The sequence below is a fragment of the Sceloporus undulatus genome, chromosome 5, assembly GCF_019175285.1.
Source record: "Sceloporus undulatus isolate JIND9_A2432 ecotype Alabama chromosome 5, SceUnd_v1.1, whole genome shotgun sequence".
In the NCBI taxonomy this organism is placed as follows: Eukaryota; Metazoa; Chordata; class Lepidosauria; order Squamata; family Phrynosomatidae; genus Sceloporus; species Sceloporus undulatus.
In genome coordinates this window covers 35658335-35802513 of record NC_056526.1, presented here as the reverse complement: position 1 = coordinate 35802513, position 144179 = coordinate 35658335, and the positions used below count along the sequence as shown (strand labels likewise).

Below are 144179 nucleotides of genomic sequence, written 5' to 3'. Positions count from 1 at the left end.
CCATATTAGCGAAATGCTGTAAAGTGAAGGTAAGCCTGTACTTGCAGCCTGGTTGGTATTTATGGGTTTTCAAAACTTATTCATATGATACATGCTTTACACAAAAGCTCCACTGACCTCAATGGGACATAGGGAAGGTTTATTGGTAATTCAGTCCCTCATTCCTAGGATTTTGTGTCAGGTCTAGACCCCTGTAAACTATCCTTTCTTTTATTCAGCCACAGACAACTATTTAAGAAAAGTAGGGATTTTCCTGAGGGCCAGGTTCAGTTAAAAGACCTTCAGAGGGCAGATATCCAGGGATGGATGTGACCAAATGCAGAAACAAAATTGATATCATATTGTTATCCTAAACTTTTATTGCCAAAAACAGAGTTTAGGAGAGGTTCAGTGTTTCAGAAGGGGAGAAAAATCCATACAAAAGTGTCATATCTTTTGCATAACCACAGAGGAGGGCTGGATTTGGAAGTGCACACCATGGAGGCCCACTAATTATTAGGATTGCCAATAAATCGGAAATATTTGAAGGCATACAACCACAACCACAACAAGATTTGTTTACTTCAAGGCAATAATGTCTAGCAGGATTGTAGCATTGCAATGGTAAAATGTATAGTTTTGATGCTTAAAATTTAATGAAGAGTATTCATTTACAATATCCCCACCCAGTGGAACTTCTTGCATGTTTGACTCAAACGAAGTACAGCAGCGAGTTAGTGCTGTGCTAGAAAGACAACTTCTTCCAGTACTTTTTTTGAACTGTTAGCTTTTTTGGTGTTCTGCCTTAGAATTCTTTGTGAGAATATGTAAACCTAGAACTGCATACTGTACTTCTGCTTCTTTCCTGGGTGCTTTAACTAGAAAAATTAAAAGGATTTGCTTACTGTAGATTACCTTTTTTTTATTCACTAAGTTTTATAATTAGGGGAAGGTTTGTTGTTTTTCTTGGCAGCTCCTTTAGTTTCCATATGAGGAATTATAAAATATCACTGTAGCTAACCATGATAGATAATTATGATAGGTAAAGTTTATCCACAACGATTGTGTTTTGCTGAGAAAGGCTCCATTAAATCGTGTTCCTAATGGAAAATGTCATTTCCCCTACCCTTAGGGTTTAGTTTCTTATTTAAAGAGGGAAGATGGAATTTATAGCTACAGAATCATTTGTGAGTCCTAAAAGGCTTGCTGACATGTGCCATCGGGAAACCAAGAAAAGAAAAGAGATGGCATCACTGTAAATTAGATGACAAACCACACGTTTACCTTGTTTCCACAGTAAACGTTGAATAAAGATGTTTGTATAACACATACATCTCTGTTTTATTTTATTTTGCATTTATTTCCAAAATGATAAAAAAAAACATACTCCTGAATTTAACGTTTAATATATTGCAGTTAGTTTCCATTGGATCTAGAGCTCATCATAATGTGTCTTTCTACCATATGAAACAACATGATAGGGGATTTTCCATGAATAATTTGTTGCATAGATGATAATAGATATGCCAAATCTCTAATTATACTATTCAGGATATTTATATACGTCTTGTTCATCCATCACAACTAGATACACACATTCTCAATCATTATTTTTTAGTTTTGATTTAATTGAAGGTGACTGCGGTTAATCCAATAGTTTATCCGGTACCCCTTCCCCACCCATGTTTAAAGGGATGATAGAATAAATCTGGGAAAATCTTAGTAGCTCACCATCTCCAATCAGAGATTCTTGTCATGAAAACAGAAAAAGTTCAACCAGCCATACACATTGGTATGAATAGAGTCTGTTTACTGTTACCCTGCGCATTTGATATAGGACATGTAAAAAAAAATAGTGGTGATCAGTTAGGAGATTGTGAGCTATCTGTGGCTATTAAATGATCATCAGTGGACCAAGAGAAATCTATAAAAAGAAAGAAAAATAGTCCTACTCACTTTCATCACAGAGTCTGGAATCAGGAACAGAAGCTAACAGTTACATTTCCTAAAGTGTTCCTCTCTTTCCAGAACACATAGTAGTGTTATTGCAACACAGCAACCAATAGATTCATGTAAACTTGGCTTGTAATGAAACCTGAACTTGTTGTGTCAACATGGCTGTATTTTTCACATACACCTTCCATCAGCTTTGTGACATTAACATCTGGAACGGAACGGATCTGGGTCACTGTTCTGTCTGATCAGCTTTCTACCCATCAAATACTAATTCTTGCAAAACAACGACAACAACCAAACCCAAAACAACAACCCCAAACCCAAAAAATGTGTGTAAGATTTATTTATTAGTTTTAAGCATTTACTTTCTTGCTCCTCATCTAAACAGCCCTCAGAGAGACTTGCAAAAAAAAAACGCAAACCTGTCTTGGGCTTGTACTCTAAGAAGACATGACCAGAAGGAAAACTGGGAGGTAAAGGAGAACAAGAAATCTCAGGCACCGTATCAGAAATTATACATACTGTAGTTTTAAAATGGCTAGTGATGGTGGAAAACAGACTATCAAAAGAAACAGGTTAGTAGAGGTGAAAGAGATCACAGACATGGGAGGTAGAGAGTAATTGCTGGACCTCATCCCCTTTCCCTCCACCACTCCCTTCTCCTTTGTGTCATGTCTTTTAGATGTAAGCCCGAGGGCAGGGAACTGTCTAATTAAAAAGATTGTATGTACAGCGCTGTGTAATTTACAGCGCTTCATAAATAAAGGTTAATAATATAATAATAATAATAAATACTTTTGTAAAATGTTTCAAAATTTCCTTAACCAGCAACTATTAGTGTATGTCATTGGCAGTATACGAAAAGTGAACCAGAAAATTGCTCATTTAGAACTTGGACCGAAAAGATACGACGGAGCGACGTAGTAAGTGTAAATTGTTTTTCTGATTCTTATTCTAGGCAAAACGCAGCTTGTCAGAATAACTTTGTCTTCTGAACAAGCCAAAATGTCATTTTTTAAGTGGAGGGGAGTCAGATGCTGGTACTTTGGCAGCTGTGTGGTTATATCATGTAGTGTACTCTTGCATCAATTAGAACTAACTGAATTGCATGTACTTCATACACAGGCATTCATAGCAAATCAAAGGCAAAAAAAGAGATGCCAGGGTGTTCTGATCAAGGCAAAGGTGATGTCTGCTATACAGTTGCTCTTCAAAATAAACACAGCTGAGCAAGTTTTATCAAACTGTACATACTCAGCTTATAAAAGTGCACATTTATTAAAGCCTGAAAAAAAGAAAAAATCAGAAAGCCAAAACCAAAACTGAGTGCATGATCTGCAGCAAGATAACCATTGATTTCCGTTGATTCACTGGAAGAGATTTTAGATTTTAACTTTTGGGTGCCATCTACACTGTAGAAATAATGCAGTTTGGCACCACTTTAACTGCACAGTCCTATAGAATCCTGGGATTTGTAGTTTTGTGACAAATTTCAGCATTCTGTAGGATGGAGCTAAACACTTAAAGTGGTATCAAACTATGTAGATTATTTCTACTGTGTAGAATTCAGTGGTTCCAAGCTTTGCTCCTCCAGGTTTTTGGACTTCACTTCCAGAAGCCCAGCCCTCTTAGCTAATGGCCTAGGATTCTGGGAGCCGAAGTCCAATCCCTGGAAGGCCAGAGTTTGGGAACCACTGGTGAGATGCACCCTTCATTTGAAATCAGTGTCCCATAATAGTACTTGACTTTTAATGGTGGCCAGCATATTCATCGATAATATATCATGAATAATGCATTTCTATTTTTAAATTGATCCCCATTTTTTTCTTGAATAGGTGGCTCTTTAAAGTGAAAGAAACAAGTGAGGGAGGTCAGAGAAATGGGAAAGCAGTGCGCGCACGTACAGGGTTAGGAAGGGGCGTCTTTCGACATCCGCCCTAGTAGTACTGAGCACGTACAAATGGGTGCCTCTACATGGGCACCATCATTTTGACACGTCTCAGGACCATATGATGCCTGCAAGTGCGCCAATGCGCTTTGCGGCATCATAATGGCGCCGCAAAAGAAGCTGCATTTGCAGCTTCTTTTGTTGCGCGAGGGAGCCGTGCAGTTTTTGGCTGCTGCACTCCCTCGCGCAACAAATGAGGGCGGCGGGAGACCGCCCTTTTGGGCGTCTGTAAAGCCGCCAAGTGTGAAAAAGCAAAAGGAAGAAACAGATGTTCAGTGCTATTCTATGCACGTTTCCCAGATGTAAGCTCACTGTGTCGTGTTGTGTTATTCTGAATATATCTGATTGGAATTGCAACCTAATTACGGGAATTCATAAAACCCCTTGCGGCCCAGTATTATTAGTGACATCCTGAAATTAGGACTCAATTATCATGTAAGAGAAATTAAAAAATAGCGGAGAATTTACACAGGTTTTTCTCTTATCGAATTTCTGTATAATTCCAAAATCCAAAATTGCCCACATAGATGGCGTGATAGTGACACTTTTGCTTTTGATGGTCCAGTGTACTCAAACTTTGTTTCATGCACAAAATTATTTAAAATATTGTTTGTGAATTACCTTCACACTGTGTGAAGTGTATTAAATAGAAAATTAATTTCATATTTAGACTTGGGTTTCCATCTCCAAGTATATGCAAATATTCCAAAATCCAAAAACTTCAAAATCCGAAACACTTCTTGTGTCTCAAGCTTTACAGATAAAGGAGATTCAACCTGTACCTCTTATGTACCATGGCTTTTCCAGTCTATCATTGCATTCCGTATTTTTAGATAATTGGTGTGGTAACTATCTTTTTCGTTACTTTGCCTTCGAAGGTGATTGAGGATGCAGCCACGAAGAGACATGTATGGCAAAGGGGTTTTAAAAAAAGAGTGTCAGTCAAAGTGAAAGGTAGGCTTAATTGCTCATGATCATTAAACTTGCTCCAACTTTTTCCAAAATAAGTTTTAATTGGCATATAATTTAAAAGAGAATTTCTAGCTGGTCATTACACGATTTCAAATGTAATGCCAAGTCAGTGGTTTACACTAAACATTTTTAGGATCCCATACCATAGCTGAAGTTCTCTGCAATGCAAAAACGAAACATTGCTTAGAGTCTTAGAGCCTTCAGAGGTACATTTGATGCAGATGAAAAGAGTTCTGAATTAGGATCCAGATTATGGAATTCCCTCCTGTAAAGTTAGGGTAGCCCCCTTCCTGTTTTTCTTCTTCCTGCAGTTGAAGACATTTCTATTCAGGCAAGCCCTCAACAACATACCTTTAAAATATTTTATTGTTCTTATTAATAATAAGTAGGTTTATAAAAATAATAAGAGTTTAATAGTATAATGTATGTGTATTTAAATAAATGCAATTTATTGTGTTTTTATTGGAGCCTTTTAAACATTTTGGAAGTTGTCTTGCAACCGTGGGGGAAAGGTAGGGTGTAAATCAAATAATAAATTGCAACAGTTTTTCTTGAAGTTGAGCAGTTCTTGTCTCCATTGTGTATTCCATTGGGTACTGTAAAAAAAGACCCCTGTAGGTTTATCGAGAATTCAGACACCATATCACAATGAGTAATTGGCAATACAGCTTCAAATCACATGGCATAGCTTAAGATATAATGTCAATCAATTGTTTTACATGTGAATACATAAAAATTTCTCAGTGGAACTCAGCCTGAGTTGTAAGTACCATTGAACTTGACAGGACATGCTACCAACATCACACATTTAGGGTTGTAGTGTAAATCTCAGGAGTACTTGACTTAAATGAGATGCAGTGGCCTGCATTCATTTTTGTTCTTTAAACAAGAATTGTTTGAGTTTGTGGATACAGGTATACCTCATTTAGTGAAGTCAATGTGCTTTACTTCTTTAACAGAAACTTTCATACCAGAAGTAGAAATAACATGGTTAGAAATGGGGCTATGTGCTTACATCATAAAAAAGAAGAGCAGTTAAAAATGTTTCAGCACCTTCCCCACCCCCCCCTTTAAAACTAACAATATACACATGAAAAATGAAAAGGAAAAAAAAAACAGATCAGGTAAGCCTTTCATAAGTAAACAAAAACATTGTGAATTTTGTAGAGGCCACTTGAAAGGATTTATTCAAGTGGATTCAAAAGGATTCTTCCAAAATGCATCCTGTTCACCTTGCCTGTTGTATGTAAGCACACAGCTGCAGTAGGAGCACCCAGAGCAGAATCCCATTCATTCTCAGGTCAACCTTGATTGCATTATTTACTGCAGGCATGCTGCTGCAGCTCAGTAATGGTTGCATCATCACTGCAGAAATAATCCAGTTTGACACCACTTTAGCTGGCATGGTTCAATACTATGGGATCCTGGGAATTGTAGTTTTGTGAGACAATTAGCCTTTTGTGTCAGAGAGCTCTAGTAGCATAACAAACTACAGTTCCCAGAACTCCATAGCATTGAGCCATGGCAGTTAAAGTAGTATCAAACTGGATTATTTCTGCAGTGCGGATGCAGCCATTGAAAGTCTTTCTCCAGGTCTCTTTCACCATCCTCCTGATGTTATAACATCCTCCTGATGTTATAAGAAAATTTCCAGCTAGACAAGGAAAGCAGGGCTTGGGCTGGGCTCCCAAAAAAGACTTTGTAAAAAGGAGCTTCTTTGTCAGAGGCTTTGTTAACTGATGTATGCCTGTGTAAGATGCAGCTTTAATTAGCTTGTAGCAGATGGTTAATATTTACAAACCACAAACCCAGTATTCTCACTTAAGAATTTCCAGGGCATAGTTGTGCATTGTTTGGAGATGCTATTCAGATGTTCAATATGACCATTTTTTTCTTATCTGACAGAGAGAGACCAGAAGGTGATACAAAAATCTAGTGGGCGTGGCTCAGAGGTTGATCCTTCCATAACTCTGGGCAAAATTTCTCAGAAGAAGGTAAAGTGGCATATCACGTTTCAGAAGTCAGCCATTCCTGTGAATATTTAATTTAGCATAATTGTAAATGGTCAGGAACTGTAAGCTCTGGTGTAACATGAGCTAAGTACCTATTGAATAAATCTTCTACGTTGTTCATCCATTACATCATTTTTGCCCCTAGTTTGTAGCAGAAAAAGATAAACTTGTGGAGCTGTACCAGTACCCAGGATACACTAAGGAAGAACCAACACCACTGCCAAATGGAGTAGACCTAGATGAAATTTTGCAGAAGGTGATTCGGGCCCAGAGAAAAACATTAATTGGAAAGGTATGCTACCTATCTCAAATCTCCAGGGGTATATGAAAGTCTGGAAGGGGCTGGTGAGGATGGGTGAATTATGTACGCATGTGCATGCTTGTTTGATATGTGCTTACGTGGTACCAGAGTTTATGATAGGGCTGGCATCAGTACCTGGTCTCCTCAGGCGGCTGAAACAACTTCATACCTTACTTTTGCACCCCTTTTTTCTTGTTTAGCACTCTGAACATTGCCAGATAGCTGGCTATAGATACCCTTCTTCTTAAAAGGGTGACCTGATCCAGCTGCCTGGAGAGAAAACCATACAGTTTAGGTTGGAAAGGACCAAGCATTATGTAATCCAACCCCTACTCTGCCACTGTAGCTGGATAAGACCACTAATAGAGCTGGGGGGGGGGCAGAAGACACTTGGTCCAGAACCTTGGTGGATGGTTCAGACATAATTATTTTGATCTAATACACCATGGTTTATTGATTGAAAATTGGCAATGTGCCTGAGTGTTCCCCCTTCTCTTCCAATCTCCTTTCTTTCTCATACTGCAATTGAAAACTTCTAGTGTTTGTTAAAGCACAGTTTCTTATTACACCCAAAGTGGAAAACTGTAGTCTAATATCAGAATATGAAATCAAGAGAGAGAGAGAGATACTTTGTTGGCTTGTAGTCTGAGACAGGGCCAGTTTCTCAGTTTGGATGTAATAAGAAACTGTGCTTTAAGAAATGGCAGACATTTTAAATTTTATTACATGGGAGAGTGAAAGAGGGAGCATAGGTAAACTTTAGTTCTCACTATAATACAGTTTGGGCAGTGTTTGGGATCAGGCCACATTAGTCCATGTTGAATCCACTGGGGGCTGTATAAGTGTCCAGAGCTGGTGGAGTCTCATTAAAAATGGATTATTAGACTGAAATCAATATACAGTATTTGAACTGTGCCTGTGAGTTTTAAGTGTCTTTGTCAGACTCAAATCTTGGCTACTTAACATGGACTCATATTCTGGATACATAGCTCACTCTGCTTCTTATTTGAGCTGGTGTGCTGCTATTTAAAGTGCATTATCCTATCAGTTTACTCCTTAACTCTTTTAATGAAGCCTGGTTCATTGTGGAGTAAAAAAAAAAAAAATACAAACAGGGAAGTGCCAAATACTATTATTTCCATTGACTTTTTCCCTAAATGAAAATGCTGCAAAATTTTTACTGTTTGCTTTCTTTACAGACAAGATGGTCAGTGAAGATGTTGTACAAGTTTCTCAGTGCTCCATGCATCCAGGCTATTTTGTTAGACAGTTTCTGGTGGCAGTTTCTACACTTGTATCATGTAAGAAAGCAGCTGACTAGTTGGGTGTTGGTAAATTCTTTTTTTGTTATACTTTTTCACTTCTGGTTGCCTAAGCTTCTGACTGCTCTGTTTCTCTCAGAATGATGTATTTTACTATAATCAGTCCTGTTGTTGTTGTTGTTGTTGTGTGCTTTCAAATAATTTCCAACTTACTGTATTCCACTATTCTACCAAGAGATTCAGAATGGCCCTTTATTTTCACAACACTCCTGTGAAGTAGGCTTGGCTAAGAGATAATGGTTTACAAAAGTAAGAGCGTCCCTGTATGCCCTCTTAAAAGCAGCAGCACAGTTCTTTGCTGTTCCCAATTCATATTCCACCCCTTTCTCCTCACAGTCCAGTTGATCATCAATCATCAGGGCACCAGGAGAAGAAAACCTTGATATTCCTGTGCTGCTGTTTATAAAGCATGTTCAAGGAAACTTGTAATAAACTAATAAACATTGAAATTTATCACAATAAAAACCATCCAAATTCTAAATACTAAAATACAGCTACATTTATAAAACACAGGAATATATGACAATAGTCAGTGATGTTAATTAAAAACTTAAAAACATAGGACAGATTTGACCTGTCATTAAAATGAATGTTGAAGATTTTGAGATGCTTGAGTCCTATACAGTTTAGGACTCATACATCACTAGCAGTTTGAATTGCACCATGCAATAAACTAGAAACCACACAATGTATTTCAATACTGAAGAGCTATAATCACTACTGTAAGCTCCAGTGAATGGTCTCAGCAGCTGTATTTTGATCCAGCTGAAGTTACAGAGAGGCTGCTGCATTTATAAGTAGAAGTTCATTTGTGATAGATTATTTTCCTAGAACCCCATCACTATGGCATGTTGGGTAAAGACATGCCTCATTGTTAAGCCTTCCATTTATTTCTCTCCCAATAGCCAGATCGAGAAATTCAAGGACATTTATTTGAACGCATTGCAGAAAATTATTCCCGCACTCTCTTGGGCTGTCACAAGGTTTCCAACCCAGAGCACATCTTTACAGTGAGTATGCACACATCTGAAAAAGGAGGAGATAGGTATTCGACTTCAGATAGGGAAATGGTATTGGATAGTCTTGTATAGGAAACACATTACCTTAAAGCCTCATGTGATGCTTTAGAGTTTATAAATACTGGAAGAACTTTGAAATATTTATAACTTGTTGCTATTAGCCTTGATGAATTTCTAATTATATTCTTAAATTATGCTATTTCATCCTTGATATACTCAAAATGTATACCGGAGAAATAAGTATGAAGAAAGTGGAGGTGTTCTGTCAACATGCCACAGCAAATGTTTGCCATATGTTATTAAGCACACAACACTGTAGAAGATTCTACAATTTAGCAGTTTATGTTTGCTCCCTGACCTGGTCTGATGGGCTTCAGTGAGGCCCTATATGAACTGAAAATATGATGAATCACACACAGTAGTCTTGTGGTAGTGTTTTGCTGGGTAGGATTAGTAACAAAAAATAACCTGACTGCCAGGGTTTCTGGAATATAGTTTAGAAAAACAGCAGTGGCAACCATACTGGATTGGAGTCAAAGGGTTTCATAGCCGGCATCTTCACAGATGCTGGCGAAACATCAGGAAGAAACTCTTCTAGAACATGGCCATATTGCCCAAAAAACCCACAAAAAACTATACTGGATTGGATATTTGAATAATCAACACATAGGTTGTTATCACACAACTGAAATTGGAAGTATAAGCCAGTGTCATCCCAAATGCAATCATGCTTATTCACATTATTGTGCAAAAGGTTATCAGACGCATTTGCTGGCATTCCGAACGCACTCCAAACGCAATCACGCATCAATCCACACTTAAGTAAATTCAGCAAACTAGGGAATTCACAAACCCTATTCCCAGGCTACTTCACATTCAGTGCCATGTCATTTGGTGTGATATGCATGTCTGCTGTGGCCCTGGTATTCCCCCGCATCAATTCCCATGATTCTCCGTTTTGTTTTGGCTTCCGGGGCTCCTAGGTCTTCCCTGGCAGCCGGGTGGAAAAGCAGCTGTTTTTGACAGGAAAGAGTGGCTCTCCATGAGGTGCCCTGCAAGCTCTCTCTCTACCCAAAACGGTGGGCTTGGGGCTTGTCCTGCTCCTGGCCCCTTGTGCCCCTCGAGGACCTTTTTGCCTCCCTCCCAGCCTTCCTCCAGGGCCAGGGGGCTTCAAAAAGAGAGAAAAATCCCCCCTTTTTTATTAGCCCTAAAGAGTTGTTCTTCTTCCTTCATTCCTCCTCCTTTGGGGGATGATGGAGTGGGGCAGCCTAGGGAATGCGGGTCTGTTTTCCTCCCCTCAGGGGCAGCACTCTGGACTCACAACAAACTCCAACTCCCACAATTCCATAGCCTTGAGCCACAAAGAGTTAAAGCCATGCCACACTGGGTTATTTCTCCAGTGTGGATGTGTAGCCTTAGTCGCCTCTGGTTCCTGCCCACCTTCCTCTCCCCTTTCCCCTCCTCCTCCGACTCATGGCAAGGAGGCAGCGCCATTGCCTTCAATGGGACTCCCAATGGGCCAGGTTAGAACTAGAGAGGACCCAGGCTCCCCACAACCTGGCTGCAGCAAAACTCTCCCAAATAGAGGAACTCTTTCTCTTCCCTCATTCCCTCCATAGCTGGAGACATAAAGGCGCAGACACAGTCTCACACACACATACAACCATCTGAAGACCCCCACCCTGTTTTTTGGGTTTTCTTGGCAGGTTGATTCAGATGGGCTTTGCCATTGCCATTTTCTGAGGAGGTTGAGAGAGTGTGACTTGCACCAGGTCACCCAGTGGGATTACATCCCTACCTTCTAGAGTCATAGTCCAGTGCTCAAACCAAGCGCAAGGTTGCTTTGGACTGATTTTGAATTGATGAATTGCCTAAATAATGTGAAATGAGGGGTAATGAATGCACAAATAAAGTGCATTGCCTAAATAACGTGAAATAAAGGGTAATGAATGACTAAATAGTGTGAATTGCCTAAATAATGTGAAATAAGGGGTAATGAATGAACAAGTAATACAAATTGCATAATAATATGAAATAAAGGGTAATGAATGAAAAATAATGTGAAACAAATCAAAACCACGGGAACTGGAGGCAAGCCCCGCTGGAAGTGTAAAAAGGTCACGATCCAATTCTTCCCTCACTGCGCATGTGCAGGGATGCTAATTCAAACTCTAGACTACAAAGAGTACGTACTCATATGATAACTTCTTTTGCATTTGCACTACTTTGGCTTTGGGGTGGGTGCTGTGTTCTTCTGTGCGTTTGACAACCATTCGTGTAATAGTCTTCATTTTCTGGAACTATTTTAGATAAGATATTTTTTCTCTTTTTGCTCGAGTCTTTAGTTTTTCCCATCATTGTTGAGTCAAGCTGTGTATACCTGCTTCTGCTGCTGTTTCCCAAGGTCGTGGTTCAATACACATGAATTCAAGGCTCATCTCTGCGATGTATTCTCTGAGTGGCTTGGAGGTGAGATGCCCTTCTTCTACATGCTCACTGAATGGACTGCATTGGCCCTTGTTGATGATTTCCTGTTGTGGCATGGGGAAGTCTTCTATTTAAAGGGATGAAAGTCTAGAATTCCATCTAGCAAACTTTAGTCCTTGTTGTTATTGCTGACTGTGTGCCTTAAATTATTTCTGACAAGAAGGCAAACTTATTGCAGGGTTTTCTTGGAACAGTTTTTAGAGGGGGATTACCATTACCATCTTCTAAAGTTGAGAGAGTGTGACTTGCCCAAAGTTGCTCAGTAGGTTTCCATGACTGAGTGGGAATTTGAACCTTGGCCATGCAGAGTCCTAGTCCAATACTCAAAACTACTACAACATGCTGGCTCCCTTTTTGGCAGCTCCTCAGCATGCCAAAAATAGCTCACGGGATCCTCGTAGTGTTTAACTGGTTTCCTTCTCAAGGGTTTTTTCTGTCACACCCCTTTTCCGCATTTGACATACATTAGTAGAGAAAAAAAGACTTTTGCTCCATGTATTTGTGTGCAATAAGGGGAAAGAGGGTGCACTTTAGAGAAAACTAGGAAAGATTGTTTTTATATAGCTAACTAAGGGTTTGATATGAGTTGTGTTCTTTTTCAGTAATTTTCTAACTGACCTAGAACATTTGAAATATTACCAGGGTAGACAACCATTTGGACTGCTTCAACTGGGTTGGATTGCTCCTGCGTGTATGTATGTAGAAGGATTTTTCTCATTATAAGCTGATGATGTTCACTGTCTGAGATGAACATTATGCACTTCTACTACAGAAGCTAAGCAAGGTCTGTCCCTGTTGGCTGTTTGAATGTAGATTGCCTCGGAACAGTAAGTAAGCTTTTAGCCAGGAATAGGTAACGTGCAGCCTTCCAGATGCAGTTGAGTGGTAACTCCTACAATCCTTCATTTTTGACCATACTGTCCAGGGCTGTTGGGAGCTGTGGCCCAACTATATCTGGAGTGCCATAGGTTGACCATTTCTATCCCAAGCTCAAGAGAGTCACAGAGCAAGAGAGCATGTATATATGTAACAAATAAACTCAGATAGCATTTAACCACTCATTCATTTTAATAGCTCTTTAAATTATTTTAAAGAAGACATTCTTTCCACCCATGTTCAGCACTTTGCAGTTCATATTTTAGTTTTTCTTACATGAAAACAAAGTCTTATACAGTATAACAGTGTCTAATAATTAAGAATTTTACATAAATGATCACATATCATTACTTTGCTTCTCACTATCAAATCTTTCTTCCAATCTGCCCCACAATATAGGTACATTGCATGCTCCAGGTAGCTTCAATAAATGGGATTATTCTGAACTGGAACCAGAGCGATCTAGGAGAGAAAATTTGCTGTCAGGAAAGAGACAGTTTAGAACTGGTAAGACACTTGACCATACTGACCTTCTTCTGCTGCATAGTTGGATAAAAATTTCTACTAATTTAAATAAAGTACCATGTCTTTGAGATATCACTGTCAAGGCAAGTACTCTGCTGTGAAGACAGAAAATGATCAATACATTTGAAGGCATGTGCTAAACTCCCTCCTTCCATTATATGCCGAGTGTATGAATAAATTGGATGAAACTGAGTTGGAATTAGAGAGGCCATAGCTGAATGGTATAGACCATGCTTTATATATAAGAGGTTCCAGTTAAAAGCATCTCAGGCTAGGCAGAGAAAACCAAGTCTGCAGTGTTCATGTACAGTGCTAGATGGACCAATAGCTTGAAACAGCAGAAGCATATTCACGGGATGGCATATAGGATCAATCCATGACTGATGGGTACTTCCCACATGCCAGTCCTGCACACTGACAAGTCGCATTTGTCTTCCCAGCCAAATGACACCAGTAAATAGGGAAATTATGGATAGAGATAGAGAAGGGAAAAAAAAGGCAGCACAGGAAAAGGAAAAGAAAGGGCAAATAAATAAAACTGCATCAGGAAAACCAACAACAAAAAAGCTGCATCCCCAAATGGCTGCCAACCCGCGAGTCTCTGAGGAGACAATTGAATCTGGAAACATTTTTGTAACATCCAGTGGAAGTGAAATGGACGATGTGGAGCCACTGGTTAACCAGGAGCTGCTGTAGTTAAACCAAAAAATAAAACTAGCTCTCCAAACAAAAATGTTATAGATGAATGGAAGAAAGACAAGGAAAGAGTCAAATCTAATAAGAATCCTGAGGTCAGTAATGGAAATACAGCAGAAGTGTATACTATCGCCTAGGATCTGGTATCCAACTCATTATTCCCTTTCTTAATTTTTGTGGGATATATTTTCTCCTGGAAGAGAATAATAAACACGTAGTTCTTTAGTACAGACTTCACTAATGCAGAATTGCTTTACGCTAGATCCCACACCATTTAGTTGTTTTCACTTGTATGAGAGGGAAGATAGTTATGATCCAGTTCTGTAAGTAATGGCAGAACATTACCTTTCACTGGATAAATGTTCATCATGGTTGTGGGGAAAATATTCCTGTCAGCATACAGTGTAAAATTTAAAATACATCTATTGTAAAGAGTGTCTTTTGACCCAGGCAGAAAGTGAATTTTCCATCCTGAATCAGTCTGAGGTTTTAGATAAAATAATTTTTGACATGTCTTTTTCATTTCCATAGGCTGTGATGTTTCCTTTACTAGCGACATGTTATGTAGTGCTTTGGGGAAACCCTCTTTGCAGTTCCAAAAGGTAAGTAATTACTGAATTTACACCCATTAGTGGTGAGGAAACAGCCATTAATAATGGGCACTGGGTTGGATTCTGTTTGTGTTTTGGAGAGTAGAAATATCTTGCCTGACTATCAGTTTGGATTCGTATCAGTGAGCCCTGTAATGCTATGATTTTAAGAAAATTGTACTGATAGCTTTTACAGCAGCAAGAGGCAGAGCAAGAAAGAAAAGGGAAATGGAAAGCATAGCTCAGTTCTCTAAGGAATCTTGAAGACAAACTAAAATATTTATGGGAAAGTGTTTGCTGAATGCTGTATTCCGTCAGCAGGGGCCCTCAGATTGCTATGTCATGGCCAGAGTTTGTTGCAAGTGCTTTCTGGTGGCTGTATCATTAACATTACTAGTGTTGCATGTTGTACTTACCACTCCTTTGATTTTGTCATAGGCACTTGTTGGATTGCAGCTCTGACTTATGACAAACAACACACTTTGCTTGACACAGTTTGAGAATACAGTATTAAGTATGAAAAATTGTGAGCATTGATCCATTTGAATTGGCAAATGCTCACACAGTCCTTTGAAAAGAAAGAAAAATCTGCCGTTCTGGTAGTGCACCGCCATTTAAAGTCTTTCCCATTTTTCTATTTTAAACCTTTTTCTTTGGTGTAGAATTCAAAGAAACAGCTGTGTTGAACTGGAATATCAGTATTCAAAGGGATGTTATTGCACCTTTGAGACTAAATGAGAGAAAGAAATTGTGGCATAAACTTTCATAGCATTTTGGCAGTGTATCTATTAACTGTGGAGTTTATCACACAGGAAGAATTTCTCTTAATTTCAAATGAAAAGAAAGTGGAGCCAGAACACATTCAAGTGAATTCGCTATTTCAGAGAATTTATGTGAATTTGAATTGCGTTCGAACTGACTTCCCATTGCCTGAAAATAGCTTACTATTGCCCGAAATTGCATGTGATCACCTCTCATGCAATAACGTGAAACCCCATGATTGTGTTCATACTGACTTCCCATTGCCCGAAATTGTGGTAGTCTATCACACAATAATGTTAAACCCCATGATTGCATTCGGATTGCCATTGGATTATACTTCCAATTTCCCTTGTCTAATAACATCCTATGAAAACTTATGCTACAGCTTCTTTCAGTCACAAAGCTACAAGATCTCTTCTTTTCCTTTATGCATTATGCCAGTCCATGCACCAAGTGGTAATATATACTACTTCACATTCATTCCTCTCCTACAAAACCAAGAAGAGATATTTGATAAAATGTGATACAAAGTATTTTCATCTTTCTTCTTTTGGTTTAGAGTGGCAGCTCTTCAAGGAAGGTTGTTAACAAGTCCATTAAAAAAACCAAGAGGCCTGTCTCTGAGAAAAAAGCTCAACAGCAGCATTCCAAAAGTAATATATTATATTATGAGTTTTCTATAAGACTTGTTTAAAAGAGTCATCCATAACATCCCCTCAACTAATACAGCAGCATTAATCCAATATAGTTTCTTCAATTTGTAGGTTTTCATATTTTGTCATATTTTTACTTTAACCAATGCTTACCCCATGATTTAAAAGAAAAAGAAGAGTGAATTAGTCAGGTTTGCTTGCATGTGAAGTTAACATTATACAGCTGCCAATGTTGGAAATAAATGCAAGTGTGAACAGTAACATGGAATAATACATTTTTGTTTGTAATTCTCCATCCCCACTCCTAAATCTTCCTGTTCATCTATTCACATGAATAGGATGTGGGGTCCCCTGACTTTAGAGAAGTAAAACTCTCTAAAGCTAGATCTGAAAGTGTAGTGTCTTGCCTTCCCGCACAAGGAATCCTATTTCAAAGATTTGCTTAGGAGGAAAAATCTTTAACTGTAGTTAAAGGTGTTTAAGTTAAAAAAAAAAATCTCAGCAACTGCTTAGAAGCTGCTAGTGCAATACTGCAGTGGAACTGTTCCTTATTTCTAGTTCTAGTAGTCTCCTGGTCAGCTCCCTGGCTGATCAGCCCTTTGACCCTCTGACTGGTGGTACAGTATTTTGGCTACCAGACCTCTTAACAGACCTTGCATCCTTGGCTAGATCACTTTCCTATGTACTCCAAAGACCAGGAATGAAATAATATTGTTCTCTGGAGTATATTGAGGATCAATCTGCCTCGTGGATTGTCCCTTGCACTATCCAGGAACAAAGAGAGGAGTAACATAACATTTGGAATCTTGCTCTTGGCTCTCCACTCTTTCTGAATAGTGTTCTTCCTCTCATGCTTTCACCTAAAACATTTAATCTAAGGGGTTCTCTTTTCTCTGTTTTTTATTCTGTTTAGTTTTAAGGTATGTATAATTAATTATAATTCATGCTACATCTTTTCTGTTTTATTTCTGTTCTTCCACTACTTAAAAACAAAGCAAAAATACTGGCTTCATAATTTTCAGCAAGGTTAGAGGGTGCCCATCACCCTTCCCAAGGTGGAAAGCAGCAATAATTCTGACATTAATTCTCTTCCACTAGGAAAGAGGTTTCTCTCCTTCAGTCTTCTTTTGGGAAATGTGACTTCAGACAAATGGGTGCTAAAGACATTGACTTAAAATTACAAAATATGCTTTGCAAATAAGACCAAAGACAGGTTTCTCATATCCCTGAAATTCAAGATCATAGAAAAGTAGAAGTTTATGTCTGAAGCCATTGACCATCTTTTGATCATTGGAGCCATCAATTCAAAGTCTTGGCAGCTGCAGGCCATCAGTATTCAGTGAATGCAGTACAGGTTCAGTTTCGTTCTGGGTCTCAAATTTTAGGTTCTCCCAGGATGGACTAAGCCTTTTGTCACTCTGTTCAGAGTAGGAGATGGTTCCTTTTTTAAAAATAAGAATTAAGGTACAGTACTTACACTGACCTGTGGATGAGTCAACCTAGGGTTCTTTGGTCGGTTTTTTTACTAACATTTGTGGAGTATAAACAATAACTAAAATTAGGCATGACTTGATATTAAGAAAATATTGCAGATAGAATCCAATGAGTATTCTTCTTTTTGGACCACAGGCAAGGTACATGATGCAGAATGGATCATTATCTTGAGGAGGTCACTAATAAAACAACAAGATCCAAGAAGCCTATAGGTGTCCAGCAGATTTCCATCCAAAATATTGCTTATATTACTGATGGATATTCAGAGCTATCGTGTGTATTTATGTACTGAATAAAACAATTTATGTGTCCCATAAATCTTCCTCATCTCTGCTTTCTTGAGATGTTGTAGAATCTTTCCATAAGGGCAATGTACCAGATTTTAGACCACCAGCTTTTAAGGGATAAGTTTTTTCCACTTATTAGCAATGTCAAATCAGGAAGCAGCTACCATTTAAAAACAACAAGAATGGCTATTAAGTGGTTATCAAGGACAACAAGATTCCAAAGGCCTCTTTCTGGGTAGTACAAGGGATTTTCCCTCAACCAGAAGAAATGGATCTTCAGAGTGAGTGCCAACGTCCCATTTTAATGGTGCTTTGATGTTTAATCAAGAATGAGCAGAAGAAGAGATTCCGGAGAAAGGGAATGAAACTGGGCCTAACACTGCTGTCCACAACGCACAGGCTGCCAAAGCAGGGATGTAGCTAGGATTTTAGGAAGGGGGGGGGTCCAGACAAGTGCCACCATTATATGGGGCTTGAGTGTGGGCGGCGCAGCAGCACACACCATTCTTTTTCTAATGGAAGGGGGGTCGACCCCCAGAACCCCCCCACCCGGCTTTACGTCCCTGGCCAAAGTGTACATAAATGCATATAATTTGGGGAACAGGATTGCTGGATTGTTTTGACTTTCCCTGCCATCTGGGGACATCACATTTCTGTTGGAACTTGAGAATATAGATTTTGTGTCATGTCTAGGCCTAAATCACACAATCTGTTCTCTGGGATTTTGTATTTAACAAATGATGCTGTTTAGATCTATGAGCACTGAATTTGTTGCAACATGCCATGATCCTAGTGAAAATGGTTTAGTTCAGATACATGTGCCTATTTGTTGACATAATATTCAGTTATATCATTTTTATTTATTAAAAGACATTTTACAGCACAATTGATTAACATATATCAAAATGGTGGATTTTTTTTCCAGAAGAGGAACCCCTTTCTCAGTTTGTGTCAAGCGAATACCAGGTTAAGGAAGATGGGCAAAAGGATTCATGGAACAAACAACAGAGCTCACAAAAAAAGAAGAAATTGAAGATTGCTTTGCTTCCTCGAGAGGTAATTTAGAGACAGGAGAAACTAATATGCCACAAGTACTACTGGATCTGGGTGAAATAAGAATGTCTTACTTCTGACACCAGTATCCCTTTGATAATCTTGAAGGAACTGATTCACACATGTTCTGTAAATCAGACAGCATTCAAAATGATCTATTTTGTAGTTGACATATGGGGAGGAAAAACTAAGGTAACAATAAGCCTTCACTTGTGTAGAGAGGCTGGCTTTGTTTGGATTTCACTAGAAAACATGGTTTATCATGACAACATTGAGTGTTGGTGGATATTTGACTTGCTCAGTTCCCCTTCATCCAGTTCTAAGGAGGAATTTGAAAGCTTCTTCTTGTTGTTGTGTGCCTTCAAGTCATTTTTCACTTAATAGCAACCTTAAGGCAAGTCTATCATGTTAGGTTTTTTTTTGCAAGATTTATTGAAGGTGATGTTGCCTTTCACTTTCTCTGAGGCTGACAGAATGTAACTTGCCCAAAGACAAGCAGCGATTCAAGCCCAGATCTCCAGAGACATAGTTCAACATTCAAACCATTATACAATGCTGACTATTATTTTCTGCTTACATTTAAAAATGTAACTACAGTTTAACATTATAGTAAAATCTAAACTGAGTTCATTTTAATTACAGTTTGTTTGAAACAAGCCAGCTTCATATCTGGCATTTGAAATTGGCTTGTTTAATTAGGATTAATCACTGTTAGGTACAGACATTGTAAGACACAGTTAATTAAAAACAGAAGTGAAAGTTCTAGAATCCACCACTAGAGGAGGAGAGTGTGAGCCTTATGTTCACTTGAGCTTGTTTACACTTGGGTAAACCAGGAGTGAACAACTTCAGAGGATCCAGGAGCCATTTTCTAACATCCCTTTATCCACTGCAGGGCAGGCCAGCTTTTCTTGGAAAAATTGGAAGTAATTGAAATGTTTAGTTTTTTGTGGGTTTTTCGGGTTATGTGGCCATGTTCTAGAAGAAACTCTTCTAGAACATGGCCACATAACCTGAAAAACCCACAAAAAACTATGGATGCCGGCCATGAAAGCCTTCGACCTCACAAACTGAAATGTTACTTCCAGTTTTTAAAACACTAGATGTTTTGCTAAACAATCTGTGGGGCAGCCCAGAGCTTATTTAAGAGGAGAATTACTCTTCCTGCAAGTGTGATTCTCATGTTTGTGCATGAAAATAATTGTGTGTGTGTATGAGAGCGAGAGGCTCCAGGGGCCACATGTTGCCTTTTGAGCAGTGTGTTGTCTATGCCTAAAGAAAGGCTTAGTTCATTGTACAGTAATGTTTGACTGCAGTCACTGTGTGAACTTTCATGTGGCAACTTCATATATGGCTGCAACAATTTGCTTGATTATGAGTATGTCAGAAATGTGCTACCACAATCACAGACATCATATGCATGTGTTGGATCTCTATGTGACTGCTGCCAAGGCAGGAAACAGTAACAGTCCTGCCCACTATAAGAAATATGTGGACTGCTGTCACATATAAGCAAGATTTGCAGGGGAGATAGTTACGTTATTAAGTGGTTGAGTAGTTTTCAGGAAATCAAATTGGGAATTCAACAGAGTATTTTGTATACCTCTAATAAAATATATTGGGAAAAATAGACATTCAAAATGAAATTTAAATTTCAGATATCTAAATTTAGATTTAGTTATGACATTTGGAACTGATCCACGCACTTTCAGTGCTAAGATCTGAGAGTTGAAATAAGACCCAATTATTTGAAAATTTACTGATTTAAATTTGCCACTTAACCTTATTTGCTCAATGAATATGCACCTTGGCAGAAAATCTGATAAATTACATTGCATAAAGATAAAGGTATGTGTTGCATATCAAATCTAATAATCTAATTGTCTGTTATTATCAAGTACAGTCGGCCCTTCTTATACACTGATTTTTTATACACGGATTCAAGCACACACGGTTTGAAAATTTTCAAAAAAAGTATAAATTTCAAATATCAAACCTTGATTTTCCATTTTTATAAGGGACACCATTTTGCTATGTCATTATATTTAATGGGACTTGAGCATACATGGATTTTGTTATACACAGGGGATCTTGGAACCAAACCCCAACATATAACAAGGGTCCACTGCATAACTCTTCCTTCTGTCGGCACATACATTTCTGGTGTACATAAACAATTTGGTTAGATGATCAGAGCAAAACAAGAGAACACCAGTGTTTTACATAGTTTTAAAAGTAGAATGATTTCAACTTTATTGAATGATTTCACCCAGGATGAAAATCATTATAACTGTAAAATGCTGTATTTCCAAATCTAGGTTTTATGTAAGTGATAGCTGTCCTCGTTTATCTTGTAGTCACACCCAGCCTGTTGTGGTCCTGAATTCACCTGGCATCATTTGAATATCCGTGGACACAGCCCGCTAATTCAACACTTCCTTGAAAAACGGCATGCTCTGTCAAAGGGTGGCTGTGACATCTTCTTGCCTAGGAGAGAGATCTGCAAACCAATACCATATCCTTATGGCATACATACAGGAAGTGAGGATGGAGATCCATTTGACTTTAGTGGTCCATTCAAACCAAACTTTAAATACAAATGGAATAAAGGGATGGAGTTCTTATCCCTGTGTTATCAGCCTTAAGCAATTAGTTATAAGATCCTGCCCTGAATCTTCATTGTCTGCATTACACTTGACTGATTAATAGTCACAGTCTACTCTGCTTAGTTAAGCACATTGAAACCTATTGATTTCAATAGCCTTTGTGTTAGTTTTCGGTGCGTTACAGACCGCCCCTTTGGGGCAGCCTGTAGGCGCACCTTTTGTCGCCGGATCGGGGCCTCAGCGGCCAGAGTGGCAGCCGCTGAAGCCCCGATCCGCCGCTTTCCGGGCTGCGGGGAAGCGGCAAAAGGCCCCTTCCCCGCAGCCTGGAAAGGGGTGTCCTTGGGGCTTCAAGCCCCAAGGACACCCCGCGGTGGCGGGGAGAAGGAGAAAGGGGCCATTTGGCCCCTTTCTCCTTTGGTCCGCTGGGCGCAGCTGTCTAAAGGCTGCGCCCAGCGGACCAAACCAGGAAGGACCTCCGAAACAGAGCTCCTTCCGGGGTTGCGGAAAGGGCGCCCTGGGCGCCCTGCCACGGCCCCAATACGTCACAACTGCGCCGCCTCGTTTGGAGGCGGTGCGGTCGTGATGTATTGATGACGGCGGCCGTGTGGAACGGCCGCTGCCATTTTGTGCGTGCACAGCGCGCACTAGGGTTAGGGCAGTGCGGAAGCACCGCCCCACCTTATCCCTAGTACACGCTCCGCGTGTACTTTTAAGCCCGTGTGTAATGGGCCTTAGTTAACTATTTGCTACTAAATTCAGTTGGTATTCCCCACAAAAGTATATGCCTAGAATAACTGGGACTTTAATTTTGGCCTAACTAATCTCATCCATTCAGTAGGTCTGTTCTAATGGAAAATAACAATTGGATTTAGTGTTTGAAATATTAATACTCCACCTAGCCAAACCAGCCTATAATATAATTTAAAATACATATTAGAGTCCCTCACTGGGCAGTGTTCTTCAGCCAGGCTGTTTTTTTGCTTCTGTTGCAGCTCCCTATGACAAATACAGAAACTACTGAGGAATCAAAGTACGTACTCCTCTCACCCATCCTTAGGTGTTCCAGCTGTGATTCTGCTACTGAATCTATCAGTCATGGCAGGTCTTTGGAAGAATAATCCAACCTTCACAAAGCGGGGCTCCCCTCCCCCATGCGGTGCCTGCTGATGTTTCTTATTGCTTGTAGCTGATACCACAGTATACAGGCTGAGTCTCCCTTATCTAGAATTCCAAAATCTGAAATATTCAAAAATCCAAAATTGTCCACATGGATGGCTGGGATAGTGACACTTTTCCTTTATTAGGTAGTTCAATGTATACAAAAGTACAAAAATATTTAAAATATTGTGTATAAAATTACCTTCAGGCTATGTGTACACAGTGTAAATGAAACATAAATTAATTTCATGATTTGACTTGGGTCCTCTCTCCAAGATATCTCATTATGTATGTGCAAATGGGCCAAAATGCAAAAAACTAAAAACCAAAAGACTTCTGGTCCCAACTATTTTGGATAAGGGAGACTCAACCTGTATGTATACTGTATTGAGAAAGTGTGTGTGTAATAAATAGCTTGGCATAATTTTCTGTCATGTGTAGGCTTGCCATTACTGAGTTTTATTGTTGCATTTAATTTTTTTAAAGTTCTAATAGTAGTTTCCTATGAAAATTGGAGTAGGAGTTTCCTTTACATACCAAATTACAGAGTCTGCCCAAACATATGCAGAAGTGATCAAGGACAGTTTTGATATTCTCCATCAGAGGCACAAGGCTTTCACAAAAACCTATTTGAGACACCAGAGGGAAATGAGGAATTTTGATCAACAGTGCAAGGATAACCAAGAACTTTTCAGGTACTAAAAGAGTTTACAGGGTATAATTTTATTCTGGCATCACCATCTCAAAGTAAGGAAGTTAGGAGGACTCCCTAAAGGCCTTCCCATTAGCAGTTTCTTCTCCAGTATTTATTCACATGTAAATACTTGGGACAATTAATTATTTTAACTACTAGTACACCACTTTGATCTAATTTGGAAAAGCGGTATATAAATAAACATTATTATTATTATTATAAACCCTGGTGGCATAGTAAGGAGCCCTGGTGGCACAGTGTTTAAATGCTGGTATTGCAATCCCAGGGAGGGCTCCAAGGTTGACTCAGTCTTCCATCCTTTCATAGGCCTGTTACAGACTGCTAAAATAAAGCTGCTTCGGGTCTCTTTGGAGGTATGCTTTTTAAATAATGCATGGGTCCTAAGAGTCCGGAGGTCGCACCGAAGCCACACTCCATTCCTAGGCACTGGAGTGCAGCTTTGGTGCAGCTTCCGGATTCTTAGGATACATGCATAATTTAAACAGCATACCTCCAAAGAGACCCAAAGCAGCTTTATTTTGGCAGTCTGTAACAGGCCATTGATTGGTAAAATGAGTATCCAGCTTGTTGGTGGCAATTGTCTTACAGATTGTAAAGCACTTAGAGTGCTCAGTTCACTGACATGTGGTATAGAAATTTAAAGGCTATATCTATTGCTATTGTTATTATCTATCCATTATTTTGTTTATATTGCTTTACATTGCAATGGCCTACAGTTAAATCAACTTGTGTATTTATTGTGCACAGTCCATAAGTTTCCCCTCCATATCGCAATCATTTTGTGCAATTTCCCAGCACTTGAAAACATATTTTAAATATGAAAAATCTAAATATAAATGCATATATAAACCTACAAATATCTTTTGTCATGACCACCACAACTTTCCCTACACATGCTTGGGCAACTGCATCATTATGTGCTTTCCCAGTTCCTGTACTTGAAGGGCTCAGTGTGTCCATTTCTTTATAGGATTAACAAAAGCAAGAAGAAGTAGCAGTGTCATCCTATACAACATAGTTGACTCTTGTCACCACCACCCATTACATGTGTATGGTGTAGGAAAACAGTAGAGTACCACACTGCTGAAATGCAGGGATCCTAAAGCAATTTCAGAACTGAGACCCTCTGGAGGTTGCACATACTGTTACAAATACTTTTTATTTAAAAGCGGGTAGGATAACAAAATCAGAAGTGCCCAGAAGTCTACTTCTGTTTTTTTAATGTGTTTTTTTAATGTTAGATAGTACAGGAGGTGTCAGCAATGTGTGATTTTCTGCCCCTAGAGGTTTCCAGAAGGCATTTACCTTTTTTACTAGAAAAGGGACAGGCCAGGAGGATCTGGAGGTTGGAAGCCACTGAAACCATCTTGGGGTTCATAAATCCACTTTGCCAAATCTTACCCTAAAGAACCTTTAGCTGAAGACAGAAAAAATGTTTTCTGCGATGTAGTCAGATTCTAGGGTTCTATTTAACTGTTTTCTGTTGAAGTCATCCCTCTTTCTTCATAATAATAAGCTTAAGCTAATTTCAAATATAATTAATTTCACTTTTGCTGTTGTCACTTTATCTCTGTAGGCAAGAGATGCAGGAAGAGATGAAAAGAAGGCAAGCCCAAAAGCAGAAAGAGTTGCTCAATGCAGAAGTACTGGGTAGTTCAGAAAAGAGTTCAACCCATCTTCCAAGAGTCTCGTTTATATTGCCAACTTAATTCATATGGGGTCGTAACAACACTTATTACACCACCTTTTTAATTGAATTAGTATGTTGATTTAAATTCAAATTAAAAATATTTGAGATTGGCTTGTGTAACTGTAATTCCAGTCTGGTTTACAGAAAGAATATATATAAAAAATAAAACTAGATTTCATACACACACAAACACACACACACACACTTCCAGTTTTGAAACATTTGCAATTCAAAAGCAACAGAAGCTGATGCTCTTTTAAGAGTAGGAATTTTAAAAAGGTCCAAGAAAATTTTGTTGACAGCATTTTTTATGAATTAATGGCATTTGATGTTTCTTATGTTAAAATATGTTGACTCTTGAAATGTAGTTTGCCATACTTTTTCATTCCTAATTTTGCTGGTGTCTTAGAAATAGTTTTTTTTACAACAAAAATAGTCCTTTTATTTTTCTACAAAGAAAGTCTATTTGTGATAATGTAAAAGTTGTGACCTACACAATTCTCAAAAAATTGAAATACTTCTTCAGAAATCATATTGTGTTTCACACACACCAGCAGTACTAGGTTAAATATACTTTGTCCCATAAAACCATTTTTGATTTACTGAAACAATATATAGGCCTCATTCCCAGTTACAAATAAACTAGCTTGCGATCCAGATCGATTGATTCGACAGTGGAGTGTGGTTCACACTGCATTTGCCCCAATTGCATTTTCTTGTTGTAAAATAACCCACTTCTCATTCACATTGACCAGTGATTCGATTCCAAAAGGACCCTCTTCAGTGGATGATCATCTGATCACGTCATTCAAAAAAATCTATTCTGATCTGCATCCCATTCACACTTGTGCTGAATCAATTTATTGCAAAAGGCATGGAAAAATTAACGTCAAAAAGAAGTGCGTTAAATGGGTCTAGAACATAGCCCCCCTCTCCAAACTGCTTCAGTGATTTGGCTCAAGGGTGAACAAGGGTCATTTAAACTATTTCAAACCGGTTTGCAAACCGGTTTAAAATGTAGTGGGAATGAGGCCTAAATTGTCACTACACAGCCTTAGGGCCACCATAAGTCAGAAATGACTTGAAGGCACACAAAAACAGCAGCAAACATAGCATGATGTTTCAGTTAAAAGGTACTTTATTGTTTCCTATTAAAATGTTTCTGTGCATCTTTTTGGTTAGCAAACCAAAGTTGAGTTCTAAATTAAGATTTAGTCCACTGATGTGTTAATACATGTACTACCTTCAAGACTGCATTTACTGTTTATGATGTACCTCAGTTTGTTTCTATACTTCCACTGATGGAACATCCCTTCTTGCACTTGCAATGCGAAGTCTTTTGTAGGATTACAAAGTGATATTAATTATAATCAGCGCAGGATTCAGCTCTCTCTTTTCAAGTGTCTCTCTCTTGTCTTCAGGACTTGAAAGGACAAACATTGGTGTACAATCCCACTTCCACACCATGTTCTGATAATGAACTCTTTTCAGACATTGTAGTGTGTTCTATATCTAAAGCATTGGTGTCATGTTTCACTATGTACTAGTACTGTATACTGCAATACTGTGACCATACAGGTCACAGACAAGTCTTTCAGCACTGACTACATTTTCAGGAGTCAGATTATCTGATTTTAGCCCTTCAAGCAAACAGTGGTAGTTAAGAAATACTTGCAGTTCAATGGTTATGTTCTTTGCATTGATTGCAATGTTTAATCAATTTAGTTGTAATATATATTTGGTTTTGATTATAACGTTGGTGATTTCTTGTAATTTATTTTTAAATGCAGCTTATACATCTGGAAAATAAATAATCATTTCAAACAAGGGCCCCAATCTTCACTGTTTCTTTTTCTCTTCCAATTATTTGAAAGGACACAAGCTGGACATTTCTCACAAATACACACAGCCTTCTGATTTGCTGAGAGGAGTATGTGTTTTATACTGTTATTCATAGGAACTAGAATTATGATGTTGAAAGGAACTCCAAGGACCATCTACCATCTAATTCAACTTCCTGCCATGTAGTAATCCACTGTTAAAGCACCTTGGGAGATGGTCACCCAGTACAGTACTTGTTTAAAATCCTTAGTAAAGGAGAGTCTCCTACATTCTTGGAGTAGTTTATTCTGCTGTTGAACAGCTCTTACTGTCAAGATGTTCTCCTGAATCTTCTTTCATATAATTTGAATCTATTGGTTCATATGGTTTCTGGAGCACCAGAAAACAAACTTGTTTCACCTTCTGCATCAGGACAATTTGAAGTGGTAGTCTATGGACCAGTGTTCATCTACAAGACATCAGCTTTTGACATCTGGTGGGTCCAGGAAATAAGGAAACAAATAGAGCCAGCAGACATAATAAATATGTTATTGAACTTTGGCCCATTGGACGAAAACCATTGGTTCCTCACATCAGAAAGCTTAAAAAACACTCTTCTACATTAGAACTCCATCACAGGGTTTTCTTAGCAATTTTCTTCAGAGGGCGTTTGCCATTGCCATATTCTGAGGCTGAGAGTGTAAATTGCCTAAAGTCACCCAGTGGGTTTATATGGATGAACCAGGATTTACATTTACTCTACACCTGTAGAAATGTATGTTATTAGTTATGGCCTAGCCTATTTTAAATCATGTCAAATGAGAACCAATGTAATTTAGAACTAAGATCAAATTCATATGGATGTGTTATGATTTAGGCCAGGGGTAGGCAACCTGCGGCCCGCGGGCCGGATGCGGCCCGGCAAGGCCATGGGACCAGCCCCAGCCCAGTCCTGCCGCCGATTGCCGCCAGGGCCTTTGGGGGGCAATTGTCTATAGAAGCCTCAGAAACATGCATTTATATTAACATTTTTTAAAAAATTAGCAAATTTTTTCTCATGTCCTCCATTTTTTTTTAAAAAAAGTGTGTTCCATTTGAAAATTTTGTCCTACATTTGTCCTGCTTTATTTATATATTTAATTTTTTAAAAAATTATTTAATTATTTATTTTTTGGCTTCGGCCCTCCAGTTGTCTGAGGGACAGCAACCCGGCCCCCGGCTCAAAAAGATTGCCTACCCCTGATTTAGGCAGATAAAATTCCAAGTTTGAATATGATCTAAACTATGGCATAACTGATTCATAAACTTCTTTATCTTTTAAGAAGGAAGAGAATAACCTTCATACCTTATTACTTTTTATACAGTTAACAAGTGTTTGGTTTTCTAGCCACGCAGACAAATAATACAATAAAGGGCCTATATTTCTACTCTGGCCCTTCATTGGAACTGTTTGTATCTTCCCAATTGAAAGCACTTTTGTCTTATTCTCTAAGCCAGGTTAGACCCTTTTCCCCCCTTGGATCTATCAGCTTCGCCTCCTACGGCTGTAACGTTGCCCTTCAATAGCATAGTGTGAACGTAGGTCACAATGCAGAATTAATGCAGATTGACAACGCTTTAATTATTATGGCTGCATCCTATGGAATCCTGAGATTTGTACTTTGTTGAGCTCTGACAGAGAAAGCTAAACATTTTGCAAAACTACACATCCCAGAATTCCATAGCATTGAGCCATGGCAGTTAAAGCAGTGTCGAACTGCAACAATTCTGCTGTGTAGACGCAACCTTTGTTGCAGCAGCAAACCTATTTGTTTACATCTGGGCCAGTCCAATAAATAAAGCTGAGGATGTGGGATAGGAGTACCTAATTTGTTTGCATAACAGTCACATATGAGTAAAAAAAAAATCTCACACACACAGACCCTTGCGCACTTTTCTTACATCTCCATAACCTATTTATCTGGTGCTTCCTCTCATTTACATTAACTTCTTGTATTGTAACCCAGCTGGAAGTTGAAGTGAAGGTGGAAAGGAAAAGCTGAGGGGAAATAAATTTAGCTTAAGCTGTTTTACAGTCTAAATTATCACAGAGGGAGGCTGTGAGAAGAGAAAGGCTTCTATGCCTCCCTGATTTTTTTTGGAGAAATATAATGATGAAAAAGTGACCCCCAAAAATTAGTTTAGAAAAAGAGGAGGGAGATTTGGCTTGCTGGGGCATGGCAAATGTCTACTTCTAGCATTGTTTGTGAGGCAATCCTCACAACGTGACCTAAAAGAAAGCAGTGAGTTAGGTTTTGTTAAGAGACTATCTATATAAAATGTATTATTAATGCCACCTCAGTTTTCTAGCAGGGTTTGTGGTTCAGAACAATTTTTCATAAAGTATATCACACAATTTATATCTTTTAAAACTATTGTTTGTTTTGTACTTTCAAGTTATTTTCAACTTATGGCGACCCTGACACAAACTTATGACAGGGTTTGTTTTTGGCAATATTTGTTCGAGGTGTGTATGTGCCATTGCCATCCCCTGAGGCTGAGAGAATGTGACTTGCCCAAGGTCACCCAATGGGCTTTCATGTCCAAGTCAGGATTCGAACCCTGGCCTCTGGAGTCATAGTCCAACGCTCAAACCACTACACCATGCTGGCTCCCTATCACATATTTTACCAGTTTGTGTAATAGAATTACATCCCCCCCCTTTAAAAAAAGGGATTCAAGGCAGTTAGGGTGACCAGATGTCCTAATTGTAAAGGAGGACAAGGCACCACAAAATATTCAACAAAAACCTAGCACATTCTTCCTGGCCAAAAGGCTGAAAAAAGGCCTGTCAAGGGAAAATAGACCATTTGGTCGCACTGGAGGCATATAATAATAAACTGTTAAAACAAAAACATAATTTATTCTTAATTACAACTTTTACCCCAAGATTCGTCAAATTTGGTGCTGAAACTTTTTTTTGGGAGAGGTTGCTTTCTTTTCAGGTTAAGTGAGGGAAAGAGGCAAGTATGAGGCTGAGGGGACAGAAGTGAGGGAAGCAAGCCATTCCTCGCCAGGCCTCAGCCTTGTTTTTGAAATGTAAAAGCTCTTTCCCCAACACATATCCTTTTGTATATTTTTCTTTCATTCGATAGCAGTGTTGGTTAGTTAGAAATCTCCACATACATCATAAATGTAGGTTATAAAACACTTCAGAAAGGGGAATGATCCTGCACTGGAAATAAGGAGTGGCAGAAGGCCTTGTCTCATTTTCTTCTTTAAAATATATTTTTATTATTATTTTCTTCGTTTAAAAAAAAAACAAGACAGGTTACTTCACACACTAAAAACACACCTTACATACAATTAGACACACATTACACGACTACACATAAATAAAATGACTTCCATCTACCATTCTTTGAATGTTTGTGATTTATATTTGACTTCCTTATTCAATTTTTTTTAATCTATATGTATACATAAGCTATTTTTTTGTTGTATATCCTTATAATATTTATCAGTGTCTTCATTCATTTTTTATTTTTTCTTTATTTCTGTTATCATAGCTTTATTTACTAATTAATTACTTTATTTATTTATTTACTTTAATTATATAATTATTTACACTATTATTTACTTTAATAATACTGACACACACACACACACACACACACACACACACACACGTATTTACAAAAAAATAATCTTCATGATCAAGAACCATAACCTTCTTGCATATTTATTCCGTCAGTCCAATTACAGCTCCCCCCACACTAATATAACTGTATAAAATACACCACTCTTTCACATATTTGTTCACTGTTTCATTCCTTATTAAACAGGTCAATTTGTGTGTCTCCATAAAATCATATAATTTATATGATTGCCTCATTTTCTGATGGGAAACCTTCATGGTTGCAGTTGTACCTCACCTAATCATATACAGCCTCTTTTCTGTACCTTAGGAAAAGCAAGTGAACTAGTTTTGTGGATCCTGAGGCTTGTTGTTGTTGTTGTGTAATTATTATTATTATATCCCACTCTTTCCCCAAAACTGGGACTCAGGGCAGCTCACAACATTAATAAACAGTACAATTGAAAGCATACAAAAATAGTTCATTAAAATGGAATTGAATTATTACAATAACAAAACAAGTTACATATTAAGAGAATAAAATACAATTTAAAAGCTCATCTCTGCTATCCTTAGAAACCAGTCATAAAGTATTATTCTTGGATATTAAATTATCCTTATAAACTAATCATCATAAAATATTGTTGTTTTTCTTTGAATGGTCATGTTTTGAACTGCTTTTAATTCTAGTGGTAGTTTCCATTATACTTTTAACTTTTGTATGATGTGAATTTATTTTGCTGTTGTGTGACTTCAAGTCATCTCCGACTTATGGCAACCGTAATGCAATAACATATCATGGGGTTTTCTTTGCAGTTTTCTTCAGGGGGAGGTTGCCATTGGCATCCTCTGAGGCTGAGAGAGTGACTTGGCCAAGGTAAATTTATTAGCTGTACCTTTTTTAGTTTTTTCATAAGTTATCTTGAGACCCAGACAGGATATAGTTCCAGATTGATTGATTGATTGATTGATAAACAGAATCTCAATTGCATGGAAGCTCTTTGCATGTTTGTGCCATTCCTTTTCATTTTGTGCGAGGTTTTTTTTAGATTGTAAGCCTGGAGCATTGGAGGACTTGGAGATTCCTAAAGAAGTGTTCCCTTATGTTGATGTAATGCCACTTGTCACATCAACTGCATCTCATTGAACTGAAACCGAGTGACTGAGTAACAAGTGTCATTCTTTTGTCTTCAGATGCAAATATTCCACAGTTACAAGTGAATAAGACATACTGAAGGTCACATTTATTTTTTGAGATGGTGAGATCTACCATCTTTATTTTTATTTTCTCATAACAATTTGATTGTCTAGTTTTCATGTGGGAAGCACTTTGAAACAGTGCCATATAAAAATATGTTAGGTTGAAGTATCAGATGTTTCTGTGGTTTAGAGAAGAGAATCGACCACTCTGTTCTGAAAAACCTTCTTATTACTGCTTTAAAATTAAAGAAATATTGGGGCTCAATGGAAGTGAACAACTTTCGCTTGTATGTGTGGTACTCCACACACAATTATTCAGTTTGCGGAAGCCCGGTGGTATAAAGAGTGGCTGATGACTCTCGTAACAATAGTCACTAATATTCCTAAGTACAGTGAACTCAAAGGAGGTGAAGTACTTTATATACTCATGTATAAGTCTAGAAATTTTATTCAAAAAATTAACCCCAAAACTCTGAGTTGACTTATCTATGGGTCAATATATGTAGTATACTTTAGCTCTTATTTAAAAAGGAATTATCCCCTGGTGAAAGTCAAGAGTGTAGTCTGTGTTGGAACCACTGATCCTTCTTATTTTTCTCATCTGTCCAGCATTTAGAGTGCACAGTTATACCTACAAGATTTTTGTAAGTTCTTTGGTATTGTTTTCCCCTGCTTCATCCTTAAGATCCTTTGCTACATGGCCCTAAGTTTTACCCTTGATGTATCCATGGGTCATATAAAAATCCATAATTTTGGCCCCCAAACCTGCCCTTGTCTTACACATGAGGTCGACTTATAGTCAAATATATACAGTAAGCTATATTAATTTGAAAGGCTGACATGCCAAGGACAATGTCTTAAATTTGGGTTTATCTCATTGTAACTCTTCTTTTGAAAAGGACTTCATGATCGATATTTTTCCCTGTCATTGAGCTGAAAAGTACCTAGAGCAATACTAGTTTCAAAACACATTCACCATAGCATCTGGTGATTTTTCTCTTTCTCTTACAGAAATGCTTTCCAGCAGAGATAATTTATTTTTGCTGTTTTCCAAGCTCCTTCTGGGCCAGGTTATAGTGGGCTAAAATTGAATTCTTATTATGGCATAAGGCAATGCACATTTCAGAACCATAAGAGAGTGACAAAGTTTTTTGTGCTGACATGATATAATTGCTTTCTGCAGTACATATTGAAAACATAGGACTGCTTCCATCACAATGAAATCTATGGAAGATCAAGTTGTACAGGAAGATCTAGGATACCAGGATGATGAGGTAAGGGTTCAAAATTGATTAAGTGCCAGCTCTCAGTATCCTTCTTTGCTGTATTGATTGCAAATAATATGTAAAAAAGAATGGAGAAATCATAGAATTATTGGTCCATCGCTGAGTAAAAACTAACTGTAGATATACATGCACGTGTAATAAAAATATAATTATTGCTATAAATAATTTAAAGGGCTGGGGTATGGATAAGACATACAGTATATTTTTATATTTATACATAATGTAGTGTATATTTCTATATCTGTATGATGAAGTAGCACAAAAGAATGACAGAATCAGCTCATTCTCCCATATTCAACAGCCTGAGATTTCAGTACTGTTCTTAAGAGAGCATAAGTGGGTTGTTCATACACTTTGCTTGTTCACACTATACCAGTTTGCGTTTTGGAAGCCCAGGCAACCAGAGTGTGATGAAAGGGACTTCCAACAGTTATAGATTATCTGACAGGTAGCAAAGAACTCTCAGTCCTTCAGTCTAAAGAGATGGAGATAGGGAACTATCAACTTGAACATCAAAATAACCAAGATACTGTTTTTATATTCCTACAGGAATCCTTTTTCCAGGACATTGATCTGTTACAGAAACATGGAATTGTAAGTACATTTTAAGATGTATCTTTATTCATACAAATATGGCCAGCCAAGACCATCTGTCAAGATTTTAAAATCCTTAACAATTTCAGACTTCTGGAAAGAGCAATCTGTACCTCCTTTGGCTACCTATTGGACAGAAAGAAAGATGCAGGGTGCAGATGATGCTGTCAAAAAAGGAAAGGGAGGAAACAGAAGGCTGTGACACAGAAAGTGAGAAAAAAGGGGGCTGGTCCTGTTAACCACTGCTGGCATGCAGCCCCTCACATATTCTCCATCCACCCTGAATGTGTTTCTCTGCAATTTCATCAGGGGAAAAAACAGGCTAAAATTATACTATAGCAGAACATTGAAAATAAACTTAATGATAAAATCCAGCACAAACCAAATTACTATGTGCTTCTTCCAAATGAAGTGAAGTGGATGGGACACTAAAGAAAGGGCTCCCTTGATGGTAGCATCTTGGTTATGGCATCACCTCCCTAAAAAGGCTTGCCTGGAGCCTTCTTTGTGGTGTTTTTGGGAACAGGTGAAGACTTTTTATTCACCTAGACATAAAATATGTGTTTGAACAACAAAATCAGCACTCTCAAACAAAACAAATAATTTCCATATCAGAAATCCTTTCTAAAACCTCTGTTTCTAATGTCAAACAAGATTGTAGTCGATTCAAATCCCATTTTCTTCCTTCACAGAATGTGGCTGATATTAAAAAGTTAAAATCGGTGGGAATTTGTACAATCAAAGGGATTCAGATGACAACAAGACGAGCACTATGCAATGTGAAGGGACTTTCAGAGGCCAAAGTGGAGAAGATAAAAGAGGCTGCCAACAAGCTTATAGTAAGAAAACTCTATTCCTCATAAGGAAGATTATCAGTTCAGTGGTCCTTTTGACATTTCCCATTGGTAACATTAAATATAATTATTTTGCAAAATCCATAATTGATGTCTTGAAATACACATGTTAAATATATGTAATAGTTAATGTGCTCAGCAAGCCAATGTAGGCTAGAATTCTGTCATGATACTACACTAGGATAAACATAGTTGCATGGACTGTTAAGTTTCTTAGATTGCATAACTATGGTCCCTACTCCAGTTGATAATTCTGTGAGTATGAAGACAATTTTCTCTTGCACCGTTTACTACATGAGTAGAGGGCTAATTTACTGTTGCATAACAGGTAAGCTCAAGGCCATGGCATCTGTTGTACAATTAGATGCACAAAAGTCTACAGGATCATGGCCAAAATGTCACCCTGATAGTGGTTCTGTTCCTTTTGATGGTGTAATTGTTAGAACAGTCCATGTGGAACACTTTTCCACCCAAAGACCTGAAGTCCAAATCACACCTCTTTTCTTTCTTTTTCTGGAAGTAAAAACAGCTGTATCTCGTGGCATGTTCACCTCGGAAGCAAATACAGGAATAATTACTTTTTGAGGTGCATGTAAACATGCAAGGAAAATACAGTTGGCACTCCACATTTGTGGCATTGACTTTTACAGATTTGGTTATTCACAGATTTGATTAATATGTTCTTTCTAGGAATCTCTAGATCCTCCAGCATGACTCTGTGGTCAATGCTCACCAGAAGTCACGCTGGAGAGCTAGAGAGAACACTTCCCTAGGCATTAGTAGGTCCTCCAGTTCAATTTTGTGGTCAGCTTTTGGTGGATGCTGGCCCCAGAGATGCACTAGGGGACCCACAAATTCATAGAGAGCTGTTCTCTCAGATAAAAATAATAATGTTTTTTAATTTGTGGCTTTTCCACTTTAACAGGGGTCCTGCACTCCTAACCCCAGCGAATGTGGAGGGCCCACTATGTCTAATAATTAATTTACTAGTTCAGTAATTTGAAGTGGCCCTCTGATCAGGCTGTAAATATTAAAATTTAATTGACTTTTAAAAAGTAAATAGCAGCTAAATTGTCAAGATTCTCTGATTCTAAATTCAGGCTGCAATCCCATATACCCTTGTTTGGAGTGAATCCCATGCAGACTGAACACTATGTGATTTACTTCTGAGTGAACATGCATAGGATTATGCTGCATCATGAGTCAGCTGTGAAGAAAATAATAAGTTTTGATTTAAAAATCCAGTATAGTTATGTTTCATTACTGTCATCGCACATTTCATTATGCAAACAATTTCGAAATTCTTTACTCACAATATTTTCCCTTTGGGTCATAATCTGTTTCAATTGGTTTGTTCTCCACCCACCCAGGAACCAGGATTTTTAACTGCTTTTGAGTACAGTGAGAAGCGGAAGATGGTATTCCATATTACCACTGGAAGCCAGGAATTTGAGTTAGTAAATGTTAAATATTTTCTATTTAACCTTCTCTGCGCAAGTTTTTGATGTCGTTGCTCTGTTGGTTTTGTTTTTCTAATAAGTTCTGTTTCCAAGTGCAGTTTAATTGTTAAACACCTAAAGATGCCACTGCCATGTTGGGTTGTACCCAGTAAGATAAGAAACATGAGCCAGCTGAAATTTAAACTTTTAACCAAGTGACCTGTGAGGCCAATTGACTGATAAGCAAAAGCACAATCTACTTTTTATTAATATAAAATCTGTTTTTATTAACATTGCAGGTCCTTGGTATCCACTGGGGGTTTGTTCTAAGACACTCATGGATACCAAAATCCATGGGTGCTCAAGTTACGTTAAATAGAACTGCATAGTAAAAGAGTGTCCTGTATTTTAAACGGCAAGATTCCATGGATATGGAGGGCTGATGGTATAGTATTGTTGTTGTTGTGTGCTTTCAAGTTGTTTCCGACTTATGGCAACCCTATCATTGGATTTTCTTGGCAAGTTTCTTCAGAGAGGGTTTGCCATTGCCTTCCTCCAAGGCTGAGAGAGGGTTACTTGCCCAAGGTCACCCAATGCATTTTCTTGGCCAAGCCAGAACTCAAACCCTAGTTTCCAGAGTCATAGTCCAATGCTCAAACCGCTACACTATGCTGTATAGTATAGTAGTCTAATATAAATGCACGAGATCTTGTCTGATCTTGGAAGCTAAGCAGGGTCAGCCCTGGTCAGTACTTGTATGAAGGACCACCAACTAATATCAACACATGCTAATAATAATAATACTACATTTTATTTATAGACCGCTATTCCGCAATGATCATAGCGGTGATTCCCTACATAGCACAAAAATCAAATGTAGAGACTTTGAGTATAGTTAAATATTATATGAAGCAAAATAATAATAATGTCACATTGCTTTCTTGGCTTTATAGTCTATTTTGCTAACTTTTTTTTTGTTTCATCTGTTCTCAGTAAACTCCTGGGTGGTGGGATTGAAAGCATGGCAATCACAGAAGCCTTTGGAGGTGAGTGTGGGTGGATGGGTTTACTGTGCTTTACTTTGTTGTTTTTCTGGGCAGTGTTTGAGAGTCATTTTTTAAGCATTTCTGTTAGTACAGTATATACCATGTTAACTTGTGGAGGGACTGAGCACAAGGGTTTATGTGATCATTTTAAATGAAAGGTCATATTAACTTATGCCTTAAGGACCTCACCCACAAGCCATTCTCTCACTTGCAGAGCACTTTATGCTACTTGGGAAGGCAGCGGGAGGGCAAGAGGACTTTTCAGTGCAATGACAGCATGATGGTGCTGTTTCCTGTTTCTGCTTTCCTAGCTCTCTGGTTATTCTTGATCACGCCTTCTCTTTTGTGATTGATAGCAGCTAGGCAATGTTTGGCACAGGCACAGTGTGTTCTCTTTTAAAAACTGGAAGCTGTAACTTTGCAATTGCCTTGTCTGTGTGTGTCTATGTGTGGCCTGTCAACTGATAGTGATCTCATGAATATCACAGGATTTTCTTAGGCAACAAATCCTCAGAGGTGCTTCCTCTGAAATATAGCCTACTGCACCTGGTATTTGTCTCCCATCCAAGTACTAACCAGGACTGACCCTGCTTGTTGAGACAGGATCTGGTGCCTTTAAGGAGCCTACTCCAAACCCTGTTATTGACTGGGTCTGTGAGTTTTCTGCACAGGAAGACTGTTTTAGGCATCTGGGAAGAATGAGCTATGAAGAGTCCTGACCTAAGGCAGGTAGCTTAATAGGCATAAAGCACCTTTGACGTTAATAAGTATCCTTAAGTCCTATAATACCAGCACCCTACAGAGTGCAGTTGCATTATCCTGTTCCTTTCCAGCTCCTCTGCCTCTCCACTGCCAGATTTTTAAAATCAATTTAAAAATACTTCCCCCATTATTTCTATTTTTTCCCAACTACTCACCCATTAATTTGTTAATGCAGCTAATGCAGGGTATGAATACTGTGCCACTTCTCATTTATGCAAAATTCAAAGCTTTTTGCAACAACCCCATAAGTCAACGAAGACAATCTAAGCAGAATAACAGCTAAGTTTGAAACGGAAGATGTATAAGAAATGGAAAAAGGGGGAAATCACAAAAAAAGGAATTCAAAGAAATAGCAGGCATGTGTAGGGGTAAAGTCAGAAAAGCTAAAGCGCAGAATGAACTCAGGCTTGCTAGAGAGGTTAAGAACAATAAAAAGGGCTTTTTTGGATATGTCCGCAGCAAAAGGAAGAAGAAGGAAACGGTAGGGCCACTGCGTGGAGAAGATGGCAAAATGCTAACAGAAGACAGAGAAAAGGCAGAATTACTCAACACCTTCTTTGCCTCAGTCTTCTCAGAAAAGGCAAAGGGTGCTCAACCTGATGATAATGGAGCAGAGGACAGGATAGGGGCATTTCAGTACAGAATAAGTAAAGAGATAGTAGAGGAACACCTTATTAATCTAAATGAATTTAAGTCTCCGGGACCAGATGAACTCCATCCAAGGGTATTAAAAGAACTGGCAAATGTAATATCGGAGCCATTGGCAATAATCTTTGAAAACTCCTGGAGAACAGGAGAGATCCCAGCAGACTGGAGGAGGGCAAACGTTGTCCCCATCTTCAAAAAGGGGAAAAAAGAGGATCCCAACAATTATCGTCCAGTTAGTCTGGCATCAGTACTAGGAAAGATTCTGGAACAGATCATTAAACAGAGAGTCTGTGAACATCTAGAAGGCAATGCCATAATCACAGAAAGTCAACATGGGATTCAGAGAAACAAGTCATGCCAGGCAAACCTGATCTCTTTCTTTGATAAAATTACCAGCTTGGTAGATGAAGGGAATGCTGTGGATATAGTATATCTTGATTTCAGTAAGGCCTTTGACAAAGTTCCCCATGACATTCTTGCAAACAAGCTTGTAAAATGTGGGCTAGACAAAGGAACTGTTAAATGGATCTGTAATTGGTTGACCGGCCGAACCCAAAGGGTGCTCAACAATGGCTCCTTTTCATCCTGGAGAGAAGTGACCAATGGGGTCCCACAGGGCTCTGTCCTGGGCCCAGTGCTATTCAACATCTTTATCAATGACCTGGATGACAGAATTGGAAGCATACTTATCAAATTTGCAGATGATACCAAATTAGGGGGAATAGCTAATACCCCAGAGGACAGGATCAAGATTCAAAATGACCTGAATAGACTAGAAAGCTGGGCCAAAGCTAACAAAATGAAATTCAACACGGAGAAATGTAAGGTATTGCACTTAGGGCGGAAAAATAAAATGCACAGATATAGGATGGGTGACACCTGGCTGAATGAAACTACGTGTGAAAGGGATCTAGGAGTCCAAGTAGACCACAAGTTGAACATGAGTGAACAGTGTGGTGCGGCAGCTAAAAAGGCCAATGCTATTTTAGGCTGCATCAATAGAAGTATAGTGTCTAGATCAAGAGAAGTAATAGTGCCACTGTATTCTGCTCTGGTCAGGCCCCACCTAGATTATTGTGTCCAGTTCTGGGCGCCACAATTCAGAAAGGACATTGAGAAACTGGAGCGTGTCCAAAGGAGGGCGACAAAAATGGTGAAAGGTCTGGAAACCATGCCCTATGAGGAACGACTTAGGGAGCTGGGGATGTTTAGCCTGGAGAAAAGAAGGTTAAGAGGTGATATGATCGCCCTGTTTAAATATTTGAAGGGATGTCATATTGAAGAGGGAGCAAGCTTGTTTTCTGCTGCTCCAGAGAACAGGACCCGGAACAATGGATGCAAGCTGCAGGAAAAGAGATTCCACCTGAACATTAGGAGGAACTTCCTGACAGTTAGGGCTGTTCGACAATGGAATGCACTCCCTCGGAGGGTGATAGAGTCTCCTTCCTTGGAGGTCTTTAAACAGAGGCTGGATGGCCATCTGTCAGGGATGCTTTGATTTGGATTTCCTGCATGGCAGGGGGTTGGACTGGATGGCCCTAGTGGTCTCTTCCAACTCTATGATTCTATGATTCTATGACTGAGAAAGTGGGGTACAACTCATTGCTGGAAAAAAAAGTGAATAGGGAGAGGAAGGGAACCAAATACTGTAGACTGAAGTTGGAATCCATGCTAGAAACACCTGAACCACACCTACAGAAACACTCTGACCATCCAAAAGCCCTGTACTGTAATTTGAAATGTATCTTTCACACCAGAGACACTAGCAGAAAGTAGGTCATTATCAGATAATTTCAGGTTGGAAATAGGTGCTTTTAAAACAATCTTCTGCTGCTGGGAGAACAGCAGGAGAAGACATTGTGCAACTGAAAATAGAACAGTCTTATCACTATTGTGATATAACACTCTTGCGTAATAAGCTCTTAAACCTTTTATGGGAGGATTTTTTCAAGATCACTTATACATTGGATTACTATCACTCTCCAGAGGTGTAGTTCATTATTTATAGTTGTACTGATTGTTGAAAATATTTAGGTGAGCCTTTTTAGTACTCAAATGTATTTCTGTTTTTGAACTTCTTTTTATTAGAATTCCGAACAGGCAAAACTCAGCTCGCCCATACTCTATGTGGTATGTATATATAACAATCAAACTGAAGGTCAGACCAGGTGTGCTTGTCATGTGTAATGGTCCCATTCCTGCTCCTGATTAGGATATAGGATCCCTGAAGATCATTTAGCCTCCCCCACTCACTGATTTATCCCACTTAACTCAGGCTGCATCCACACTGCAGAAATAATCCAGTTTCAATCACTTTCAGTGCCATGGCTCCATCCTGTGGATTCCTGGGATTTGTAGTTTGTTGTGGCACCAGAGCTTGTTGACAGGGAAGACTAAATGTCTCACAAAACTACAGTTTCCAGAATTCCATAGCACTGAGCCATGGCATTTAAAGTGGTGCCAAACTGGATTTTTTCTGCAGTGTGGATGCGGAAGTTACTGTGGCCTTTAACTTGCACTTTCTCCACCTCTGACTCCACAGAGGTTTTTACACACCCTCTCTTGAGGGAGATGAAAATCATAGATGCATATATGTGCACAAATACCAAGCAAAAGGCTCATGAAAAGAGTATATTAGAGAGGACATCTTTGAAGGAAAACCTTTATTCTAAGCAAGCAATCTACATTAATAAAACTGTATCTTACATATTAAGGCACCTTCTTTCAGGAATTACATAAAAATAGTTACAACATCACAACAGTTTAGATTAAAAAGAACATAATCCCTAACATTTCTATTCCACTCACAATATACCATATATACTCGACTATAAGTCAATATCACGTATAAGTCAAGGGCAAGATTTAGGGCCAAAATTATGGATTTTGCTATGGCCCATGGATAAGTCGAGGGTAAAACCCAGGAACATATAGCAAAGGATCTAAAAGATGAAGAAAAGCAAAACAATGTCAAAAACTTACAAAATTCCAGTAGATGTAACTCTTTGTGCTTACTCTTAAGGCTGGATGGATGAGACAATAGAGGGCCAGTGCATCCAAGACAGATCATACTCTTGCTTTTCACCAGGGCATAGTTCCTTCTTTTAAATATGAGTTAAGGAGGTACAGTACTTACATTGACCCATTGATAAATCGACTCAGGTTTTTTGGGTCAATTTTTGACCAAACTTTCTAGACTTATACATGAGTATAAACTGTAGTGGAGATCTGAATCTTGGATGTTCATGGGAAACTGCGTGCCTTTGCCCAGCCTGCAACCAAGCCAGGCACCCCAGACCCCAAATCCAAGTCTCTTTTTCTCCCTTTGTCTCTCTTAGTACCTACCTTGTGGTACACCCGAGGTTTATACAAGCTCTCACTGGGAAGCATCTTGAAGCTTTCACACTTCTGCCTGACTGTTTATCAGCAGTTAGCAGTTGTCTCCTTTGATTTCTCTGTTGCTTCTCTGTGATGCAACTTTAAGCAAACACTTCATTAACCCTTTGTCTATCTGCAGGAGAGATTTTGCCCTCAGCTGTGTTGCCCAGATAATGGGAAAGCCCATTACCACAGCATGTATTTAGAAGAGGTGAGCCCACAAGTAATTAAAGGTGTCTGTCACAGCATGTTTTCCCTCACTTGCATGCATTTTACTTATCTATTGTGATTAATCATTGTAAACACAGGCTTAATTTTCAAATCTTATTACGACATGTATTTCTGTGGAACTATGTTCCAGCAGAGAAAAACACATTAATGCACTCCCATTCCTCTTAACATCTAGTTTGACTCTGAGGACTGTTTTATGTGTATCTCTTATGTTGCCACAATAACAAATACATAATTATGATTTCTTGAGATAGGACTGTAAGTTTCAGTGGAATAGTTACCTGTCTGTTAGATTTGCTAGTTTAATTTTATGTATATAGTCTCAGCCCAGCTTCCAGGACCTGATGGCTATACCGGTGGGAAGATTATTTTCATTGACACAGAAAACACTTTGTATCCTTTCTTTTAAGACATTGTATTGTAACAATGTTTCATAAGGTTTTTTTTAATATTAATAATACAACAAAATCAGTGATCTATAGTCATGGATGGTCCATGCTATCATATTACCCATTTCTATGATGTAATTCAAAGAAAGCTAATAGAAAGAAAATCAAATCATTTAAAATGTGGTACTAGAGCACAGTTCTTCAGATACTGTGGGCTGCTAAAAAGAAAAATAAATAGATCTTACAGCAAGTTAGAGTCAGCATGGTGTAGTGGTTTGAGTGTCCAACTACAATCCTAGAGGCCAGAGTTTGATTTCCACTCAGCCATGGAAACCCGCTGGATGACATTGAGCAAGTAACACTCTCAGCGCCAGAAAACCCCATAATAGGTTCACCATAAGCTGGAAATTACTTGAAGGCACACAACAACAACAGAGCAAATAAGATATTAACTTTCTAGATGCCAAGATAACTAAATTGAGGCTGTTGTACTTTGGCCATATAATGAGAAGACACAACTAACTAGAAAAGATGATAATGCTTGATTAAAGGGGGGGGGGGCAGTAGGAAAAGAGGAAGACCACATTTCAAATGGATAGACTCAGGCAGGGAATCTAGGGCCTCTAATCAGCAAGATCAGTACAGGGCTGTAGAGGACAGACTTGAAGGTCTCTCCTTCATAGAGTCACCATAATTTGAAGTTGATTTGAAGGCACTTGACAACCAACAATGACATAGCTCAGAACACATTGAAGAATAATTCAGTTTGAGACCACTTTAATTGCCCTTGCTCAATGCTAGTGAATTCTGGGAATTGTAGTTTTGTGAGACACTGAGCCTTCTCTGTCATAGAGCTCTGATGCCACAATAAGCTCCAATTCCCAAGATTCCCCAGCACTGAGCCGAGAAGTTAAAGTGGTCTCAAACTGGATTATTTCTGCAGTGTATTTTGGGCCATAGTGAGAAGAACAGAGGTTTGAGGAACAGAGCCATTTTAAAAAAAATTAAAGCCGAGATTTATTGAGGGGAGGAACAATGTGGAGGCCAAAAAAGTAATTCATTTTTACTACATGAAAAACTTCTAGTTAAGACATTTGCATGTGTATATTGGACCCCATCTCCTACATCCGAGAAACTGGATTAGAAAAGAGATTCCTTAACATGAAAACATTATAGTCGTCCAGACCGTCTTCGTGACATCGCTGATCGCTTCAATGCAGACCATGATGCAGTTCTTGACAATGTCTTGTATGCACGGGCATATACTAGTAAGACTGCAACTGAACTGGATCTGGAAATCCTCCCTGCTTTGAGATTAACTAATTGCTAGTTCAGTACCAAAGGTTTTTCAGGAACCTGATAATGTTTTTAAACATTAAAAACTACTCTTCACTTTGTGTTTTCTGTAATGATTATGCTCAAGGCAAGTGGTCCTTATAGATTCCATATACTATTATTTTACTTGGAACTCCAATAAGTAATGAAAATAAATTCCAGAGGAACTCTTTTCATCAAGTATGTTTAATGTCACGGTATAAAACTTACTCAGATCTGCAGTATTATTTTTCCATAAAAATTGATATAACTATATGACACTTTCCACTGAAAATATATCAAAGCATTCATCAAGCTATGGGCTTTGTATGTAGCATTAAAAATGGTAGTTACCCAGAAAAAAGTAGAATTAAGATAGTGGCCTGTTACAGACAGGCCAAAATAAAGCTGCTTCGAGTCACTTTGGAGGTATGGTATTTCAATGATACATGCGTTCTAAGAATCCAAAAGCCGCACCAAAGCCACGCTTCAGTCCTAAGGACTGGAGTGCAGCTTTAGTGTGGCTTTTGGACTTGTAGGAGTTATGTATCATTGAAATACCATACCTCCAAAGTGACTCGAAGCAGCTTTATTTTGGCCTGTCTGTAACAGGCCAGTATGATCCAGTACATACCAACCTCGGGGTGGTGGTTCCACACACCCCTCAACCCTAGCACATGATGAGGGCGTCAAAATGGCGGCACCTGTACACACGGGCACCACCACTGTTATGCAAGCGCCGTGTGGCATCCGCATGGTGCCGCATGGCACTTGCGTAACGAGTACACCAGTGGCGCACTTGTTACACCACCACTGCAGCATAGAAAGAACCCGCTTTTTGCGGGTTCTTTTTCCGCCAACAGGAAGCCTCGCTGTTTGGTGGCTGGGGCTTCTCTCCAGCAGAAAACCAGGCGCTGGCAGGCTGCCCTTTTTGGGCGGTCTGTATCCCGCCTATGTAATGGTTTTATGTTAAGTAATACACAGTTTCTATATTATGTTTCTATGGTCCTGTGTTTTGGAGAGTGTTTTCAACTAGTGATTTCTTTTGGAGGCCACTGAAGAAGGCCTTTCCTCATGGTGGCTAAAATGTGTTGACCACTTTAAAAAATACTGAATAAAAACAGTTGACCATCTCAGAGCACATGGAGCTTGTCTCTTCACTGTTTTCAACACTTTTTACTGGCCGGATATTTAGGTTACCTCAAAATTATTTTTCATTCCATTTGAAGGTTTAGATATAGTGTTTTAGGGGTTTTAGGGTCTGGATATAAAATTCCCAAGCTACCATGAGGCCACTGGTATGCTGCTGTATTTCTTGGCAAATTATTTGTGTTCTTTCTTCCACTTTCACATTGGTTTCAATCTACTTTTCCTGTTTTTTTTAAATATTCTTCTATGATAACTCCTCCTTACAAGGTGAGCATCAGATGGAACTGCTAGACTACGTTGCCGCCAAATTCCATGAAGAACCTGGCATCTTCAAACTGTTGGTATATTTGATCATCTTAGTTATTTGCTCTACATCCTTAATATATATACTGTACTATGAGTTTTGAAAGTAATATCTTCTCTTAAACATGTTTTCCTGCCACACAATGACTGCTGCAGATCATAGATTCCATTATGGCCCTGTTCCGTGTGGACTTCACTGGTCGTGGAGAACTGGCTGAAAGGCAACAGAAACTTGCTCAGATGCTATCGAGGCTGCAGAAAATATCAGAAGGTAGGATAAATATGACAGATAGAATAATATATTGATGGTTTCCTTCATAAAAAGGGGTTTTTATATAGTCTATTAATACTTTTGAAAGCTACAGCATATTCATTAAATACCAACAGAGTTGTGAAAAATTCATATTCAGATCTCCATGTTATTATAAATCATTGGTTAAGCTGCCTTGATCATTTTTTTGGAAAGGCGGGGTAAAAATATTATTATTATTATTATTATTATTTACTATTATTACCTCCAGAAGGGGGAAAAGGTATCTGGAAATTCCAGGTTTTGTTCCTGTACAAGCCAACTTTATTTTGGAGATCCACATGACGTTCTCTTCATTGCAAATTATTTCCTGGGAGCTCCCTGTATTACCAGAGACTTCATTACCACTTCCCTGATATTTTAATTTCTACTCTCCAGTACTTTCCAAAATGAATTATATTTGTGTTTGCATGTGTGCTAGTGTAATATTTCTGAAACAAGTTAGCACTTTGACTATAACTCTTGAATAATAATAAAAAGGCTCAGTAGAAATTGTTGCAAATAAGTTACTGAAATGTTGCATGAGTCTGGATGTAACGCATGATCAATGGGACTGGGAAGGGGGAGGGAAAGAAACCTTTCTTTCTTCAAGAAAGAAACTGGATGCAAACCCATTCATATGCAGGTAGAAAAAGAATCAGGAAGTCTCAATGCTCAGTAATTTTTACCCATCTGGAGACACCCTGACTCTCTCGGCCTAAGATGTTTTACAGGACTCATGTGAGAATAAAATAAGGCCATGCATGTAAGGTCAATTTGACTGGTTGGCACAAGAGATAAGACCTTTTCTGTGATGGCCCCAACATCTCTGAAATCATCTCCCAACAGATGTATAGACAGTTCCTCTTCTTTTTGTTTTTAAATGGTCTGTGAATACCATTTTATTTCAATTTCCCGTGTTGAAAAATGGTGGTTTGGGTATTAAACGGTTCTTTCTGTTTCAGACTGTCATGCTGTTTTTTGGTTAGGGATTAGGAATGGCTTTATTCTGGTTCTTGCAATTTAAAGAATTGTAGCTTTGTAGCTCCTGGTTTTGAATGCTATTATTGCACAAATTGTAAGCCACTTTGTGAAAGATTTTGTTTTGAAAGGCAGCACGTTAAATAAATAAATAATCTCCAAGACCTTGTTCGAAAGTCATTTGATGGAAAATGGGATGAAAATACAATACATTTACATTAAAATGTATTAGATATAATGTAATAAAATGTAGCAGCTGACTGAATGATCTTGACAGGATTACTAGATACTGCCTTTCAGGATTTTCCAATGCTATGGAATTTCTCATAAGCACATTTCCCCAATGTTACTGTTTTCAGGGAGATAGCTGTATTAGTCAACTGCAGCACCTTAAAGATTAACAAGTTTTATCTGGCATAAGCTTCTGTTGACTGCAGCCCAATTCGTAGGGTGCATGAGGAAATAATAGTTGTACTATTACTAAAAATGTTGAAGAAGGATCCTGATGAGAATGCTGGTTAAGTGGGGTTTCTGTCTTCATATTTATTCTGTTTCCTTGGGCTTTTCTCCTGCAGAATATAATGTGGCTGTGTTTATGACAAACCAGATGACTGCTGACCCAGGAGCAACTATGACGTAAGCAAATTATTTATTTATTTTCCCTTATATTACAAACCACGAAAATAAAAACTAAGGTACTCTTGGGCAGAAATTTAGGTGGAAATTTATGAGTCAGGTTTACTTGCAAGAGCACACAAGAAACATTGTGGGGTTTGCCCTATTTCCCTGCCACTTGTGCTTTCACAGGGTGTCAGGCTATATATGAGCCAATGTGGTGTAGTGGTTTGAATGCTAGACTAAGACTCTGGCAGAACAGAATTCAAATCCCTCTCAGCCATGAAAATCCACCGGGTGACCTTAGCAAGTCACACACTCTCAACCTCAGAAGGCAATGGCAAAACCCCTCTGAACAAATTTTGCCAAGAAAACCCTGTGATAGGGTTACCTTAAGGATGCGTAAATCAGAAATGCTTTCAAGACACACACCACCACAGGTGTATACTGATGTACATGTGTAGATCAGTTCATATAATTTACAGTATTTACCAAGTGAACTGTGAGGCCAGCTGGCAGATAAGCAAAATCACAATCTACTTTTTATCAATATACAGTAGTATACAGTCTAATTTTATGAATACTGTAGTCTGGTTTAGTCTAGTCTAAATGCATTTTGCATCTGATCTTGGAAGCTAAGCAGGGTCAGCCCTGGCCCCTGGTTAGTACTTGGATGGAAGACTGCCAACAAAAACCAGGTTTTGTAGGCTAGATTTCAGAGGAAGGAAATGGCAGAACCACCTCTTAAGTATTCCTTGCCTAAGAAAACCCCATGAAATTCATGGGGTCACCATAAATTGACAGGTCACACACAAGCATTGGAACATCTCTTGACTCCTCTCAGAATATGTCAACTCAAGTTACAAGGGGAAAGTGCAGTTGCCATCAGTCTTGTTTCTAGCTGTACTTGCCAATGATTGTGGGGAAGTCTGTGAGCTGAGTGCCAACAGTCTTCAGGTGTCAAAATATATGTCAGGGCCACACAAGATGTAAAAGTTAACTGTGTCTTTGCATTTAAATTGTGGATTATTTGAAATTCAAATTGCTTTAGCTGAGGAGGTGAGCTGTTTCTAATCAGAAGAAAAGATGTATTTTTAACATCTCTAACAAACACACCCAATCTGAAGCAGTTTCAGAAAATCAAGCTAATTGTAGCACTTTGACTAAAAGAAGCTGTAAAATTTTCTAAAAAGTAAATAGCATACAGTTTTCTTCTTGTGTCTTTTTTCTTTTGAAATACTTTGTTTGAATAAATACTGGAATCTTTTCTGAGAACTCTTCAATAATAAATTAGTGTTGTTAAAAAATCCAACAATATATACCAGTATGTGGAATCTATGAATTAAAAAGTATGTTTATGCCACATAGTTCATATATTCTCATTCATGAAGCACAAAATGGAAGACCCATTGGCAGTCTCTAATCCAAGCAGAAGCACACCTCATCCCATAATGACAGGATTCATACTCTACAGAAAAGAGGCCATCACTGGTAGATGCTTTGTATGGACTTCCCCCACCTCCAAATTACGTATAGCTTCTTATCTCTAGCTGGAGGGCTAATGTTGGTTTTGCTGGAGTCCCACTACTGTTGCTTTCAAGTCTGCTCTGAACTCAGTCTTTGGATGTGTCCCATCTGGGATCATCTGTATAAAGTTCCAGCTAATCAGGAAAGCTTAAATTACATGGTGTAAGATCTTTAATGCATATATATATCAGAATGGATCTTGATCATCAGTCAACAATAATCACCTTAACAGTTTAGTTGTTTTGCTTGTTTGTTTGATTCAGTTTTCAGGCAGACCCCAAGAAGCCAATTGGGGGCCACATCCTTGCTCATGCTTCTACAACAAGGATTAGCTTGCGTAAAGGAAGGGGAGAGCTGCGTATTGCCAAAATATATGATAGGTAATGTAGAATGAGTATCATACTAGAGTGCCGGTTACAAAATGCATGTGTGTGGAGGGAAACACTGGATAAACTGTACTACTAATTATAAAGAATGTACCGAAGACATATAATTACTTTCAAAATATATATATCTGTAAGGTAAATATTGAATTCAACCAGGAACTTTGCAATTGTTAAATCAAGTTGAACTATGGTTTAGAAGCATGGGATTACAGATTGAGACACTAATCCGGCATAGAATGGTGTTGTAATGCTGATGAAGACTTCTGTGAGTCGAAACGGCCACACATTACTCCGGAGGTAGCCGTCAAGGACTTTGCTACTATTGAAAAATATACAGTTTATCTTCATGCTACCTAGACAACAAGTACTACAAATAATTACTTTCATGTTTTGGATTGGACATTTTTTGTGAAACAGCAGAATATTGCTGCTGCTGACACTTTGGATACTCTACTCCTATTGTTGGGACTATTATTTATATTCAAAAAGATTCAGAAGAGTTATTTCCTACAGCTGGCTTCATGTTGAATGTGTTTCAAGATTTGTATACCACTACTGAATTCAATATTTACCTTACAGACATATATATTTTGCAAGTAATGATATGTCTTCAGTACATTCTTTACAATTAGTATTACAGTTTATTCAGTGTTTCCCTCCCCTCTTGTTAGTTATACTGTAAACCCTACATGTGTGACTTGTTTCGGAATGGATGGAAAAAATAAAACAGTGAATAAATTAGGCACTTTGTTTTGAAATTAAGATTTACATTTCAAATAACAGGAAGTAATTAACTATAATAATAATTTCTCATCCCCCTCTACCAAAAGCAGGGAACCACTCCCACTGTAGTTCCAAGCGGCAGCCAGCAGGAGTGGATTTAATCCGCTCCTAAAAGGTCCAGCTCTTGCCGCCTTAGCGCAGCCTCAGAGCAGTTTCCAGCCACTTGGGGGGGGAGGGTGCGTCATGTAAATGCCGACCCTCAAAGTGTCCGGAAGCCACTTTATTTGGCCTGTGCATTTTGGGCCACAAAGGTCTTCACTTGACTGTGAAACAAGAATAGGGAGTGTGCTAGTCTAACCTCTCTGGGAAGGGAGTCCCAAAGCCAGGGGCAGCCACCAAGGTTCACGCCAGGTATAACTATGAAGATAGTAGGACAGTGAGAAGGACCTCTTTGGCACATTTTAAAATGTGAGCAGGTTCATAAGGGAGAATGCAGTCCTTTAAATAACCTGGACCTGAGGAAATCTAAAGCTAATTGTGAGTGTGTATGATGATTAAACAGTGGTGATTTAGTCAAAGTAAAGCAAAAGAAAAAATTGGGTAACACAGGCCTGAAAAATTGAGGGTCATAAAAACTTTTTAAAAAATGCTTAGGAACTTGGCATTCTAAATCCAAAAATGATGTCAGATTTACTCCATCATATACATTTTCCCCCACAACTTGTTTTGACATTTTGATGTAGTAATACATGACTGAATAAATGCAAAGAGTAAGAAAGGGGTTAAAGTCTTCTAATAGACTTCCAAAACATTTTAATTCGCTGATATGAAACACAAAAATCAGTTCAAAAGCACTTAACCAAAGCATAGATAAAAAAATATCTAATTTGTGGGGAAAAAACTGTGTATGGTACAACACTTACTCTGCTTTTTGAATCCAGCACCCCAAAATACATTAAAAACAGCTACAATATTTTAAAAAGGTTTTATTTCATTGCAGGCCTGTGTAATTACTAGACTTGTCCCTCCACATTCGCTGGGGTTAGGGGCTCAAGACACCGATAAAAGCTTTAAGCACGTTTATAACATTTTTGAGTAAAAATTAAATCTAATGTGCGCACAGGACTTTAGTTTAATTTTTCTGCACATAATATCTAGATCTGTACTGAAACTGGAATTAATTTCTGTATTTTCTCAGTCCTGAAATGCCTGAAAATGAAGCCACGTTTGCCATAACTGCTGGAGGAATTGGAGACGCCAAAGAGTAGCCAGACCTTGGTGTTGAACAGCTGAGGCACTTCCATTGCTTCAGCCTTCTTTCAGTTCCTTATGTTCACTGTATCAAATTCAGACCCTTCTGAATTTCATTTTTTTCAAACCAATATAAGGACACCCCTGTTTATGTTTGCAGTTTTACTATGTTTGTGTGTAAGGTAGAAAATGAACAGCCTGGAATGTTACCAAAATGAACTTATATTAGTTGACCACCATTTTAAGAACTGTACTTGATACTTGTACTGTAGTTTCCAGGCAAACCAGAGTGTTATGGGAAAATGGAAATCGTTTCTGTGGGAGGAACAGTAATTCTTAGTAAAGTTTTTTAAATTGCATGAGACTTGACAGATTTCTTTCACTGAAAATGGAATGTATTTCTGCTTTTAATAAATAATACGTTGCCACATTTTCTGACTTGATAATGCATTAAACTACAATATCTCTTCCATTTGCTCATTTTTAACAAGCAATCCTCCCCAGTGGCCTGTTACTTTTCTGCACTCCATACCAGCAGATTAATCCTTGTCATGATACTCTACAACTGTGACCTGAAGGTGATGTTGAGCACCTCCAAACACAGAGAAAGGGTTTAGATAGCATCACGTGCGCATGCCTCATGCATAATTTTATTTACACACCTACATCATAGTTAAAACTAATTGCAGTCCCCAGTTCAAACTGTAATTAGTTTAAAATGGAATTGGATGTCCCTGATTTCTTCCTCTCAGCCATGAAGAAGATGGGAGGGGACTTGTTTGCTAATGCTAACCTGTTTTAGGATTAGAGCTGAACCCAACCAACTGATGGAGAATTACGGTGAGAGGAACAAATACCTAAGTCTAAAGGCCAGTTGGGCAGTTTAATGATTACAGCATAACATGGCTAAAGCAATCTGATAAAGAGGAACAATGGGATTGTGAAGGATTAACCAGAACTGTAGAAACTTGCTAGGAATCAGGAAGATAGGAATTAGTCAATAAACTGGTTTTGGGAAATGTTGAAAGTTAACCCAAAAAGAGATGCTGTTTAAACTATGCTTGCATTTTTGAATGTATAAAAGGTTTGAAGAAAGACAATTGGGTATGACAGTCTTGAAATTGCCATTTAGGCAGCTGTCATCCCGTACGGAGATTAAAGATGTGCTTATTTTGAGCTACAATCGGACTCTGAACTTTCTTTGTTGCTGGGTGCTCCAAGGACCCTTCCGGCATAGGTTAGGAGGGCTTGCTACCCTCCCCCTTCAACGGTTTTCAGGATTTGGCTTGTGTCCGTCCCAATGATTGAAGGAGGGCTTGGGAAACTGATCCATAGAGGCATGTAACCTCCGAGGGCCTTTTCTTTGGCCTACCAGGCCATCCAAAGCTTCCTCATGTGCCAATTGTGAGCAGCAAAAATTGCCCCAAACCATGTTAACTGCTACTCCTAAAGGCTTGGTAGAGAGGAAAAACACCTTTATCCCTGTTGCCTCATACTTTTGTCTCAACCGCCAACCCCAGAGTTTGTATCCACACTGCAGAAATGATCCAGGTTGACACCACTTGAACTGCCATGGCTTGATGCTGTGGAATTCAGGGAACTACAGTATATAGCTTTGTGAGGCATTCAGCCTCCTCTGTCAGAAAGCTCTGGTGCCACGACATACTACAAATCCCAGAATCCCACAGCTTTGAGCCATGGTGGCAGTTAAAGTGATGTCAAAGTGGATTATTTATGCATGCGGATGCAGCCATAGAATTATATCTGTTATGATGGGCACATTTTAAGAGTATTTGAGGATGCTTTTTAAGCATTATACACACAAACACACACACACACACACACACATACAGTGGGTAAATGCCTGTACTGCAGCCATTCACTCAAGACCACAAGGTTGCGAGTTCAAGACCAGCAAAAGGGCCCAAGCTCGACTCAGGCTTGCATCCTTCCGAGGAGGGAGCTAAAATGAATACCCAGACTGTTGGGGGCAAATTAGCTTACTTGCTAATTAGCTTACTTGCTGTTCACCGCTATGATCTTTGGAATAGCGGTATATAAATAAAACATATTATTAATTATTATTACATCTATGTGTCTGTATTCACAAACAAATCTCCACAGGAATCAAAGTCCAGAACCATTCAGCAGTTAACAAAAACGAGGTGAAGTTAAAGAGAGAAATACTGTATTTGTATTTTTGGGAAAGCCAAAGGGAAAACGTTGTGTGTTTGTGTTTGTGTGTCAAAAATTACGGCCGGCTACGAAAGGAACTCATTCTTTCACACCAACCCGCCCCTTCACTGTCCAGTTGGAAGACGGTATTCTCCAAACCACTTTACGCTACAAAGGCTACGTAACTCTGCTCGAAACCAGCTTCTCTGCGCGAAAACCGGCGGAGAAGTAGTGGAGGTTACGTAGGCCGAGATTACGCTGCTTGTCGTTGGAGAATAGGGCTAACGTTGGCATTCCTTACGCAGCTTCCGTAGCCGAATAGAATTGCGTGAGAGAGTGCCGTTCGGGCGCAAACGGAGCAAACCCCGCGCCTCCTCCCTTTCCCGGCTATTCAAGGACGCCACTTACGCAACTGCCGGCTAGACGTCTAACGTAAGAAGAGGCGAGTTCGGGTGACGGCCGCCATTTTGTGTCAGGAGGCCGGAGAAGAAAGAAGGGCCCTTCTTCTGCTCTCAGCGGCTCCTGGCTCCACTCGGCCCCGCGGAGGCTTCGGGAACCGGGCCCAGCCGGCTCTGTAGTCCGGGAATAAGGGCTCTGGGCTGCTTCGGTGGAGATTTAGCCGCCAAAGCCGCCCTTTGGGCTTCTTAGGGCCCTTCGGCCTCGCTATCCGCCCCAGCAGAGCCCCTTCCCGCCCTTCGCAACATGCGAGGCTTCGGAGACCGAGGCCGCGACCGGGACCGCGGAGGGTAAGTCCGGCCCGGGAAGGCTGCCGTTTGAGGCCGCTTTAACTGCCCTGGCCCAGTGCCAGGGGATTCTGGGAACTGTAGTTCTGTGAGACGTTGAGCCTTCTCTGGGGCCACAATAAACTACAATTCCCAGGATTCCCCAGCACTCAGCCAAGGCACTTAAAGCGGTCTCGAACTGGGTTACTTCTGCAGAGTGGGGGGTTGGAACTGCTGCACCAGGCAGAGCGAGCCAGGCTTTCCCCGGCGCCTTGCCTTGGGCCTCTGCCTGCAGCCCTGGGAGCCTGGGCCGGAGGGAGTGGGGCATGGCCTTGCGCTCTGGAGGCGGAGGGAGGGAGGGAGGGCTTGGGCCCACGAAGGGGCGGAGAGATCCGGGAGGGAAGCAGGCAGGAGGCCTCGGGAGGAGGGAGATCAGGGCTCCGGGAGAAGGTTTGCTTGCCCTCTGCGTTTTTTCCATTAGCTGCTCTAGAAAGCCTCCCAGGAGGCTCTGGATCTCCAAACACTGCAGACATCATCCTATTCCACGGCCCTGCCTTCAGTTAATCCTGGGAACTGTAGTTTATTGTGGTACCAGAACTCTCTCTGACAGAGGAGGCCCCATGAAACTACACTTCCCAGGATTCCCTGGCGCTGAGCCAGGGCACTTAAAGCAGTCTCAAACGGGAGCGTTTCTGCAGTGTGTTTTGGACCTTAGATTATGGGGAAAGGACATGTGGCTCAGCTGCTGCTGCTGCTGCTGAAACCATTCTTGCGTCTCTTATTTGGGATGGTAGCCCATCCGTCTTTGTATCATGAAACACTAAATGGTTTCATTCACATCTCATTTGCTGCTTATGTTTTACTTTTGCTACTATCCCAGTTAGGCATGTTAAATTATTATACAGAGTGGGCTTTAGTGCTTGAACATTGGACTAGGGCTCCAAAGAGCAGGATCCGATTCCCTACTCAGCCATAGAAATGCACTGGATGACCTTTGGCAAGTTGCACACTCCCAGCCACAGAGTCACTTTAGGGTACCCTTCAATTGGAAACAACTTGAAGGCACACACACCAACAAGCTTTGAAATCGAGGAGGTTTAACTAAGTAAATATGCTGTGGATCAGCAGTCATTTAGCACTAAGTGATCATCTTACTCCAGTATTTTGAGGTACAAAAGTTATAGGATTAGCTTGTCCAACAACTACAACATCAATTCTAGTGTTATGGTACCTTGAGAGACACTTGTCATAGTTGCTGATCTTATGGTATCGGGTTAGTACTGCTTTTGCTTTGTTGGCAGCAAAACTTGCAGCAGTTAGGGAGGATTCCAGCTCTATTCTTGTGTACTTTGTAGATGTGGAACAGGCTTAATTTGTGCATTTGATATTCAGATTTTAAACACTTCTGTGAGCACTCTTCACAGAAAGTTTATAAACATATTAATTCATAAGTATGGCCAAAGGTGGTTAATGGTTATTCCAAGGTAGATGTACATGTGACTGAATGCGTGTTGATACTCAGAAAGAGTATGGCGGGATTATAACTAGCATTGTTATAAGGCTAAGATCAAGTGGAGTAAGTCTGTGTACTATTGTTGTTTTATTATATCAGACAAACATTTGGAAACAAAAATCATAAAACATAAGAGCAGTTTTATTGGCCCCAATTCTCCTTAGAAAATATGCAAATTGAAAGTTTAAAACAGAACTCAATAAAATGAGTCTTAGGAGAAGCTTCTTGGGAATGTCATCTTGGGCCCAAGGCTCTTCTCACTTGACATTTTGAAACTTTCACTTCCTCTTCACGAATTAACTTCCAAAGTGGTAACCAGCACTTTTTCCGGTGAACATTGTAGGCTGTAGTGAGATCAATAGCGATGGAGAAGATGGAATATCTCTTCTAAATTCAGAGTATTTTTGCAGGTCAAGAGCACCCCCTTTTGAGTCTAGTTAATTGTAACTTGAGCGGTCAAAGTGGAATTGGGACTTGAAGGTGCTGTTGAGATGTCTTCCTGTTTAACAACATGTCTGTGATACTGTGGGACTGTTGTAGGGTCGAGGGAAGCAAGGCAGTTGAGTATAATGTTAGTAACTCATTTAGTGATAGAATACTTCTGCAGAGGAGCCCGAAAGTCAGTATTTCACTGGTTACAGAAGTATGAGCATATTTCAGGAAGTAATTTTTGGATCAGGTTGATTGCACTACAGATAAGCTCTTTGGTACTGTATAGTTAATAACAGTGCAGTCCTATGCTTATTTGCTTCAGTGCAAATTGCACCATCTTATGTTTTACTGCCACATACCATTTACGACACTTTTGGCTTCAGTCCTGTGCACACTTGGAAATAAATCCAGTAAACCTAATTGAAAATAATTTCAGAGTAAACATGTTCAAAATTAGCATTTCTGGCTTTGACAGTATCACCCATTGCTATTAAAATGCATTGTAGTACTTAGATTTTCAGTAAGTTGTTGCTGAACCCATTAAAAAGATGTGTAGATTACAGTGTTAACTTTTTTTAAATTGACTTTTCATATACGTTTGTTGCTTACATTCTGCCTGTTTTGAAGTTTCCTTTGGAAAGATACATTAAGAAAGATTTAAGAATATATTTTCATGCTTGATATTTCATATTTTGGTAGTGTCATTATTTGCTGAAGCATAGCTTCCTTGTTTTAGGTAAACAACAGTTTTTATGTTTCCTCTTAGGTTAGGTTTTTGTTAGTTTGAGTTATAGCAAAGCAAGTAGTTAGAGGGAGAATGTTAGTTTTTGTTGTTTTCTTTAAGTTCAGCCTTTGGATGGTGAAGAAATGATACACTTTTCAGACTTTTCCTCTCAGATTAATGCTGCTAAAAATGTCTTCATCAAACATTTAAACTTTTTTTCCATGTAATTCCTCAAGGTTTGGCAGTCCTCTTCCTCCCAAAAAATTTGGCAACCCTGGAGAACGTCTGCGCAAGAAAAAATGGGATTTGAGTGAATTGCCCAAATTTGAGAAAAACTTCTATGTTGAACATCCAGAAGTGGCAAGACTCACTCCAGTACGTTTTGTTTTTCATATACGTACACCTGATACATACAGCCTGAAGTTAATTTTATACAACATTTTAAATAATTTTGTGCATGAAACGCTTTGTGTACATTGAACCATCAGATAGCAAAAGTGTCGCCAAGTCAACCACCCATGAAAAACGTTTTCAAAACAGGAATATTTTGGAATTCAAATTAAAGGAGACTTGTATATGAAAAATAAATAGAATTATTTCTACAGATTGCTTTGTCGTTCTACACATTGAGCTAGTGGTTTTTTCACTGACTTATTAAATTTATAAAAAGTATTTCTACCCCAGTCTTCCTGTGGTGGAGAGAACATGTTCTAGTTTGCAAGGCCTCTACAGATAGATAGATAGACAGCTTTGTCACTTGAAGGCCATTTTTGCCCACAAGAGATTCTGTTGCCTCTGCACTTCATGCTTGGAATCTATGTTTATGTATGTAAATCACATTTCACAATGTGTTGTGGTAGCTTCCTGAGCTGCTGTAACTCTTCTAAATGTGAACATTTGGAATGTGTATTTTGAAGAGAATATTCTTTTTAAAAAAATTATTAAGAGAAATCTTTTATACCTTATATATAAAATTGCATATAATGGAAATACATAAAACAAAAAATACATGTGCACAAAACATAAATAAACATAACATTACAAACATGCTACTAAATCTACAAAAGTAAAAGAGGGAAAAGGTAATAATGACTACCAACTTTTCAGCTAATTGTTGTATATGATATGATATCAAACTTCCTCTATCATCAATCCTGATCTTAAATTTCTACTGTTGATTAATCCTACTAATCTTCAACTATTGCGCATTTCCCCTGTTGTTTCTGAAAGAAAGCAAGTATTGGTTCCCAGTTTTGGTGTAGTGGTTTTTTGGACTAAGACACTGAGAGACTAGGGTTTGAATCCCAGCTCAGCCATGTAAACCCACTGGGTGACATGGGCACATCACACTCTCTCAGCCTCAGGATAGCAGTAGCAACCTCTTCTGAAGAAACTTGCCAAGAAAACACCATAATAGGGTTGCCATAAGTCAGAAATGACTTGGAAGGCACACAACAAAAACAATCTATTTTAAAATTATTCTGAGATTTCTCTATAATTAGGCCAGTCAGCTTATCCTATCCATCTCAGCCAAATGAAACAATTTCAGTAGTCAGTATTTCATAATTGTCTTGTTCCTCCATTTCTGCATGTACAGAAGTCTCATAGCCATGATCATATATTCCTTAACTACTTGTTCTTCTTCCATATCCATTTTCAATAACATTTTTTACATTTTACCAATCAATACAGTTTTATCATCAAATCAGACTTATTCAAGTCAAAACCAAATGATTTTTCATCCATTTTGAATTGTTCATATATCAGTCTACATGAAAACCATTGAAAACTACCGTATTTTCCGGCGTACAAGACGACTTTTTGACCCTCTAAAATGGGGTCAAAAGTTGGGGGCCGTCTTGTACGCCAGTAACAAGAGAGCCCCAGGAACCCAGCGCACTTACCTGGTTGTCCTGCCAGCTTCCAAAGGGCTCCGGAGCCCTTTGGAAGCCGGTGCGTGGGTGCCGACCTTGCTGCCGGCTTCCAAAGCCCTCCGGAGCCCTTTGGAAGCCAGCGTTTGTGGGCATCAGGCCCCCTAAACTTGGCCTATAGTAGGCTAGGGCACTGCCTGCATGCAAGGCAGGCTTTGCAGGCCTCAGCAAAGGCCTGGGGTAAATAAAAATTTAAAAAAAATGAGAGAGAGAGAAATAGATGGAGAGAGAGGGAGAGAGATAGACACACACACAGAGAGAGAAATAGATAGATAGCTAGATAGATAGATAGATAGATAGATGAGAGAGAAATAGATAGAGGGAGGGAGGGAGAGAGAGAGAGAGAGAGAAAGAAATAGAGATAGAGAGATGAGAGAGAGAGAGAGAGAGAAATAGATAGAGAGGGAGGGAGGGAGATAGCGAGAGAAAGAGAGAGAGAGAGAGATAGATAGATAGATAGATAGATAGATAGATGAGAGAGAGGGAGAGAGAGATAGATATACAGTGGTGCCTCGGGTTACGAATTTAATTCGTTCCGCGGCCGCTTTCGTAACCCGAAAAGCCTTCGCAAGCCGAATTGCCATAGGCGCTAATGGGGAAAAGCGAAAAAAGCCGAAAAAAGCACCAATTTTTTTTTCGTAACCCGAAAAAACATTCGTAACCCGGAACAATTATTTCCTATGGAATTTTTTCGTATCCCGGAAATTTCGTAACCTGGGTATTTCGTATCCCGGGGTACCACTGTATATATATATAGAGAGAGAGAGAGAAATAGAGATAGATAGATAGAGATAAGTAGATAGATAGATAGATGATATATATATATATATAGAGAGAGAGATAGGGAGAGAGAGAGATGAGAGAGAGAGAGAGCGATAAGCAAGCAGGCAGTCAAGCAAGCAAGCCAAGATTAGAGAACGAGTTGGGGTAAATGCAGTGATGTTTTTTAAATTTTTATTTGGTGTGCATTGGAAGAGGGTTGGTCTTATACGGCAAGTATATCCCAAACTCTGTATTTTAACTGGAAAAGTTGGGGGTCGTCTTATACGCCCAGTCGTCTTATACACCGGAAAATATGGTATTAACTTCTGACTCCAGTTCCTGGTTTGTTTTTATTTTTTATACTCAAAAGATGTCTATATGTTATCCATTTTTCTTTTAGCATGACTTCTTTTCTGTAAAAAGCTTCTTGTGTAGAAACTCAGAGGGCATTTTTGAACTTAATCTTTAACAAAAAAAACAAACAAACCGGTTTTAAGAGTCTATTTTGAAATATTCCTAGGAATTAATATTCTTAGATTGTTGGCTGCAAAAGGATAAAAGTTCATGTGTTGATAGAGGGGGGAAAGCTGATTAAATTTTCATCAGGATGTGACTTGAACTACTTTTGTGTCTCAATATAAAAATAAAACTAATTTTGTCTTTTGCTGGCAATAATTCAGAAAAGTAACTTCCAGCCCAATTGAAACCAGAATGATGTTTAATAAATATATAATGCTTCATAGTGTAATTTTTTTTTGCTAAATGAGTTTTTTCTTTCCTGTGTTGGATGGCATTTTGGACATGAATTCCAATTCCAGTTTAGGAATTTGTTAAGTTTGTAAAAATGAAACTTAAAAGGGAGGAAAGAATCTGTATCAGATGAAGCTATGAGAACAAAGAAACTGTTGTGGAAGGTTTATGATAGACACAAATGGATGAGAAACAGTTGTGTTTATAGAAATGAAGGGAGTCACCTGTTTGTTAATGCTTGCCAGTGTTTATATAAAGAAAAAAATTGGTTCCTTCTCACAAGGTTTTCTTGACCTTTTCCACTTCTCTAAATAGTATGAGGTGGACGAACTGAGAAGAAAGAAAGAGATTACAGTTCGAGGATCAGATGGTTGCCCTAAGCCAGTATTTGCCTTCCACCAGTGTAACTTTCCACGTGAGTATTTTGCCATATTGCTAAGCTCCAGTGTTGGGTTTGGTGGGTGGTAAGACAAAAATTTGCATGTATTCACTCCAAAGATTATCTTGATATATTGCTTGGAGAAACTACTCTTTGGCCTTAGTTGGCACAAATTGATTAGAATAGTTCATAACAAATGTTCTGTCTGTATTTATCTGTTGGTTTGCAAATCTGTTTTAATTTGTAGAATATGTAATGGATGTCTTGATGGACCAGCACTTTACAGAACCAACTCCAATTCAATGTCAGGGCTTCCCATTGGCCCTTAGTGGTCGTGATATGGTGGGCATTGCGCAGACTGGCTCCGGAAAAACATTGGCAGTATGTATTTTTGTAGGGTCATTTTGTCTATATTTCTCTTTAAAGCAGGGATTCGTGGCTTCTAGAGATTTGAGGACTATATCCACCACTGCTAGGTCCTTGGAGTACTGGCCAAAACCAACCAATTCTGCCCTCTTTGGACTCTTATAATATGGATTTTTGCCACATTTCCCCTTTGTCAGCCACTTATATGTCTGGTTTCAGAGCCAGAAGTCAAAATGGGGCAGAATGTTCTATTTCACCCTGAGAGTGTCAGTGGACGTTTTTGGCCAAGGCATAGCAAGTAGGGAGGCTGCAAGGGTGCTCAGCAATGGCTCCTTTTCATCCTAGAGTGAAGTGACAAGGCTCCATCCTGGACCAGGTGTTATTCAACATCTTTATCAATGACTTGGATGACAGAATTGGGGGCATACTTATCAAATCTGCAGATGACACCAAATTGGGAGCAATTGCAAATACCCCAGAGAATAGGATCAAAATCCAAAATGACCTGAATAAACTACAAAGTGGGCCAAAGCTAACAAAATGAAATTAAATACAGAGAAATGTAAGGTACTGCACTTAGGGCAGAAAAATGAAATGCACAGATATAGGATGGGGGACACCTGACTGAACGAGACTACATGTGAAAGGGATCTAGGAGTCCAAGTAGACCACAAGTTGAATATGAATCAACAGTGTGGTGCGGCAGTACAGTGTCTAGATCAAGGGAAGTAATAGTGCCACTATATTCTGCTTTGGTCAAGCCCCACCTGGAATATTGTGTCCAGTTCTGGGCACCACAGTTCAAAAAGGACATTGAGAAACTGGAGAGTGTCTAAAGGAGGGCAGCTAAAATGGTGAAGGGTCTGGAAACCATATCCTATGAGGAATGACTTGGGGACCTGGGGATGTTTAACCTGGAGAAGAGAAGGTTAAGAGGTGATATGATAGCCCTGTTTAAATATTTGAAGGGATGTCATATTGAGGAGGGAGCAAGCTTGTTTTCTGCTGCTCCAGAGAACAGGACCCAGAACAATGGATGCAAGCTACAGGAAAAGAGATTCCATCTCAGCATTAGGAGGAACTTCCTGACAGTAAGGGCTGTTCGACAGTGGAACAAACTCCCTCGGAGTGTAGTGGAGTCTCCTTCCTTGGAAGTCTTTAAGCAGAGGCTGGATGGCCATCTGTTGGGTATTCTTTGAGTTCCTGCATGGCAGGAGGTTGGACTGGATGGCCCTTGTGATCTTTTCCAACTCTACGATTCTATGATTCTAAGGGACCCATTCAGTTCCAGTTTATTCCATTCAGTTACAGTTAATATGACATTTGTAGGAGCCAAATCACAGATCATCCTAAAATATAAATTCCACCTAAGACTATTGTCTGTAAATCTTGTATACTGACTATGAAACTTCATATGAAGTTTGGTCATATGTCTGTAATCTGGGAGGGTATGATCCCCCCTCCCATTTTGTTTCATGTGGCCTAATGCTGTACATATTTGTTTAAGTAATTAAGTCCCACTTTTTAATTTTGACTTGTATCCATGACAGTGCAGATGGATTGCAGTCCTAGACTGGTATCATACTTAAACAAGGAAGCACCCTTTCACTTCTGACTTATGAAATACAGATTGTATGATATTCATCACTTTTTATGATTGAATATATGTTGATTGTAATATGTTCCCTCATACGGAGGTATGTCAGTAACAGCAGCATCCTCTTCTTTTCTGACAGAGCATATATTAGTCCTTCTCTGCTGTCTATCTATTTGACTAATTGACTGAAGGATGGTGTTGCTGTTGTGTCCGTGACCTCTTAAAAGAAACACATACAGTGGTACCTCGGGTTACGAAATACCCAGGTTACGAAATTTTCGGGATACGAAAAAATCCCATAGGGAATCATTGTTTCGGGTTACGAATGTTTTTTCGGGTTACGAAAAAACTTTTGGTGCTTTTTTCGGCTTTTTCGCACGGAATCGCGGCTTTTCCCCATTAGCGCCTATGGCAATTCGGCTTACGAAGGCTTTTTGGGTTACGAAAGGGGCCGCGGAACGAATTATTTTCGTAACCCGAGGCACCACTGTACCTGGATTCAGTAAGGGGTCTAAAACTTAAGATGGTGCAAAACCTATGTAGATCTGAGGATATAGGAACCATAGAACTCTGAAATACAGAAATTTTTCTCCTTTCTTCCATCCTCCATTAATGCAGTCCTCTGAAGATCAGCTTAATTGCCTTTGAAGGCATACAGAAGGTATACATCAGGGTTTTTTTTCCAACTAGGGTTTCCACAAGAAGTTGTGATTGAAAACAAATTGATGTAGCTATAAAAAAAAATTTCAGTCACAATGTCTTGTGGAATCCTAGGGAACTCTAATTTAAAAAACAACAACAGCAAACCCTGATTTATTTTTTCTGTGTCTCTAATAGCAATTAAGCTGATCTTCAGAGCCATAGAGATAATTTTTATTCAGAGGATCTTGAGACCTGAAAGCTCTTTGGAGGGTTCCTTCAGGATTAAAAGGTTGAGAAAAGGTGGTGTAATTTATAATTGAAAGTTTATTAATGGACAACAGCAATAATAATAATAATAATAATAATAATAATAATAATAATTTTATTTGTATTTTCCTGCTTCTCCCTGCACATATACACTTGTCCCTCCACATTTGCGGCTTTCACTTTTGCAGATTTGATTATTCACATATTTTATTAATGTGTTTTCTCTAGGAATATCTAGGTCAACTTTAACCAAAAGTCGTTCTGAAGGACCTAGAGATTCCTAGAGAGAACACTCTATTAGGCATTTGTAGCTCCTCTAGCACAATTCTGTGGTCAAGGTCTGGCAGATGTTGACCACAGAGTTGCACTGGAGGACCTAGAGACTCCTAGAGAAGTGTTCTCTCAGGTTAAAAACGTAAGTGTTTTATTATTTGCAGTTTTTTCCACATTCATCCTGTGCCTCTAACCCCAGTGAATGTGGAGGGACAAGTGTATATCCATTGTTAAAAGCCACTAATCAATGCCTTGGCCATTTTTATCTCCTCTAATGGATGTTTGTTTTTCTTTTGTTATAGTACTTATTGCCAGCAATTGTTCACATCAATCATCAGCCATATTTGGAAAGGGGGGATGGTCCAATTGTGAGTACCTTTTTGGGCTTTCCTTTCTATGTACATGTTTCTTTCTGCTCTGTCATGCTACACACATGGGCCTTTGGTGAAATGTCATGTGGTATTTTGGATGGCTTCCTTTGCAGTGCTTGGTTTTAGCTCCTACCCGAGAGTTGGCCCAGCAAGTCCAGCAGGTGGCTGATGATTATGGTAAATGTTCAAGACTGAAGAGTACCTGTATATATGGAGGAGCACCCAAAGGTCCCCAAATCAGGGACTTAGAAAGAGGTAATTAATTGTGGATTGATGTTGTGCATGCTGGATATATCAGATCAGTGTGTTTATCTCCAGTACTGTATGTGCATGTTTTATTCAAAAAAGTACAAAAGATCAGTACAGTGGTACCCCGGGTTACGAAATTAATTCGTTCCGCGGTTAATTTCGTAACCCGAAATACCTTCGTAAGCCGAATTCCCATAGGCGCTAATGGAAAAATAGCTCTCTGCTGCCCTCCGGTGGCGGAAAATAGCGCCGCGGTTTTTTCGTAACCCGAAGAAACCTTCGTAAGCCGAAGCAATAAATCCCTATGGGATTTTTTCGTATCCCGAAAAATTCGTAACCCGGCGCATTCGTATCCCGGGGTACCACTGTAATAGAAACTTGGTCTCTTAAGATAAACTTTATATGAACAGTTGATAGATCAGTTAAGGTTGGGATTGAGGCCATTCATGCCTGCTCCCAGGACAACTGGAAGTAATAGGATATGATGTTTGATTTTTGAAATTGGCTAAAAAACAGTGGATTTCCAGAGAATTTTTTGTAGTGCAGGACCTGGGGAATAAAGCTATGCTTCTGAGGCATTTTTTGTTTGTAAGCTCCTTTTCCTATGTATTGAATACATTTTAAAAAGGTGGGCCCAGGATCTTCAGGGAACCCCATGTGGCATATGGGCTATATGTTCCCAACCTCTACACTATAAGATAGCGGTGGGCGACTGTGGAGGGTGAGGACTAAATTAACCCCCAGGACTCCTTGGAGGGTTGCAAACCACCCCCACCCCCCGCACACTTGTTCCTGCAAAAAACAAAAAATCAAAACGTTTTACTCCTCCTCCAGCCTTTGAATGTCAAAGTGATTTTGGATCTTCCTGGCTCCCTAGTGGGCATTTGAGGCAGAAAAAAAGTTTCTGAAAAGGTTGGCAAAATTTTGTTTTACCCACATGGTGAAAAGGCCCTCCATGCTCTGTAGAGCTAATTTAGGGTCTTTTTGGAGTAAAAGGGTTTTTTTTAAATCTATGAGGGGCCCTGAGAGCCACATGCAGCCCATGGATCACACTTTCCCCACATTTGCTATAGGATGTAGACACTTCTAATACAGTACTGTGTAGATGAATATAATGCATGTGTGTACTGTATACAGTTTTCCATGTGTGTTCTTATTCTGTTATTTGTTAAGATTTTTAGCTTGACAGGTCTAAGATAATTGAATGCTTACTTTTCTTTGCCCAAATATTCCTTGAAGGTGTTGAAATTTGCATTGCCACACCTGGACGTCTAATTGATTTCTTGGAAGCAGGGAAAACTAACCTTCGTCGATGTACATACCTTGTATTGGATGAAGCTGACAGAATGCTGGATATGGGTTTTGAACCTCAGATTCGTAAAATTGTTGATCAAATACGGGTATGCAAAACGTTACTGTATTAGTTTCTATTGTATTCTCATTTTAAAGAGCATCATCCAAATAATCCAACTTTTCTCTCAGCCTGATAGGCAAACTCTAATGTGGAGTGCCACTTGGCCAAAGGAGGTCCGCCAGTTGGCTGAGGATTTCTTGCATGACTATGTCCAGATCAACGTGGGCAATCTGGAGCTGAGCGCCAATCATAATATCCTGCAAATAGTGGATGTATGCATGGAAAGCGAGAAGGATCATAAGTATGGATGCTGTTATATTGTGCTCAGTTTGCTTGCAAATTAGATACACACATCTTTATAAGTGTATTACTTTTTAAGTTGAGATTAGCAAATGCCAAATCTAACTTGGTATTGATTTTACATGTTTTTTCTTTGTTGTTCGGCTTTCAAGACACCTACATAAAATAGTGCCACCCATTGAAATATTCATTGTTCATTAATTTGAGAAACAAATCCAAGATACGTTGCCTCAGCTGACTAGACTGAGATACCAGTAGTTCTAACATGCCATTTAAATGTTGTGCATAATTATTTACAAATGACTGAATAGTATTAAAGGCCAAGATCCTATTGTGATACACTGCTGGTGTTATGTATTACATGAGCAGTGATTCTCTGAGCATTTGTGCAGGGAGGCAACAAGAGGAGAAACAGAGTCAGCTCCAATATACCTATTAAACATCTGACTTGTAAAAGTGGGATTATTGTTGTCTTTTCTCTCATTTTTTTACTACCAGTACCTTCACCTCAGTCAGCATAACTATACCCATGAATGTTAGGATTTTAACAATGATGACCTTATCTCAATAATGACATTAAATTAATTTATTGTATTTAATCTGTTCTTTTGTATAATTTGTGTTTTTTAAAAAAAAACTTTTGGAAAAAGACTAATACAGCTGATGGAAGAAATCATGGCTGAAAAGGAGAACAAGACAATAATTTTTGTGGAAACTAAGCGAAGATGTGATGACCTAACTCGAAGAATGCGTAGAGATGGGTAGGTCCTTGGACCTAATTTGAACAAGCATTTTTCCAGCTGACAATGTATAAGTCTTAACCTTTGCGACCCCAATCCTATGTGTGTTTGATTTGTAATGAAAATTCATATATAAAAGAAATGGTGCTGCTGTCTTGTAGGGACTGCTGGAGAAGACAGGCAGCTTTTAATTATGAGATGCCCATTAACATTGTTTTTTTTAAAAAAATTATTGCACAGATATACAAAAAACATAACAAATCAAATGAAATCAACATATCATCATATTATATATCTTGTGATCAAAACAACTCCCTTATCCCTTATCGACCTTTATGTTATTTTCTATTTGGGTATTCAATATTCAATCTTTATTCATTTTTTTTAGTGAAAACAGGAGATAGAAAGGGGAAAAGGGAAAATCAGAGGTGCTAAACAAAACAAGGCAAAAGCAGAACCAAACACAAAAACAAAAAAAAGACAAAAAATTGTTGATAAAGAAGGTGCACTGATAGATAATTAACTAAAAATATTTGAAAGCTAAATGCAAATGGGAAGGGCACACTATTTCTAAAAAAAACTGTAGAGTTGTTTTTCTCATAGTGTTCTTTTCATTGTGCCCAAGAGTCTTCCATTATTGGCCCTGTTTGTGTTCTTAGAAGTCACTAAGTTAATTGATTAATTATAGTACTGATTATTGAATCAGTCCATTTCAGTTTGTTATAATACTTTAACATTTCTGAAGCTTGGGTAGGCATCAGTCAAAACTAATGAAAACTTTTTTTTTTTAGTTGGCCAGCTATGTGTATTCATGGAGATAAGAGTCAACCAGAGCGAGATTGGGTGCTTAATGGTGAGTAGTAGGAAGAAGCTAGCTGATTTACCAAAGAATGCTTTGTTTTGTCATTAGGTAGTGTGATCAGCAAATGGTATAATGTAAGCTGATTGTGACTCTATCTAAATGCTAAACATGCTTAGCATTAAGCTAAATTAGCTTTTTTAAATATTAGTTTCGCTATACACATTGTACTACTTTTTGATGGAAATAGTATTGGGGAGGAACAAACATAGCTTTGAAAAGTAACATTCAGAGCTAGCTCCATATAATTAACTTCATTCATTCATTCAGAGTTTAGCTGTTTACAAATTGTTGATTTGATAGTTCCCATAGTTCCCTGCCCTCAGGCTTACAATCTAAAAAAGACATGACACAAAAGGAGAAGGGAATGTCATTGGGGAAGGAGTCTAGCAGTTGGTTCTTTTTTCTCTCTGAGGCCAAGGGCATGGCAGAAGATTGGAACAAGGCCCTTCTTCTGTCCCTTGGTGGAGCTGTGCCTGCTCCTTCTCTTTCCTTCTGAGGACAGGGCCATGGCAGATGAATGGAGGAAGGGGCCTTCCCCTGTCCTAAGATGTGTCAGTATTAAAATCTTAAGTCTGGTTCTAGAACCCTTAAATCAAAGCCCTGAGCAGATGGGCCAGGAAAGCACAGGCTAAGCCTGGGTGCTAGCCTGGCTTAGTTCCTGGGATTGTGTGGGGATGGGCAGATGTTTACACTCATGCCTGTCCCCATGCCATGGACCTGATACTGTAGTGTGCCCCTTATCTTAGGCTCTTGGTGCCACTACTGAAAAGACACCTCCTCCCCATTGCAGCATCTGACATGGAAACAGGGCGCCTGGCTGTCCCATGTGGCCAAGTTCCCCGTTTCTGCATCAGATATGGTGATGGATCTTTTCAGTAGTGGCAACAGGAGAGTAAGGTAAAAATGTGGTTTGGGGTCTATAATCAATTGGGCTTTGCCATTGAGTTTCCAGGAATCTCTATGGCAAATGGCCACATTAAGCCTTGTTTACTGTATCCGTATCGAGCCTGCCAGAATCTGGCCTGATCCTGGCCCTGTGGTTTTGGATGCAAATCCAGAGAGAACATGGACTTTTTGCCCCATATGGACAGCCCCTGAGTTAAACTTAAAATCTGTGACTTTAAATATGGTTTTATGACTAGTAAACATCAAGATAGTATTTCTTCTTTCAGAGTTTCGTTCTGGAAAGGCTCCGATCCTCATTGCTACGGATGTTGCATCTCGTGGGCTAGGTTTGTACACATGGGCTTCTTTGGCCTGCTTTTTCAGGTCATTTCTTTAGCTTGACACTTCTGTTTCAAAGAGTTATAAAGCGTGACTTTCCCCAACATGTGAAATGTCTTTTTTTAACATTGATCTTTTTTTTCTTTCATATTCAAAATCTCTTCCTGCTCCTAGTGAACAGGCTTTGGTCTGCAGCAAGGCCTAGGCATGACTTATCGATCGCCAGTGGGGAGAAGAGACGTCCAATTACTCAGCCCAATTGTTTCAACACACCCTCTCCTTATCCAGCTCCAGCTTTTGTGGCTGGATGGCTAAGCACTAAGTTCTTGTTTGTAATTACTGGGTAGCAGTGCAAACAGCTTTTTAAAAACCCTTTTATCTCCACATGCATTACTAACATAATTGCACCTTAACATGTTAGATAAGTAGATCCTCCCCCAGCTCTGAAACACTGCTTCACGCATGTGAACATATTTTGTATTTTTACATATAAGTATTCTACCTCACTTTTCCTCCTAAACTGGACTGCTGAGGTTTAATAAAAGCTGCAAGGTTTTTTTCTCAGTATTACAAATATTGTTTCTCTTGAATGCTTGAATAAACAAACCCACTTTCATATTTTTATCCTAGTCAATAAGATCTACATCCCTTATTAGAATTGTGAATAGATCCTACAGTCATTGTAGATACTTGAGAAATATGGAAGAAAGTAATGTTTAGTAATGGGATCTGTTTGGTAATGTTAAATTTTAATGGGTTGACACTTCATGGCACATCTCACACAGAATCAGTGAAATAATCCCATAGGTTGTTCAAAGGGACTTTCAGTACATGAGAATTTATTACTTTCATGTTTTTTAAAAAGACTTAATTCAGCTTGTTTTTAGTTCCCCTTAAAAGTGATGAACATATGAAAAAAGCTGGTAGCTTTCACTCACATAATGTAAATTTCATCCATGCCATCCCTTGAATTCTCCCTTCTGTAGAGGTGTTCATGTGGATTTCAGTCTCTGTCCTCTGGAGTCATGTCTGGATCTGTGCAGGTAGAACTTGGACCTGTTAGGAGAAGGGGTGAGGCCAGGTTTATTTTAATGAAGGATTTTCCTTGGCAGTGTTTTTTAAAGCAGGCTTGCTGTGTGCTGGTAGCTTCTTTGTGCATCTTGCCTAGACACTTAAAATCAGCCCTTTTCTCATATTTCCCCAAAACAACTCCTTTGGATACTATTTAAGGAAAACAGTCTCCCCGTTCTGCCTTCTCCACTTTACTGAGGCTGTGGGGAAAAGGTACCAGAGTCTGTTTCTTGTTACTAAATAACATCTTGGCTTGTTTTGGGGCCCAGAGTTTGCTACCTTATGATACCTAACTGGCAAAACTCTGGACGAATTCCTCCAAGTTCCTGGAAAGTGAAGGCTTCTACCTAAAACATAGATCAGGGGCGCGCACTTTTTTGGATGAGTCACCAGGGTTTTTCCTTCTTCTCAAATGAACATTGGTCTCAGAAAACTCTTCCAGGTAAGTTGAGTCCCCCATAATGGCTTCTTTGTGAATAATCCCCAGGCGAGAAGAACTTCCCCTCTGCACTGTTTTTACTTTAAAAAAAAAAAAAAGATTGGTTACGCTTCACTCTGTTAAAGTCAAATCATTAAATTTCTTTTTGTTTGTTTTCTTTAACAGAAACTTTGATATCAGCTGCCGATCACTCAGTGCAGGTCTGGGGACATATCTACATTGGTGGTCGAAGCAGCTCTCTATATGATGGTGTTTGTTAGTTTTCTGCCCCTCCCAGTTAATATTCAGAGGTTCAGTCCTTTTTCCGGGGGGCATCTCAGTGGGTATGCATCCCCAGTTAGTCAGATATATTTATCTTTAGAATAATCAAGAACTGAACTTGTAAAGCTCTGAAGAAATATTATGAAGCTTCACATCAGTGCAAGATAGATAGTGAGTAACTTTTTTAGTATGTGTTTTCATCCCCCTCCCATCAGATAGTCTGGATCTGATAACACACCTTTCTAAGGTGGAAATTGCCCTCACCTCTTCTTTCTCTTCCTTGTTGTCCTCCCATGGATTTCCTACGAAAATCCAGTCATTGATGCCTTCATTGTTAACTGATGATCTCTGTGCTTTCTAACAAGAATGTGCTTCCTGATAATACTCATTGTAGCGACTTTACTAATGGATGTACAGAATGGGATTTGCTGAGGCCCCATAGCCTATTGTTTGTCAGACTCCAGCTAAATCCTAGCTGTGAAGATGTGAGTGCACTCAGTACATTATCCTGCCCTTATGTTAACACTTGCCCTTTGAGATACTTGCACCCTAGCTGGAGACTCGCGCTGCCCCTGTGAAATCTGCCTTCTCACTTTTTGGTGTGATTCAGGACTTTGGAGTCTGGAAAGATTGAGGAGCCCCCCCTCAGTGTAATAAGAAACAGACATGACACCCATTTGCCACTACTGCAACCCACTTTTATCCACCCCGCCCCCCCAGTCCCCATCCTTTTATTTGAAAATGATGCAGTCTGGGCAATAGATGCAGCCTGATCTTTTGGATGTAATTTTTAGCATCTTCATTTTTGACAATTGCCCCCTTTAAGCCCTGTGAGGGGACAGCAAGCGTTGGAGGACCTGAAACGTTTACGTGAACCCAGGTTCTCAGGCGCTTGACAACCAAATGGGGCTACAGAGAAGCATCTAAGCCAGTTCACAGAGCGAGCGTGTGTGGGGACTTCTCCTCGCTGCCATGGACCCTTGATGCATGCTCCCCGCGCTCCAGTGGTCCCGTGTCAGAGGGCGGAGTTTTCGAAAGGAGGCCGCCAAAAATAAAAGGCAAAGAGACGGGATCGGCTGCAGCGATTTCCCACAGGAGGAGGGAGTGTGCATCGGTCTGGTAACAAAACAGGGAATGTTTCTCATTTTTAAAAGGAAAGTCAATCTGTGTTTTATCTTGGATATATCTAAATATTCTCTGTAAAATGCAGATTTGTTTTTGTAAGTGTGAGTTGTAATTTTTATTGTAAAATTACTTTTCTGAATGTTGTATGACAGGTTTTTATCATCACATTATTATTTTCTGACCTGGATGCTTTTGAAATCTCAGGTGTTTTTCCCCCTAAGGCTTTGAATATTTGTATCTGAGATTATCTCCTTATAGTTAAATTAACTACAGGCAATGCTATGATAGAAGTCAAAATGAGATGGAATTATTGCTATGATCAAAAGTTATTATGGTGAGCCTCTGAACAGGGAAAATTTAAACAGTCCAGCTGTTTACTGTCACAAATTGGCAACTGTTATCTCAGCTAAAACTGAGATACCTTAGATGGCAAAGGCAAACCTTATTTTAGCATTTAAAAATTTTTCTAACAAAAATGTTGTGACTTAAAACTTTGTGGCGATAAGGTAAGTGTTACTAGATTTGTAGACTTCTCCTAACAGAGTTAAAGACATTTGCAGTTCTCTCTCTTGCCCAGTCCAGTTTGCTGTGTCTGTAAAAAGAGTGGCACATTTGTTTCATTTTTTGATAGGCTGTTGTTGTGGGGTAAAATTGCCTGTATTGCACAAGTCAGATGTTCAGACATCGATGTAATGTGTGTTTTCATGATGTGCATGCAGCAAAGAATGGATGAATTTGAGAAAAATGGTGAACTGCTTTGACTTGTCAGCTTTGGAACCCAAATTCATGGTTCCCATGGGCATACATATATCAGTTTAGCCTTTTGCTCTGTTGGGAAGAGTCTGTACTGTAATTTTTCCTAACAACTACTAACTTTTTTCTTTTCTCTTGTTACTGTCACTTGCATTTGTGCTCCCCACCTTCTGTTGGCACATCCTCCTTCCACTACCCTCTCCTGAACCCTTCACTGTGCTTGGTTGCTTCACAAGATGTGGAAGATGTAAAGTTTGTGATAAACTACGACTATCCAAACAGTTCGGAGGATTATGTGCACAGAATTGGCCGTACTGCCCGTAGCACCAACAAAGGCACTGCCTATACATTCTTCACACCAGGAAATCTGAAACAGGCTAGAGAACTAATAAAAGTATTAGAGGAAGCCAATCAAGCTATCAATCCTAAACTGATGCAGCTTGTAGACCATAGAGGTGGTGGCGGTGGCGGAGGTAATAAATTCTGCTATTTATATATTATTTGGATTTATGTAGCTATAGTTGCATTAAATATGGTGTTATCAAGTGATTCCTTCTTTGACTGAAATCTAAGGAGAATTATGATGGTAATTTATATGTTCATGTGATTTATCTGTTCCAGAAGTTCAGTCAACTCCAGTTTTTCTATCATTTTTTAATGTTGCTTCTGTTTGCCTCATCTTTACCTAGCTTGCTTCTTTTATAGGGCATTCCATTGTACCCTTTCCTGTATCTGTTTCAACTTTTATTAAACCACCTTGAGCTCTGGACTGGTGAAAAGGAGGATATAAGAAAATATAATAATAAATTTCCTTACATATGCAAAGGGATTCTTTAGTACTTTTGACACTAACACCTAACTAGCCAATAGTACATGATCTCATTGTGTACTGAAATTCCAGACTAACCCAACTATGTCTCTGTATTCCATATGGTTATGCCTATTGTACTAGTGGCCAAAAGAAATGTAAATGGGTCAGGCATGCTTTGTATATAAGTAGAGTATTATAAATCCAAGCAGTTTGAGACCACTTTAACTGGCCTGGTTCAGTTCTAGGGAATTCCGGAAACTGTAGTTTTGTGAGATGTTTAGCCTTCTCTGTCAGAGAGGTCTGTTAACACAACAAACTACAGTTCCTAGGATTCCTTAGCACTGAGCCTGAACAGTTAAAGAAGTCTCAAACTGGATTATTTCTGCAACGTGTTTTGGATACTTTAAAAATTCAGTTATTAATCTCTTTTGTGAAATGTTGCCATATGATTTGGAGAATTCTCAATTATTCAAAAAAGAAAGAAAGAATTGGGGATAATGCTTCAAATCACACACATCATTGTATCACAGAAGGGGCTAAATTTGAGAGGTAGCAGTTTGGATTCCTGGCAGCATCCCTGCTGTCCTTCCTTGAACCTGGAGGGTAGCCTAGTGAATGGTTCATTTTCTGTTAGGCCTCTGCATTCAAGCTGTCCATACTGTGCCATCCAATACTGTGCCATTACCAGACTAGCCTGGAAGAGGGACAATTGATAGTTTCTATTACACCACAGAAGTAGACATGACAGTCATGTGGACTCTGGAAGACTGATCTCCAATCTGTACTATTTTTTAAACCATTTATTCATTTTATGGAGTTATTTTTCATCATAGTAAAAAAAAGTTCAAATTCAAGTTACTTTCCTCACAGATGGGCATATTTCCACATCTGCTTAAAAGACCAAAGTCCTCTGAAATATTATAGTCCATTTCTTCTCCTTTTTAGACTATAACTGTTAACACCAAATATTTGGCTCTTTTTGATTATCCCTTCCCATTATGTAAAAGAAAGCAGATCTTTAGAGATTAGAATTGGTGACTGAATAATGTGAAAAAAGAATAAATGGTTTACATGAGTAGACAAAAATAGTTTTAGTGTTGCAAATTAAAATTGTTCCTAGAGAGATTTTGACTGTGCCCTTTAACACTATATTAAATGGAGCCCTGTATATTCCAGGTGGCCGTTCTCGTTACCGTACCAGTAATTCTTCCAATAACCCCAATCTGATGTACCAGGAAGAGTGTGAACGGAGGCTCCGGGGTGTTAAAGATGGCCGAAGAGATTCAAGTAGCTTCCGAGACCGTGATCGTGGCGACAGTTTTGCTAATGGAGCCAACAAGGGCTATGGTAGTGCATATGGGAGTGCAAATTCTGCATTTGGGGCACAGCAGGGCCAGTATGGTTATGCCCAGGGAGCTTATGGAACAGCTGCTTATGGTACAACTGGCTACGCAGCAGAGTATAGTGCTGCTGGGTATGGTGGAGCCAGCACTGCCAACGCTGGGAGAAACTCACAAAGCACCAGTCAACAGCAGTATGCAGGGATGGGCCGTTCGGGCCAACAGCCACAACCTCTCATGTCGCAACAGTTTCCTCAGCCTCCAGGCACCAACGTGATGGGCTATATGGGACAGACTGCCAACTATCAGTATCCGCCTCCTCCACCACCCCCTCCCCCTTCACGCAAATGAGACCATTTGCTTTAGTGGTTACCAGTCAAGATTTGCAATTAAGAACCTCCTTCCTCCCCCCTCCCCATTGTGATGTTTTCCCTATGCAGGTTAAATGTAGAATTCGCCACCCCAATTCTACCCACAAAGAGTCCAGTCCACATTACCAATTTTGTTTTTATAATTAACATTGACTGGAAAAAGTTACTTTATACATATTTTAGCCTTGCATGTTACATAATCTGGAATGATTATTTTCTCTCTCAAAAAGAAAAATTCTTACAGAGCAGATATGTCCCAGTCCAACTGTCATTGTGCCTGAGGCTTGTGTATGAAAACTTGCTGCAGAGAGGACAACTTCTCCGTGCTGTAATCATCAAGAAAGATGGTGCTAAAGGGTGCTCCCTTAACAGAATATTAAAGGTGGTGTGATTTTTGCTTACTCAATTTAAATTTAAGACTTTGTTTTCTACAAAATAATCAAACAGAAGATTGGATTTAGAATTGGTGGCACAATTTGTGGTTGTTCCAAACATCCACTCCCCAGAAAACACAAAGGATAGATTTAACTTGGCTAGCATTTCTGCAGCTCCTGGATGTCTTGTCAGCCCTTTAGGAAAGGGATGTAACAGTGTTGGAGATGAGTGTTCCTTTCTGTTGTAAAGCACTTTCACTTTAGTTTTAATCACAAGATCTTATTTTTAAGTTGATTGGGTTTCTCTTTGGCTCTTAAATCACTAGCAATTGAATTTCACTTGGGATCACAAAAGAAATCTTGCTCCAAGTGTCCACTGCTGAGGTTGAGTTTGCACTTCAGCAAAATTTGTAAGGAATACTACCTGGGTGCTCTCTTTCTAGAATACTTGGTACTGACCAAGTTCAAGATCCCACTATACTGATAAAATGATTTCCGTTTTTCTGTTTAAAATTTTAAAGATTTCTTTTAGTTTGAATAGAATCTGAACCCTTCTTCTTGGGGAGGAGGAAGAGATGGCTAATACTGTATGTCTTGGAGCTGCATTCATATCCTGATCTGAATAGGGCTTTCCTTGGCTTTTGAATTGAATTTCTTCAGCTGTCTTTATGCTCAGCTTTTACAGGTAGGTAGCATTGTAGGAAATGTTAGGGAAGGATGGAACTTTAAACACTTCCATCCAATCTTAATGTGTTTTTTTTTCAAGCTAAGCAAGATTTTAGGTGGGCTGGGGGCTGGGTGGGGGCAGGATTCTCTTTTGAGTATTAAGGGTTATGTCTTGTGACTTAGCAGAAGGGTTGGTAGTAACTGGCTTTTGTAATGCATCACCTGGGATGTTGAAAGAACATGGGAAGAGATCGCAGATGTTTGTGAATGCAGTGTTACCCTCTGTTTTGGTAAATAAATAGCTTAGCCAAATAAGACAGCCCTGTTACAGCAATGTGGAGCTGGCTTATTAAAATGGGGTTTTGATATGGGTTCCTTAGCCATCTGGGGGATGATAAATCAGTTGTTTGTCTTCACAATATACAGGTAGGTTGTTGCCACAGGCTGGGAGGGAAACATTTGCCAGTTTTTAAAATTCCTCTTGCCTCTCTTCTGTAACTGTAAGTTGGCAAAAGGAGAAGTCTGGACAGTGAGCATCAATGCTAATAAGATAAGAAATGAACATTCATTTTCTAAACACTTGTGTAATCTGTTTCCTTCCTGAAAAACCAGTATGGAGCAATTTTGAGTTCATGTGGAATTTAATTACAAGCATAGGGTATGTGGGGAGAAGGCATACTTCCTATTGTCCTTAAAGGAGTTTTAGGAAAGTCAGGACTGCTGTATGGTCTTAGTATTTAGCAGTCTTTGCAGGCATAAAATTGTGTTGGGTCTTGCAGTGCTTTATTATACTATGAAGTCAACTATAGCCCAGAGTCTTACATGTTTTGTCAGGGTATTAGCCAACCATTGAATGCTCTGTGGCATATACTACCCATGACCTGCCTGGTGCTGCTTAGTTCCACTTACCAGCTAAAGAGTCCTGCTGACAACATGGTCACGTCTATTGTTTCCATAGTAAACATTTGTAAAAGTACCAATCCAGCATTTCTTTCCTTTCAGATAAATCACCTTGGGCTTTGTTCTGTTGAAAATATTTAGACTCTAAACTTTAGAGGCTTCTTTGGGTGGGATCAGTGCTCCGTTTCAACCCTTGCTGATATTTGAACACATTCCTATTGTATTAACAAAGACTTGAATGGAGAGATTCATAGCTCGGTGGTGTTCAGGCACAGCATACTAAAAAGCTATGTTATTATTAGTTTGTAAATTGTCCTTTTGATACCATCTTGTTTTCTTTTGTAGGTATGAATAAAACACTGTTGTCAATAAAAGTTGGTTTCTTGGGTTTTTTGTTCATTTAAAAGGCATATAGGAAGGCATTGGGGTTCTTAGGTATCCATATGGGGACCAGTGTTGTTTAAGTTGTTCATAAATGATCTGGTATTAGGTGTGAGCAGTGAGGGTCACTTCTGCTGATGATACTCAGTTTTGCATGGTTAGGGCAAAAATGCATTGCATTGGATTCTAGAAGAGTCTCTCCAAATTTAGGAGATGGGTATTAATATTGCAATTAGATTTCCTGTTAACAAGTGTAAAATGGTGCATATTGGTGCCTCCTCCTCCCAAAATCCACATACATCCCACTAATGATCTGAGCTGGCAATGACTGACCAAGAAGGAGATCTTACAATTGTAGGGCATAGTTTGAAGAAAATGTTGACCTAGTTTGCAGGTGTTTAAAAAGGTCAATTCCATATTTGTTTTTATTTATATTCTCCCTTTGGATGTCATGAAAAAGGGAGACAGACCTAAAATATACTGCTCTTATATAAATTTGTGATGAGACTGCAAGAGTACTGGTCACTGCCTGGAAAAAGAAATTATATAGAGAGAACCAGAACAATCAAGGAACTGGAGCATGTACCTTATAAAAAAGATACTACATTATTGGGTGCTGAGAGGGGGGGAAAGGCAAGAGGAAGAAGTCTAAACAGTTATGCATAGTGTATTGAAGTTTTTCTCATGCTAGAACTGGCAATCTCCAGTGAAGCTGAGGAGTCAGGATGAATATAGTTGGCCCTCTGTATCCATGAATTTTTTATCCACAGATTCAACCATCGACCAACCATGGCTTGAAAATATTTTTTAAAAAATACAAATTCCAATAAGCAAATTTTGATTTTGCCATTTTATATAAAGGAAACCATTTTACTATACCATTGTATTTAATGGTACTTGAGCATCCACGGATTTTGGAATCCATGGGGGGATCATGGAACCAAACCACAGCAAAGACCCGCTGCAAAAGAAAATATGCTGGTGTGGAATTTAATAGAATCCAAGATAGCTAGTGGTGGTTACAAACTTTAAACATGGTTGATTATATATTTATAGATGTTAGAGCAATGGATGTGTATCATCCACTGCATCAAAGAAACGATAGCACTGTACATTGTTGCTGGGGAACAGGAAATGAAGGGTGTCTTCATAAGACTTATGCCTTACTGGTGGGTTTCCCGTGGACAACTGGTTGTCCATTGTTGAACAGAATACTGGGCTAGAATGGCCTTTGGATTGACCCAGTAGTGTTATCTTTGTTCCTCCAGGTATTTTGGACTTAAGCGTCCAGAAGCCCCAACTAGCATGGCCTGTGTTCACAGATTCTCTGGGTTGGTGAAAGGAGGAGGAATCCGCACATCCTATGTTTTTCCTATCACTGCCCAGAGATGGGCAGGAAGTCACATAAAGCCTCATGATATCTAAACAAAAAATTGAACTGATTTCTCCCAGTTCAGCCATCTTAGCCTTTAATTCTTTTCCTGCCAGTGCTCAGAGCAATTTTTCCCATCGCTTTGTTTTCCTCCTCCTTCATGGTCTCTCCGAATCACACACATGGGTTATTCTGCGCCTGTGCAGTAAACTGCACAGTTCCATCTCCACACTCTTCTGTCTCAGATTTCATCCTCTATTTCTTTAGTTTTCTCTCCTGCTTGCGTTAAATTAAAACAACAACACCGCTTTCGTTTTTTCTGCACCCCCCACCCCCTGCTGGTTTCAGTTGGCAAAAAGGCAAATTGACCTAAGTCTCATTTTCTGTAGTGTCAATAGGCAGACTTTCAGGCCCCAACGGAAGGAGGCAGACAACATTTTTAATGCCACTCCTAGGCCAGTGGTGATCGCAGGGGCAGACCTAGCAAATGGGTTGAACAGTCAGGTCTATCCATAACAGCCTAGTATGTTCAGGGGACATCTATCAAGCAGGTTTTCTCAGCAAATATGTTCTGTTTCCAGGGGAATGAAGCCTAAACCCAATAGGGTTATACTAGTTGAAGGACATGTTTGATGTTCTAACAGCAGCTATATTTGTTTCACAAGCTACCAAGATTCTGTATCATGCACAGATGAACTATGATGCAGGTTGCCTCAGGTTCTCCTTTATCTTTTCCCTCCCTCTCCTTTCCTCACCAGAGTAATGAGAAAGTTGAGAGGAAGCCCCGTAGTCCCAGTTTGGCCTCAGAGACCATAGTTTTTGGATGTATTACACCTGGCTATGATCCATGCACCTTCCCCAGTACCTTGGACCTTCTAATGCAGGGACTCCTTCACTACACAGAAGTGGCTTGACTCCAGCTACCTTCCTGGAGGCTGAACAGTGAGTGTTAAAGAAATTTGATTATTCTGATTCAGTAATTTCAATGGTTTTGTCATTACATAGAAAGCCAACCACTAGGATTTATGAAGCCACTTGGAAAGCATTTATTTGGTGGTGCAAATCAAATGCCCAGCTCTGGAGCATGTCCAGAGGAGGGCGACTAAAATGGTGAAGGGTCTGGAAACCATGCCCTGTGAGAAACGACTTAGGGAGCTGGGGATGTTTACAGAAGAGAAGGTTGATATGATAGCCCTGTTTAAATATTTGAAGGGATGTCATATTGAGGGAGCAAGCTTGTTTTCTTCTGCCCCAGAGAACAGAACCCAGAACAATGGATGCAAGCTACAGGAAAAGAGATTCCACCTCAACATTAGGAGGAACTTCCTGACAGTAATGGCTGTTCGACAGTGGAACAAACTCCCCCAGAGTGTAGTGGAGTCTCCTTCTTTGGAGGTCTTCAAGCAGAGGCTGGATGGCTATCTGTCGGGGATGCTTTGATTGTGATTTCCTGCATGGCAGGGGGTTGGACTGGATGGCCCTTGCGGTCTCTTCCAACTCTATGATTCTATCCCTCGGAGAGTGGTGGAGTCTCCTTTCCTAGAAGTCTTTAAACAGAGCCTGAATGGCCATCTGTTGGGGATGCTTTGATTGTGAGTTGCTGCATGGCGGGGTTGGACTGGATGGCCCTGGTGGTCTTTTCCAATTCTATGATTCTATACAACTCAGCCTTACTTGCATCTCCTTTTCTACAGAGGGGACTTAGGTCTTAGTCCAAAAACTCAGAAAAGACAAGTTGTAGCCTTACCTGTCTTGTCTAGAGCCTCTGGGACTACACTCTTCATGTCTTTTACTTAGGAGGTTCTTTAGGGGAGCAACTCTTATTTCTTTTGTGATTCACCACTTCTCATCATGGAATCTTCTAGTCCTGAAGCAACTGACAGACACCTTCTGAGCCTCTCAAAACAGTTTCTTTGTGTGTGTGTGTTTTTTTTTTTTTTGCTCCACATGACCTTTTTAGTGGCTACTGTGCCACATTGAGCTAGTGGCCCTGTCAGGGTGCCTTTGCTCTTGTTCAGAAGACGTTTTCTCTCTACAGCCAGACTTCCTTTCTAGCAAAGGTTTTGTCATCTTTTCATGCTTCTAAAGCAGATTCTTTTCTGTTACCTGCCATTGCACCCACAAGAAGAACTATGGCAAAGAACATTGAAGATCTATATCTCCAGAACTAGCTCATTCAGAACTAGTGCTGTGATTCTCAGTTTGTTTCCTTTAATCCAGTGCTATGATTCTCAGTTCTGATGCAAGATGTCTCAATCCATGATAGCAACTTGGATCAAAGCATGTATTCTTATGTCATGCCAAAATTCCTCAGCTTATGAATGTTACTGCTCACTCAACAGAATGGTAGCCACCTCTGCAGTTTTTTGCATGAATGCGCCCATCAGTGGCATCTGCAAGGTGGCCACCTAGAGTATGCCTCCCACTGCCATCTGCCACTTCAAGATTGACAAATGCAGGTCAGTGAATGCCACGTTTGGCAGGAGGGTATTATGGGGTAATTAGAGAGCAAGAGACAGTCTCTCACACACAAGGTTGTTTCCCTCCCTCCGCAATTTGGAAGACTTGACTAAATCCTAAGATGTCTGGATTCCTCTTCACGAACCCAGAGGAAGCCACATTGGTTACCTACCGTGAAGGTGCGTTCTGAATTGTTGAGATGAGGAGTCCACCCCTCCCTTGATGACGACCTTTTCCTCCAGGTTACAATGGTCTGTGGGACTTATTCATCCTTTTTTTCTGTTTACTGATTACTTTAGTGGGGTGTCTGCAGGCTTGGCTGGGAAATGAAAGCTAAGATGGCCAGGTTGGCAAGTCAGTTCCATTTTTTATTTAGGTATCGTGAGACTGTGACTTCTTGCCTGTCTCTGGGCAGTGATAGGAGAAACTTCTCAGCAAGCCAGAATACATCTTTGCTGTAAGTAACCAGTGTGACATTCCAGGGGTTGAAGTCCAAGACAAGTGGAAGCCCAAAGGCTGAGAACCACCATTTTAAAATTCTGAAAACCAAGAACATTTTACTTCACATCAGGATTGGAACTGTGTGGTTCTCCAGCTGTTATTGAAGTACAGCACCCAGAATTCTTTAATATTGATTGTGGGCTACAGCTTCTAGAAATTGTAATTCAACATCTGGCGGACCATACAATTCTGAGCCCTAGTTTCCTTACTCAAGTGATCCAGCTGTGGCAGATGTGTTTTTCTGAGCCTTCAGTTCTGTTTTAGCCCAAATAAAATTTCATGCACAACTAAGTAAATCATTAGGCTGACTCATGCACAAGACAATGAAATTTCACCCTTGGAATTATTGCTGCTGCATCAGTGTTGAAGAAGTTAAAAAGGTTTGCACTATTTTATTTGTTACAAGCAGAATTCAGTTACCAAAAGAATATTCCAATACAAAAGATGCAAATATTGCTCAAGTCTTGCTCAACACTGAATAGTTAAGAAATTTAAGCCAGAAGTGTTACTATCCACACTTCAGTCTCTCAAGCACAGTCTGAAGTTTGCTAATCACAGTGTGTAGAGAAACAGGTAGGTTTTCTGAATGCTGAGCTGAGGAGCTGTATGGCAGAAGAGCAGAAAACACCCTGCAGTCTGGGGTCTTTGAGAGCTTGGCTTGTGTGCACATCTTCAGATAGGCACTGGGAGACTCAGCTTCTTTCCTTTTAATACTAGATAGGAAAAAAAAATAATAAACTCAGTATGTGTTCTGTGACAGGAACAAAAACGTCACCTGTTTTGTCAGTGCACACCTTCGTGGTCCTTTTTCATGGTGATGGCAACTTCTTTAATTGTAGTGCTTTTACACAGCATTTTCATTTATAGATAACCCATATTCAGGATAAAATGTTACTTTTTCTAAAATAATATTCTATGTAAGGAATGTACTTTATGGGAAATCAATCAAAGCAGTAAATTATCTTTCATATATTAAATCACTGATTGCGATCTGCATAGCAAAGTCTTTATTAGAATATGAAACCATGAAGCTCATAGTAACTAGAGAAGGATTGGCAGTGGGCTGATGGAGTAAAGCTCTCCACATCGCTTATCATTGGTCATACTGGTTTGGGCTTCTAGGCATAGGAGACCAAAGCACTGAAGGGACAGATTGTAGCCTCAGTCTAAACTAAAGGATGGGATGTTTCTTTTTAAAAAGTTTTGGTGTAATACTTGTTAGAAGAGCACCTTGGAATACACCCCTAAGAATATGCTTCCATAGTACTGCTTTAATATGCAAAGTGCACTATTCCTTTTCTTGCTTAGAAATCAACATTATGTTGTGTGCTTTCAGGTCAGTTCCAACTTATGGCAACCCTAAGGCCACAGAGTTTTCTTTACAAGATACCTTCAGATGTTGTTGGGCTTTGCCTTCCTCTGAGGATGAGAGAATGGAACTTACCCAAAATAACCCATGGGTTTCCATGGCTGAGCAGGATTTCAAAACCTGGTCTCCAGAGGTGTCCAGCACTCAACCACGAGCATTATAACCTGGGTCATATTTAAAAATACATTTAACCTTTAATGCTCACTGTATTTTAAGTGAGGCTGTTCACAAGGAGCTTGTTAACTGTTAACAAGTTGTTAAAGAAAATAGACGTAAAGGCCCACAAGTTAGTGGAGAGGGGCACAGAATTGGACAAAGTTACAGATGACTTGCTGTGAAAGGTGCCTCCATCACACTACCTATCATGCTGTCAGTGATCTTTACCTTTAGTGACGTAGAGATAAAAAAAGTCACAGTAGAAGATGGTTTGTACGACTCCAGAAACCACAGCAATTTGATCATAGAAGTTTTCTGTGTGGTAACGCCAGATCCAGTTTGCAAGATAGAGAGCACGATAGAGGCCCAAGAAGAAAAGATAGTGTGTAGTGATTGTCTCGGCTTCACCTGTTTTGCTAATCATGAAAAGTTGTGGAAGTATAGCCACTGATTCCAGGTAGATCGAGAAAGTCCAAAGGATCTGATGAGGGAAGAAAGTAAGTCCTGGGTAAATGTAAATTGTCAGTAGTGTATGGTAGGGGATGGGGTGGGCAGTTGATAAATGGAACACAGTGTGTATGATAAACATTTGGTTTGAGACATCTAAGCCTTGAGGAGACATGATGTGATCCACTCCACTTCTCTATAATATGAATAGTTTTCTTACCTCTAAAGGAGTGAAATTGTAGTTTTCTAAAAATGAGAGTCCTGTGACAGGGACCAAAAGAAATTCAAGACGAAAGGAATCATTCTCACTGTCAAAGGTTTTCCGGAATTTCCCATAGATCATATAAACAGTAGCATAGGCGCAAATTAAGAAAACAACCTGCAGAGGAAAATAAAATAGTTACTTCCAAAGTAATGCTTATTGCTAAACCTTCAAGAATGGAAAGTTAGAATTTTTAGAGCCATCCTCTCTTCTGGAAATGCTTTCAGGTTGAACTCACTAACCTTATTTGGCTGATTAAAGTCCAGACAGAGTTGTTCTCATTATCTTCTGGGGTTCTTTTAAATATATTTTAGTTTGGTATCTTAGATAAAAATTCATGAAATGCATGGGGCCACCATAAGTTGACAGGCAACTTAAGACACATACACACATGAAGCTTTTCAACTACATCTCATTTTCCCTTTGTTTGACCTACTAGAAAAGTGACTTGGGCCTGGAATCCGTTTGTAGTGCCCATTGTTACATGGAACCCAAACTGCTGAACTGTCTCTGCTTTAAAATCACTTTCGTCCATGTTCCATGGGAAGGCAAGTGCCTTGTTCAGACCCAAAGAAGATGCCTGAGGAAGGGCAATATGAAAATAATTGGTAGGTTTCAACGTGCGAGGATGCACTTCTTTTAAGCATTACTGGGCATGGGCAACTGAGTGCATAATAATGTCTAGCAGCAGGGCTGAACCATGCTATCCCCTTCTGAGAAGAGATGATGGAGAAGGGGAGATGTACTTCACTCTTATCCTTCCTCCTTAGCAGGATGAAGATAGTGGCAGCAGCTGTGGGGATAAGCTCTTATTCTAAAAGTAGTACAAATGTCCTTTTCTCTTACAGCCACTGATTCCATTTTCACTACTGCTTTGCTGCAACTGTTACGTAGTTGATGAAGAGTGCAAGTGGAATGAGTAGCTAGAGGAGCAGAAGAGTGGAAATCCCTAGTGTCATTTTATTTTACTTAGCATTACCAAGTATTTCATACTGCAAGGGTATCAAGGAATGAGTACAGTACTACCCTTTTGCTGGACTATCAACTGAAGATGAAGGAACAGCAAATTAGTTAAACAATCCTCTCAATTGTGAGGTTTGTTGAGAAATAGGCCAAGATGTGTGCTTTCCACTGGAATTAAAACAGATCTTGGAAAAGTTACCTTTAAAAAAAAACATTAAGAATCTTGTTTCCAACATGGGCAATCGGTTGAGGATTATTGGAGTAATAATCCAAAATGTCCCTTTCCCAACCTTTAAATTGTGGAATCAGCTTAATCCATCTTCCTGGGCTCCCACATGCACCCACATGAAAAAGAAAGGTTACTCATTTTACAGGCCAGCTGGAATATAAATATTTCATCACTCAAATATCTGGCAAAGATGGGAAGGTCGTCATATACCCCAAGCGTTGCCCAGCGGCCTACTGGACTTTCCTCATTTTCAAAAGGGAGAGTGGAGCTGGAAGTGGCAGAAGAAGGCACATGACACCTAGAGACATCCAGAGTATTGTTGTTGTTAGTTGTTTTCAAGTCAACCTCGATTCATGAATGAGACATGAAAAAGACCCCCTATCCTCTGTGCTCAGTTCCTGTAGGCCCAGACCTGTGGCCTACTTGATTGCGTCTATCCAACTGGCATGTGGTCTTCCTCTTTCTTCTGCCCTCTTCCTTCCCTAGCATTGTTGTGTTTTCTAATGAGTCAGGCCTTCTCATGATGTGGCCAGCCTCAATTTAGTCATCTTGGCTTCCAGGATGAGTTCAGGCCTGAGTTGTTCAAGGACCCAATTATTTGTCCTTTTGGCTGTCCAGTGTATTCTTGGCACTCTTCTCCAGCACCACATCTCAAATGAATTAATTTTGTTTCTTTCTGGTTTCTTCACTGTCCATCTCTCACATCCATACATGGTAAGGGAAAATACAGTGGCCTGTACAATTCTAACTAATATTCAGCTTATATCTTTACACCTTAGGATTTTGTCTTTTTTCTTTCATAGCTGCCCCTTCCATTCCTAATTTGATTTTTTGACTGCAGTCTGCATTCTGATCAGTGTTTGATCCAAGGTATGGAAGATCTTTATTTCAATTTCTTCATTATCTAGGTTGAATTTATGTGCTGGAATGACTGGCCATGGTTGTATAGATCTATCCACACTATTACAGAGACTTACAGATAATTCACTTTTTGCATCCTACCATAGAGATGCTTTGTGCAAAGGAAGAGAGAACTGCAGGCCAATTTGCTAGCAAGCCCTTAGAGAAGTGTAATTTTCCATCCTATTCCCAACAGAAAAGTGGCCACATCTTTTAATACTTGCCACCAAGACCAATTTCTGAGCTGCTTTCTGTTTATCACATCTCTGATTTACTCAATGGGGAATGCAAGAAGTGGACACAGCCTTTTGTCTTTCCTTACCTTCATGACAGTATTATAGATGGAGATGAAGTTTGTGAAGAGGTCAAGGTAACGGGTTGTGAAAACAAGTGCAAATAGAATCTGGCTTTTCCCTGAGATACCTGCAGACCATAAGATAAAGTGAATGAGAAGCAGATAACTGACATTGCAAGCAACAAATTCCAGGGCAGACAACAGAAAGGGTAGCATGAATCATCTGGTAGCATGAAAACAACCTGAAATGACCCTTCGGTCGAGCAAAGAAGGCATGCCAGACAGGAATGAATCAGTTGTTCTACTCTCGGTGTTCACCGGGTTCCACATGCTGGTAGGCAGAAGGTAGACTGGAAGTACCAGCATAAGGGTTCAAGGTTATTATGTGAAGAAAGCTATCGCACAAAGATACTTCTAGTACCAAAATATTGATGCTTGTATGAAAAAAGAAAACATGCTCTTTGAAAGGGAGAGATGGACAAGGAAGAGTGAAAACCACAGACCAGCACTGGGTGTTAACTGGTAACTCAGTGGGAAAGCATTACTGGTCATCAGAGTTTGTGTATTCATGTTCAGGAATTAGCATCTTAGCTGTATACAGTCAGCCCTCCGTTTTCATGGGGGGTCCGTTCTAAACCTCCTGTAAAAATGGAGACTTGCCAATATTCAAGGCCCTCAGGCTTGAATGGAGCGCGTGCCCGCAAGTGCGCATGGATAATGTGCTGTGGGGGCATGCCCCATTGAAAATAATGAAGGTTTCCCCTCTGAATATTCAAGACTGCGGACCTCAAGTCCGTGAGAAAGGAGGGGCGACTGTACATTTTAGAATCTTTTGTGTTTGTTGCAAACCATTGTTTGACAATAAAGACTGCTGTAAATGCAGTTAACAGAGCAGGAACCTAATTAACCTTTGTAGAAGGGTGAAGACCATGGAGGAAGCTAGTAACTAAAAGAAGAGTAGTCCTGAGAAACATCACTGGCTCTTAGCTGGTCCATACTGAACAAGACCTGGCAGGTAAATTGTTTTTGTTTTTCTTTAAAGAAATAAACTTTGTAGATCAGGGAACATAATGATTCAGATCAATAACCTCACCAATTGTAAAGACCCTTAGTGAAGGTTTTGACTTGGTGTCAATTACCATAGGAAAGGCACAAGGTGACCTTTTCTCAGGAGGACATCTGCAACTGGAGGGACATGATCCAGAAAGGACTGTTTCTGGTCCTGGAGTAGGGCCTCTGAAGATCAAGGCAAGAATAGGTATATATAATGAAGACAGTCTTTCAAGAATCCTGATCCCAAGCTGATAGAAAATGCTATTCCCCCTTTGCATTCCTCCCACCCTTCTGCCATCAACAACAGAACAATACACAGATTAACATGGGAAGCAGTCCTCCCTACCCAGGGTCACGGAGTATATACAGTATATATACCCACTCTCTTCCTTGCCAGTATTCTCTGAAGGTGCCAGCCACAGATGCTGGCGAAACATCAGGAATAAACTCTTCTAGAACATGGCCACATAGCCCAAAAAATCCACAAAAAAACTATGATAGAAGATTATGTGTTGTACTTCAAAATGGATGTAGAATCAGGTTAAGAGCTAAAGCACTAGTATAACATAACTGAATTACACAATCTCAATAATTTTACAGCCCTCAGTTCTTCATCTAGTTCTTCAGATGCTGGGAATCACTTCCTCTTCTTTTTTTTTTTGCATGCTTGTGTCTGTGAAAGACAATGTGTTTGAGATGGAATGGGATGGGTTGGCCACAGAGAGGCAACAGCAGTAAATCCTGCCCACTTCAGCTTTGTCACTACCCACCATGTGCTATGTCCCTAGTTAACCCTTCTCACACATCCATTCTTGGGAAGGTATTCACTGGAAAATAGTTCCATACACATCATCTATAGCATCAGGTTGAATGTTCCAGCCCCTACGGTCTGTGTGATTCTCCAGCAAAGCCAGAAAATATTCATGTCCTGCATTTCCACCAAGCCAGATATCAATTTGCAACCAGACATCAGTCTGCCGTTTTCAATGCGTATGCACAATTTCCATTTCTCCTGTTATAACTTTGAACAAATCTTTTTGTCTCTTTTCCTGAAATTATTAGATTATTTGCCACATTGACAAGAAAGAAAAAAGACACTTGTTTGTGGCAACTTGCAAATAGAAAGTCTTATTGTGCCTGGAAAAATAGTAGATTTATTGTACAGTTGGAAGCCCAAAGAAATCTGTTATTCTTTCAGATACTGCAAGACTCCTCTCTTTGCATTTTTCTTTTAACAGACCCATACGGTCACCTGCATAGTTTTTATTTATGAATTTTTCTCCACTGTAGTAGCCAGTACAGAAGTAAGGATTAAACAGCTGGGGAGGAGGAGGAAGGAGAGAGAGAAAACAGGTGGGAAAGTTAGCAAAGCAAAGGATGGGGCTCATTTTGTTATTGCTGCTAACTCTCTGCTTGATGAAACTGCTTCTTGCCAGTAAAAATGTATGTTAAGTTAGCAAAACAGTAATGCCATGCATGTCTCTTATTGAAGAACTGTTGTCCAAATATTCAGATGTCATAGGTCACTTCAGGCAAAAAAACTCAAAAACATCAACCGTGTTTATTTTTGTTACACAGTTTAATTACCAGTGCATTATATGGTCTTCCCCTTTTTTTTCACAGGGATAATCCTATATCTCTTGTTTTTCACTCCCAACATGGTTTATGAAGAAACAGGTTCTGTAGAAATTATTCTATGTACAGGGAAAGAAGTTTGATCTGCTTCAACTATTCTGACTCCAAACTTACACAGTTATCACTATCCCAGGATAAGCCAACATTCAAGGCATGCAGTGTTTTATCTGGGTTTATCCCAGGTCTATTCATGTCGGTTATTCACACAGTCAAGTATCCAAATCTTTTAGAAAAACTTGGAAACAAATCTGACATCAGTTATACTGGGTTAATGGGTTTTTTGGGGGGCAGTCCCTCCCAAAACTTAATTGGATGCATTCAAAATGCATGTAAAAAACAAAGATTCAACCCAGATTCTACCTGGATGATTTTCATAACAACAACAACAACAACAACATTCTTGCCTGCCCTCTCCCCATAGATTGAGGCAGGGAACAACAACAATTAACTCACCTCATCAGTTGAAATACATCAATTAAAATACACATCAATTAAAAAAAGGACGTGCATACCATTTAAAAAGGCAAAATATAACAATTAAAACGATCCACATTTAAAATCACAGTTTAAAATATCCAATAAGCCTGCCGGAAGAGACTGGTCTTTAATGCTATTTTGAATTCGGACAATGTATTCAGCTGTCGAATCTCTTCCGGCAGGGCATTCCACAGTCTAGGTGCGGCTAGGGTATACAACCCCACAGACATCAAGCACTGTAATATATGTGTATTGCTGTGAGTGCCACATCACAGTACCACTCCTAAACACATCTGTGATTCCACCCACCAAATGAGGGAGTTGCAATGGGATGGGCTTTCAAGGAGGAAGCTACTCTAAGAGTGGAAGGAGACATTCCAAAGAAGGAAAATTCAAAGATATAGCCATGTAAGTCTGTAGAATCAATATGTAGAGAGATATGCATATGCATCTGAGGAAGTAGACTTTAGTCTATGAAAGCTCTTGTTGCCAACTTCTTTTTTCCAGTTTGTCTCAAGTGCTACAAGATCTCTCTACATACTGATTCCAAAGGAGGTGAGGGAAAGACTTCTGCAGAAAGGGGGTGGGGTAACATGAAAGTTAGCATGCAGACTGCAGTCTTGGTGGTGTGCAAGGCAGAGGGAGAGATTCAGAGGTTTGCTCTAGAATATAGTCAGAATTGCATTGTTAAATAATATGATCAAGGTTAAGAGCCTTTATTCAGGTTACTTTTTAGTACTTAAAACAAACAAACCAGAAATATACATTGTCTGATACATGACTGCTCTCCCTAAATGGCACTTTTGGTATTTCCTTTTTCTGGTCACAGTGCCCATATCTGTCTGCTTGTGCCCCATTTTCATTTCCGCACTGTGCAATCCTGTCTATGTTTCCTCAAAAGTAAGCATCGCTCTGTTCAGTAGGCGTTACTTACATGTAGCTCTGTATCAGAACACAGGATTACCGAGAATATTATGAAATATGATAAACTGTGTCTGCTTTAATGCCTGCTGAATAAAACAGGGGTTAGTAGAACCTAGACTTGCTTGGTTGTTCTTCTGTACTCAACCCAGGACCGGCTCTACCATTAGATAGGATGAGTTAGTCACTTCCAATGGCAGATGCTATGGGCCGGGAGTAACCTGCTATGCAGTTCCTAAGGTATCATTAGGTATGGCGGAGGTCACTGTCCCATCATCAGTGTCAAATAAATATTTAGTTATCAGCCCAGTTGCCTTCTGTACATGAAATAGAGAATGGAGGGTTGTGATCTTGTTCTTTGTGTAAAGTGGGAAAATGTCTAGGGCCAGCCTAAAATTTACACCTAATTTCCTCTCAATACCTGATGAAGATACTTTCTCACCTGCTCAACAGAGGACATCTCTACTCAGCTTAAAGTAGAAGATGGTATGCCTGTGATGTAAGATGGCGTAAAATGAATGCACAGACCACCCCAAATTTCAGTTTAAAAGAAATCATAGTGACCACGATGTGTATATTTTAATAGGTGGGCTTAGGAATCCATGATTATGCGATTTGCATAAAGGACAAATAAAAATTACCATCCCTACATAATACAAGTTTCACAAGAAAGGAGCTCACATAAGGAATGTGGTCCCATCAAGATAATGGAGACACACTTCCATCTAGGATGGCATGAGCCATCCATTATAGCATTACAAAATCCTATTGTCATGCCAGCTTAAGGGCAAATTGTTAAGACAACTGGCTTCTTGGTACTCTAAGATAATTGTGATCCAAACAGGCTGAAAGTAAACTCAAAACCTGAGTCTTTGTGCTCTGGAGGGAGGTTCCTTCATAGACTTGCCTGCTTTTTTCTTTCCGTTCTGCACGGTTGTCACATCAGCACCTTGCCAGCAGTACAGTTAGAGTAGAAGAACAAAAACTTACCAGCGCAAGACTTTGATCTCCAGATCTTCATCAGCAATATGATCATAGCTAAGAGGTGAGAGACATCCCCCAGGATCCGAAATATATTCATGGTATCCCAAGAACGTCCTGAAATGAGTCTGAAGGAAAATCGTTAAATTATCTTGAGAAGGAAGATGCCTACAGAAGTTCTTGATAGACACTTTCTCAGAGGCGGGATGTTACTCTTCTTTCACCAGTTTATTCACTGCCTCCTTTCCATCGGATGTTCTTTTCTTATAGTTAAGAAATAGCCTTTTCTCCTTGCTCTCAGTGGAATTGCACTTATACAATCTCTGTTAATCAGAAAACTGCAGCACTGCTCGCCAAATGAGCCTCCAGATCAAACTTTTGGTAATACTAGAGCTGGTCTCTGCTTGAATCAGAGCAACTTCTTATATTGTGCACTTCTTCTGTTAGATACTGCTGAGCGAGTTCCTTTTCTAACTAAGGTGATCTGATCTTCCTAATAGATTACTAGAACAACACTGGAATCTAAACTAAGCTTTGCAGTCCCAGTACCAGCACTAGGTGACGTGGCGTGGATGCTGCTTGCACAGAGAGGGTGGAGGAAGAGGCGGGGGTAACTAGGCCTAGTTAAACTTTCTCCAGAATCCCTTCTTCTCAAGTTACAGCCAAGAATGTCCTTAAAGGGGAAAAGACAGCAAGGAGGCAGATATTCCTTTGCCAAGTTCAAGAGAAAATGCATTAAAATGGCTCTGGAGTTTGGAAATGGGAAAAGACCCATTGGATAATATAGTTTATATCTTGCCCAGTTCGGGGCTGTTTTCCCCAGTCCCAAAGGTTGTCCGCATTCTGTGCAGATCCATTTAGTATGCAGTGCAAAGAGAATCAAGGGACTGGAATTGAGGGGATTCCCTTATTAATTTTGATGGAGTTTTCCTTACAGTGTTTTTTCTGTTAGGATATATTTATGTCACATAGTGTTTTCCTTGGCTCACATCACTTTGGGAAAGAAAGTATGTATTTAGGGAATACTGTCTATATACTTAATAAAAGGCAAATTTTCACACGCAAAAACCAACTTTTCTCTAATAAAACTTGACTCCACTTTACTGGTGCTCCAGTATATCTTGCTTAGATCAACAGTAAGGGGGGGGGGGATGCAGATGGGCAGAAAGGGGTGGCGAAATGCTGCCCCTTTCTGTCCTGGATGTAGGCCGCAGCAGACAAACGTTGCGGCCTCCGTGAGGCCTAAAAAGAACCCACTCCTGCCGGGTTATTTTTGCATCATGTGTCGGGCGCCATTGGTATGGCTCATGTGCAATGATGGCATCCACACGGCACAGCACTGTTTGGATACTGCAGTGCACGACGTCATCGTTGCATGCCCCATATGGACTGGGGTGAGCAATGATGGCACCTGCGGTGCATGGTAAGGCTTGGGAGTGTGCAGACGCTCCACTCTCCCGAGCCCTAAAATCGGCCTCAGGCCAGTGCTTTATGCCAATTTGTACTGGGCCTAAGGCGGTTTTATAGTTTATGAGTTAATTGTACTACCCAAAGGCTATGACAAACACATTAAATATATAAGACTAAATCAGTTAGACTTAGTTTCCAGTTTAACTACTAATGACTTCAGTGGAAATTAAGTCAATCTACCCTGGATTTAACACTCTGGGTTAATGTTCTCATTTGTGTACATACGTTTATGCATATGTGCATTGTTAATGTCTTTACTTTATCCTATTCTTCAGACAAGGAAATCATGATGGGATACAATGTTCTTTAGCCCCAGCAAGCTATTTCCTCACAGTGTCTGTACCATTATGCAGAGTGAGCTGCTCACCTCAGGCTGCAGATTTGGGATATCATGAAAGGGCAGCAAATTGTTATTTATTATTTTTTGTTTTATTTTTGTTTCTGTATATTTTCATGGTCAGGGAGGCATGTAGGGGATTTTCTGGCTCATATGTCAAAATAACCTGACTGACTTTAAGTATAATGCACCTTAATTTGGGTAGGTGCCGCTGTTAGGTTCCAATGTCAGCAAGGCAAGGGTTTAGTTCCTTGGATAGCATCTTTAAAGTTTAAATTAAAACCCAGAGAAGATTAATTTCTCTCCAGAAATAGATTAAACTGAGAGTGTCTGTTCAGTAAGATTCATGGCTGAGGGCTGATTTAACCCTGGATGTCACCAGGTTAGTTTAACATTTTAACCACTACTCCACACTGACACCGTCTCACTGGCAGGCACAGAAATCCACATATATATGTCCATATTTGCATCCTTTCTTCTAACAGGGTAACAGGTGGTAGTACTCACTCTAAGTGGCCTTCCATTGTACCTGCTATTCCCCAAACTGTTCCTGTACCACCACCACAAAATTCACAAAAGGAAGGAGGAGTGGGGTAGAGCTGCCTTGCTCTACCACTAGGATCACAGCATCTGTATGATACAGCATCTGTATGATAGATAGGATAGAGAGCTAGTGTGGTGCAGTGGTTTGGATGTTGGATTAGGACACTGAGAGACCAGAGTTTGATCCTTGTTCAGCTATGGAAACCCATTGGGTGACTGTGGGCAAATCATACTTTCTCAGCCTCAGGAGAAGGCAATGGCAAACCTCCTCTGAACAAATATTGCCAAGAAAACCCCTTTGATAGGTTCACTAGGGTCACCAGGAGTCAGGACTACAAGGCACACAGCAACATGATAGATATCCTCTGCATCAAAAAAGGGCAGGGATGGAAGCATTGCAATGTTGAAACTCACCCTTCCTTATAGAGTCTGAGGCCTTTTCAGTACAGAGTTTCATTTCTGTTGTGTTTCTCATTTGCCCTCAATTGCAGTGGCTATAATGGAAGCTGCGAGTCATGATCAGCCCACACTTAAAACATTGTCCTCCCACTCTGTGCCACAGCTCTTTTCCCTTTCCTCTCTGTTGTACCAGTTTTCTTTTAGAACAGGTTGTAGTAAGTGATCTGTAGTGATGGGGTGGATGAGAAGGAGAGATGAGTTTCCCCTCCCACCCAAGATGACTGAAAAACAAAATAAAAATAAAAGATCTGACACTCAGTCTCCAGTACTTGTTTGAAAGGTAGGGATCAGGCCTTATTTTCCATTACAGTAGCCCCTCCTAACTCGTGGATCTGAGATATATGCGGAGGGGCAACCTCAACTATTTGCAATGGCATGCATGCATGCCAGGTGCACATGGCTGGGCCGCGCGCATGGGGGCACACCCCATTCAAGCCTATTGGGTTTGAATATGCGTGAGCCTCTGTTGTCGTGGGAGGAGGTCTGGAATGGATCCCCACAAAAATGGAGGGCCAACTGTACTTCAGTATATATAAAACCTTCTAGAACAGAACCTCATAAAACAAACCAATATATATAACCTTCTAGAAGAGACCTGGAAAAATGTTGTTCTACAGAAGCTCTAACTGGAGGAGCATGACTTTGGTCTGGACAGTTGGAGATGACCTACTAATTCATAAGATGAGTTAGGCTACAGGTATCATGGCAACACAAGTAGTGCTTATCTGATTGTGACATCGAAGATGCCCTTCTGAAACCTTATTTTAAGACTCATCCACCTTCTCCCTACTTCTCAGATGCTGCAGATAGTCTTCCTCCCATCCCTCACAGTTTTCCAGGCATACAAACAAATGTAAAATCAGATGACACAGAGCCCTTCAAAAGCTATAGAACCATGTGGGCAGTCAAAAAAATATATATAAATTGGGGAACTGGACAAAATTTTAAAATTATGCCCAGTCTGAAATATAGGAGAGAAAGCTCTTCTTGTCAGTCTCCAGAAAATGTATCAGGCTTTAAATGACCAATCTAAAAAAAATAAATGGTTTGTTGTCTTTTTTAAAAGGCAAATGACAATTATCAACGCAGAAAAATAGAAGACAACAACAACAACAACAACAACAAAGGAAGAACGAGAGACCTCCTTCACAAAATCCAGGAAATCAAAGGGAAGTTCAAACCAAAGCCTGGGATGCTCTATGACAATAAAAAAATACAATTCAAGACTAAGAAGAAATAAAAAGAGGTTGGATTAAATACACAGAAGAAGAGTTAAATAAAAATTATGAAAAAATGAAAAACATGGAATGAAGAGCCACATGAATATGTACCCCAAATTCTAAAAAGTGAGATGGAAGCTGCAATAAGAGAAATGGGAAAAAACAAATCACTATGAACAGTGGTGTCACTAGGGGGTTTGGGGGTATGGACCACACCAGGTGACACCCTAAGGGGGGTGACAACACTATTCCTCAAGTACCTACCTTTTGGCAGAAAGAAGCTGTGGCACTCACCTGCTTCCCTTAAATACTCTTCAGAGAGAGACCCCAGCATTTTTTAAAATTACAATTTCAAATTGATTTTTTAAAAAAATGAAAATTTTTCATTTTTTTATTCTTTTAAAATTTTCTTTAAAAACTTCACATTGTAGCCAAATCTTCACTATGTATATGTAAATGCATTTCAGCTGTGCATATGATATTGTGCTTTAAAGATATAGTTTTAATTTTGCTAGCTGTTTATATCACAACGGTTAGCATTACATTCAGTGGTATATGGGAATTATGATCTACGAGTAACATTAGTGCAAAAAAGCATTAAGGATTCTGCGTGGTGTGAAATTGGAGGAGGTCAATGGAAGGGTGACACCATGAGTTACCGCACTGAGTGATGCCAACCCGAGGAACGCCACTGATTATGAACAGATGATATTCCAATTGAACTGGTGCAATCCACACAGAGAGAATCAATTCTAGTGCTCACCAACATATGTCAACAAATATGGAAAACAAAATGGTGGGTAACAGATTGGAAATGATCAGTATACATACATCCCCATCCACACAAAAAGGAGACACAAAAGACCGCAGCAACTATAGGACTATAGCATTAATTTCCCATGCAAGCATTTGCATTGATTGTTATAGTAGCTCTCTTCATCCTTGCAAAATATGCTTCTGAACCATATTTTCCCATACTCCTTGTTCAGTGCAGAAGCAAGCCATGATGGCAGTGCATACAAATTAGGTACTTTGTAGGACTTAGAGGGTTTTCTTAAAGAATTGAAAGACAAACAAATAAAGTATTCAGCAACTGGCCCTAGCCCATACCATGCAAAAACTAGCTGGCTGAATTTCTGTTAGACAGAAATAGGATCGTGGCTGTGTTTGTATGTGTATAAAATTGTTACTGAGTTTTCACACAAAATAAAGGTTCAAAACCGGATGATGATGATGATTTTTACCTGCCTCTCCCCATGGATTGAGGTGGAAAACAACAATTAACAGACAAACAACATCAGTTAAAATACATCAGTTAAAACACACATTAACTGAAAAAACAAGTAAGATGTATACATATTAAAACAATGTAAGATGAAGTAATGCAAATATCTTCTAAATTAAGCTTCCATTTTTATATATGTCCCAATTTGGTAGGGACTGTCCTGATCAATCCTCTGACACCCCACATTCTCTGAGCTTTTACAGTGTCACGGATTTTTCTCCTTCCACCTTTCCCCTTTGTCCTCAGCTTACTTCCATTGCTGCAAATTAAGTTCAAAGTGCAAAAGTAGTTTATACCCATTGAAGTCCGAACAGGAGAGAGAAAAGAAAATGAAGGGAAGAATCTTGCCATTCCCAGTAGGCTCAGGCAAAAGCAAACTAATGCATCCTTTCCTAGCTTGCCTGTATTTTCCTCATTAATAACTTGCCCCATCTGAGTGGACACTGAGGTTACATGTGTCCTGATTTTCACCTGTGAACTACTGGGGGATGTTTTCATCAGGTCAAGCCCTTAAGCAAGGGGGGTCGAAAGGAGTGAGCAGTGGAAAGGCTTTTAATGTGACCTCCATGTGCCAGCAATCAAAATGGCTGAGTGGTGTTATCAAGTCTGGAATTTTATAAAAATACCCTCAAAATCCCTATCCCAAAATGCATCTGTGGAGGTAATCAGGTGGCCCCCTTTCCCTGGCATCACTTGATCATAGGGGCCTACAAGCAAGTTCTGCATCTATAGGGTGAAGTATGTCTCCTTATGACCCTAAGGGAAAAGCATTATGGGAGCTGCCCCCTTGGCTGCCATGACCTGAAAGCGGAGAGACCACGTAGGCAGCAGCCTTACTTAGGAGTTGCAGACAGGGAGATTCCTTCACACCTAGGAGACAGATTTATGACTGAGATGTTTCACAGACACAAGCCATTCCGGCAACAATCGTTTTCCCATGGCAAAGGATGCCTATAGATCAAGTGATGTGTAAATTTGGTTTTACTTTGATGTAGGACAACCGCCTCTGCTGACTACGTGACTAGGAACCTATTTAAGGTCCAGTTTTTCCTTTGTCCGAAGTTCCACGTTGTTGGCAGGCAGGCACTCTGTCAGTCTGCTTCTCCGCGTGGGTCCACGCACCCCTTTCCCCATTTCCCTTCATAGTGTTGCTGCAGCTACCTTGATTCCGAGGGAAATCATTGCAGGCAAGTATTTCCATTAGAAGGCCTTGTGTTCTCTTTCCATTTTTCCTCCCTTTCTTCTATTAGCCTTGAGTGATTGCATGAGTGAATGTATGTGTGTGAGTGTGTCCCCCTGTGCATCAATAAACTAGATTAAAATTCAAAGACTTTGCCTTTGCATCAGTTCATGGAAGTTCTGGTCTCTTTGTAAACACTGCTGGGATTCGATCTGAAAAGAATACTTGTAAGGAGCCCCATATTGGTGTGTGGAGCTAATTAATATTCCCCAAAATTTGAGCAGATATCCTTACAGTGGGATGTGGGTGAGGACAGACTTGAAAAAAGGGAGCTGAGGTTTCCAAATTTGGAATAAATGAAAAAGGAAAAGTTGGCACATGAAGTGGGAACAATTAAAAATAAACCTTCTCATTCCCCCACCTCCTCATTTGCTGCAAAATAAGCCTGAAAATCTTCACTCCAGGTGTCTCCCTGCCTCCTAAAATAACCCGAGATGCTTCTACTGTCTCTCTCTTTTCCCCCCAGGATGCTGTCCCCTACTCCAACAATGCCTTGGGCTGTCAACGTGATGGTAAACTCTGTCGTTGGGGTGACAAAGGCTGCATCCACACTGCAGTAGTAATCTGGTTTGACACCACTTTAACTGCCGTGGCTCGATGCTATGGAATGCTGGGGATTGTAGTTTGTTGTGCCATCAAAGCTCTAGAAACACAATACTCTCACATTTCATGAAACTATTGACCCATCTGGAGGTACCCTGAGAAATGCTTCTACAACAACATTGCTTGGGACCACATTTCTTTCAGCCAGAGAAAACTGGGGAATTTACTTTTCATTCTTCTTCTTTTTACTAGAATGGGCCCTTGGTATTCACTGTGGTTTGATTCCATGACCCATGGATATCAAAATCCATAGAAGCTCAAGACCCATTATATACAACGGCATTGTAAAATGATGACCCTTATATAAAATGGCAAAACCAAGGTTTGCTTTTTGGAATTTATATATATTAAAAATATTTCCAAGCTGTGGTTGCTTGAATCTGTGGATAACAAATCCATGTATATGGAAGCCTGGCTGTACTTTAAGACAATCCAGTTGGATGGCTACCAATATGTATAACATGGGTCCTTGAATTCTGAGTAGGCTCACCATAAAATCTTAAGAAGAATCGAGACAGACTTGACCTCACATCTCAACCTCTCTCTCATATATTAATGCTATTTAGAGCACAATTGAAAGTGTTGGTTTTCAGGAATTAATTGTCTCAGGTCTAGGTTATTTGAAGGACTCATTCTCCCTTATGACCCTGCTTGTGCTTTGAGATTGTCCCATCACCCTCCGAGATAACAACTTTTGGGAACACAGGAGAAGGCCTTCTCAATGGTTGTCCCCATACTCTGGAACTTACTTCCCAGAGATGTTAGATTGGCACTCGCCCTGCTTTCTTTTTACAAACAAGGAAAGACTTTTCTCTTTTAACAGGCATTTTATGGTTGATTGTAAAAGCCCATGCCACTTAAACAATGTGCTGGGCTTTCCCAACTGTTGTGTTGGGGTGTGTGTGTGTGTTTAGTGGTTTATGCTTTAACTGGTTCAATTTATTTATTTATCTAGATCGCTTAATCACTTTATAACTTTTGGTTTTGTGAATTTTTAACAAAGTGTATTTAATCTGTTGTAAGACACAGATTAAGGAGGGAGGGAGGGAGGGAAGGAAGGAAGGAAGGAAGGAAGGAAGGAAGGAAGGAAAGAAAGAAAGAAAGAAAGTTTACAAGCTTAGTTTAATGTGCTTCATAACTTAGGAATTCAGTACCACAAAAGATCTGTCTTTCTGTATCAATCTGTCAGTGTTTGAAGCAGGTTTTTTCAACTTTTTTACCCTGGAGGACCCCTTGATATAATTTTCTGGTTTGAGGGAATCCCTATATAAAAAGTATTGTATCTATGAATATATAGTCGGTCTACACTGACTTCACCTGTGGTGTCATGGGGGAAGCTGATAGCATGGCTGTCGGTCTTTGCTGCTTGCCATATGCTGAGCTAAAGCTACATCATTAGAACTTTTAAAAATTTAAAATTTAAAAAGTGCTTTACAAGCTATAGCTGTGATAGTGTCCAAACAATGTCCCTGATTCATTTTAGTATATGGTAGGTAATAACATTGGCTGTCACATCAGCCACTCAGTCCATGGAAATCAGCTGTGCTATTCTTGATAACTTTATTTATATCCTGCCTTTGCTCAAAACTATGACTCAAGGTGGTTTACAAATTAAAACAGATACAATACAGTCAAAACACATAGAAATTCAACATCAAAATGGAATTAAACAATCATTAAACTCAGTTAAAATATACAATTGAAAAGAGTAAAGCATCTTTTTGTTTTTGTTATTAACTACCATCAAGTGGTTAATAACTCATGATGGCCCTGTGGATGAGACATCTCCAAGACTCACTATTGTCCACTGCTCTTAGATCCTGTAAATTCATATCTGTGACCTCCCTAATAGAGTCTACCCATCTAGTGTGTGATCTTCCTCTCTTTCTACTTTCCTCCACTTTTCCTAGCATTATTGTCTTCCCTAATGAGTCATACCTTCTCGTGACATGACCAAAATATGACAACCTCAAGATGACCATCTTGGCTTCCAGGGCAATTTCAGGCTCAATCTGTTCAAGGATCCATGTGTTTGTATTTTGGCTGTCCATGGTATCCTCAACACTCTTCTCCAGCACCACATTTCAAATGAATTGATCTTCTTCTTATCCACTTTCTTCACCGTCCAGCTCTCGCATCCATTCATGATGATGAGAAATGCAATGGTTTGGATGATTATGACTTTAATGCTCAGTTGTATATCTTTATGATCTTTTATAGCTTTCACCATAAAGGCCCTTTATTTAGAAATCTTCAATTCTCAAAAGCCTACTGGTTTGTTTGTTTTTAAAAAAGTGTTTGTCTGCCAATGAAAGGACGTCATGTGGGATCCCATTCTTGCTTCCCTAGGAATTATGTGCTAAAGTCCAGGAAGAGCCACGAAGAGGTCCTATCTCTTGTCCTCACCTGTGAAAGTGGTGGGACTGAGAAAAGGCCCTCACCTGAGGATCTCTGGGCCCAGGCAGGTTAATATGAGGAAATAGTCTGTCTGTACCAACACAGCCCAGTCCAGAGTATCCTGTCTCTAGAGCTGCCCCAATATTCTCCTGTTGCAAAGCCTTCCACTCTGACACCAGGCTGAGCTGTCTGCTGAGCTGCTTGGTGTGTCCACCATGGGTTGCTTTTCTCTGAAATCAGAATGAGGCACCCAGCAATGGTCAGATAATAATAATAATAATAATAATAATGATGATGATGATGATGATGATGATAAATTTTATTTATGTTTCCCCGCTTCTCCCATTGGATCGAAGCGGGGTTACAGACTATAAAACCATTACAGAACTATTATAAAATCTAAAACAGTACAAAAATACATCTCTATTAATAAAATACAAAAATAAATCTCTATTAAAACACACTCATATCATATAACATACATATCCAGGGTAAGGCAGAGGATCAAACGACCAGCGTAAATATCTTTATTCTTCAGGAGGGAAAGCTTGACAAAAGAGAAAAGTTTTTAATTTCTTTTTGAATGTATCCAAGGGGATCACAAGACGGAGCTCCTCGGGAAGATGGCTGAGTGCTTTGTTCTGACCTCAGAGCAAGTGACTGACAGCAGTGAGGAACGATGGGCTGAGCGGCTCAGCAGGACACATTTCAAACAGCCACCCAATGTCAAGAATGAAGGCTCTGGATCTTCTGGGAAGATTTGGAGCAAACAGGGACTTTTCAAAACATGGGGTAAGAAAGATAAAACCTATTTCTGATGCTGACTGGTCTGTTTGCACCAGAACCAAGCTTTGGGCTGTGCATCATCCAGTCTCCTCATCAAGGAAGCAGGGGGAGGTCTGACATCTAGCCTGGAGCTAAACCATATCACCTTAAGGTTGTATGAATGTTTTCCATAATTTGAGGCAAGAGGGCATAAGGAAACTGTAGACACTATCAAAAGGCCCCGACAGGAGGCAGGGAGAAGAAGGAACTGCTAGGACTGGAATCCTGTGGGGCTGTTACTTTGGTGTAAAAATAGTTGCGCAAGTGGTGGTGCTTTCTCAGAATAAGTGAGGAGCCTGGTGCAACTAACTGTGCAACAAGTGCACACATTACCTTCTCTCACACTTTTGACTTAGTGGATGGCGCACTATTTAACTGCTAGGCAATGGATGAGCTCAATGCCTCCATGCTGGTTGTGCAATAGGTTGTAGGATCGTGGACATCACTTTCCCCACCCCTCCCCTACTCAATACCCGGTAGCCTCTTTTACACAGATGTTGAACTCTTAAAACAGCCATCTGCTCCCCACCCCCAAACTTTAGCCTCCTAGTGTCTCAAGATGGACAATAGCTGGTGGTTTCAACTAGGGACAGATTAAATATGAGTTTTTTTGTTTCTGTTATTATTTTGGTCATGTTCCAAGAAGCCACCACTTCTCCTCCATTCTTTCACCTCCCCCATCCCCACAACATTAGCAGCAGGAAAGGTTGGTGGAATGGGTTTATTTTGGGGAACGTTTCCTTAGCAACAGCTGTTGCCACCATCTGTAGTGGTTTATCCATAGGTGTTAAACTATTCAATGCTTCTTTAAAAAGAGAGCATCTGGTAAAAAGCAAGGTTGGTAGCAGGAAGGGTGCTCTATCCAGCTGCTTTGCCCAGTGGCTTCAGTCTTGCAGACTGGGATTGATAGAGCTTGCTGTGACTGAAGAATGTTGATAGAGAAAGTGAATGATGTCTTTAAGTAGAAATGTGTTGCAAATATAATTCTTTCAAGACATTCATCAAGGACCATACACACTGATTCCCACAGGTGAAAAGTCTCAGTTCTGCATTCATAGCCCATGTATCTCAGAAAACAAATCACATCCTATGGAGAGAAGATTAAGTATTTGATAAGAGTCTAAATTTGCCAATGACATACAATCTAAAATCACAAGATATAAAATACTGTATATTTTGTATACAGTATAAAATATGCAGTATTATTTAACTACTACTAATAATAATACTACTCAGGTATTGCTGTGCAAGTGGATTTCCTTCCATAGCCATATGCACTTGAATTCAAGTAAGATGTTGGCCTAATCTTGTTGCCTATGGAAACTGTGACCTTAGGAGAAAAGTATGCTCTTTTTACTGCAAACACTTCCTTCATTTAAGACCTGTGTAGTGATCTGAACACTGACCAGTTGGAAGAGAAAGGTGAGCAGTACAACCCACAGATTCAATGGATCTGGATCCTGACAATATCCAACTTGAACCAACAACCCAGGGATCTTCTGAGCCTAGGTATCCTGGGCCAGGAACCTCTGTAATTGCAGACCATTAGTAGTAGCTCTCCAATGGCCAGCATCCTTCCTTTTGCATGCCACTAAGTGGTCTACAAGAGTCACCAAAGGAATGTCCAGAGGTCTAGTTCTTTAATGTTTGCCCTTTAAGGATCTCTACTCTCCAGCAAGTGAGTGAAGGGGAGGCAGTCAGGCTGAGGAATGCTTAAAGATAGTAGTATTTTTACCCTTTGGACCTCCCCCCCACCCCTTTATATGTACATGTGGACATCACATACCCCAGCACTTGATGTAGTATATGAAGAATTTTTTTTTGTTTATTTAGTGTGTGTATTTTCATTCACACATTCACGTACAGTGGTCTTTCCACATTCACTGTGGTTAGGAATGAAGGACCTCCATGAATGTTGAAAAACCACAAATAATAATAATAAAAACCCCACAACTTTTTTAACCTGAGAGAAGACATTTCTAGGAATCTCCAGGACCTCTAGTGCAACTCTATGGCCAACATCTGCCAGAAATTGATAACCGAATCATGCTGGAGGACCTACAAATGCTTAGAGAAGTGTTTTCTCTAGGAACCTCTAGGTTCTCCAGCACACCTCTATGGTCAATATCTGGCAAAGTTCCATGGGAGGACCTAGAGATTTCTAGAGAGGACATATTAATCAAAACTGCAAATAATCAAGTCCTCAGAAGTCAAAGCCACAAATGTGGAGGGCCACCTGTATATCCATATTTTAACATTTTATAAGGAACTAACATTGCTCATATTAGAACAGGTTTATTTAAGTAAATTCACTATTTAATTCAAAGCATATGTAAATTTTACACATAAAAAGGTTTGGTAAGAGGAGGATGGATCAGGGCCTCCGAGTCTTGCGCCTCCTTGAGCAACTCTTGCACCTCCTGAGAGTCCCACCATACCATTTGAAAACCAATACTCTAAGGCCCCATTCCCACTGGCTTATAACGCGGATCAGGATGCAAATCATGGATGCATCGTTTCCATTTGAGCGCGAATCCGATCCGCATTTCTCTGATATCGTTTCCATTGAAATTAGAATCTGATTCAATTTATCTTGAAAAACACAAATTATAGGTCGATAAAGTGGTTTTAAAAAATAGTGGCTTTTTAGCGAGTTTTCCTGTGCCTCCCGAGTCTGATTTGGGACAAATGAATGGGAACAAAAGGGTGTCTGATTCGGGATCTTGGGGATGGGAGGAGCAGTGCTCAAGGGGCTGGCTTGGGAGTGTCACCTGCTTGTTCTCTTTCCTGCATTACCGGCGCCATTTTCTTCCATTCGCATAGCATTTCCCCCGGTGGACTGGGAAGCAGGGTAAGGCGATTGCGCTACACTGAGCTCCAAATGCAGTAAACACATTACTCCCCATGCAACCTCCCCTCTGCTCCACATTCATAGACCGATGTGTGAGGAGACCCATTGAACACCATTTTAAACTATTATTTCTTCTTTTTTCGCCTCTGCCTGAGCACCTGAGCAGCAGGTGGGCTTTGCAGTACATGCCTGCTTGATCCCCCCCAGGCATCCCAGGGAGCGATGGGGGAGGCAAAGGGATTTGGGGGGATTAGAGGCTCTTTCTCTCTTCCAGAGGAACTATGGGAAGACACAGAATAGCCTTGGATGCAGAGGGGTTTAGGAGGAATAGTGGCTACTTCTCTCTTCCAGAGAATAGATTTGAGGGGAATAGAGGATCCTTCTTCCTTTCCCGGAGGGGAAAAGCACCTCAGCGACTGATTGACTGTGACGTCAAGCACTCAGGAGCTTGACTGACAGCTGCTTTTTAAAAAAAGAGGTTCCGGAAGGGCAATGGGAACGAGGAGCAAAATAACCCGCTTCAAATTACCACAGGGAAAATATCAATGGGAACGAAAACAGGTGTAAAAAAACCCCGTGTCTGTTTGCACCCACTTTTAACGGGAAGGATGGGTCAGATTCAAGTCAGAATCCGTGTCAGAATCCAAGTCAGAATCGCTGTGAAATAAGCCGCTTTTTTTGCCCAGTGGGAATGGGGCCTAAGTCCAGCATTTGGAACAAGTACTGTAATTACTTCCCTTGGAACTGTTCAAGGTACTGAAGGGCTTGCCTCTGCCTAGTCCTGTTTTGTGGCTCCTGACTTGTTGACATCTCAGTCTCCGCTTCTGGGTATGTTGCTACCTTTGGTGAACCAGTGCCAAGTTTTCTTGTTCCAAATTCCACCATGGATTTACCCTCAACAGCACAAGCCAAATGTATATACTTATTGATAGATGCCACCAAAAATACGAAAATATTTGAACAGTGGAATGAGTAAAGGAACAGAGGTTTATTATGGTCATTCAGGTTTATGCATCAGTTGAACTATGCATGGGTTACTATTGTTCCTCTTCCTTCCTAAATTTCTATGCACAATTAATTAATACATGACTATTGGATGTGTGGTTTATCTAATTTTTCTTGCTAAACACCGGCAAAGTTTTGTTGGTTTTGTTGACCATAAAAGAGTCACACTGAAAGATGTCAAAACTGGATGCTTTTCTGTTCTGAATGAATGAATCTGATGTCTTGCTTACCTTAAAGGGAAAAACAATTACAATCTGCAGAATGTCTGGTGCCTATGTTTCTGTTAACTGAATCATTCAAAACTGAGCAAGTTTAAGCTAACTATGGGGTAAAATAGACCAGCATGATACACTGGCTTGGGGGAGGTATGGGGGTGTGGCGTTTAGATGACACATGCCCAGATACCCCTCCCAAGCTGGTGTCACACCGCCCCCTGACCAGATGACAGGCAGCATTGTGGCGCTCTGGCGGCATGGAGTTTATATACCACACAAGCACTGAAAAGGTGCCACTGTGGCAGAAAGGGCAGCTTTTTTCTACCCACCAAAAGAATGGCATTTTGCCGCTTCTTTTGGGGCTGGAAAAATGCTGGATCAGGGCCATGACGTGTGCTTGCTGTGGCCCTGATCTGACAATCAAATGGACACTGGCAAGCTGCCCCTTTAGGGCCTTCTCTACCAGCTCTATAGTTTCCAAAAACATTGCGATGAGGACAAAAGTGAATTATGTTTTCCTTAGTTCTATACTCTTCCAGACTTCTCCATAATTACCTCCACAGATTAAACCTTTTAGGAAGTTCAGAACTAATTTCTGGACTTGTCTGCACATGCATGATTATCATCTAATGGACTGCAAGATCAAGAGATGGTTTTCATGTGGGAATGAGTAATTGCAGATCAAATATTTCTACAGAGAACTTTCATGTCACCTCACATCACTTGAACACTGAGCTCTTTAGTGGAGTTAACCCACACCTTTCGTGGAAATCAAGAGATTGCCATTTCACAAATGAAAGTTATCACAGATCAAACAACTTGTAGATGGATAAGGTTCATATCACCTTGCATCACTTTATCATTTTGCTCTCCATTGGTCTCAAGTCGTGCGTTTAACTACAAGTCATCAACTGTTGAACAAAAGTGAAGACTTGGGCACAATAGGCATGGTGTCTCTTTTGATGTGACTGAACATCACTTTTGATGTGACTGAAAGAAAGAGTAAGTGCAATATTTTTCAACTTATATTTCCTTTTAAAATCAGAATGGAATCACTTTGCCTTGCTCACCATGCTATCTGACACAATCACAATGAAAGATGAGCAGATCTACTCTATATAACCTTGGCAGATACTGTATATATGGGAGGGATACTTGGGGTTTGTTTTAACTATGTTAAAAAAAACTGTGAGAGCCAGTGTGGCATAGTGGTTTCAGCATAAATAAAGAACTAGATCAGCAATCGGTGTTCCTTATTATACTGATGCTGTGCCTCTCTTAACATCAATCTTTCCTTTTTGTCTAAGCACAAAGGATGCAGGCAATTTTTGACAAAACATGTCACTGAATGAAGGCCAAATCTTTTTGTCTCTAAAGGACTTGGACCAACCACTCACTAACCAAAACATTCTGTGTTCTGTTTTAATGTTTTTAGGATTACCTCCAGTAAACTGTTCATGATCTAAACAATAAGTACGCTTTCATAAAGATCTTCAACCATGATTGATCGTTTTATCATCATTCTTTTCTTTGTAGTATTTGGGTAGACCGTCACCCTCCCTCATATTTCTGAACTTTAGTAAAATACACCCCTTTCCCTACCCCACTGCCAATGCCTGGGCCATCCTTTTTCAAAATTATTTCTTGAAGCTAAAAAGGTAATATTATAGATTAAAAGGTAATATAAGAGCTGTTCTCGGCTCACAACTTTCTTGATTTTATATGTGGCTTAGTTTTTTTATTTCTTTATTTGAAATAGATATCTTTAGTTAAAACTTTCAAGTTGATTTACAAAACCACCAGTAACAACAAAAATAAAAAGAGAATAATGAAAGAAGGTCACAGCAGAGCAGAACACAAAGCCAGCATAAAGGCAACCTCTGAAAAACTAAAATGAAAAGATTTGTGCAAGCAAAAAAAGCTCCTTTATTTTAATTTCAGTATAATATCAAAAGAGAGCCTAGACTGGTTTCCTCTCATTGCCATTGTTCCCTTAACATGAATGCACTTCTGTAAATAAATGCTTTCACACTGCGTTGCTGTGGCCTTGATAAAATACAACAAAGACCGGAAGATCTACTTCCTTTATGGCTGCTTGTTAAACACACCTGGCTCTGTGCTTCTTGAACAGGGATTTTTCTACACTCCCAGCAAGTGGTGTGGCAAAGCTTGGTGAACTATATGGATGGTGCCTATAGAAGACTAGCTCTCCATGGTGTTAAATTTCGTTCAAGGACTGTTTTAAAGCTGTGACTGCACATCATCTTTTTGTATGTCTGTGGGTCAAGCTATATGATATGATTTAGAAGTAGATTTAGACAAGATCTAGAGCACTTTTTCAAAGAGGTGCTCTCTCAAGTAATGAAAGATGTCTGTTTGCCATAATACATGATAGTCTTCATTTACATACTCTGCATTTTAGTATGCTTTGTTTTGGATTTTGGTCAATGGAAGGCATATATGGGCTTTATTTACAAGTCTGATTGCTGGGCACACATCTCTGAGGAACATCCACTGTATGGGGGAAATGGGTTTATTGAAGGACTATACATTCCCCTTAAAATCTAATTTTAGCCTATGTGTTTCTGCTTCTTTGCACCCTCTGCTCCAGAACATGGGAAATGGTATGACAAGATCTATCAAATTGTTTATATTGCCCTGACATACTGTGTTGATATGAGCATCTCTCTATAAGGCAGTGCTTCTCAATTATTTTCTGTCATGCCCCCCATAGGAAGAAGAAAACATTTTGCGCCCCCCGCGCGACTGTAAATAGTATCATTTGTCTATAAAATTGTTATAAGTACACCTCTGCATAACAGAGCCTCGCGCCCCCCTTTACGGAGGCTCACGCCTCCCCTGGGGGGCCCGCCCCACTATTTGAGAAAGGCTGCTATAAGGTGATATATACATCCATGAAATGACAGAATTAAATGTGTGAGAGTACATACAATAGGAGCAAAAGATGCACTTTTAAAATTTTATGTAATAATTTATATTCAGTAAAGACATAATAGAAATGACACATTAGAGAATGCAAACACTAGAACAGTGATTCTTAACCTTTTCTTTCCCAGGGACCCCCTTTTAAACTCTTTTGTTGCCATGGATCCCTAAGACTTTACTCAAGATTTGGAACCCAATAATAATAATAATAATAATAATAATAATAATAATAATAATGCCAAAACCCTGAACAATTAACAATTACACCATCCCTTAAACCTTCCCTGAGAGGTACAGGAGGCAGTGGGGATACTTTTCTCCTGCTTCTTCTTGCCAGTTCGTGGCTGGAGCGGATTGAATGAAAATGTACAGAGCCAACCAGCCTTTGCCTTGGTTTCTATCATGTGGCCACTCTGTTGCAGGGATGGGGTGTGTTGAGCAGCATTCAAGTCTTTGAGGACCTGCTATGAAGACATCATGGCCCCTTAGGGGTCCATGGCCCACAGGATGATGGTCCCCCACCTGCACTGCACTAGAACAATAACTGCAGATAGTCAGTTTATGTGTAAATAGAGTTAGAGGGGTGTGAGTATAAACAGAGCTGTGCATGGGACTACAGAGGCTTATATATGGCAGAACGTGGGAAAGTTGTCTTTGGAGTATGTTACTCCACCAGCCAGCATGGCCAGACTCAGGAAGTTATAATCCAAAATAATTAGATTTCCAACCTCTAGCAGGTGTGTGTGTGTGTGTGTGTGTGTCTGTCTATCAGGGATGATCTATGTGGTTGTGTATGTGATTATGGTGAGGGTTCTTTGGCTATGCTTGATTAAAATACATTTTAAAAAGAAAACATATATAAATCACTTGGAATTAAAAGGACATGTGTTCATGTGAGGGCACATGAATGTGTAAAAACAAGAGAGATAAATATGAATGATACAATCAACGTTTAGCTCAGGAAACACAGAATGGGAGGCAACCACAATCCCACACACCTTTATCATTTCCATTCTTCATCATCATTTTGTTGGATCAGTGCTGGCTGTACCATTAGGCAGAGCAAAGCAGCAGATTTTAGTTGTTATGAAAGGATAGCAACTTGATAGTTACTTAATCTGTCATTATACTCTTACTGCTAGAGATGGGAGAAGTGAATGAAGTGATTTTCTGTTGCCAGTGCCAAAATAACTTGACTGGATTTGGGTAGCATGCACTCGGACATGGGTGAGATAGGTCACTAGTACTTTGCCTTATGCAGCAAAATGTCTTGAGTCCTTTCTGGTTTGGAAATACACTTGTCCCTCCATATTCACGAGGGTTAGGGGCACAAGACCCCCATGAATATGGGAAAATCACAAATAACAAAAACACCATGTTTTTACTTAAGAGGCGCCTCTCTAGGAATCTCTAGGTCCTCCAGTGCAACTCTGTGGTCAACGTCCAACAGACACTGACCATAGAACTGAACAGAAGAAGCTACAAATGCCTAGTAGAGTATTCTCTCTAGGAATCTCTAGATCTTTCAGTGCACCTTTTAAAGTTGACCATGGAGTTGCACTGGAGGACCTAGATATTCCTAGAGAGAACATATTAATCAAATCCGTGAATAATCAAATCTGCAAATATAGAGGGATGAGTGTATTTGGCATGTGCATATAGTGACACATTGGCTAACCACCACTTGTAATCACTATCAAATAGGACTAGGGTCAAGTTATGTTAACAAATCAGTTTGTGGAGCCTGTGATGGAGGGTTGACTGGCTCTACATAAATCTGAGCTTCTAGTGAGGTATTATTTTAAAATATGTATTGCCTGTCTTTTATCTAAATCTCTTGGCACCATGTACAGTGAAATCAATTTAACCAAATGAAAACAGTTTTTTAGAAAAAATAAAAATAAAACCAGACTAAAACATATTAAACAATTGGCTAATTTAAAACAAAGCTGTTTAAAACCAGGTATAACAGTTTAAAACTGTTACCAGGTTTCTTTTTCTTTTTTTTTAAACAGTTGCTTCATCCACTTCAATCATCTTCTCTATGCAGCAGTGAACAGAATATCAACCTAGCACAAACTGCACAAACCGTTTAAAAGCCAGAGCTCGGAAGTGTTAACCTTCTTTGGATTACTTATTCTCCACATGACATGGCCATGTTGGCTTAAGATATTTGGGACTGTAGTCCAAAAAAGTAAAATTTCCAACCCCACGGTCTTATCAAGCCAAATTGGTCATCCGGGTAATGAAGGCTTGGACTTAGGAGAGGCATATCCTGTAACGTTTCACAGATGAAAACTGGGACGCATTTGGCCAAGTAACATCAGAGTGTGCTCAAAATGGCAAAAATTATATAAATAAGGCAGAACACACAAGCTAGGAGAGACTGCAACAGTTAACTTTTGCTGGAGCCTACTGGGAAAGGCAGCCTAAAAGCAACAGATTGCATCTGGACGTGGAAACTAACAGGGTCAGCACTGGTTAGTACTTGGATGGGAGACTGTCAAAGAATAACAGGTGCTGTAGAATGTATTTCAGAGGAAGGAAGTGGCAAAAACATTTCTGAGTATTCCTTGCCTAATCGTATGAAATTCATGGTGTCCCCTCCTGTCCTACACTGAGTTGCTTGAGTGAAAACTACTTTTGCATTTGAATTCAGTTTACAGCAATTAAAGTAAGCTCGGGACAAAGCAGGGAGGTGGGAAGAGGAGAGAAGCTAGGATGCTTTAGAAGTAACTGAAAAAGAGGGATGACAGGGGATTAACTAGGACTGTCCCTGCCAAACTGTGGGTCAATTGCTGGCTATGGAGAAGTGAAGTGCTTGCTTTACAGCTCATGTTAATGAAGCTAATACAGTACTGAAGAATATACTGGTTGATTGTGCCTCATTTTTATTATTAAGACTGGGGAGCCATTTAAATTTTGGAAGACAGTCTTGAGTTATTCGTATTTGTTGTGTTACAGTAATGGACTCATGGAGACAGTTTTTTAGAATATGGTGGAATCTAAGGGAGTTAACTGTGCTTTTCTGAAATAGGTTCAGGTACAATCATTAGGGAAAGACTAAACTTCTGAACCTGGGTTTAACTGTGTTCTGGAACAGATGCCAAACCTTTGCAGGCCACCGTGCTCTGTGCAAAGATGCCTAGGGCTCTGCAGTGCCAGACGCACGTGTTTCCATTAATGTTTCCATTGCTTTGGATTGCACTCCCGTCTTTCCCCATCACTGCATCTGCAGCATGTATCCATGGTTCTGAGATCACATGCAGGGATGGGTTAAAGTAGTGGAAGGCTGTGGTATTCTAGCAGAGTTAGTGACTTCTCAGCAACAGACAGCAGAGCAATCAGAAAACAGTGAAACAAGCAATTTGAGAGGGAGAGGAAAAGAGAAAGAGAGCACCCTGGGAAGAGAAGAGTTAATGAAACAGTAGGAGTGTAAAGTGTAGTGAGAAAAAGGAGACTCTCTAAAGTATTGTCTCAAAAGCCCTGGAGCTAAGCTCTAAATCTAAGGATGAGAAGTGTTCCCAAGACAAGATGTTAAAATCAGAAAAGTACAGGAACAAAGAGGAACCAAGAGGCATGTTAAGAAACGAATGAAAGAAAGTTGGACCAAGACCAAGAGTGTTATGAGCTATGTGGAAAACAGGCAAAAGAGATGGATCAAGGGACAAAACAAATTTAGGGGATGTAATCCAAGCTGGAAGGCATGCAGGCAATTTCATCTTTTTATCTTTCCCTTGAAACCTGGATTTGCAGGATTGCAAGAAACAAGCTGAACAAACACCAGGTAAGAGATAATTTGTTCTTATTATGTACTATGTAACTGAGAACCAGTAAGGTGTAGTATGGTACTGTGAGTGCTGGACTAGAGCTCTGGGAGACCAGGGTTCAGTTCCCTACTTGGCCATGGAAATCCAGTGGGTGACCTTGTTACATAAGCTTAGCCTCTAGGGCAATAAATCTTTCCAAGAAAACCCCATAATAGTTTCCCATTAGTTTTGCCATAAGATGGAAATAACTCAAAGGCACACAACAACAGCAACAACAACAGTGTACTGTGTATTTGCTTGAAGTTGGATCTGATGCATTTCTTATGCCTATGTATGTGTGTCTGCATGTACATATTTGTACTGTCTGAAATACATTTTTTCTAGTGATCGCTTCATTTGTGGACTCTAGTCTACAGCATCTCATACTACAATATATCTTTTTGTATTTCAGTTTCCACAAGTCTTTTGGAACTTTTTAAAAATGTATACCCCTGAATCAAGAATATTTTCTTGCATTAATTTGTTAGGTACTCATGGTAATAGTTTGTTTGCAGACCATGTTTTTAATCCGGCTTGATGAATACCCAGTTCTCCTTTCTCCTCTGGACAATTGGCTAGACAAATCTTCCTCAAGGTGGCTTCTAAGGCTTGTTTTCAAGATACTGATTTCAGAGGGTTCTGTAATAACTTCAGTAGGAGGAATCTGTACTGGGGTATTCTAATGTGCAGAGTGCTCAAAGAATTCTGGAACAATGGAACTAAAAATGTCAAAGACCCTGCCTCCTAAAAGATGTGCTGAAGTTATTTCTAGTCTCTGGGACTACAACTGGCACAGCTCTCTCTCTCAGTCTGTCATACATTCTCTTTCTCCCCACAGTCCTATCCAGGCTGCTCCATGTAGTTAGAAAGTCACTGTTTATAGTGATGCCACATACCCTTCTGTTTTACCCTGATTGACTGTTGAACTTAGTATCTTAGTGGTAGTAGAAGTGAATCTTCAGATGTTATACCATCTATATAAAATAACTTCAAACTTCAGCATTTCTTTAAGAAGCTGAAACTATTTGCAAGGAAAAACACATGGGGTACTCATGGTGTTGATGGAGGAATGTGGAGGAATATAGCAGATTCACGGTGTCAAGCTATGTATCTAAACTGCCTATTTCTCCAGGAAGAAAGATCATGATTGTCTTGTTCATACACAAAGAGTGAAAGTATTTTTTATTCCTTTATTAAAGTATTTTAAAATTGGCTTTCCTCCTTGAAAATGCAACCACAGTACAAGATGAGGGATCATAATGCAATCTACAGTTTAAAAATATATATAAGAAAGTCAAGAAAAAGAAGAAAATACAATAAATTAGACTGCATTAAGTTATTAAAATCCCTGCATGAACAAAAGATTCTAGGCTGGCTGGCTCTGAAAGATCACAGTATCAGCACCAATGTCACATCTCCAAGGGCAGGTTATTCTGCAAATGGTGTGCCACCATACAAAAGGCTCTTCTCTTTGTTGTTTTTGCACAATTTCTCCAACAGTCTTAAGGCAGAAGTAAGCTCTATTTCAGGTCTTTGAGTCTCAAGCCATTCAGGGCTTTAAAACTTTACTCTTTAGAATCTTGCCTAGTTCTTTCATCCCTGCCTTTCCCATTCCCACTACCTGCATAGCCTTAGTTTATTTGGATGATAAGAGCTGGGCACTGTTAGTATATTGAAGACACCTCATTCCATATCCTTTGATGACTTCAGTCTGAAGGATCCAGTAGATATTAAACGTCATGGGTGATAAGATGGACCCTCCTGGGCCTCTGTAGTGAAATGTCACGCTAATTTCTCATCCTGTCTCCTTACACACTGCTTCCTTCTGAAGGTGATCCTGTAGGGAAGAGCAGAACCATTCCAACAAGATGATACTGTTGGTATAAACAACTGCAAAAAGTTCAAGGAGTACTGTATGTACAGGTTCATAATCCCTTTTTCTTTTTCTCTCTCCCAAAGAGGTCAGCTGTCAGGGTGACCAAGACCATTTAAATACCAAAGTCAGGCCATTTAGATTTAGGCCACCTGCTTCAAAAGTGCCTGTCAAAACAAGTGCCTTCTCCAACTCCAACAAGCTGGAGAAAATCCAGAATAAAGGTAGTTGATTGCCTCCCATCCACCCAGACCCAAGTCTCTTCTCTCTACTACAATGTATAAAAATGCTGAGGGACATGGATTTTCTATCAGTAGAAAATTATGTACTCCATACATATGCTATTATGCATGGGTCACAGGGTTTTCTTGGCAAGGTGTTCAGAGGGGCTTTGCCATTGCCTTCCTTTGAGGCCGAGAGAGTGTGACTTGCCAAAGTCCCTCAATAGTTTCCCTGGCTAAGCAAGGATCCAAACCCTGGTCTCCCATTGTCCTAGTCTAACACTCAAGCCAGTACACTACAGCTACAAACCTCAGGATTCCACATGATGTTATCATGTCAGGTAAAGTGGAATCAAAGTGCTATAACTGCAATGTGAAAGGGTCTTAAATGTACTAGTAGACTTTTAGGAGATCTGCCACTTGCCAGCAGGCATTTCTGCCTCCCAGTTTTGTTAACAATGGCCAGCATCCTATTGAAATACTACACTAGTGTAAAAGTCCATTACACTAGCAGTATCACCTTTCTCATGCTTGCAATGGCTGACTCTGGTAGTGACGGTGACGGGGTGGAAAGAATCTATGACACCATGATGTTCTAATTAGAAATTATTAGTGTTGCATATATAGGATTAAATGAGAGAGCCTCACAGACACAAACCATTTAATCTGGTATTATTGATCATGGTGATCCAGTTAGGAGTCAATGAAGCCTAGAGGACATTTTATAGGGCCAAATGCACACATTTGATAGTAGTGTAATGATGATACTGCAATTATTTGTATTCTGTGAGAGGGAATTTGGCCTAAAGATGAGTTGGGTTGGTGACACAGTATAGTATAAGCAAATCTATCTCCTTTTGGCTCAGTCATGCATGACACCATGAGGAATACTGTACTGTGAGATGAAGTCCATGGTGGTAAGTTTTGCAAAGTATAAGCCAGCCTGTATAAGAAGAGAATCTGATCCAGTCAAATGGTTTGGTGCAGAAGAAGAAAGTACGTTATCTTACATTTGAGATACGAATGTAGATGGAAGTCTTTCTGCTTCTTGATAAACTTTTCAGCCATATGACTCAAAATGGATTGCCCTTCCAAATCTGGTGGCAGTCCATAGGAATGCAATGACAGCGTACAATGGACAGTACAGATAATGTCTGATGTATGCAGGCACAAAGCTTGTGCTAGGAACAGGATGCATATATTACATGATACTGCAATGTGTCATCTTTTTCTCTCCAATATCTGCATATACACTTTTTGGATTCTGTTTGGTGTAACAGAGTTTGGAAACAACTGGGATCCTGGTCCCCCCCCCCCCCCCCGTATACAATTAGGAGTGAGACAGTTTAGAGAGTAGGATAAAAGGGAATGGCCCCATAAACACCCATGATATACTCCATTCTGCCCACTCCCATGCTGTGTTCCATCTGCTTGGGGTGCAATCCTGTGCACACATAAACCCCTGAATAAAATGCAATTTACATCTGAATAGAAATGTACTGTATAGGATTGAGCCAGTTGGCCCCTCCCAGTGGAGATTACCTCCAGTCATCGAGCCACAAATTATTATAAGAAGCAGTTTGAGGTGGGGGTGGTGGGAGAGTTCATCTCCTCCTCCCACCCACCAGCACTATGCTTTAAATCACACATGCAGCCCACACATGTACTGTTGCTACTTTGTAGTAATTCAGTGGCAGACCTAGTCTTTCATAGAGGCCTGCTGTCATTCATGACTAATTTTGTCCATCAGAGAATACAGAATAGGGAGATTTGAACTGAGCTTCTGAACATCCTCAAATCAGGGGAAGTGAGGGTATGACCAACTTTTAAGATTGAGATGCTATTTAGCCGTGCCTGGGAAAGTTACTTTTTGGGTTGCAGCTCCCAGAATCCCCCAGATTGGCAGGAGCATTCTGGGAATTATAGTTCAAAAAGTAACTTTTCCAAGTTCTGTTTGATCATACCTGCCCACTGTTTGATATGACATATAAGAAGCCCCTAGGATTACTGTACTTATGTTTCTGGACAACTTGTTGTTTCTACGCAGAAAGTGGCATTTTATAAAACAACTGTACAGATTTGCCAGCATGCATGAAAAAGACACAGAATCCTCTGCTGTTAAAAAAAAAAGGGAGAGGGGAGTAACAGTTTGACACTGCTGTAGGGATGATGTGATATTTAAAAAATAGACCTTAAAATTTATTGTTGTCATTTTGGCAGTTCAGTCTTTAAAAAAATACACCAAAGGGGGCCCTTTTACATTTTATAGCAAATTATTGTCTTTCTCCCCTTACTGAAATCTGAAATGGCACATCTACGTAAAATGTATAAACAGGTGGAGTACTTGTTCCCCTGAGGTCTGTCAAGGCAGGAGTGGTTGCTTCTAGGATATGATTTGAGGCTTGTTTCCTGATGGATGAGATGGCAGCCATCTGATCTTTGTGTGGTTTATGTAAGAGAGGTTCAGCCAAGTAAGAAATTAAGTGCCAAATGAGGATTTGAAAGGTCTTCTCTGTGGGAAATGGTGCCTCCAGAATGGGTGAGTCATCAGAGCATGAGACCTACTGTATAAAGCTTCTGGCAGTGGTAATAATTATACAGCAGAGAACAAATATTTTAGAGTCATTCTGGTGGGGATGGAAGAAGAGGGAGGAGAGTGAAGGGAAAGTGATGGGGTGAATACAAGAGGGGAAAGGGAGACCAGGAAAAGGACAAGACTTGCATTTCTTCTCAATTTCCTTTCGGCTGCCCCTCTCTTCTTCTTCCCTTGCCCATCTCTCTTCTCCCTTTTCCAGTGCCAAACCTGGTGTGAACAATCTGTTGTTTCTCTTGGCTGGCACAGACAACAAATACCCAGAATATTGTATTACTAGAATTTAAAGTGCAATAAAAATGGATGTTTCCACCTCCACTGCCCACATAGAGACATTTTGGACATGCAGAATGAGTGCGTAATCTCTTCCTATTGTCTTTCTAACCCCCATTCAACTCCCTGGATAGCTTCACAATGTGCCATGATGGTGCCATGCCAATTTCAATACTCCTACAGCTCCAGCCATTGCTCTCATCACCACTGCTGTAATAAGAGGCTGCACTCAATTTCAAGAGATTCTGTCCCATTTAGCCTTTGGAGAACTACTAAGAGGTCTTTCTTTAATGCTGAGATATAGGACATTACCCCACGAGGGGCTAGTGATAGAACTGGTGTGGAATTACAAAATGTGATTCCTCCTCTTTTCGCACCTTGCAAAGAATGGGAAAATCCCATTCTTTCAAAAAGTGAGGGAGAAGTCCGGATTGGGTATGGGATGACATGATCGGGTATGGGAAGCCTCCTGGCTGGCATGAAGGCATGCAATAAAATCCACATTTAAAAGTTTGCATCCCATGCCTAGCTTGGGAAGAAAGGACAGGAAAGGGCAGTGCGATAATCTCCTATGATTTTGTATGTGCCACTATATCAATACATGTGGATGGAAGGATAATAGCCGCCCTGAGTCCCAGTCCTGGGAAAAGAGAAGGATACAAATAAATATAATAAATAAATAAATAATGTGTGTGTAGAAAGAATTATATCGTCAAAACAGAAATACCTGTCTTTCCAGTCTACTGTCCATGGGGCAAATGGTTTCAAGGCCTATGTTCTTGCTTCTAAATACAGTTTTGGGGACTAAATCCATTGCTAGCCTGAATTAGAGCACACCTAGTAAGGTAACACCTTTATAAACTCCATTGAATTAACTATTTAACAAATTAACAATTGGATTTAGGCCTTACCCATGCATCTCTGATAGGTCATGTCAAAGCAAGTTCATCCAAGCCAGCTAATCATACTAGGGAAAGGATTACAAAATCATTAGGAAATATATTTCTTATCCTTCCATGAAGAAAGCATAGAAGCATAGAATCATAGAGCTGGAAGAGTTCCTGTACACTTTCTAAAGCTGGCTATTATGTGTAGTGTGCCTGTGCGAGAATCCTGCACTGGCCCTATGCTGTAGCTCCATGATTTGCTTAGAGTCAATCCCCAGGTTTAACCTTTAGTATTTCCAAGGTTAGATATGGGGATTATGTTTTTATGTTTACGATATAAGTCTTTCACAGATGTCTGCAGGTTATTTGAAGGCAATGCAACCACTTAAGGCCCTAAAATGAAATTGGGCCAAAACTCTTGAGTGTCACTGTCATGAAAACTAAAACTCATGTCACTAGATTAATACTCTGTTTCAGAATAAGATACTTTCCTTCTTATGTTTTATTTACCATGGCTGCAATGGCAACTGGTTTATAGTTCTATTGCAAGGCACACATACAAGACATGGATACCGTCCAACTTTCCCAAATTGGCAGGACAGTCTTGATTAATTCACCCCACTTTTTCAGTTGCTTTTTAAATATCTGAGTTTCTGTCTCCTTCTCCTAGTTTCCTCTGTTGCCCTCACCTTACCTCAGTTGCTGCAAACTGAGTTCAAAGGGCAAAAATAGTTTGTGTTCAACTCAGCAGGGCACAAAGAAAAGAGGGAGCAGAATCCTTCCCTTCCCAGTTAAGCTCAGGCATACGCAAACTGAAGCAGCCTTTCCTAGCTTCGGTGTTCTTCTCCTTAAAACTTTTTTGTCATCTTTACCATGCTTTGATGGTGCTTGGCCCCATATGTCCATGCTTTGATGGTGCTTGGCCCCATATGTCCTGAAATGTTGGGGGGGGGGGTATGTATATCAGTTTTAACTATACATCTAGTATGGAGTCCCCAGTATACCTTTGCTGATTCATACACTGTCTTATACTGCACTTTTTATCTGGACATTTTCTCTTCTCCTATTTTTGGTGTGAGATCTCTGTTCCCCACATGCTTATGTACTGGACTGTGGGATCCCTTGCAGTATGTCAGCGGCATTTATCTGATAACCTCCATGAAACCATTGTTCTCACACTAACTGTCAAGTGGTAAAGCAGAGTGCAAAATAAATAAACAGATGTGGGAAGGGTGAAGTGCTTAATAGACAATGTGTTCTGACACATAATAGATAAACGTTTTGAAGTGCAGAAGTTTCCCAGTACTTCCGTATGTATAGCAGGGATGAGCCACTGTGCAGGATCCAGGACAAATCTTCCACATACACACTCCAAGTATGGCAAAATACCCCCTCCTCCCTTCTTTCTCTCCAAAAGGACAACTGGAAGTGACATTGCATCATTTCCAGTCAGTCTAGGATCAGAGAGAGTTAAAACTGGAAAGGGATCCTGTACTTTTAATGCTGGTTTAGAAGAGGGAATTTCATCAGGAGTTCCCCACTGCTACACCACCATTAAAGGTACAGGAACCAGCTCCTCTTTTTAGTCACACAACCTGAGCACTATCTGCATAGGCTAGTATACTCTGAGGGCAGCCTGGAGTATTTTGGCTCACAGCTGCCTCCATTACCTGGCCCTCCATTCCCGCACCATGGTAGCTCTCAGCACAGGAGTCCTGCTGAGCAGCCCAACACATCTGCCACCACCACAGGTTGCTCACTTCTGAGATCAGAACAAGGTGCCCAACCACTGCTGGGTGTCTCATTCTGACCTCAGAACAAGTAATTCATGGTAGCAGCAGATGGGCCAGGCAGCTCAGTGGGACTGCCATGCAGATAGCTGCCACACATGGGAATGAAATGCTGGAATGACTATTTTAAATCCATTGTAAGGCTATTATATCTCTGTTCTGGTGTATAATGCACTGGACATCATGTGGACTGCTCACACTAGAACCAGGGGTTTGGGATGGGCGTCATCCAAAGAGGACGAAGCCAGAATGGGGCGGTGGGGGAAGATGGGTAACTTGATCCATGCAGACAGAGCCTGTGTCACCATTTTGGAAGGGAAACAGAAGGAAAAGTAAATATTTGATGAGGATTATCCTGAGGGGCTTGGGGAGTAGGGTGTGTGTGTGTGTGTGTGTGTGTATGCATTCGGGGCATATTTCTTTTTAAATTGGGAGATTTTGGGGCCCTGGTGAAGGACTTAATGAGCTGCAAACATGGAATCCAGGGGCAACATTTGGCTCACAAGATGCCCTGTCCCCACCCTTGATGTATGCAGACCAGCCTGATCGCCAAAGGGTTGGCCACCATGTGATGAACATAATGATGGTGTGAAACAGTTGCAGCCTGCATCCACGAAATCACAGACCTTTTAGGTTTAGGATATCCATACAGACCAGCAGTGTGGTAGGAAAAATATCCTTTCCCAACATCAAAGACAGTAGCATCAATATATTGTTCCCAACACATTTTAGGATGTGTTTGTCAGAAGGAAATTCCTCACTTACTTCAAAAATCCCTTTAAAAACAAAGAGATTCTCTCTCTAAAGGGACTTGGAGGATGCGGGCAGCAATATGTTGGGGCAGCTTCCCTTTTTTGGCATTTACATATTTTCAATCCTTGTTCTTTTCAGGAAATATCAGTTCTTTACCAAACTGACACAGTTTTATGTAACACCCACACTAGTACTGACAGTGTAAATACTGTAGATCAGTGTAGATACAATAGATCAGACGATTGGGCTAAACTATAACTTGGAAAGATTTTGAATTCAGCCCATTTGTACACAAATGTAGAGAAAACCATAATGTCTAAGAATGGATGAGAGACTGCCAATGAATACCAACAAAAACCATAATGTCTAACTTGGATGAGAGATTGCCAATACCAGGTGCTATAGGCTATGTTTCAGACAGAGGAACTGGCAAAGTCACCTCTGAGTATTCCTTGCCTAAGAAAATCCTATGAAATTCATGAGGGTCACCATGAATTAAGAGGTGACTTGAAAGCACATACAATACATAGCTTGTCCTTTGTAACAGTGCAAACCTAGCTCCCAGATCTGCTGGCTGACTGGAAATTAAGATTAGGATAGGATATAAAGTCCCATTATATACAATGGCACAGTAAAATGATATACATTATATAAAATGGCAAAATAAGGTTTGCTTTTCGGATTTTTTTTTATTTATTTATTTTCTTTTGGAGGGGAGGATATTTTCAAGACATGGATGGTTAGATGGATAGATTAAGAATGCCTGGATATGGAAGGCTGACTGGACTAAGATGCATTCAGAGGACCAGCTCTCACCCCATTTATTTCAACCAGTGGAAAGGACCTCCCCCCCCCAAAGTTTACCCAGTTTTATATTAAAGAAATCTAAGTAAAGTTGTTGCCTCCTCCTCCCTTCCTAGTCTTTTTGCTAGGATGGCTTTAAAACTGACAATCTGCCACCTTATTCTTCCACAGTGTAGAAAGATCTGAAAACTTTAAAGAGTTCCTGTATCATTTATGGTTGTGTAGAAGAAGGAATTTCAGCAAGTATTGCTATTCTGCTTTGGTCAGTACTCACTTGGAATACTGTGTCCAGTTCTGGGCACCACAATTCAAAAAGGATGTTGAGAAGTTGGAGTGTGTCCAGGGGAGGGTGACCAAAATGGTGAATGGTCTGGATACCATGCCCTATGAGGAGTGATTTAGGGCACTGGGTATTTTAGCCTGGAAAAGAGAAAGTTAAAAGGTGATATGATAGCCCTGTTTAAGCATTTGAAGGGGTGTCATATTGAGAATGGAGCAAATTTGTTTTCTGCTGCTCCAGAGAATAGGATATCAAACAATGGATTCAAACTAGAGGGGGGGAAAGAATCCAGTTATACATTAGGAGGAACTTCCTGACAGTAAGAGCTTTTTGACAGTGGAACACACTCCCTCAGAGAGTGGTGGATTCTCCTTCTTTGGAAGTTTCTAAACAGAGGCTGTTTTGTTGTGCAGTGTTAACTACTGAAAATCATAGCATATATAAATGGCCATCTGTCGGGGGTGCATTGATTCTGTGTTCCTGCATGGCAGGGGGTTGAACTGGATGGCCCTTCGGGTCTGTTCCAACTCTATGATTCTATGATTTTCAGTAGTTACCTCTCATTTTCTGCTTATGTTTGGAAACCAGTGTCCCTGCTGTTGAGATGTACATGTGCACATCCAGATGCACTGCACAACAATACAAATCAATGGCAGAAGCTTTCTCTGTTTTGTTTTCCCTGTCAATAGCAAACTGGGTCTGATAACGATTGCACAGTTTAGTTTGGTTATGTCATGGGTTGTGGTGCTGACCTTATTCTAGCAAATTATCTGGATGTGCCCTTTTCTACATTTTCATCACGATACAATTTCATCAAAGTCAGGGTGAAAATTCTCCACAAAACTACCACTACTACTGTACTGTCAAACCTATTCTGTGGTATAGTCTGCAAAGCAAGCATAGATATGTCCAGGAGATTCCTGACATAGGTCATTACAAGCATGGGGGAAGCAGAGAAGTGCATTTACTTAATTTTTTAATCTGTTACTTCAAAGTCCTTCCTTTCTTCCAGTGGATGTAAAAATGCTATATGAATTCCCCCCCCCCCCAACGTATCCTTGCAACAAATCTGTAAGTAGGTTTATTGGCTTGAACATTTGAGACAAGTTTCTGTATTTTAATGGTTGTGTAGAAGAGGGCATTTCAGCAAGTGTTGCTTGTCACACAACCAGGTAACAATCAACACCTGTTGAAATTCCCTCTTCATTCTCTGAAGATGCCAGCCACAGATGCAGGTGAAACGTCAAGAATAAACTCTTCTAGAACATGGCCACATATGGCCACTCTCAAAGGCTAATGGACCCATTGAGGTTCTGAGAGGCTGGCATCACTGACTACCTTGTTGAAGCTCTGCTTGATAAAGGGAACCAACACTTAACCAGGGCTATTGACACAGTCACCTCCAAATGTCCTCTATGCCCCATTTGTAAACAAATTCCTTGGTATAGAGAGACATCCAGGGAACTGAAACAGGAAGGATGATGACTAGAGTGCAGATGGTGGAAAACTTGACTTCTAGATGACAAGACACATTATAGAGAACACCTTTGCTGTTCAGGGTGGTGGGAGGTCTAACTCATGTACCCTCCCGTCTGAACCTAACCTTAGAATCTTCAATAGCTCGCTGTGATGCTTTTAATAACCATTTTGCAGATAAAATCTCTTGCATAAGAGCCGACTTAAATATCATCATCAGAGTGGAAGTCAATAAAGAGGTGTCCAGTGACTCTGCGAGTGGGATTACATTGGATCAGTTTCAATTGGTGAGCACTGCTGATGTTGACAAGCTGCTGGGGCAAGGAAGGAAGACAACTTGATTTCTTGTTCCCTTTCCCTCTTGGCTAGTTGTCCAGGGAGGAGATGCAATTAGGCTTCCAATACAAAATATCATCAATGCATCTTACAGGGAGGGGGATTTTCCATCCTGTTTAAAAGAGGCAGTGATTAGACCATTGCTGAAAAAGCCCTGCCTGGATCCTCTGAACCTTAATAATTACAGGCCAGTATCAAATCTTCCTTTTTTGGGCAAGGTGACTGACAAGGCAGTTGCATATCAACTCCAAGCCGTCTTGGATGACACACACTTCCTTGACTCATTTCAAACCAGCTTTAGAGAGGGATACGAAGTTGAGACTGCTATGGCTGCCTTAGTGGATGATCTTCACCTGAGCATTCACAGGGGAGTGTGTCCCCTGCTGCTGCTCTTGGACCTCTGAGGCCTTGGCATCCTTCTGGAATGCCTGAGCAGGGTGGAGATTTGGAGGCATTGTGTTGCAGTGGTTCCAGTCCTGCTTCTCAGGCAGGTTCCAGATGGTGGTGCTTGGTGTAGCTGCTCCTCAAAACAAGCTGTTATATGGTGTACCACAAGGTGCCATGCTATCCCCATTGCTATTCAACATCTATATGAAACTGCTGGTGGAGATCATCCAGAGGCATGGGGTGGATTGTTGTCAGTATGCTGATAACACCCAAATATTCTTCTCCATGTCTTCAAAAACAGATTCAGCTAAGGATAGTGTATCTCCTTCAAATGAATGGCTGAAAGAGGTAATGGGCTGGATGAAGAAAAACAAATTAAAACTGAATCCAGACAAAACAGAGGTGCTAATCTGGGGCTGGAGGTGTGTCAGTGCCCCCTGAAAGACTGTGTTTGCAGTCTGGAAATGCTTCTGGATCTATCCCTCCAAATGTCATCTCAGATAGATGTGACAGTCAGGAGTGCCTGTTATCAGCTTGGGCTAGATAACCAAATGCACCCCATTCGTAGGATTGGGGGACCTAAAGATGATAGTGCACACACTGGTAATATCAAGGCTGGACTTCTGCAATACATTCTTACATTGTACCAAGTCTGAAAATGCCTGTTGGTTCAGAATATGGCAGCGAGATTGATTACGGGTACCTGCAGGATTACATCACTGAAAATCCCTCCACTGGCTGCCAATTAGTTTCTGGGTACAAAGTACAAAATCTTGGTTATTACTTTTAAAACCCCACATGGTTTGTGTCCAGGTTGCCTACAGGATCACCTTCTCCCATACAATCTGCTCTGTACACTCAGATCCTATAGGACTAGGCAGGCAAAGGTTTTTCAGAGGGCTTCACAGACACAGCAGCTACAGGTAGGAAGTGTCGTCGTGCAATAAATATAGCCAAAGTAACTTTTTGGGGACTCTAATCACAGTTTAAAAGCTGTGTGTGATAAAGTCTGATAGTGATACACTATGAAGCAAGGAACAAATATATTTCAAGGGAATAATGATACATTTCAATTTCAAACTGGCAAGGCAAGTGAACAATTGTAGCCTTCACTATACTGGACTCACATACCCTCCAACATTTCACAGATGAAAACTGGGACACATATGGCCAAGCAATATCAGAGTATATTCAAGATGGCAAAAGTTGTTCATTAGGAAGAACAACGGGTTGCTTTTCCTTGAGCCTATTAGGAATTTGCTTGAGCCTATAAGGAATGGCAAGGTTCCCTTAACTGATGCTTAACTGATTTGCCTTATCCTTTCAAGCAGATGTTTATGTGATTATCTTAGTGGGGTATTTGCTGTGTTGTGTTCTAAAAGCAGACAACTATTAGGAGTTTGTATTTGTTGCTCAACGGTCCATATGAGACTTTGTCGGAAGAATGAATGTCGTCATTCAGTATAATGTATTCCAGTCTCTTAAATTTGTCAAATTATTCAGGGCATTTAAATGTAGTGGTTCTCAAATATTTTGCCTTTGTGACCCCCTTTACATCTACATCTGGATGGTGCAAACAACAAGCAAGTCATTAAAAAAAACCTCCACAGAACCTTAACTACTAATAATTGCATTACAGTTTTTTCCTTACTTTGTTGCATCCCTCCTGCTTCACTCTCATTACCTTTCTGAGCAGTATTGGGAAGCATTCTGCAAAACAGGCTTCAGCTAGGCTTTCCTGCAGAGTTGTAAATTTACCAAAGAAATTGAAGATGGGTCACAAATGTCATTTGTAAGTGTGTGAGACGTCCCTCATTGTCTAAACACACTGCAAGGCTTGTTTCTTAGAAAACAATTGCCAAAAAGGACTTTACATTTTATCTCATAACTCTGCTCCTACAAGGGCTGAACACTTTCTATTTTAAAATGAAAGCTTAATGAAGGTAATGAGTGGGCTGCCTAGAAAATGGGTTGAACCCAGCCATCTACCCATTGGCATCCTGCAAAATTCTGATTTTGGTGGCCTTAGGATCTGGGGTGGGAGGAAGAGGAAGGGAAAGTGGATTGGATTCCAGGATGCATATGCACCAGAATGATCTACCAAAGGCATAATTGTGTGGGAGGGAGGCTCAACGCCTGTGATTTTTTTTCATTTTGCCCACATACATGTGTGTGTGTGTGACACACACACACACACACACACACACACACACACACAGAATGTGAATACCGACATGAGTGTGTGTGAATTTCTCAGTCTCATATTAAGCTTAGCAATATCATTTACATTTCTATACAACTTAATAGTGAACTCAGCAATCTCTAAGTGGTTTACAATCTGTAAGCCAATTGCCCCAAACAAGATGGGTACTCATTTTAATTACCTATGAAAGGATGGAGGGCTGAATCAACCTTGGAGCTCTGGGATCGAACTCACAACCCTGGAGCTGCAGTACCAGCATTTAACCTCTGTGCCACTAGGGCTCCTTACACTTTAATGTTATGCTTTAATTGAGTCAGATTGTTCTTGGTTGTTTCATGGTGGCCACCTATGATATGCATCTTGCTGGAGTTGGACAAATGGCCAGGAAGAAACTACAGGGCTAAAAAGTGAGATAACTATTTTAACCAAAATACACAGGATGTCATGAGAAAAGCAGCAAATTGTCATTTACTATATTGGCAGTGTGTGTGTGTGTGTGTGTGTGTGCATTTTCATTTCTTTTAACTACCAAGGGGATTTTTAATCTCATGTGCCAGCATATCTTGACTGCCTTTGGGGATTATGCACATTGATTGGGATAATTGTTAAGCATCAATTGCCCCACTACCTCAGGTAGGAAAATGTCCAAAATTGGATTTAATAGCTCCCTGAAAAACTACTTACTCTTCAAGGGAGGGACCTGTGCAAACATCATTAGTTAGCTGAAGATGCCAGAGTTTGGGAAAGTTTTTTTTTCACGTTCTCTTTTGCTGGTGAGGGTGTTGAATTGGGCAGAAGAGGGGTGAGGTGTGGGGTTTGTAATTTTTTTTCACCCTAAGTCTCATGCAGGTTATGCCTTGTAGCAGGTCTTGGTGTGTATCCCTTACTGTTCTGCATTTTCTCTCTCTTTTCCTCCACAATGTGGGTTGATCACAGCTCAAACTTTTAATTCAGATGGTAATTGAAATAATAATACGGGCAGAACCCTTCTGTCTCTGATGCTGCAGCTGGCTTTATGGAGCTATGAATAGCTCTGAGTCATGCTCTAAAGATGGTTTCACTTCCAACTGTTTGTTTTGGTGCTGGGTTGTTGGGGGTTTTGTATGTGTGTGCATGCATACGCACTGCTTTCAGGCCTGCTAAATGAGGGGGGCCAACACCACATCTCCCTTCCTATCCCCAAATTTAGCCAATTAGAGACAATTTTATAGAACTGCTATTAAAGCGTCAGAGAACAAGTTGCCCTAAAGAAATCAGTCAGTTGGCAGTTTCTGACAGGACAGATGGGGACTGTTGGCATATACTTTGTCTATTTATAATGTTTTTTTAGAAACACATTTTGTTGCGTTCCCTTCTTTATACCCTTTGTATGTAACTTGGCTGAGCAAAGCAAGATGCTGGGTTAACATATATGTTTGGCATTTTCTGTTGGTTGCTTGGTTGTTTGGCCATCTTCCTTGAACGTTAACACAGATCAGTGACTTGGCTATGTGGCTGTTCGTGCTACAATTAACATCCAACTGCCCTATACTCACTGGGGCTAACCCAAGACATGTTGCTGCCTGGGACAGAGTAGCAAATGGCGCACACACACCCTTACCTCTGCTACTGAGTGATATATATAGCTTCATGCTCCACTGAATTGGTCTACTTGCCATTTAAAGGTGTCAAATTTGATGGTTATAATGGTTACATCTTGTGTTAACAGATTCCATAGTTTGACTATTCATTTTGTGAAGAAGTATTTCCTTTTGTCATAATGCTCTTATACAAATTTATGATGCAGACCCATTTAAGTGCTATACAAAATCCTTGTCAGAGCACCTCAAGTAAAACACACAAAGGACAAATCTGTACTTATTTATTTGCATGTATTTATAAACCACTTAGATTCAAAAGTTTCCAACTATTTTATATCACAGCTGTTATCAGATATCAAATGTATACAGCACACACAAAATACACAAAATAACATACAATATATGTTACATGAAACAGAAACTAGAGTAAATTGGAGTCTACAAAAAAGGCATGCAGAAATAGGTATGATTTCAACATGGGCCTAAAACTAAGAGAAGTTGAAGTATGTTGGTTATCAGTTTAAAACTGGCTGTGGTCAAACCCATTCTTAAAAAGCCTTCCCTTGATCCCTTGGAGATATCAAACTACCGGCCGGTCTCTCTTCTACCATTTTGGGGCAAGGTGATCGAGAGGGCAGTTGCTAACCAACTCCAAGCAATCTTGGATGACACGATTATCTTGCTCCATTTCAAACTGGCTTCAGGTCAGGATATGGAGTGGAGACTGCCATGGTCACCTTGGTCGATGATCTCCGTCTGTGCATCGACAGGGGAAGTGTGGCCCTGTTGGTGCTTTTGGACCTCTCAGCGGCCTTCGATACCATAGACCATGGTATCCTTCTGGAACGCTTGAGAGGGTTATGAATCGGGGGCACTGCTTTGCAGTGGTTCCAGTCCTATCTCTCGGGTAGGTTCCAGATGGTGTCGCTTGGGGACAGTTGTTCGGCCAAGAGGGAGCTCAAATCGGGTGTCCCTCAAGGCACGATACTGTCTCCAATGCTATTCAACATTTACATGAAGCCGCTGGGTGAGATCATCCGGAGACATGGTGCGGGGTGTTATCAGTACGCTGATGACACCCAAAGGAAGGCATCTCCCCTCTGAATGACTGCTTGAAATCAGTAATGGATTGGATGAGGGATAATAGACTTAAATTGAATCCAAATAAAACAGAGGTACTTGCTATAGGCAATCCTAATCCGGGAATGGTGATAAGCTCTCCAGTTCTGGACGGAGTCACAATTCCCCTAAAGGACTGTGTCCGTAGCTTGGGGGTGCTCCTGGACTCATTGCTTCAGCTGTCATCCCAGGTGGATGCGACAGCCAGGAGCGCCCATTATCAGCTTCGGCTGATTCACCAGCTATGACCCTTCCTGGAAGGGAAAACCTAGAAACGGTTGTACATTCCCTGGTCACCTCTTGTCTTGATTTCTGCAATGCAATCTACATGGGGCAACCCTCATGCCATGTTCGGAAGCTGCAATTGGTCCAAAATATGGCAGCCAGATTGGTGACAGGGAGTTCCAAATTTGATTTCTATTACACCTATCTTAAAATTCCTACACTGGCTGCCCATTAGCTTCCGGGCACAGTATAAGGCAGTGATGGCGAACCTATGGCACGCGTGCCAGAGGTGGCACTCAGAGCCCTCTCTGTGGGCACACATACTGTCGCCCTAGCACAGAGTTTGCCAGAGTTTGTTACTAGAAAGCCAGAGGGATATGGCACTTTGCAATAAATAAGTGGATTTTGGGTTGCAGTTTGGGCCCTGGGTCTCTAAAAGGTTCACCATCACTGGTATAAGGTGTTGGTTATTACCTATAAAGCCCTGCATGGCTTGGGTCCAGCTTACCTGAGGGAACGCCTCCTCCCAAACAATCCTTCCCGCACTCTCAGGCCCTCTGGGAAGAACCTACTGCAGTTAGAGAGAACTAGACTGAAGACGACTTCCCAGAGGATGTTCTCTGTTGCTGCTCCAAAAATCTGGAATGACCTGCCGGATGAGATCCGCCATCTAACATCTTTGGAGGCCTTTAAGAAGGCAATAAAAATGGATCTCTTCCAGCAGGCCTTCCCAAACTGATCTCCTCAGAATTTTCACTCTCCATTTGTTTAGCTGTACCCACCGGACTTTGATCTCGATTTATTTTATTAACCATTTTATTGGGAATTGTTTTCAATAGTATTTTAGGGTGGGAGGGAGATTGGGGAACTGGGATCTAATATGTCCTGTTATGCTTTTATCTATTGATAGTCATGTTTGATTTTATTGTTTTTGTTTGTTACTTGCCTCGATCCAATACAGGGAGAGGCAGGATATAAATAAATATATTATTATTATTATTATTATTATTATTATTATTATTATTATTATTATTATTATTGGATGTGTGGTGTAGTTTGAGTGTTGGTCTATGACTCTGGAGATTAGGGTTCAATTACCCGCCCCACCATGGAAATCCACTTTGGGTGAGTCACGTACTCTCAGCCCCAGAAAACCTTGTGATAGGTTCACCCTAGGGTCAGAAACAACTTGAAGACACACAACAACAACAACAAACAACAATAAGAGCAGGGGGCTGTTATCTTTAAGTCTTAATAGACTTTAACAAAAAAAGTTTAAAGAACTTCTGACTTGTGGTCCTAGCTAATCAGAGAACATATTCTGAAGAGTGGAACTCTATGGTACTACCACAGGGAGTTAGATTCAGCTTTGTGACAAAGGTGGAAAGAAGTCAATTGCCCTAGGAAAAAAGGAAAACATTTACACTGGCCCAGCTTCCTGAATAACAGAACTCTATGGTATTCAGGCCCAAACTATATACAGTGCGCCCATATTACAGGGAAACATATGTGTGTGTTGCCAACCTTCCTAGCAAGGCCTGTCCCTGGTTTCCGTAGTCCCTCAATTAGCTGTGTAAGACAATGTCAGTCATTAATTTATTAATACAGTATATTAAAGAACTAGAAAAGATTCTAAAATGCAAAGATATACAATTAAACAGAAAAGTGAGAATTGCACAAGCCATTGTGTTCCCTATTACCTTGTATGAATGTGAGAGCTGGACAGTGAAGAAAGCGAATTGGAAGAGAATCAATGCATTTGAGATACGGTGCTGAAGAAGAGTGTTGAGGATCCTATTTACAGCCAAAAAGACAAATGAATGGGTCCTGGAACAGATCAAGCCAGAGATTTCCCTGGAAGCCAAGATGACAAAACTGAGGCTGTCGTACTTCAGGCACATCATGAGAAGGGAGAACTCACTAGAAAAAAATAATGCTAGAAAGATGGAGGGAAGTAGAAAGAGAGGAAGGCCATGTGCTAGACGGATAGACTCTATTAAAGAGAACATGGGTATGAGTTTACAGGACCTAAGCAGAGCAGTGGAGGACAGGGAATCTTGGAGATGTTTCATCTACCGGGTTGCTGTAGGTCAAGATCGACTCCAGGACAGTTAACAACAACAACAACAACGACAACAACAACAACAACAACTTCCTTGCCTGAAGATGTACAATTAAAAAGATGTAAGAGAAAAGAGAAAAGGGACGAAGAGAGAAAGGGAAAATAAACTAATTCAAAACTCAGTTCTGAAAGTTACATGGCAGTTTGGTTTGATGGTTAGTATCCTGTTCTCAGTGTGTACTATCAACAGAGCACTGACTTCTTTGTGACTATACCTGAAACAACATTTCAGGTAGTTACTGGCATTGGTATGGTAACTTTTCCCAAGTTCTATGAAAATACAGAATAAGATTATGATATCAGGTATATAATATCAGATGTTGAGTCATCTTACCATTCATAACCAGCCTCACTGGCTAAAAATGTAGTAAAAGCTGTTCTAGCTATTTGCCTCTCTCAAGCCTGTGAAGTCACATAATGAAGTATTGTCAGCTGGTGACATCATAGATCAAGGCAACCTTTGCTTCCTCCACTATTAAAGAGACATACGTACGCAAGGTATAGCTTCATATGCTTCAGCAGACCATTTGACTGTGCTGAGGCCAGCAGCACTGGCACTACACTTGACGGGGGCTGGCTAAACCCCTTAAGGAGAAGTGGAACCTGGCCTGGTGCTAAACGTGGAAGGATGCATCTTATATAAAAGCTAGTTGTGCCCGCAAAATGCCACGGCCACTTCTCTCAGGCTGCTCACATTCCCGAGGCCTGAAAGAGGAGGAAGAGGAAATCCAGCCCTGTTATCACCATCACCACATATCACCTCCTCCAGTGGACCACCACAAGAGCTACGTCAGCTCTGGAGACAACCAGCTGAAAAATTCAAACAATCCATCTGCGTTTTCCTTGAAAGGGCTGGCTAAAAATAAGAGCCGTGGTGCGGCAAGACAGCACGAAGCCAAAAACAGAAATAACCGAAGGAAAATGGCCAGGCAGAACCTTGGGCTCGAAGACGTTGCTTTGTGTCCAGAACCGCTGGGCTTGAGCGTACAGTTTCAAGAGCCATTGTACAAGGAGGAGGTTGTTGCTGACAATTTGTTAGAGGACGATGACGATGACGATTGGAGAGAAAGATATGACAAAGTCCATCTGTCCAGAATGGCTAATCTAACCCCATGTGACCCATACAATTACAACTCTGCTTGTCTTTCAGGGATGGAAGCATTTTCTTTATGGCCATTCAGTGATAATGACCCATGTATAGGGTGCCCTTCCCATACCAAGGTGGCTGAAAGCTATGCTGTCCGTGAAGAACCTATAGAGGAAGTAGAGTATGTGTCTCCGCAGCTGAGCTACCAAGAGCTTAGGGAGGAAAATTCCATGTTGAGGAGAAAAATCAAGAGGATCCAGAACTACTCAGAGAGTCAGACCCAGATGGTGAGAAACCTTGAGAGGACGCTGCAAGCTGCTATGAATAAAGAGGAGAAAGAGGCTCAAGATTTGGAAGTGTTGGTGCAACAAGCGGAACAAAATCTCCAGTGCATGACCCAAAGAGCTCTGAAGGCAGAGAATGATGTGGAGAAGATGAAGCAGGAAATGGCGCTTCTTCAGGCAGAGCTGACATGCTACAAAGTGGAGAATGAAAGCCTGAGATCAGGCCAGTCCACCAACATGGGGGCAGTGAAACAGCACGTTGATGTTGCTTTGCAGAACCTCCTCCGGGTCACAAACCATGCTCATGCTACCATCCACCAGCTGGTCTTTGGAGCTGAAACACTGGCCCTCGTTGCTGATCTCCTTAAATCTGTAGGCAGAATGTCTGAGGTTGAGAAGGAAGATGAAGAGAAAAAACTGACTTAGAGGACTCTCTTGCCTGCAAGTGTAATGCTCCTGTAGTGCCATTGAGGCTTACATCATTTGCTCTCATAATGCATGGTTTCAAATAAGCAACTTTTCTCTTTCCCCCAGAAGTACTTTTATTACATAATGGAATATTAATTTCATATACTAATGCCTTGGGTGCTCTATTTCAAAGCTACATCGTAAGAGGCCAGCATAGTGCATGGATCCCATGATTCTTTGCGGTGCTGGGCATGATATTTAAAGATTGGGGTTTAGGACCAAAGTAGATAAGTAGATGAGACATTAATTGGTTGATTGCCCCTTATGTGCTCCCCCCCTTTCATACCTTAGAGGTTGGGGGAAGTTACTTTTTGACCACAGTTCCCAGAATCCTGCAACCAAGGGTGATGGTTTTGGGGAGATATAGTCCAGAAATGTGCCTTTCCCAAGTTTTGACATCACTTAACAGCACCTATGGGCAGTTCCTCATGAACCCTCTGTTCTCCACTATTGAAGGACAGAAGTTGAGTGTACGCTACACAACTTGTTTTGGATACACACACACACACCAAACTAGCCTGTTGCCTCAGGTGTGAAAAGGATGCTACTTTATTGGCAGTGCTGATTACAACTGCCAATCCTGTATATGAACTGGGAAAGAGGTGCCACCATGACAGACAACAAATTAGCTGATCCTAGAATGTTTTCACATGTGTCTTCATGCTTTCTCTGTCTCTAAATTCTTGTTCCTAGTGTTCTGTGAGGTTTTCTCTTCTTGAATACAATCCTATGTATAGAGTTTTGGGGAAAAGAAGAGAAAAGCAAGTCCACATCAGTGACATCCCTAGGGTTGGGGGTCACCTGGTGTGGTAACTCATGGTGTCACCCCCTCATTGACCCTCATACAGAATCCTTAATAATGATTTTTGTACTGATTTATTCATAAATCATAATTCCCATATATCAGTGATCTAATGGTAATAGTTGTGATGTAAACAACTGACAAAATTAACTATCTTTAAATGACAATATCATACACACAGAATATACATACACATACATATACTTTAATCATGTATACATACATATACTCTAATCATGTGATTAAAGTGAAAATTTGGTAAAATGTTATGCTTTTAAGGATTTTTTAAAAAACATTTTTTTAAAAAAAATTTAATTAAATTTTGAAATTTTAAATTTTCATTTTAAAAAAACCTGGGGCCCCTCCTTTCTCCTCCCACTGGCCCTCAACCTGCTCACACCATCTCTTCAGCATTTTAAAGAAATACAGCCTGTTTCTGCCAAAATACAGACGCTTGAGGAGCAATGGTGTCACTGCACTTAGGGTGTCACCTGGTGCGATCCGCATCCCTCGCACCCCCCAGTGATGCCATGTACACTGAGACGGAACAGGAACAGGAACTTAACTGGCAGTGCTTAATCAAGAAAGGGACCTTGGTTGCATGGTGGGAAATTCAATTAAAATATCAACTCAGTATGTAAAAAAAGGCAATTCTACATCCAGTCATTAGCAATGGGGCTGAAAATAAACTTGTTAATATTGGACTAGCTTTATACAGTTCTTGTGGCTGCCTTTGCAATGCAGTATACAATTCTGGTCACTCTATCTTAAAACTGATATTTAGAGGGTTTTAAAAAAACCCAATCCAGAATAAGCTGGAGGCTGGTATCCCCTTTCTAAACAATGGTCCTGAAATTTTAATCCTCCAGGCATTTTGAACTTCAAATCCCAGAAGACCTAGCCAGCTTGGCCTATACAGTCAGTCCTGCTTATCCACGGATTTTTTATCCACAGATTCAAGCATCCATGGCTTGAAAATATTCAAAGAAAGTATAAATTCCCAATAGCAAACCTTGATTTTGCCATTTTATATAAGGGACACCATTTCACTATGTCACTGTATTTAATGGGACTTGAGCATCCACAGATTTTGTTATCCATGGGGGGTCCTGGAACCAAACCCCAGCGGATAACAAGGGCCCACTGTAATTAAGGATTCTGGGAGCTGAAATCCAAAACATCTGGAAGAGTAAAATTTGAGAACTACTGCTCTCTAGAAGCAAAGGTTAAAACTATGGACGGGGGTTAGTTCATTTTTTAAAAAATCACTCGGGGAGACATTACAGAGTCATGTGAAATCATGCATGTTGAGGAAAAGGTAGGTAGAAGGACATTCTTCTCACTCTCTTACAGTATTTATGATCATTCAACAAACAAACAAACAAACAAAAACAGTTGTCAGAAGAAACTGAAATAAATATTCACTGAGATGTTCTGGTATTAAAAAAAGATGTTTATTTTTAGTTTCTCTGCTAAATTTCATTGAAAATAAGGAATCCTCACAAATCTGGTCTATTAAACCATAAGACAAATGGGTTTAAACTGAAAAACTGAAATGTGTTACAGATTTGATTTTGAAATGAGTTTGGTATACAATTAAAATATGGTTAGACTATTGGACTATAACTTGGAAAATCTGGGTTCAAGTCTCCAGAGACATAAACTCACTAGATGAGATGGGGACAGTCACTCTGTCACTCAGTTTAACCTACCCCACAGGACTGTGTATGAGGATTAAGTGGGAATGATTTTGAAATGTGTTTTTTTGGTATAAAATAAAAATGTGGTTAAACAGTTGGACTATAATTTGGAAGATCTGGGCTCAAGTCCCCATTGGATCATAAAATTCATTGGGTGAAATTGGGCCACTTCTTCCCTCTCTCTCAGTTTGACCTGTTTTACAGGACTGTGTGTGAGGATTAAAAGAGAGGATTAAAAAGTGAGGGTTAAAAGTAAGGAGGAGCAAGCTTGTTGGAAGAAATTTGGGGATATATAAAAATAATGAGCAACAAAGTGAATAACTTATTTTTCTTCAAGAAAAATACTTCAAGACTTCAAGAAGACTTCAGTACAGTACCTATTGTAAATATAGCCTACTCCATTCAATATACTACACTGTACATCTGATTACAAAATTATACATCCATATGTGTCTTATTTTTAATTTTCCCAAGATGTGTTTCAGTAACTGGAGATGGCTTTAGGAATCTTTGCATACAATGAACAGAAGATAATACAAGATGACTGTTTGGTTAATTCCAAGGTTAAAAGATTTTAGACCAACAAGTAGCAAGGCCTCTTTGGAAGTAGCGTGGTCATGTTCAAAATTCTCCCCTTTCAACAGAAACATAATAGATTTAGATTTTTAGCATGCTAATATTAAGTTAAACTGTCTCCACAAACTTTCCATCCTGGCTGTTCCCTCATAGTATATGTACACTAACAGCAAACTGAATAGTATTTTTCTGACATTTCAGGAAACTCAAAATCTATCTGAGGACTTTTCCAGATCTGTCAAAAAGAAGCATGAGTTCTCATAATATAGCTCTTTGGGTTTTGCTGGGTTTTGCTGCCTCTGCTCCCAGTTATTCCATTCTTTCAGGAGGCGGCTCTTCCAAAGGTTTTGCTTTTTTAAAAAATTGGAGCACAGTTTGTTGAGCATCATATGGATGAGTGGTCAAATTCTCTTTTCTGGTTTTTTTTTAAAGTTTCTTTTTCGAGTTATTGTTCAAAGGTGCATTTTACTGATGCACTATGGCACTATAACTTTTGGAAATAAAAAGAAACCCACTTGAGGGTGGAAATATAATGTTACCATTAGTGCCAGGAATTACCAGAAAATAGTCTTGAGACAAGAGAAATATTGTTTGGATATTTGTAAAGAATAAAAACTACAACTACAAATACTACAGGCTCCTGGCACATTTTCCTCATCAGGAAGAGGTCTGTGACAGCCACCTCATTCTGCCTTGAATGCCCAGTGATCACTCTGAGCCCTTATTTATGGGATGTACCTGCCAATTATCAGGCCTGCCTAGAAAGTGTGACCAACCATGTTGTGTAGAAAGCAGATACAGTCTCCATATGATTCTCTGGAAACAGCAAGGGACTGATTGATATCCCAGTCTGTATCAGAAGATCTCAGGACAGCATACAGGTAAAAGCAACACTAAAAGCATTCTAAATCAAATACAATCATTTAAATACACTAAAATATATTGTACACATTAACAAGTTAAAATAGGTCTAAAAGATTAAAACAGTTTTTAAAATGCTCTGCACAGCATTTGCAGTAAGCCAGCAAGCCCCCTGTGCCCTGAAAATAGCTGTCTGGCATCCTGTTCAATAACTGTGATGCCATATGCCTGACTTCCAGTTCACATTTATAGTCATTACCCAATCGCAACAATCAAAAGTGCCCCACCACATCCTACCTTTGAAGCCTCTCGTCTTTCTCAACAGAGTCATTTCAGCAGGGTGGTGAGTAATGATATATCCAATCTTGTCCCAGTCACAGGACATGCTGGGGCAGACATTGGTGACAGGACCCTGCAAGGGTCTTGACAGCTGTCTGTCTAAGTTATTGACAAAGAACAACACACATAACTTTTAAGAAGAGAAATCTAGATGTTCATGTACTGTACTGACTTTAGAGAAACCTAAAAACAGAAAGAAAACTGGAATGGTTAAGACTCTGTGCCCTCTTCTCCCTTCACTTGAGTTAACTGAGTACAAACTATTTTTTTCACTTTGAACTCAATTTGCAGCAATTGAAGTATGCAGATGACAAAGCTAGAAAGTGGGAGGAGGGGAGAGAAACCAGGACATCTTAAAAGCACCTGATAAAGTGGGACAGTAGAGAATTAACCATGACTGTCCCTATTAAATTGGAACCATTGAAGGGCATGTTGTTTTCTGCAATGCTACTCCCCCAACCTCATCATCTGCCCTGTCTTGGTACATAAGTTGCCTCCTCCGAACACCATTTGGTGATCTCCAGACTATTAGGCACTGGACTTGGACCCCAAAGTCCAGTCCTAATGGAACCATCAGGTCAAGAACACTTTCTATGCCTCCTTGAATTTATTTATTTGTTTATCTCCCACCATTCTCCCAATATGGGACACAAGGTGGCATACAATTTGAGTTAAAACAAATTACAGTTAAAACAATGGATAGTATAAAAGTTTTAAAAACTATTAAACATGCCATTACATTAAAACCATAATATGAATTTTTAAAAGGCAATTAAAATTTCTGTGAAATTATTTGATGGAAGAGAAAGATAGATAGATAGATGATAGATAGATAGATGATAGATAGATAGATAGATAGATAGATAGATAGATAGATAGATAGATAGATAGATAGATAGATGGAGGGGGGAAACCATTTTACCCTGACTAGGCTGAGACTGTGAAAGAACTATGATTTCTCTCTCTCTCTCTTTATTTCTAATACAGGTGTCTTCTCTACAGTAGTGGGACATATGGCGAAAGTTCATCAACCTTAAGGCACCTCTGCCTTATCGTCTTTTGTGTACTCCTGGGTGTGACAGCCACTCTCACACGCAGGCAGAAACCCCTCAGCTCTCTAACAAGCAGTCCCTCATGTTAAAACAAGTCATGGGCAGCATCCGTATAAACAGGTGAGAGAACCCCATCCAACTTTCATAGTTCTCTATCTGGCTTCTGATTTGAGAGATTGGGATTAAACCTGCTTGGACTTTAAAGTGTGAATGATTTTTCTCTCTAGCTTTCTCTGTCATCCACTATACATTAAAATATTTCTGTTATGTATTTGCTACGACAGCATCTTCTGGGGAAATGATGATGTCAAACAAAACTTTCCATAGTGAAACTGCAGCAGGAGCAACTTTCTTCTTATCAGGGCAAAATGGAAACAAAGAGGGTGGCACGTGTTTTGAAGGATAAGGAGATAAAGGCAGGTCACAGCTCTTGGAGAGATGGAGTTTCTTTCAGGGTATCTGCCAACCCTTTGTTTCTTGATCTCTAAATTACACCTTTGGTTTTAGATATAGGATGCTGGGAAACACGCTTGTTGCTGTAGCAACAGAATTGTCTAGAACTCGTGGAATGTATAAACATTGTCACAGATGCACAATTAGATCAACAATGGTGAACAGAACAGAAAATAGACCCTTCCAGACTTATGCAATTCAGAGTTAAAATGTTACAAAACCATGTACACAGAGCCCCTCATCTACCAAGCTGACTGCACTTACTTCTCCTTGCTAGTCAAGACTTGGAGGCTAATTCTAGTTGTTTGAGTTGTGGACTTCCTTCTTGCAGAATGATATGTGGGTATCAATCAAATAAATCACACTCCCATGATAATACCAGCTAGCTTGGAAGTGGAAAATCTGTGGCCCTCCAGATCTTGTGGGACTCAGCCACAATGAACATTATTAGTAGTGAGACATGATGAGAACTGTAGTTCAACAACATTTAGAGATTCACAGATTTCTTAGCTCTGAGCTAGCTGTACATTTCCATCAGAGTTTTGTTTTGAACAGACTCAAAAGCAGAGTGTTCAGTCAATTTTGATTTGTACAACATAGAAACTATGTATTTTTGCATTCTTGCATTCAGTGTAGCAGCCAAAATGCATATCTGGTAAAGATATTTATGGGGGTTAAGCCCTTTCATTCCTCTCTGGGTGCATGTGCCTTCAAGTCACCTGTCAATTTAACACCAGTCTCATTAATTTCATAGGGTTTTTTAGGCAAGAAATATTCAGAGGTAATTTGCCACTGGCTTGTTCTGAAATATATTCAACAGTACCTGTTACCCCCTCCTTGGTCTCTCATCCAAATACTAACCAGGCCTGGCCCTGCTTTGTTTCCAAGATCAAACAAGATCTTGTGCCTTCAGGGTATTTAGGCCTCCTTTTATTCCTACTTCTATATTTATATTCTTGTTTCTACATTTCTATTCTAATTGCCTTTTTTCTTTTTCTCATACTAAACCCATGATCTGAGAAAGGCAAAAACATAATATTCAAGCATAGAAAACTTTCAATAGTACCTTTTTTTTTAAACTCGGTGATTCATCGTACTAAATCTTTGTTGATTATAATAATGTCAAGATTGTGTGTTGGTGACACTGTACTTGCCATGTTCTCTGCCTTTCTATCTTTTAAAAGAAAATGCAAGTATACAGAAGGTCCAATGTAGATCCAGTGTTTCTGTGGTAGGGGAGGTGAAGTGGTGGACTGAAAGTTTGAAAAACTGCCTTTAAAACCCAGTTAGTTACAGTTATCGTTTCAAGATCTTTAAATAGTAGTTAATGCTGTAGTTGTGATTTTTAAGAGTAAATAAAGGCCTTTTAATCGTTTTTTTAAAAATCAAAATGCTGCAGTTGCTGACCTGTGGTGCAAAATACACTCTGTATTTATAAAATAACATTAAAGGCACTTATGGTACTATTTCACTGCAAAAGGAGTGAAGTTATTCTTTCTTACATAGTTTTTGTAATGTACGTGTGACTTCGTTATTGCAAAAAGAAATTCATTACAAGTAATATTGATTAAAGCTAGTTACGTCCAAGCTCAGATCTTTGAGCAATCAGATTTTTCTTTAAGACGACACCAATTGTCTTGCCTCCAGTTTTAACTATAATCTTTTTCTCCCCCCATTCATAAGGTACAGTATTGTCTCCACTGAAGAAGATGGGCATAAAGTCTCTTCCCTTGGCAGCATTAATGGTCACAGTCGGAATGGGAAAGGTCATGCCCCACGACGGAAACGCCGCAACCGTTTTGTTAAAAAGAATGGCCAGTGCAATGTCTATTTTGCCAACTTAAGCAATAAGTCTCAGCGCTACATGGCTGATATTTTCACAACCTGTGTGGACACACGTTGGCGTTATATGCTTATGATCTTTTCAGCAGCCTTCTTGGTCTCCTGGCTGTTTTTTGGCCTCCTCTTCTGGATCATTGCTTTCTTTCATGGTGACTTAGATACCCCTAGTGCAGATAGTGATCCCACCGCTACAAAAATCTGCATCAAGCATGTCAATGGCTTCTTGGGGGCTTTTCTCTTTTCAGTTGAAACACAGACAACCATTGGCTATGGTTTCCGATATGTGACTGAGGAGTGTCCACTAGCCATCATGGTGGTAGTGGTACAATCCATTGTGGGTTGCGTTATTGACTCTTTCATGATTGGCACCATCATGGCTAAGATGGCCCGACCCAAGAAAAGGGCCCAGACCCTCCTTTTCAGCCATCATGCTGTAATCTCTCTACGAGATGGCAAACTCTGCCTTATGTGGCGAGTAGGAAATTTGCGGCGGAGCCATATTGTGGAAGCTCATGTTCGTGCTCAGCTTATCAAGCCCTACATGACAGCAGAAGGCGAGTATCTTCCAGTGGACCAGCGGGATCTGAATGTGGGCTATGACATAGGCCTGGATCGCATCTTCTTAGTGTCTCCCATTATTATTGTCCATGAGATTGATGAGGAAAGTCCACTTTATGCAATGGGTAAGGAAGAGCTGGAGAGAGAGGACTTTGAGATTGTTGTTATCCTTGAGGGTATGGTGGAAGCTACAGCGATGACTACACAGGCTCGCAGCTCCTACCTGGCCAGTGAGATCCTTTGGGGCCACCGTTTTGAGCCTGTTGTCTTTGAGGATAAGAAGCGCTATAAGGTGGACTATTCCCGCTTCCACAAGACCTATGAAGTGGCTGGAACTCCTTGCTGCTCCGCTCGGGAATTACAGGAGAGTAAGATTACCATCCTGCCTTCCCCTCCACCACCACCCAGTACCTTCTGCTATGAGAACGAACTAGCTCTTGTCAGCCAGGATGAAGAAGAGGAGGATGACTTGGATGTAGCGGTAGATTTGGGAGGAGGAACTAAGGAGAATGCAGGAATCATATCCATGAGGGAGTTTGGGAGCCACATGGATCTTGATCGATTACAGGTCTCCATTCCCCTGGATGCACTCTCATACCGTAGGGAATCAGCCATTTAATGTCCCAGCCTGGCTTTCCACCCCACATTTTCTCCTGTATTTCCTTATCTGAAACACCAGTGTGTGTTGTCGGGAAAGCCTTGCACTCGTTCTTTTATACCAACTGTTAGACACCTGATCACACACAGACACGACAGCTTGACTGGCGTTGGATGCTCTGGGTTTCTTTAGAAATTGGTTTTTAAAGATCCTGAACTCAATGGAACACTGATCTGCATTTTCCCACTTCTGCCTGTCTGTGGCCCAGAACTGGAAGAGAGCAATAGCTGCTGCAGCCTAGGATGATAATGGGACATATTTCATGCCAGCAAGCAGGCCCAATGACTGCTAAGGTGACTGATATTATTGCTGCAAAAATGTCAAATTGGGATGAACTGGAGAATCTGTTCTTTCAAGCATAGTACAATGGAAGATAATTTGATTGTATCTTTTATTATTTGCAGTATACCTAAAATGTTAAATTAGTAGAAAATAACTTTATCTTCCACTATTCTCACATAGGAACAGTTAATCTTTGTCCCATTCAGGTTGTTGGCATCCATGATACTCAACTATCGTAATACCAAATCTTCTTTGACCCTTTGAAATTTCAGTCTCTTCCCATTGAGATGGAAACGAAGCCAATAAGAAATATTTACAAGGGGTGTGTTTGTGTCAGAATTTGAATAATCTATACATGGTTTCTCCGAACCAATGGTATCTATATGCTCACCCTGCCTCCTCTGTCTAACCTATCCCATGCTTTCATTTGGAAAATTGATATTGGAACTATTTATTTTTGAATAAAATATAATGTTCCAGTGGAAGCCTGGAAACAAAGCAAGGGATCCAAAGTTCAATATACTGTAATGTGCCATGATTGTGATTTGTTTCGTGATAAATTATTGATACAGATACATCATATACTTAAACTGAACTCAGTAAACTTATACTGGGGGTGATCCTGTGGTCAGGAATACTAAAAGAGAAGGGAGTTCAGGATGGATGGGACTTTCTTAAAAGGGAGATACTGAAGGCACAATTTCAAACTGTTCCAGTGAGGAGGGGAAAAAAGGGGTGGGTGTCTCAAGAATCCAGGATGGATGACTAAGGAACTTTCAACTGAGCTAAGTTTTAAATGAGATAGGTATAACAAATGGAAAAGGGGGGAAATCATCAAAGAGGAATTTTAAAAAAAATAGCTAGCACATGTAGGAATAAAGTCAGAAAACCTAAAGTACAGAATGGGTTCAGACTTGCTAGAGAGGTTAAGAACAATAAAAAGGGCTTTTTTGGGTACGTCCATAGCAAAAGGGGGAAGAAGGAAATGGCAGGCTACTGCATGAAGAAGATGAATAAATGATAACTGGGGACAGAGAAAAGGCAGAACTACTCAACACCTTCTTTGCCTCAGTCTTCTCACAAAAGGAAAAAGAAAAGAAACCGAGAAAAATGCAGTAGAGGACACAACAGGGAAAACGCAGCACAGAATAAATCAAGAGGTAGTGCAGGAATATCTGGCTAATCTAAATGAATTTAAGTCTCCAGGACCAGATTAGCTACATCCAAGGGTATTAAAAGAACTGGCAGAAGTAATCTCATAGCCATTGGCAATAATCTTTGAGAACTCCTGGAGAACAGGAGAAGTCCCAGCAGACTGGAGAAGGGCAAATGTTGTCCCCATCTTCAAAAAGAGAAAAAATGAAGATCCCAACAATTATCAACCAATTAGTCAAACATCAATACCAGGAAAGATTCTAGAGGAGCTCATTAAACAGACAGTCTGCATACATTTAGATTGGAATGCTATAATCACAAAAAGTCAACATGGGTTTCTCAAGTCATGCCAGACTAATCTGATCTCTTTTTTGATAAACTTACCAGCTTGGTAGATGAAGAGAATGCTGTAGACATAGCATATGTTGATTTGAGTAAGTCCTTTGACAAAGTCCCCCATGATATTCTTGCAAACAAGCTAGTAAAATATGGGCGAGAATGCAACTGTTAAGTGGATTAGTAATTGGTTGACTGGCCAAACCCAAAGGGTGATCAGCAATGGCTCTACTTCATCCTAGAGAGAAATGACCAGTGGGGTGCCACAGGGTTCTGTCCTGGGCCCAATTCAACATCTTTATTAATGACTTGGACAAAAGAATAGTGAGTACGCATATCAAATTTGCAGATGAAGCCAAATTAGGAGGAGTAGCAAATACCCGAGAAGAGAGGATCAAAATTCAAAACATCCTTACTAGATTAGAAAGCTGGGCCAAAACTGACAAAATGAACTTTAACAGGGAGAAATGTAAGGTACTGCACTTAGGGCAAAGAAGAAGGAGGAGGAGAAGGAGAAGCATAGATATTGGATGGCGGGCACCTGGCTTAA

At 40.0% G+C, this 144179-nt stretch overlaps 6 protein-coding genes across 19 annotated transcripts in view; 5 read left to right on the top strand and 1 right to left on the bottom strand.

Moving 5' to 3' along the window:
• FAM227A (family with sequence similarity 227 member A) overlaps positions 1 to 25978 on the top strand; it is a 410174-nt gene extending 384196 nt beyond the window's left edge. For 2 of the 3 annotated variants that reach the window (XM_042469244.1, XM_042469245.1), the window contains 12 exons: positions 6761 to 6849; positions 7013 to 7159; positions 8368 to 8499; positions 9396 to 9500; positions 11855 to 11978; positions 13272 to 13379; positions 14625 to 14695; positions 16005 to 16098; positions 18805 to 18935; positions 21290 to 21447; positions 23242 to 23391; positions 24988 to 25978. In XM_042469244.1, coding sequence (XP_042325178.1) covers positions 6761 to 6849; positions 7013 to 7159; positions 8368 to 8499; positions 9396 to 9500; positions 11855 to 11978; positions 13272 to 13379; positions 14625 to 14695; positions 16005 to 16098; positions 18805 to 18935; positions 21290 to 21447; positions 23242 to 23391; positions 24988 to 25120 — 1442 coding nt within the window. In that variant the 3' untranslated portion in view covers positions 25121 to 25978. The remainder of the gene's footprint in view (positions 1 to 6760; positions 6850 to 7012; positions 7160 to 8367; positions 8500 to 9395; positions 9501 to 11854; positions 11979 to 13271; positions 13380 to 14624; positions 14696 to 16004; positions 16099 to 18804; positions 18936 to 21289; positions 21448 to 23241; positions 23392 to 24987) is intronic. The other variant, XM_042469246.1, reaches the window with a different exon arrangement.
• A 1238-nt stretch (positions 25979 to 27216) lies between these two features.
• On the top strand, positions 27217 to 51333 carry DMC1 (DNA meiotic recombinase 1). 10 transcript variants are annotated; one of them, XM_042469250.1, is made up of 15 exons: positions 31355 to 31415; positions 31733 to 31797; positions 32922 to 33012; positions 33574 to 33618; positions 34311 to 34457; positions 35843 to 35925; positions 36905 to 36957; positions 40456 to 40497; positions 42297 to 42369; positions 43542 to 43633; positions 45096 to 45169; positions 45288 to 45402; positions 46977 to 47037; positions 48807 to 48923; positions 50851 to 51333. In XM_042469250.1, exons 3-15 carry the CDS (start codon positions 32956 to 32958, stop codon positions 50918 to 50920), a joined length of 1029 nt encoding a protein of 342 aa, XP_042325184.1. In that variant the 5' UTR covers positions 31355 to 31415; positions 31733 to 31797; positions 32922 to 32955; the 3' UTR covers positions 50921 to 51333. The 10 variants fall into 10 exon arrangements, with proteins under 10 accessions (XP_042325186.1, XP_042325187.1, XP_042325183.1 ...); XM_042469252.1 differs by lacking the exons at positions 31355 to 31415; positions 31733 to 31797 and adding an exon at positions 27217 to 27418; XM_042469253.1 differs by lacking the exons at positions 31355 to 31415; positions 31733 to 31797 and adding an exon at positions 27567 to 27697.
• A 2353-nt stretch (positions 51334 to 53686) lies between these two features.
• Positions 53687 to 77021, top strand: DDX17 (DEAD-box helicase 17). The gene is made up of 13 exons (XM_042469243.1): positions 53687 to 53824; positions 56706 to 56844; positions 60228 to 60327; positions 60539 to 60672; positions 63739 to 63804; positions 63921 to 64062; positions 65296 to 65456; positions 65539 to 65711; positions 66361 to 66471; positions 67242 to 67303; positions 68485 to 68544; positions 72422 to 72658; positions 74173 to 77021. Exons 1-13 carry the CDS (start codon positions 53781 to 53783, stop codon positions 74685 to 74687), a joined length of 1944 nt encoding a protein of 647 aa, XP_042325177.1. The 5' UTR covers positions 53687 to 53780; the 3' UTR covers positions 74688 to 77021.
• Positions 77022 to 78997: 1976 nt separating this feature from the next.
• On the top strand, positions 78998 to 142635 carry KCNJ4 (potassium inwardly rectifying channel subfamily J member 4). 3 transcript variants are annotated; one of them, XM_042466749.1, is made up of 4 exons: positions 78998 to 79342; positions 84035 to 84203; positions 138281 to 138465; positions 140482 to 142635. In XM_042466749.1, the coding sequence occupies exons 3-4, from the start codon at positions 138428 to 138430 to the stop codon at positions 141815 to 141817; spliced, it is 1374 nt and encodes a 457-aa protein (XP_042322683.1). In that variant the 5' UTR covers positions 78998 to 79342; positions 84035 to 84203; positions 138281 to 138427; the 3' UTR covers positions 141818 to 142635. The 3 variants fall into 3 exon arrangements, with proteins under 3 accessions (XP_042322683.1, XP_042322684.1, XP_042322682.1); XM_042466750.1 differs by lacking the exon at positions 84035 to 84203; XM_042466748.1 differs by lacking the exons at positions 78998 to 79342; positions 84035 to 84203 and adding an exon at positions 112036 to 112232.
• KDELR3 (KDEL endoplasmic reticulum protein retention receptor 3) lies at positions 81715 to 91622 on the bottom strand. The gene is made up of 5 exons (XM_042466754.1): positions 91059 to 91622; positions 86010 to 86110; positions 83554 to 83712; positions 83115 to 83367; positions 81715 to 82074 (listed from the first exon to the last, which is right to left on the bottom strand). Exons 1-5 carry the CDS (start codon positions 91147 to 91149, stop codon positions 82034 to 82036), a joined length of 645 nt encoding a protein of 214 aa, XP_042322688.1. The 5' UTR covers positions 91150 to 91622; the 3' UTR covers positions 81715 to 82033.
• Positions 131758 to 133088, top strand: LOC121930444 (endosome-associated-trafficking regulator 1-like). Its single transcript, XM_042466753.1, has one exon. It carries the CDS (start codon positions 131840 to 131842, stop codon positions 132971 to 132973), a length of 1134 nt encoding a protein of 377 aa, XP_042322687.1. The 5' UTR covers positions 131758 to 131839; the 3' UTR covers positions 132974 to 133088.
• Positions 142636 to 144179: the final 1544 nt, after the last annotated feature.

Excerpts from the sequence above, each read along its gene's own strand:
- DMC1 (XM_042469252.1), top strand. The coding sequence starts at position 32,956 with ATGAAATCTATGGAAGATCAAGTTGTACAGGAAGATCTAGGATACCAG. Across the intron at positions 33,619-34,310 it reads TGTTACAGAAACATGGAATT|AATGTGGCTGATATTAAAAA; the intron begins GTAAGTACATTT and ends CTTCCTTCACAG. Across the intron at positions 45,403-46,976 it reads GCTGCAGAAAATATCAGAAG|AATATAATGTGGCTGTGTTT; the intron begins GTAGGATAAATA and ends TTTCTCCTGCAG.
- DDX17 (XM_042469243.1), top strand. The coding sequence starts at position 53,781 with ATGCGAGGCTTCGGAGACCGAGGCCGCGACCGGGACCGCGGAGG. Across the intron at positions 53,825-56,705 it reads CGCGACCGGGACCGCGGAGG|GTTTGGCAGTCCTCTTCCTC; the intron begins GTAAGTCCGGCC and ends TAATTCCTCAAG. Across the intron at positions 60,673-63,738 it reads GCTCCGGAAAAACATTGGCA|TACTTATTGCCAGCAATTGT; the intron begins GTATGTATTTTT and ends CTTTTGTTATAG.
- KDELR3 (XM_042466754.1), bottom strand. The coding sequence starts at position 91,149 with ATGAATATATTTCGGATCCTGGGGGATGTCTCTCACCTCTTAGCTATG. Across the intron at positions 83,713-86,009 it reads TCTATAATACTGTCATGAAG|GTTGTTTTCTTAATTTGCGC; the intron begins GTAAGGAAAGAC and ends TTTCCTCTGCAG. Across the intron at positions 82,075-83,114 it reads TTATCTCTACGTCACTAAAG|TATTAAAAGGAAAGAAGCTG; the intron begins GTAAAGATCACT and ends TTTCCTATCTAG.
- LOC121930444 (XM_042466753.1), top strand. The coding sequence starts at position 131,840 with ATGCCACGGCCACTTCTCTCAGGCTGCTCACATTCCCGAGGCCTGAAA.
- KCNJ4 (XM_042466750.1), top strand. The coding sequence starts at position 138,428 with ATGTTAAAACAAGTCATGGGCAGCATCCGTATAAACAG. Across the intron at positions 138,466-140,481 it reads GGCAGCATCCGTATAAACAG|GTACAGTATTGTCTCCACTG; the intron begins GTGAGAGAACCC and ends CCCATTCATAAG.